Here is a 101,500-nt window from a genome sequence, read left to right on the forward strand (position 1 = left end):
TTTGATAAGATCTCGACTATTTCGACTTAAATTTAATTTTTTTAAACTTTTTGAACTTTTTTCATCTTAGTTTCAACTCATTCGTCTTTACTTTGAGCACGATAGTCATTCACATTACTTTTGACTCGCTAAACCAAGTCGAAAAAAAGTCATTTATTCGCCTTACTTTCGCCTTAATATATCAAAATTATTTCACCTTAGTTCCGACTTTTTCGACTTATAATTTAAGTCGAATAAGTCTACATCAAGTCAGTTTTGACTTGATTTAGACTTTTTCGCCTTACATTTTAAGTCGAATAAGTCTAAACCAAGTAAATTTCGACTTGATCTTGACTTTTTCGTCTTAAAATTTAAGTCGAATAAGTCTAAACCAAGTAAATTTCGACTTGATTTAAACTTTTTCGTCTTAAATCGTGACAAAGTAAGCCAATTAAGTCTAAACCAAGGCGAAAACTTAATATATTTCATACCTCCGTAAAAAAAGTCGAGTTTGTCTTGTGAAAAACGGCTCCAAATTTCGACTTGGTAAACCAAGTCTAAATTAAGTTTTATTTTTGACCCGGGGAAGTAGCACAGAGTCAACTTTAAATCTCATACCCCCATCTATTGATTCCCACAGAAATCTTAAAAAATCCATAAATCCCAAGAATTTTTAGTTGGATTCCCATAGATTTTCATAAATTCTTATATAATGCCATGCAGTCCTACAGGAAAAGTATGAATATATCTGGTGCCATAGACGTGGAAAATTAATCCCACAAATTACTATAAAATCCCATGCCCTTTTCCATTGATTCCAACAGGAACCCATAGAAATTAATGTATTCTTAGATTTTCGGCAAATATTAATTTTTTTCAAAATTTTATCTTTTATTTACACAATAGTTAAATACAATTATATATATTATAATCGACATTGTAAAGTACTTAGAAAAAATATACAAAAAATTAAAGACTTTCACTTATATTTTATGAGGTAGTTAATTTTTGAGCAAGTTTTTGAATTTATTATAGAAAATTCTTCTCAATCAACATTCCAACTTTTTTTTTTCTTCAACCTTTTCATTTTCTAAAACCACGTAAACTCCAACTTCTTGCGGGGTTTTAGCTTCAGGTTTTTCAAGTTCTTCTTCGGTTTCCATAGCAGTGTTTACTCGTGATCGGAAAAGGAAGTGCAGTATAATCCAGCAGCAAGAAATTTTTAGTAAAAGAGCCTCCCAGTTTCCCAAATAATCGAGAGAGAGAACTTTTGATTGATTGAATATATCGATTTCTGTTAAGACATTCGTAAAGTACTCGGCCATGTCTACATTGTAAACCAAATTGCAGTAGAAAATGCGGATGTATTCAGACCAGAGTAAGTATGCGATAGCGAAGAAAACCGGAAGATTCAATCCCCAGCGAGATCGAAAATCAAATCCATGGAGAAAACGCAAAATTATGCTATCAGCTGCAAGTAAAAAAATTATTTGTTTATTCATTTTAGAAAATATATAAATTACACTGCGAAAAAATCGCGGAGTGAATCTTACTCCGAAGGGGAGTTTTGGAAAATATTAATTATAAAAAAACTCAGAATTAAATCGTACAGAGAAAAAAAGAATTTTTTGGCGCAAAAAATTTTTACTCGCCCCAAGAAAATTTTTACTTGCCCTGAGAAATTTTTTGTATTATGAATTGAAAAGGAAAATTTTCTTGTCGCGAAAAAAAATTTTCTTGCGCCAATAAATTTTTTCTAGTCGTGAGGAAATTTTTGTTTTCATTTCATAATGAAAAATTTTTCTTGCACCAAGAAATCCTTTTTTTCTGTGTAGTAAAAACTCGCGGGGTAAATTACTAATACGTAGTGAGGTTTGGTCTTTTATATTTAGACATTTGTATTGAGTACGGAAATAATTACGAGCTCCCTTTTCAAATATTCGCGCGAAATAATTTTTAAAAATTCTAACCAGCTGATAATTAAAACTTTCACGCTTATGAAGTTAAAGAAATAGATTTTCCATTTTCCATCATTAATATAGTTTTCACTGAGCCACAAACTGTCACATGACTCACATCAACCAAACCGCGAAATAACATTTTATATTCTACCGAAATATAAAATATTCCCATAAAAACTACGTCACCATAACAATTAAATAATTAAATGTTTTTACTATGGATTATATGAAATTATAATTTAGTGAGTTACTAAAACATTTTATAAATTAAAAACATAATAAATTATGTGTTAATTATCAATACCTGAATAAATTATTTATTAAAATAATAATATTTCTCATAAAAAAAGTTATTTCTATTAAACATAAATTTATTCAAGTGTCAAAACTCCGAGCGGAGTGAATGCGGATTTAAATAAAATCCGGATTGACTCCCGATTTTTTACAGTGTAATTAATAAAATAATTGATGTAATAAAATACTTACGTTTCATATTTACGAAAGTAGATAAAATTACTTGGAATGAGACGAGTAAAATTGGAAAAAGTAAACTTCTGGGAATCGTTAATAATTGACTACCATTGTCAGAAGGAATCAAAGTTATATTATAGTCACCGAATGCATGTCCAAACATTCTGAAGAGTTTTGTTATGCTATCACCATGAATTGCGAATATTGTAAATGAAGTTGCAATAAATACGATTATTTTCCAAAGTGATACCCATGCGAAAATTGAGTCTTTCACGAGCTCCAATTTTTTACGAGTTTCTCTAATCAGAGAGAAATTACCTAAAAAATAAAAAAAAGCATTAACTTTCTAGGACTTGAGCGAATTTTAAGACTAAAAGTTTAAGAAAATCTTGAAATTGTCTGAAGTGCTCCAGGTTTTTTATTAAAATTTTCTAGGACATCTGAAAAATTCAAAGACTGTAGAAAATTTGACAGAATCTTGAAATTGTCTGAAATACTCAAAATATTTGAAAATTTTCTAGGACATTTGAAAATTCTAAGATTGTAGAAAATTTGACAGAATCTTGGAATTTCTGAAATGCTCCGAATATTTGAAAATATTCTAGGACATTTAAAAAATTCTAAGACTGTAGAAAATTTGACAGAATCGTGAAATTGTCTGAAATACTCCGAATATTTGAAATATTGTAGAACATTTGAACAATTCTAAGACTGTAGAAAATTCGACAGAATCTTGAAATTGTCCGAAATACTCAAAATATTCTAGGACATTTTAAAAATTCTAGGCATTTAGAAAGTTTTATGAAATCTTAAAATTCTCTTAAATGCTCAAATTTCTCAAATATCTGGAATATTCTAGAAAGAACATCCCAAAAAATTAGGAAAACTTTTTCTAGGTCTTACATATTCTAGAAATTGATGGAAACTTTCTATAAAGGTTTACATAATTCAAAAACTGATTAAAAAAATCCCATAAGAAATTTCAAACTGTCTTCATTATTCTATAACGTTCAGAAAAACTTACCAGTAAAACTTAATTTAGAATTTGGAACATCTTGCCAAAGTCCGCCATGAATCAAAGCCAATGCCAGGATAGCAATCCAGCACTCGCTATTATTACGGTTTTTTCCATCAAACGGATTGAATATCGTGAAATTTAAGAAAATCCCCAGAACCACAATGTCTGCCACGATCAGCAAACTCTTGAGTTTAATATTTTTAATTTCATAAACCGTCGATATCAGAGTATGAAGTCCCCATTCAATCACGCACCAAATTAGGAACAAAACGAAATAATATACATTTAGTTTCGGCAATACTTCAAAGATCATCAACGCAATTCCCATGGTATGGAAAGTTTCTGGAATGATTACTGAAAAAAATTGTCTAGTCGAAGGCTTATCTATAGCTTTCCTGAAGCACATGAGTGAATTTATAAATTCGGAAAGGGTGTATGCGATAATAAAACACCATATCCACATGAGTCTTTCCCCTTCTGAGCGCATGTTCTCAATATGTGCAGATCTTTCTCCGCCATCGTCTCTTTTAACGATACATTTGTGAACAAAGTTCGGCACTAGCTCGTAAGTCATCGACAAAAGTGTTCCTTTGGTCGCGACAATGGTGAATAAGAATGTCTTTAATAAACTCGAGATCAAATCTGACGCGACTGATGGACTTACAAGAGATAGTATGAACAGAATTATTATTAAAATTATAGAAAATTCTATCCAAGTTTTCCTTGAGGGATTGATTCGACACAGATCCATGGCATCAGGGGAATATACTATTTTCTCCCTGTAAGTAGTTACAAATATCGTTACTATTTATATTATTGTAAATTAATTAACCCTTCAGCACCCGCGCTATGAGTTTTTTCCTCACACTTGTCTTCAAATATTTTTTTCTAAGTAATTTCAAATGGAATGACCTAGTGAAATTTTTTTTATCTTAATGAAATTTTATGCTTTTTATGATTTTGAAATTTAAAAATTATTTCGAACATGAAAAATATTTTTAAAAGATTTATTTTTAAAAGCAATGAGACTTTTTCTCATCACCCGAGTAAAGTAAGGCTTAAAAACACTGGCACACAAAAAAAAATAAGTTCTCTGTACTTTTGACGGGACCGATTTATTCCCATGTATTTTGACCCGCTGAATCCGAATCCGAGGTCCGTTTAACCCGTACACCCTCAGATTTTTAGAAAACTTTAAAAAACCTCAAAAATACACAAAAATCGACCTTTTTTTAAATTTATAAATTTTTTTAACCCTAACTAAGTATGATTTTTATGTATTTCGGTCCTCCACATACTAACCTGAAGTTTATTTAAAACATTAGCCATTTAAAGTCTGATTAAATTCCAAAAAACCCCAAAAAATTACAAAAAAGCAAAAAAATTCTTAGTATTGTGATGAAAAAAATTTTATAGGGCTAAATAAATAATTATTTTCATGTATGTTTATCTGTCACATATAATTCTCGAACATCCATGGCTCAGACATCTCTAAAATTTTAAATAAATGGCGAAAATTCCCAAAAAATCGAAAAAAATAAAATTTGGTATAACAAAAATCAATTTTTAAATCGAAATAAATAAAAGAAATCATATTGTTCGATCTGTGATATATATATAAAAAATATTTCGGCCTAAAACATAAAAAAATTTTAATATGCTTCAAAAAATTGTTTTCATCACAATACTAAGAATTTTTTTGCTTTTTTGCAATTTTTTGGGGTTTTTTGGAATTTACTCAGACTTTAAATGGCTAATGTTTTAAATAAACTTCAGGTTAGTATGTGGAGGACCGAAATACATAAAAATCATGCTTAGTTAGGGTTAAAAAAATTTATAAATTCAAAAAACGGTCGATTTTTGTGTATTTTTGAGGTTTTTTAAAGTTTTCTGAAAATCTGAGGGTGTACGGGTTAAACGGAACTCGGATTCGGATTCAGCGGGTCAAAATACATGGGAATAAATCGGTCCCGTCAAAAGTACAGAGAACTTATTTTTTTTTGTGTGCCGGTGAAATTAATACGGTTTGGCTCAGTTCGGGCAGTTCCGAATCTTTTCGGCAATCACCGCCGTTTTTTTCAGCCATTAAATCTGTCATTACTTACAAAATTAAAAAGTAAAATACAAGTACATTATAGAAAATTTAAAAATAAAAACAAGTGAAATATTCAAATAAATTATAATTACGTCATAATCGGGAAAGTGCATAATATTTTTGTTTTATTTGACTTAAAATTTACGATGCGCCGAAGCGTGAGACTTTTTCTCATCACGCGGGTAATGTTTTACGTTGTTCTAACGCGGGTGCTGAAGGGTTAAAATACTCACCAACAGTTAGGTTTCCTCAGCAATGGAGACTCCGTTTCGGATTTGCCCGAACTGAATTGAGCAGCCGTCATTTTTGTTTTTTTTTCCTGAAAAAGAAAATAGTTTTTTTTCTATAATTTCTTTATTAGACTTTATGATCCACTGGCTAAAGAATCCGTCTGGTAAAAAAAAGGTCAAATAGTTTTTTGTAGGAAATTTAATATTCTAAAAATTTTAATTCTTAACAATTTATCGTATTTTGAATATTTTTTTAGTTATTCTCAAAAAATCAAAAGATTTAGATTTTTGCCCATAATTCAATTAAGAGAACCTGGGGCACGAAGGCGGCCCTCAAAAATTAGGTAAAATTTTTTTTTTATTTTCCGTCAAATTGTGACCTCTATAATGTTTTTATCGTATTTTAAGCCAATATGTGATGTGGGGTAAAATGGACCTCGAAAAAAAAAATTGTAACGAAAAAATTTTTTTTTTCGATTTTTTGCAAAATTTCGACTGATTTTTCCGAAAGAGACGGAAAATAAACGAATTTGATGGTTAAAAGCTACAAAAAAAACCGGCTCAAGGGGGCCGTTGTGCCCCAGGCTCCTTAACTGGAAATTATTAATTATTAATTATTAACTGAAAATTCAATATAATTAATTTTAAGCAACAAAATTTAGATTATTTAAGAAAATTTTCAGTTAATTGCAAATAACATACGACTTAAGTGAAATATCGAAAATTTTCTCTGAGATAAGTTGTAGGAAATAAAATGCTCTACAAAAAATGTCCTCTAAAATTTTCGGATAAAGTTGATGGTTGCGTCAAAAAATTTCAAAAATGTGAAAATTTATGGTCAATCTAACTTTAACTTCGAATAACTTTTGGAGAAATAAAAATATCGAAAATTATAGGAGACCTTTTTCGTAGAGCGTCAAATTTTCCATAAGAATATGTCTTGAACATTCAAAAGTATTGGTCCCACCATGAGCTACAAAATTCCAAAGCTTAAAAAATAAATTATCCCATGTTATTTAAACGGGAAATAGAAAATTGCGATGCGGCAGTTGTTAATATTAATATTAAGAGCTCAAACTTTCACAGTATTTTTTTTTTCGTCATTTCCAACAATATTTTCGATATAATGAAGAAAAAAAAAATTAGTCGATTTTTTTGAATCAGTCTACTAAACATATACGGACTCGTATATGATGAGTATTATATGTTTTAATATAAAAAAAATATATCAGAAAATATAGTTAAATTCGCCAAATATATTTTCTGATATTTATCATATATTTTTACATATATTTTGACCATATATGTTATTTTCATACAGGTATTACAAACACCGCCATATTGAAAGAAGAAAATCTGTTTTATCTACCCCGTGTTCGAATTAACCCTCAGCCTGTTGATTTTCCTTCCGATATGAATAGCGCAAGTCCACAATAAATTTCATCATTCCTATTCACCCTCACACGGAATCTCTATATTGTAATTTGGTTGTAAAAAGTCCGATTTCCAGTTGATAATTACTTTCAATCATAACCACATTTTTTTAAAATAATTATAGCAAAATCCGTTTCAAAATGTGATGAAATCTAATTTTCATTTAAATATCAAAATACTAAATAATTCTTGCAACATACCTGCAGTTATTTAACTTGATATGTATATTTATTAATACTGTGAACAATATTTAATACAAATTTTTTTTCGGAAATATTAGTACGTATTACTACTAAGTACTAATCCATTATCACTTATCTGATGGACATGAACTAGAAATCCTGCTCATGACGTCATTCACGTCAACAAAAACTATAATAATAAGCATCGAGCTACGCCTGAAAAAAACATCTCAAGTATAATATACCAGTGGTTCTTCTTCAAAAAAATTTTCATGCATGCGCAGATGTAAATGCGCACTGTTTCCGCGCCCATTTGTTTCAAGCGCACTAAAAAAATTTGCGCGAATGTCTATCGCACAGATCTCGATCATGCAGATGAACTATGATCCAGATCCCTTTGATTCAGATCCCAAATGTCAAAATTTCCGATACAGAATCAACCACCCCCATAAAGGAAGTTACGGACGAAATGACTGTGATTACTGACAGTCAGTAACTTATCGTCAGCAAATAATCTATCAGTGATTGAAAGTAAAGACTTCGGTCATGTTAACACAAGGCACCAAATAGGACCAACAATTACTTAGTTATTAACAATGCGCAGCCGTAAGTGTTGCCTTCAACAATCACCGTGGTCGTACATTCAGTCATTATATCATTGTATGAAAAAAACATAGTGACGTCGGTAGTGTTTAAACATGGCCGAAGCTCCAGACTTGATATTCTTTGACTTGAGAACAGTCCACGATAATTTCGACCGCGCGTTAATTAATGAGGATGATGTTGATATCAAATTATATCTGGAAGCTTACAATGAACTTCACAAGTAAATTTCCTGTGTATTAATTATTGTTTTTTTAAATAAATGAATGACTGAGTTGTTTTCAATGTGGGCTGTTTTGTCACGTCACCTGTTCATTGTTTATAATCATTGTTATTATTTACAGATTCTTTCAGCTGATGGGCAGCGTATTCAGTTTTGTGTCCTCGGATTTGAAGCAGAAGATCGACGCGTTAAATGAATTGCTGAGCAAAGATGACGATAATTATCGATCGATCAAGTCGATGATTGACTATGAAAAGGACAGTAAATTATTGGATAAAAATGATTGTACCAATGGCTCAAGGACGCTGCTGCGATTGCACCGCGGGCTTGGTAGTTTTTCTTTGTTTTGAAAATTTATAAGGGATTTCCCCGTGAAAAAAATTTATAAAAAAAATATATGTTAAAATATATTTTTCATATAAAAAAAATATATTAAAAATACATAAAAAATATATAAATATATATAAAATATGTATAAAAAATATATATTAAATAGCTAACTTTTGGCCGATTTTCGTATATATTTTAAATATATTAAAAATATATCTTTGAACATATAAAAAATACATGTATAAAAATATACGAAAAATATATTTTTCTTATATTTAAAAATCTATAAAAAATAAAAAAAAAATTATATAAAAAATATGTTATTAAGTTAATTAACAACACAGAAAAAAAAAAGTATAAAAAGTTTATATAAAAAATATATTTTTTATATAATTGTTGTAAATTTTAAAATATAAAAAAATATATTTTTTGTATATTTTTATACATGTATTTTTTATATATTCTAAGATATATTTAAAATATATAAAATATATACGAAAATCGGCCAAAAGTTAGCTATTTAAAATATATTTTTTATATATTTATATATTTTTGATGTATTTTTAATATATTTTTTTTATATGAAAAATATATTTTTTTTATATTTAACATATATTTTTTTTATAAATTTTTTTCATGGGGGTTGAGTAGCAGTAATTTAAAGAATTGCTTTTTTAGATTTTATCCGCGAATTCTTAAGGCAGTTGGGTGACTTAAAAGACGCAGATAAGACGAGTAATTGTTGCCAGGACGCTTACAATAAAACGCTAGCGAAACATCATCCGTGGGTTATTAGAAAAGCTGCTATTGTTGCCATGTACACGATGCCTACTAGAGAAGTTTTATTTAAAAAGGTAATTCAGGGGGGAGTGGGGTGAAATGGAACACTAGTTTTTAACAAAAGTTTTTATCCGTGAGAAAATAATATAAGGTTGAAAGATATAAAATCATATATTTTTGCAAAAAAAAATATATGATATATTATAAAAAATCATACAGAGATTTTGGCCGATTTAATATAAAATTATATACAGTAGTAAATGTGTGTGTTCCATATATTCAACTTATATGTTTTACATATTGAGCTATATATATAAAATATATATATATAGACATATATATTTTATATATGCTAAACATATACAGACTCGTATATGATGAATATTATATTTTTTAGTATAAGAAAAAATATATCAAAAAATATAGTTAAATTGGCCACATATATTTTCGGATATTTATCATATATTTTTACATATATTCCCTGATTAAAAATACTCATTGAAAAGTATTGAAAAAGATAAGAATTGAATACTTCCTATACCACAAGGTTTTCATCTGGACATAAAATTAATACTTCCAAATTAATTTCTAAACTTCCAAAGAATTGAAAAAGATTCATATAAATTGTCAGTTTTCAATCTTTCTAAATCTTCCTCAATACCAAAATAGTTCATATTTTGGATCGAATGTAGAATTGAAAAGAATGGAACGAAATTGAGAATTTTCAATTTTTTTGAATCTTTCTCAATACTAAAATAGTTACATATTTCGAGTTATGACTTGAATTGAAATAAATTAAAATGAATTCACATTTTCGAATCTTTCTGAATTTTCCTCAATAGCAAAATAGTTTCACATTTCAGGTCACGTGTAATTAAAAAAAATTGAGAATCTTTAATTTTTCTGAATCCTTCTCAATACTAAAAACTGATCCCAATAATTTTATACCACGACAAGTGATCCCTACAAATTGATCCCACCGACATCTGATCCCATCAACAATTGATCGTCAATCGATTTTTATCAACAACTAATTTACATAATTTAACTTTTTATATTTACAACAGTGAATTTTAATTACTCATGTCATAGTAATTAATTAATAATTAATTCTTTTATGAATTTGTCTGTGGGATCCATTATTGTGTGATCACTTGTCGGGGATCAGTTGTCTGGGATCAGTTGTCATGGAACCCTAAAGTAGTTCCATATTGGAAGGTATTGAAATGATAACAGAATTAATTTTTTTCAATACTTTTGAATTCCATACTAAGAATTAGAAAGTATTCAAATGATCGAAATTTCAATTCCATTTAATATTTTTCAAAATTTCCATATGGATTGAAAAGAATTTAAATAATTTTCAATACTTTTCAATGAGCATTTTTAATCAGGGTTTTGACCGTTCCCGACTAGAATTTTTTCCTTTTTTGCCTGAAGTACCATAAGAAAATTTTTTTTTAGGTATGTGGAGAACATGTTCAACGAAATGTTGATGTGCTACCAAAAATGTTGGAAGTAACTGCCGACGTATTTAATCGTACTCATAATCTCTACGAATTTCATGATCTTCATAATCTACACTAAGTATAAGCACATAGTAACTTAAATTAAACTAAAAGAAAAAACTACTTGACACGGCAGCGATAAACTGAACTATAAAGATAAAGATAAAAACACATAAAAATTAATGCCACTTTATTTGATATTTTTACACGAAAATAAATCATTCCAGCAGAATAGAAAAAAAAAACTTACAACTTCTATGTATTATACGTAATTTATTTATGGCTTATAAAATTATAAAAAATAATAAATGTTTGCGTTATTGTCATAGGCGATGTATGTGATAAAAAAAAAGCGGGATAATTGGCAATATAAATTAATTTACAAACTTAACAATTTTGTGTTTTTTTTAAGTATCCTCATTTGTTACGATCGAAATTAGTAATTATTTTAAGTACTGGTTCTAACATTAAAAACTCGACATTGTTCTATTGGATTCCAATGAATTGAGGAAGTCATCATTCATAAGCATTCCTAGGAAAAAAAAAAAGTTATTAAAATGTGATTTCATAAATTTAATTTGAAACTTGAAGGATCTTATCTAATTAATTAGAGTAAATTTTTTTGTAATGAGACGTAAAAAAGTTTTTTGAATTCTAATTAATAGGACTTTAGGAAAATTTATCAATGTGATGTCTAATTAATTGGAATTTTGAAAAATTATGCGCGACTTCTATTTAATTAGAATTTTCTAATTAATTGGAATTTAAAAAAATTTATCTGAGCAACTTCTAATTAATTGGAATTTTTAAAAAATATATACGCGACTTCTAATTAATTGAAATTTTTGAAAATTTATATGAGCGACTTCTAATTAATTAGAATTTTTAAAAAAATATCTGCGTAGCTTCTAATTAATTGGAACTTAAGAAAATGTATATGAGCAACTTCTAATTAATTGGAATTTTTTTTAATTTATATGCGCAATTTCTAATTAATTGGAATTTAAAAAAATTTATATGCGCAACGTCTAATTAATTGGAATTTATTGTTTACGTCTAGCAACAACTTTTTACTCGACAAGCATGAAAGCTTTAAAAAAATTCCAGTTGAATAGATCTATTATTAAAATTTCTAATGAATTAGATCTGATGCTAATTATTGTGACCACTTATAAATTTGCGTCTTACTATTCATTAATTAATTTTACTTTTAATTTATTAAATCAATGTTTACTTTTTTTCCAATTAATTAGATCAAATTCTAATTAGAATTATTGCTAATTAATTAGATCTGATTACAGTTATTTAGATTTATTTATTATTTATCGTTTCCAGATTTGATTAATATGACGTCCATTAGTTAGATCCATTAAATTTCAGTCATGTCCATTTCTAATTAATTAGATCTGATAGTAATTATTGTGACCTCTTGTAAATTTTAAGACTACAATTTTCTAAATTAAATTTAGTAGATCAATGTCCAATTAATTAGGTGTCATTTTTCGAAGAATTATTACTAATTAATTAGATCTGGTAATAGATGATCATTTATATTTTTCATTTATTATTTATAGATGTGACAATAAGATTCGTCCTGTAGTTAGATCTATTTAATATTAATTAGATTTATTTCAAATTACTTATTTTCAGCTCCAATTAATTAGACTTATTCCTTAGTCTTATCCATAAAATTTTGATCATGGCTATTTCTAATTAATTAGACATTTCTAATTTATTATTCCCAGTTCTAATTAATTAGAGTCATCCACCAGCTATTAATTTGACCCCCTTCTAACTAATTAGGCCCATTTTCCGGCAATCAGACGTATGTCCAATTAATTAGACCAACTTCCAATTGGTTACTGTCCCATAAAAAAATTTTAAGTCACCAAAAATTCAATCCGTCAACTTACCAGCAATAGAAGCTGACATGAAGCAAACAATGGACCCACCAATAAAAGCTCTGATAGCAACTGCCGCAATCTGTTCCCTTTTTTCGGGCGCCAAAGCTCCCAACCCGCCCATCATAATTCCAACAGACCCCGGATTAGCGAACCCACAAATAGCAAAAGTTGCTATTCCCTCAACTCGTGGGGTCAACTTTCCCAATTTCTTGAACTCGCCCAGCTTCTGATAGGCCACAAACTCATTGACGACAGTCTTTAGCCCAATAAGAGTTGCCACGTCCTCGCACTGGTCCCAAGGCACTCCGATGATCCAACTCAGGGGCATGAATGCCCGCGATAACAAGAATTCGAATGTCAAATCTGCGAAGCCTACAAGCGCACCAAGCCACGACAAAATGGCGTTGAAAAAAGATATGAACGACACAAATGCGACGATATTCGCAATTATTCCCAAAACTAACGGAATCCCTGCCATGGCGCCCTTTGTTGCCGCATCCATTACACTAGTGTCCTCAGATTTTTGCAGTGGTATGTTTTTAAATGTCGTTTGACTCTTTTCCGTTTCGGGGTAAAGTAGTTTAGAAAATGACAGCGAAGCTGGCGCTGCCATCAACGAGGCCGTTATCAGATGCGACGGTTGGGCGCCAAAACTTATGTATGCCGCTAATACGGTTCCTATAATTAATTTTGTCAGTTAATTTTTTGAAAATATATTTCGTTAGAGTCAGGACTGACCAGAGACTGAAGCGAAACCAGAACACATCACTGAGTGGATTTCTGATGACGTTAATTTACTGATATATGGTTTTATCAATAACGGAGATTCGGTCTATAAAGTAATTAATTGCTATTTATTAATCAATTTTTCATCAATTGGAGAGCTTACCATTCCGAGAAAAGTATTGGCTGCGGCATTAAGAGATTCGCAAACAGTCGTACCCATAACTGCATGCAAGGCCCAGCCTAATTTCAAAATAATCCACTGCATGGCGCCCAAGTAGTACAAAATTTGAATCATAAAACTGAAGAAAAAGATCACTGGTAGTGCCTACAACATGAATTAGTCGTTAAATGGAAATTTGGACGTGGGTTGGCAGCATTGGCCTTCGGCTCGTGATACCAACCAACGTCTAAAGCCCGTTCTGACTAGCGGATTATTATTTAACTTACGGAAAAGGCAAAAACTTTGGCATCGACAAGTTGGTCAGAAAAAACAAACTTAGATCCGCTTTCAGCGTAATTCAAAAACTTAGCGACTTTATCCGAAATGCATTGGAATATTAATCTGCCAACTGACCAACGTATGGTTAATAATCCGAAACCAAATTGTAATATCAGGCCCCACATCACGGGCCTCCAATTAATCTAAATATTAACCAATAAATAATTATCGATAGAAAAAATATTTAATCAGTTAAAAATGAAGAATTTGAGTCACTTAATGTTATTAATAATTCGTATATTAGTCTAGTGACTAAGAATGAGCCATTTTAGAAGTTTTGGCATCACGAGCCAAAGGCTAATGATGCCAACACTTGTTACAAGCTCATTTATTTTTAATGGTAATTAAATTAGGTGATTTGGTATGAATGAGAACTATTGGAAGCATGTTAGCATCACGAGCCATAGGCTAATGATGCCAACACTTTCAGTAAAATCTCATTTGTTGTTAATAGTGACTCACTAATTGGTATATAATGGCTCTTGGCAGCATGTTGGCATCACAAGCCTAAGGCTGATGGTGCCAACACTCAGTAAGAGTTAATATGTTGTTAATGGTGGCTTACTTAAGCTAGTTGGTATAAAAAATATATTGGAAGTATGTTGGCATCATGAGCCAAAGGCTAATGATGCCAACACTTTCAGTACAAGTCTATTTGTTGATAATGGTGACTAACTTGGACTAGGTGGTACAAAAAGGCTATTGGAAGCATGTTAGCATCACGAGCCGTAGGCTAATGATGCCAACACTTTCAGTAAAAGCTCATTTGTTGTTAATAGTGACTCACTAATTGGTATATAATGGCTTTTGGCAGCATGTTGGCATCATGAGCCAAAGGCTAATGATGCCAACACTTTCAGTACAAGTCTATTTGTTGATAATGGTGACTAACTAGGACTAGTTGGTATAAAAACGCTATTGGAAGAATGTTGGCATCACGAGCCAAAGGCTAATGATGCCAACATACTCGATAACAGCCCGTGTGAAAATTATAAATACCTTACGTGGATGTTTTGAGATTAATAAACCAAAAGAAAGCATAACAAGCAAACCAACACAGCTTATTAATCGATCTCTTGACCCAATCGTGTCGTTAATTAAAAAGACTACCACTGACGCCAGCACAATTAAGTAGAATATTACTTTTATTGAACATGATGCGTATCTAGAATAATGCGTATCAATTTACTATTATTTTCTATCTGTCCTTAAGTCCAATAACGACCAAATTTGAAATTATTTTAACCTTTTCTGATTGATTGACTCTAAGCAGTTGCAAAGGGGCCGGAAAATCGACTTTATAAAGTTGGAAAAATATTTTTTAATTATGAAGTAGTAACACAAACTGAAGTACGTGAAAGAGACAAGTAGTAAGAACATTCCATAGCCGTCACACCATTCGAATACGCAATTATTGTCTAGAAAAAATTTTTTTTTTATTTTTGCAAAAAACATCTGAATTTTTTTTTTGAAGACTTACTGTTCCTAGACCAGTATAAACTTGCAAATATCAAGTAAGCGAGTACTATAATATTTATTATTATTATTCCAATATATTTATAAATTTCTCGTTTGTTCGAAAACCATAATTGTAATTTTGATTCCGTGAAATTCTGATGGTTCTGAAAAGTAAATGATTTATTTATTTTTATAATGAAAAATTTATCAGAGCGAGGCGCCAGATTGTGAAGGATAAAAAAATGATTAATTATCAGAGATAAGTGATATAATAATATTTATTGGAGATTACCTCACTGTCAATGTTTTCGATGTACGATTTTTTTTGTTCGCCGTCTTGATTATTTTCCTTGCGAAAAAAAAATAAGTGATTTATTGTTTTCTCAATGATTTTATTTAAATAAATTACTTTTCGTAATTTTTATGAGGAAAATTTTATAATTAGATTTACAAGGTTGCAAGTAATGATTTTTTTTATCGCTTTACTCAAAAATGTGAATGAAATGACTTTAAAAAAGTAAATAATGGAATTAGACATGAGAAAGTAATTTTTAAATCGGTCTAATTAATCTAATTAACGGTTAATGGATCTAATCTATTAGAATTAGAAAAAACTTAAGAACAAATAGGAGACATAGTTAGAAATTTGTAAAATTAATTAGCAGTAGATGTGATAATTATTTATTGGATCTAATTATTGGAAAAGTCTAATTTCTAATTAGTTAGAACCAAACAATTGACTATTGAGATCACTAGAAAAAAATGGATTTAATGGATTTTTATTGGATTTGAGAGTTGGATCTAATTAATTAGAAATAGGTCCGATTAATTGGAAATTGATCTAATTAATTTTGAATAAATCTCAATAATGGATTAGTCTAATTGATTAGAACTAGAAAAATAAATCTAATAGTTAATGGATCTAGTTTATGAATGTGTCTGATTAATTAGCAATAGATGAGATGATTGATTGGATCTAAATATTGGAAGAGTTTAATTCTAATTAATTAGAACCAAACAATTTACTATTGAGGAGATCATTAGAAAAAAATGGATTTAATGGATTTCTATTGGATTTGAGAGTTGGATCTAATTAATTAGAAACAGGTCCAATTAATTGGTACTTTATATAATTAATTTTGAATAAATCTCAATAATGGATTAGTCCAATTGATTAGAACTAGAAAAATAAATCTAGAAGTTAATGGATCCAGCTGATGAATGAGTCTAATTAATTAGAACTGTTAATTAATCATTAGGAATATGAAAAATTATCCAAGGATCCAATTAATATTAATTAGATCTAAAATGGGTTGATTTTACATGAGTAAAATATAAAAAATTGTATCTAATGAATATTTTAATGGATCTATTGGATGGGTCTAATTAATTAGAACTAAAAATATTTGAATATCACTAAGTTAGATTGTTGAAAAACGAATCTAATTAATTTGAAATAGTATGTCTAATTAATATCAATGGATCTAACTCAGCCTAGTCTAATTAATTAGATCTGAAATTGATCATTTAAAAAATTCCAATTAATTAGAAACAAGTATTATTACTTTGAAATCCTAGTTAATATCTAATGGATCTAATAGACTTATTAATCAGATCTAGAAAATCCAATTCTTTCTAATTAATTTTTTTTTTACCTTACTAAGGTCAATGGAAATTCTTAAGTTATGACTACTGATTTTTCTCTCCACCTAAACCAGAAAAAAAATTAATTAGAATTCCAATTAAAAATTAGAAACAACGAAATTTACCATTTTTTTTTTAAATTCAAAATTTACCTCAGAGAAAGCGGGACTGGCAATTCCCGCCATTGTTTAATCTAAAATCTCACTATAAATATTTACAAATAACCGTAAATATTTTTCGATTTAAATAAAATAAAATTAATTTTTTCAAATTCACTCTATATAAATATATATCAGGTTAATGGACTTGCTATCAATATTTCTTATTTGCAATGCTATCTAAGGTGTCACGTGTTTTGTAATCACTTTATTAAATTACTGCAGTTTTGTTTTAAAAAACGACGAATAAATTTCAATTAATAAAAAAAAATTAAGTACACAAATTATGACACCGCCAAATTAATCAATGAACTGATTAACTCAACAAATACTGAGAGTAAAAATGATTTTTTAATTGTTAGCCGTACGAAAGATATCCGCCAACTGAATACTTAAATATTAAAACGTCGATACCGTCATCAAGATGTCGTTGGACGTCTTCAGATAAGATGTAAATAAATTACTTTATATTTATTTTAATTACTGTTGTAAACAAAACTATTTAAATTTATTAATCGTAATTATTTATTTGTTGATTTATTCAATAATTAGTTAATTAAAATTGAATATTTACAATTTCTTGCTGTGGAAAATAAAAATTGTGATTTTTTTTTTCTTTAGATAGCAATCAAATTTAATAATGGGTGTCGTAACACGATAATGTCAAGGACAATTTTATTTATCATTTAAAATAATAGAGGAAAAAAACTTGACATTTTTTTTTAGACTTCAAAATTTTTGAAAATTTTTTTTCTAAAATGGGTGAGGTGGGGAAGGTATTGTTAGTAGTGTAGATAATTAGTTTTTTTACTTAACTAAATTATGGGTAATTAGTTTTATTTAAGACCATGGATTTATTGAGATAAGAAAATGTGAGATAAATTTTATTGAAGGGATTAAAGTTTTAGAACTAAATTACGTCGGAACTATTGAGCTTACGTAAGAAGTCACTGAAACCTTTTTTGTAGAGAATTTAATGAGCTTCAAAAATGTTCATGTACTTTTTTGTCATATCTTCAATAGTTTAGCGGGAATTTTAAATTGAAGTTAAAAAAAAAAGTTCGTGGGAAATTGAGAAAAATATTTTTGATTAATTGCTTCGAATTGAAATAACTCATGAACTAATGGGTCTAGGTGAAAATTCATGAGGACCTTTTTTGTAGGAAATTGAATTTCCTACAAAATTGCTTTGATGTGTTTTTCCATATCTTCGATAGTTTAGCCGTAATTTCAATTACAATCTCAACTGTCAAATCAACGATTTGTGGAAACGATATTTTGAGATCACGATTAAAAATAAAATTTTTGTAATTAAAAATAAATTTGAAAATCAGCAAATGATAGTGAAGATTAGGAATAGAAAGACTAGTTCGAAGCAGAAAAAACCCGATGCATTTCCGGTGTGGGATCGCGTGTCTTTTATTGTCTCGTTTCCTGTCACTTGCAAATTAAAGAAAAAAAAAAAGAATATAAATAAAAAGAACGGAAAAGTTGGCGGGTAGAGGAACAGGTTGAGATTTGAAGGAAATAATTTATTAATGCAGTGAAATTTAGTATACACATTTATCACATTTCATAAGCGTTTGGTCTTGCACAGCAGTTTTAATATATATCAGCATTTATCTTGTATTACGTTTTAGTTATATGTAATAAGAATGTCACGGGCCTAGTACAACAGTTTTTAGTACGTGACTAAACCATGAATTCTTTGACATTAGTCACTTAAAAAAATCTACACTTAATTTAAGACGTAGTAAATTTATTGAGGAAGATTTTTTTTGTCGAGGGGACATTTGAAGATTTAAATTATTAGATATTATTAATGTTTATTTAATTTAGTAGGACATGTTTGGAAATGCATGGGAGAATTTCAGACAATCAAAATTTTATTGATGGTCGTATATCTATATATACATATACATATATACATATAAGGAAGAGTGGGGGAATGAAGACTCCACTTAACAAAAAAATTTTTTTAATCGTTTAGGAATATCGGGCAGTTGGTCAGCTAAATAGTACGTCGATTTCGAAATTTGGACCAAAAAAAAATTTGATTCATTTTGCAACAGAATTCAAAATTTTTTTTCCTATTTTTCATATGCGCGTTAGTATTTTACTTTTTTAAATTTTAGGAAACACAAAACGAATTTTTGTCGGTCGAAATTCAAAAATGGTCGCACTACGTGTGACCAAATTACCCCATACTTCTTCTAGAGACTGCAGATCAACTTTTACGAGGAATAAAGACACCACTTTTTAACAAAAAAATTTTTTTAATCGTGTGGGAAAATATTGGATCAGTTGGTCAGCTAAATAGTACGTCGATTTCAAAATTCAAAATTTGGACCAAAAAAAACTTTAATTCATTTTACAACAGAATTCAAAATTTTTTTTGCTGGTTTTCATATGCGCGTTACTATTTTACTTTTTTAAATTTTAGGAAACACGCAAAGAATTTTGTTGGTCGAAATTCAAAAATGGTCGCACTATACGTGACCAACTTACCCCATACTTCTTCTAGAGACTTCAGATCAACTTTTACGAAAGAATAAATTTTTTTTGTTACCAAATAGTGTCTCATTTTACCCCACTGCCCTTTATACAATGATTTTTTTCTTTTACTCCAGTAATTTTTAGAAAAATGTCGAAATTAGTACAGAGGGCTCCGGTAGATGGCGCTAGGCTCGGCCTTCTCGCAAGTGGTACGGCATTGGCTACATGTTTTATGTAATTTTGATAAAATAAGAAGTTATCTAGCTTATTTTTCTATACCCAGGCAATACGAGACCGGGTGGGCAAAACGGGTCACCCCAAAACTTACTAGAAATTTTTTTTTTTTTTTTAAATTATGTTTAATCGTAATTTCCTAGTCTTATCATCATTTTTGCACAATTTTGAGTGGCTAAAATTTTCCTCAAAATTTTTTCTTAAAAAAATTGTTTTTCTTTTACTTTTTCTGGAATTTTTCAACGGACCCAATATATTGTCGCCACAAAAAATACAAACGGTGTCTTTAGCTGTATTTAAATTTTATGTAAGTTTGTCTTCAATAATTTTTGGGTGGGGGGGGGGGGGGTGTCAGTTTTGCCTACTGAAAAAAAATTTTTTTTTATGGCAACTGGAAATTTGGTTGAATTATTTCAAATGTAAGTAAAAAAAAAGCCACTCTTCCTATAGACAAAAATTCATCATTTCTTTAGCGGTCCCATTTTACCCGCCCTCGTCTATAAATAGAATATTTTGACGCATGTTATTGGTACATTTGTCTGTTTTATATTTATTTAATTTAATACTACAAATCTATTTATATTTTTTCCTATTAAATTTATAGACAAAAATTATACTTCTAAATAGACGTCTAAGTGTCGAAAAAAATCGTCTAATCTCTAGACGACATCACGCGTGGGAGATTTATTTGGCTGTTTGCGCAATAAATAAATACGAAATTTAAATTTCCATTGACAAGCGATTCGAAATTTTAAAAATATAGTAGAAAAAAATCAATATATACTTTTTTTGTAAATTTATCGAGACTAAAAATTGACAGTTTACATTTCGTCCCGAGATCTTGATATTTATTTGGCCCAACTCTGGCTTAGATTAAATTACCATGTAATTATTAAAATTATATGGACACTATTTTCGTTAAAAAAACATGTCACTCTCTATGTGGGTGGCCACGTTCTAGCTAATCTGAATATTATTGTATCGTAACCCTGAAGTTTTTGTCAACTGATTTGTAATGAAATAGAAAAAACAAAAATAATTTATATTTTCTGCGTAATTGTCGCGGACGTCAGTCTTTTTACCAGAACCATTGAATAAAATATTTTTTAGACTAGAAATTTATTTATGTCGTGCCAAGAATTCAATTAATAAAATATTGACCTCTAATTTCAAAATCGCGGACAAAAAAAATTTCACCACTAGATAATTTTTTCTCCAGAAAAAAAGTTATTCTTAAAATCAAAATTACTCATTAACTATTCGACGTACGTAAAAAATCACTGATATCTTTTTTATAGAAAAATAAACGATCTACAAAATCAATCTCATACATTTTTCTCATATCTCGAATATTTCAGCCGCAATTTTAAATCGAAGCACAAAAACTACTACAGGAAATTAATTAAAAATTTTTCATTTCCTTTAAATTCAATATTCTGTCTTAACTATTGGCTTTATGGAAAAAATTAATGAATTCTTTTTTATGGGAAATTTAATTTTCTATAAAAATGTACCAGTACATATTTTTCATATCTTCAATAGTTTACGAGTTAAATCAAAAATAAACTTCAATATATAAAAAAATATAAAAAAAAAAAATTAATGGTTAAATTAAAATAAATTAGAGGTTCTAATTAATAAATTTCAGTTCAATCCAGTTGTAACCCAAATATTTAATTAGAGTAATTTATATATAAATTTTTTTGTTTTGGTTACTTAAATTATTTAATTACGAATTTAATTCTTGGAATCAAAATTAATTTTGAAAATCAATTTGCGTGGTACGTTTAGCACCCATATATATATGTGTGTATATATATGTATGTTTATATATATATATATATAAAAGCAGTAAAAGTTAAACAGGCATTGCCTCGTCATTATTTTGGTACGTCTAGACGCCAGATTGTCTGTCCGTCTGTCCGTCCGGGAGTCTGTATGACGTGTATTACTCTGTACTTACTCATATTAAGTATATCTTTACCTCATTACCATCCTTGATATCGAGACCTATATTGTCATACTATAAATATGTAAAATATAAATTCTAAAATTAAAAAAAATTTTTATTTCAATTTAAATATTTTGAGTTTTCAAATATTTATTTAAATTTTGACCTAACTATTGATTTAATCGAAAAAGTGATTGAGATCTTTTTTATAGAAAATTGAATTTTGTACAAAATTGTTCATGGTCATTTTTGCTGTAACTCCAATAGTTTAGCCGAATTTGGGATTTGAAAGTGGAAAAACTAAATCAGGTATTTTTGGAAAAAATTCAAAATTTACTTTCCTGAGATCTGGAGCCCGAACTTGTGGATGAAAGTAATTTTTGATGAGGACTTTTTTGTTGCTCGTTGAATTTGCTACAAAAAAGGTCATGAGGGTTTTAGCCCTCAGATTAATAGGAAATGAAATATTTTGTATTAAATGCATTTGGAAGTTTGAAAAAAATTTGACACTTCATTATGTTTTGACATTCAGGAATGTAATGATAAAAGGAGTTGATTAAGTTATAGAACGCATTAGTTAGTGATTATTAGTCATAACATACCATTCAATAATGTTATTAAATAATTAAGATTGTAAATATTTGTTTACATAAATTAATAAATAAAAAGAAATATTATGAATTATAATATAATAATATTTTATGAAATTATTTATATTGCGTTTTATTAAAAAGATATATCTACAATGGAATTTGCTTTGTTGGCAAAACTATACTTCTGTATATATATATGTATATATACCTGATATATGAAAATTGTCTGCAAATCACCTTCTTATTATTTAAGCTATTGCCTAGTAAATTCTAAAAGAAAATCCACAATAATAATAATAATAATAATAATAATAATAATAATAATAATAATAATAATAATAATAATAATAATAATAATAATAATAATAATAATAATAATAATAATAATAATAATAATAATAATAATAAGGGAATTTCATCGGGTAAATTGCTGCCTTATGTAAATAATAGTAATAATAATAATGATAAATTTATTGTTATTATTATTATTATTATTATTATTATTATTATTATTATTATTATTATTATTATTATTATTATTATTATTATTATTATTATTATTATTATTATTATTATTATTATTATTATTATTATTATTAGTATTAGTATTAGTATTAGTAGTATTATAATTATTATTATTATTAGTATTATTATAATAATAATAATAATTATTATTATTATGATTATGATAATAGTCGACTTTAAATTAAATTTGTGTCTAAACTATTAAATATATGAAAAAATTCATAGAATACTTTTTTGTTCAAAATTTAATTTCTCATAAAATTGTATATACTCATAATTGTCATATTTTCAATACTTTAGCCAGAATTTTAATTTTAAGATCAAATAATATTAAAATACTAGAATTTGTAACTAAATTTTGGAACTGAATACTTTAAATCGAAATTACGCGTAATTTTATTGAAAATTCAAAAATTTTGCCTGATAATAATTTATAGGAAATTAAATTTCCTACAAAAAAGTATTTTATAAATTTTTCCATAAACTTGATATTTAAAAAAATACATCAATTTTTTACTCTGGAAATTTAATCGAAAAAATTATTACCAAAAAAATATGATTTATAGTAATAATAATGAATTATAAATATGTTACCCAAGTAAATGCGTAATACTCTCTCTTACTTAGTCATTCTTACAATCCCTAGTAAACTAAGTAAACTAAATTCATATGTATGTGTGTTATGTTCTAGATTCTTTAGTACTGAATAGACATTCTATAAATATAACTCGCCAAAATAGCCAAAAAAAAAAAAAAAAAAACAATTTGGCTTACAAAATACCCCCATTATTTTGTCTACTAGATTTTATTTCGTCACTCATTTACTTAATTTTTTTTTCTTTTTCCTAAATTTTCCTTTATCAATTAAAGCCCACATTTATTTTTCCCAATTCCAGTCCAAATTTCGAAAATTCCTCAAAAACGTTTCCCACTTTTTTTTTTCTAAATTTCATCCTCTACAATTTCATTCCTATACATTTTTCCCATATCTCCCATAGATTACCCACAATATGAATTCAAACTCCATTCATAAAATTCAAATTTCAAAAATTCAAATTTTAAATTTCCCGCCAAAATTTAATTTTCCCCCCATGCATTCTACAGCTCAAAAAATGTCCCCTAAAAAGATCCATAAATTTTTTTCCCCTATTTTCCCCATAAAAATTCATATATTTAATCCAAAACTCCCTCACATATATCGCGATCCAAAGACTTCTTATTGAAATGATACATTATAATTCAAAGATCATATCTTAAAATTCGTCTAGACTATACTCCACTTGGTAGGGAGACCCTCTCTATAAAAGTCCTCATCATCAGCTAAACAAATCACACTCTCTCTCATCTTATCCACTTTAAATCCTCAAACTCCAAAAAAATTAAAATACAAAAAAAAAATTATTATTTAATTTTTTTAATCCTCATATTTACATACGTCCATCTATACACACATACACACCCATACTCATATATATATATACATATATTCATATATATAAAAAATATAAATACTCATAAATTTACTACGCGGCTGACTATTACCGCGTACTTATGCTTTCATACCGACACCGGTCACCTCAGTTGAGTCTTACATCTCGTACCGTCAACATTACCGTCTGTTAAAAAATTTTTTTTCATTTTCAAATTTATTTCATTTTTTTTCTCAAAAAAAAAATTCAAATTTCAAATTTTTCAAGTGACGATGAGTGACTAAAAAAAGTGTAAAAAAAAAAAAAATGAATTTAAAAGTGATTATTTTTTTAAACATCGCCACGTGCGTATGGACACGTCCTGCAAATTTGAATTTAAATCTAAACAATAATAAAAATAATGAAAATTATTTATTGGAACGAGTAAGCCGCAGTTTGGATGGGTCTGAAAAAAATTTTCCATTCAGTCCAAAAACATTGGAGACGATGTTGGAGAAAGCGATTTTAAAAATAATAACTGGAGACTTAAGTAATGGGGATTTATTATTATTGAGAAGTTTGAATTACAGTTTAGAGGAAATTTTGGCGATAAGAGACCGCGAGTTTAAAAAAAATGACGACAATTATTTGGGGGGCAGAGATAATTTCCGGGAAGTTTTCGATGAAAATTTTGAGTCCACGGAAAAGTATAATAATTTTTTTAAAAAAACTGATGATGATGATGATGACAGTATTGACATCGACGCGTACAATCGACAAGCGGTTTTGGATTACGAAAATTTGGCCAATAAAATGGAGGAATTCGAGAGGAAAAATGAAGACGGGGGTGGGGGTGAGGGTGAAATTGAAAAAAATGGGGGAGAAAATAAAACCGATGATGGGAATGATGATCATTTGGCATTCGCTCGAGCAATGGAACCGCACGTTGTTTTCAAAATCGGGTATAATGAGACCGGAAATGAAAATAATGGGAGTGAAAAATTGGAAATGACCACGAATGGAAATAATTTATTTCCTGATTTGTCTACTGTTTTGCCTGGGACAGATAAACCTGATGGTAAATTAGAGGAAAATGAGACGACGGAGGGTCAAGGGGGGAGGGAGGAAAAGCCGGGTAAGAAGGTGTCGGAGTATGAGGGACTGGAGTGGGTGGAAGATGATGTTTATCGCGTGATACCTGAAGCGCTGAATGAACAAGCCGATGAGAGTGAGGAAGAGAGGGGGGACGATGTAACTGATGACGAATTTGGGTTTGAGGGTTTTGATGTGAGGGATCAAGAGGTAAAGGGGGCTAATGACACTTGGAATTACGATAATGGAAATTTGTCGGCTTATCAACAATTGGCGTTAGCGCATCGACGAGAGTAAGTTGTTTTTTATTTCAAATTAACGTAACTTGGAAATTATTGGGTTTAGAAAAAAAACTAAAGAAAACTTTTTTGTAGGAAATTTAATTTCCTATAAATTTGATTTCTTATGTTTTTGTCATATTTTTGATATATGGCACATAAATTTGATTTTAAAGAACCCGGTTTTTAAAAATTGGAGGCTTTTGAATCTCTCAGTAGTTTTTTGGCTTTGAATTCAAATTGTGACTGAACTATTGAAAATATGACAAATATATAAGAATACTTTTTTGTAGAAAATTTAATTTCCTATAAATTTAATCTCTTATGTTTTTGTCATATTTTTGATGTATGGCATCGAAATTTGATTTTAAAGAACCGGGTTTTTAAAAATTTGAGGCTTTTGAATCTCTCAGTAGTTTTTTGGCTTTGAATTCAAATTGTGACTGAACTATTGAAAATATGACAAATATATAAGAATACTTTTTTGTAGAAAATTTAATTTCCTACAAATTTAGTCTTTTATGTTTTCGTCATATTTTTATGTATGGCCCATAAATTTGATTTTAAAGAATCCGGTTTTTGAAAATTGGAGACTTTTGAATCTCCCAGTAGTTTTTTGGTTTTGAATTTAAATTGTGACCAAACTATTGAAAATATGACAAATATATAAGAGTACTTTTTTGTAGGAAATTAAATTCTCTATAAAAAAGTACTTAATAACTTTGGTGGTAAAGTGGGTAATTTGGACACTATGATAATTAAAAGCAAAAAAGTTTATTGTAGACTTAGAATAAGTGATATTTTAATTTCTTTTTAGATGATAAATAAAACTGCTTGTTAATTAAATTTATATAATTTCTAGTGGGAATCAATCGAGCTTCGATAGGTAAGCTTGAAGCTCTGGAATTGCTTTTACTTTAACCAATAGCTTTAGCTTATTTTATACTAACTCATTTTTTATTTAAACTCAATGCCAGATATTTATAAATTTTTGAACCAAAGCCAGGATCCGACTTCTTGCGAAATATATTTTTGTGAAAAAAAATAAAAAAATTCATAAGTAAAAAGTGGCATCAAAAGAAGAATTTTCTTTTGAATTTTAAATTTTTTCTGCAGAAAAAAAAAGCGCGTTCCGGTAAATTCATTGAACCTGGACCGTAAAAATATCTCGCGCCCTTGCAGCAACGAAAATATTTACGTCCGCACTCCGGACTCCGAACTCATACAAGAGAAATTTAAAAATTTTTCTCGTTGAATTTATTTGCAAAAATTTGACAAAAAAAAAAAAAATTTTCTTAAATTCACGCCCCCGGTGCCCTTTGCTTAAGATATAATAACGTAACTGTAGTCCCCACCTTAGCCGCGGCTTGTTGCCCCTTCGCGACGTACATGCTCGTTGGCATTTCTTTTATTTTATTAAGTCTAGACGCGAAAATGCATTCGTGTCCGACATTGGCGTAGTTATCTTCCCACTCTCTCTCTCCACCTTTCTTTTAATTTTTTTATTGTGGTCACATTTCTCTAATTGCTTCGCTGCAACTAATTATTTATTTTTCCATTGACAATTTTTTAACCGGCGAATCGAATTTTCGCTAGTTTTCATTTTATATTATTCATAACTCAGAAACTAATCGGAATAAAAATATGAGTCTTGAGCCATTTTACTCAAAATTTTACGCACTACAAATTTGGCGTCTTTCAATTTTTCGATATCTCGAACCGTTTTCGAGATATCGGCACTTTAATACCAGCGCCCAAAAATCGGAAAAATTTCAAAAATTTAAATTTGAAAATTAATTACTCAAAAAGTTATCAAAATTGAGAACTGAGATCTGAATCATTTTATTAAAAATTTCATGCGCTACAAATTTTATGTCTTTCACTTTTTCGATATCTCGAACCGTTTGCGAGATATCGGCAGTTTTAATTGACAATTTGGGAGTAAATAACTTTTTTTTGAAAATTAAAAATTTTGTAACTCGAAAAATTATTTAAATAAAAACAAATTCTGGGGCATTTTTTCTTTTATTTTGAGCCACAAATTGATCTGTAATTTTGAGTGAATTTTTTTATGAATTTTGCGGTATCGGTAACAGAGGATTTGAAAAAATATTTTTATAAATTATTTGAAAAATGATATTTTTTATGACAACGTCCAATTTCTAAGCATTTGAGAATGTGGGTCACTTCCTCTTCGGGTCTAATATAAAATGTTATTTTTATTTATTTTTTTTTTTGAATGGCTTACTTATTAATATGAGTCTCATTTGAAATCTCAGCGTGGAGTATACAGATGTGTACACACGTTTTCGTACCCAGACAGGTACCAGACGGGTCACGTACGCGACGCAATGTTGTAGAATGCCTGGCGCGACGCGATTGACACGCGCGTGCATTGAATCAAGTGTTATGTCGACATTTTTATAATTAATAAACAAATATATGTTTTATTTATAGATTCAGTTTTTTGAACCAAACTTTCAAAAGCCATAACTCGAAGCCTAATTAAAATTTAAAATTTTTTCTCATACCATTTTTATTTAAAATTTCACGCTCTACAATTTCGCTCTCTTACATTTTTGCGATATCTCGTATCGTTTTCGAGTTATCGCTACTTTTATACTTTTACCCGAAAAATCTTCAAAATTTCAAAAAATAAACTTTTAAAATTCATAACTCGAAGCCTAATTAAAATCAAAAAAATTTTTTGAGACCATTTTTGTTCAAAATTTTACGCTCTACAATTTCGCTCTCTTGCATTTTTTCGATATCTTTCTCCGTTTTTAAGTTATCGGTACTTTTATACATTTACCCGAAAAATCTTCAAAATTTCAAAAATAAACTTTCAAAATTCATAACTCGAAGCCTAATAGAAATAACAAAAAATTTTTTAGACAATTTCTGTTCAAAATTTCGCGCTCTACAATTTCGCTTTCTTACATTTTTTCGATATCTCTCCCCGTTGTCGAGATATCGGCACCTAAAGTTCGATTGATAAAAATCGTTAACAATAAAATAATAAAAGGTGGTATTGAAATAAGGATAAGAGTAAATTACCTTGCAAATTAGCAGTGAAGGAGCTTGAGAAAGGATATAAAAAGAGGAGTTTGAGGCCTCGAGAGATGAAAGGAGAAAGGAAGTGAGAGCAAACAGAGACAGAGTCCGATGGACATCAGAGAAACAGACAGACAGTCAAGGGAATCGGGTGCTGCTGACGTTTCTCCCTGTCTAGCCAGTGTCTAGATCGTAATAATAACGAGTAGCGCCTCTGGCCACGCGGCCTGTCTGGGTCACTGACCATACATACCATTCACATGTGTACATATACATATATATTAACACTTAACTCGCGATTCCACTCTTGCTTTGCTTTTTAACACTTCCAGCGTCGTCCTAACTTACATTAACTAGTTTACCGATTTTTTAACTCTAACTCGACTCAGAGCCATGAGTAATGAGCTCTACTGATCTTTAGATAGATAAAAAAAATTATACAGCATGTATAGGGTTTGAAATTTAGTTTTATCAAGATGAATTTAATTATTTTTAGTAATTACCGATTTTTTTATTAACAGTCAGGGGCAAAAAGCCATTGAGGATATCAAGCTGAGGGTACTGGCAATGACAGGACGATTCAATCTTACATCAACTGATAATCAAGTCCAACGAGAAAGACTTACGATGTTCACACCCACTTGTAAGTTTTTTTAAATTTGAATTTTAGGTCGCGAGTTCGAATCCCGCTTCGGGTTTTTTGGTTTTTTCAATGAAAAAAAATTAACAGCTCCAATAATAATTACAATAAAAATAATTGGTCTACATTTTTTAATTAAAAATTTTACGCGCTACAATTTAGGTCTGATTGATTTTTTCGATATCTCGAACCGTTTTCGAGATATCGGTACTTTTTACCATTACCTCAAAATTTCAGGTTTTTCGAAATTAAACTAAAAATTTGTAATATATAAAGTAATAAAAATAAAAATATGAATCCTAAGTCATTTTATTGGAAATTTTATAAGCTACAAATTTGGTGTCTTTCATTTTTTCGATATCTCGAACCGTTTTCGAGATATCGGCATTTTTATAAACGATTTATGAATTTTCTAAAATTATTGTTTTTTAAATTTAAGGTCAAGTTCCCAAAAATACCGACGCTGAAATTTGGGCAGACCCTTTTTCAATGAATATGTACTTTCAAATAAATCTGACATCCGACGACCATGTGGTCGCCGCGAAATTGCGTCTGTATAAACTTCCGCAGAACATGAGCTTGTTATCGAGCACCAGCAGTCCGTCAGAAGAAGAAGACGAAGAAGATAAAAAAATAAGGATATCAATTTACTTCTACATGCGATCGCTAAAGAAACATCGATGTAAGTCTTCTCGATTAATGAATTCATTAATTAATTAATTAGTTAATGAGTTAAAAAAAAACTTTAATTATTACAGCAAAGAAAAAATTAATGGACAGTGTGGTGACTCCATTGACATCAGAGGGCAGCCATTTGGCTTTGGATGTCCGACAAGCGCTGAGATATTGGCGCCAGGCTCCGAGAATCCACGCCAGCGGGACCAACAATCATGGGCTGGTGGTCCAAGTCGAGGACCAGGAGGGAAGGCCTCTTAAACCGGCCCTCTATGTCCAGGATAGCTGTCACACCGATGATAACACAGATAACAAGGCATGTGAGTGTGTGCGCTAACATCACTAACTGTCGCTTTTTTGATTTTTTTTTCAGTTTTTGCTATAATTATTTTAACAGCGCACGTGAATTATGTTTTGCTTGCACGTGAAAAATTTTTTCATAAAGTTTTTTCCAATGCCATGAAATTTCCGTAATGAAATTCCCATAATTAAATATTCATTATAAAATTTTAGAAATGTATGAAATTTTCATAATGAAATTTTAGAAATTTGTATGAAATTCTCATAATGAAATTTCATTGAAGAAATTTTAAAATTTCCATTATGAAATTTTCATAAATAATTTCCATTGTGGAATATCCATTATATTTCCTTTTCGGAATTTCCATTATGAAATTTCCATTGTGAAGTTTCCTTTGTGGAATTTCCATTATAGAATTTTCTTACTGATATTTCTAATTTGAGATTTCCTTGTTGAAATTTCCTTTGTGGAATTTTTAATGTGAAATTTCCTATGTGGAATTTCTAGTATGGAATTTTTTTTGTGGAATTTCTGCTATGAGATTTCCTTATTGAAAGTTCCTTTGTGGAATTTTCTTTGTAGGGTTTCCATTATAGAATTTCCTTAGTGAAATTTCTAATTTGAGATTTCCTCATCGAAATTTCCTTTGTGGAATTTCCATTGTAGAATTTCCTTACTGAAATTTCCAATATGGAATTTTTTTGTGGAATTTCTAATATGAGATTTCTTTACTAAAATTTCCTTTGTGGAATTTTCTTCGTAGGGTTTCCATTATGGAATTTCCTTACTGAAATTTCTAATTTGAGATTTCCTCACCGAAATTTCCTTTGTGGAATTTCCATTGTAGAATTTCGTTACTGAAATTTCTAATTTGAAATTTCCTTGTTGAAATTTCCTTTGTAGAATTTCCAATATGGAATTTTCTTTGTGGAATTTCTAATGTAAGATTTCCTTACTGAAATTTCCTTTGTGGAATTTTCTTTGTAGGGTTTCCATTATGGGATTTCCTTACTGAAATTTCTAATTTGAGATTTCCACACCGAAATTTCCTTCATGGAATTTTCAGTATGAAATTTCCTTTGTGGAATTTCCATTGTGGCATTTCCTTACTGAAATTTCCTTTGTAGAATTTCCAATATGAAATTTCCTCACTGAAATTTCCATTATGAAATTTTTTGATTTGAAATTCGCTTGTACACTTAAATCGCGAAGCATCTGAGTTGACAATTCTCACTTGGTCTAGATCAAATGTCATCAAACTTCTCACGGTCTTAATTTACAAACTTAATTATAACATAAGCGTTTGAGTGTGGACTTTGTTTTCAAATTGTTTTTTGACCTTGCATGTTTTTTTCAAATTTTTTTATTTCCGTAAAAATAGTAAAATATAATAATTTTTTTTACAGACCAACGCGTCCCTGCACTCTTCTTTCGAGCCTGTTCTCGTTACGTTCGCGTCGTAAATGGAGAAACAGTGACTTATATAAACTGCAAACATAAATCGTCAAGGCATAGATCGTAGAATTAATTAATTATATATAATAATAATTACAATAAACATAATTTTAATTTTTCATATAAAAAAAAAAAAAAATTCGCTTAATTTTCACAGACTGTCAATTTTTATATTTTATTTTTATTTATCAGTAATAAGTGACAAATTTATAATTATTTATTAATTATTAATTGTAAATAGATAAAATTATTACAGTTAATTATATTCCAATTATTTTTTCATTATCGACGACTGAAGATAATTATTATTATTAATATTAATTTCATAATTAATTATTAAAATTGACTATTCTATTTTAGTGTAAGATTATTGTTTAGAATAATTGTAAATACTGTATATTAATTTTATGTGAGAAAATAAATGTATGAATACTTCCAAAAACGAAAATTTAACACTATTCGATCTTTCAAAATCTTAAGTAATAGACGCGATCCCATAATGATCATAAAGTTAACACATGATTCTGAAGTTAGCAGACAATAAGTGATTTTCGGATTTTTTTCTATTAAATCAATCACAAAAAAAAAAAAAAAAAAAATGCACTTGTAGAAAATTTAAAAAACAACAGGTGCAATTTTTTAAAATATTTTTTTTTTATTGTTTATCATCTCAAAAAAGAATGCAAAAATTATTAGACGCCTGCTAACTTATAGTTAACAATTTTCGGATTTTTTTTTTCCACCACGATTAAAAAAAAAAAAAAAAAATATGCACATGTAGAAAATTTAAAAAACTACAGGTGCAATTTTTTCAAATATTTTTTTTTTATCGTTTATCATCTAAAAAAAGAATCCAAAAATTATTAGACTTCTGCTAACTTCAGATCATAGTTAACACAGTTAACAACTTTCGGATTTTTTTTCCAACAAATCAATTGCAAAAAAAAAAAAAAAAAATACACATGTAGAAAATTAAAAAAACTACAGGTGCAATTTTTTCAAAAATTTTTTATTTATAGTTAATCATCTAAAAAAAGAATCCAAAAATTATTAGACGTCTGCTAACTTTAGATCATAGTTAACACACTTAACAATTTTCGGATTTTTTTTCCAACAAATCAATTGCAAAAAAAAAAAAAAAAAAAAATGCACATGTAGAAAATTTAAAAAACTACAGGTGCAATTTTTTCAAATATTTTTTTTTTATTGTTTATCATCTAAAAAAAGAATCCAAAAATTATTAGACGTCTGCTAACTTCAGATTATAGTTAACACAGTTGGCAGTTTTCGGATTTTTTTTTCCAACAAATCGATGTCAAAAATTCAAAATCGAAAAAAATGCACATATATAAAATTTAAGAAACTATAGATGCAATTTTTTCAAATATTTTTTTTTTTATAATTTATCATTCTAAAAAACGAACAAAAACTATCAGACGTCGGCTAACTTCAGTATTCCCATCCAAAGGCATCCGCCATGACACCTCTTGTTGTAGCATCCAATTAAATCACCAAACTCACAAGATAACTTACCAACAGACAGCTCCACCCCCTCTTTATTTAAAACCCGCGCATGCGCAGAAGCCATTTCGACCATTAAAGTTTATCCAATCAGCTGATTCTTGCCCACTCACTTTTCGATACTCGATATCTACTCATATGTATGTTTGTATGCATATATACATATATATACCCCAGTAAAATGTATATAGTAACACACATAACCATCACTCGTTTAATATATTCAAGTGATTTAACAATTATACAATCATAAATAATAACAATAGTGTAACGTAATTTTTTTTTGTTTCTCTCCATTTTATTTTGTTATTACCCTCGATATCGATTTATTCAGTAAATAAAATAACCCGCGAAAAAATAATTAAATTTGAAAAAAAGGCATATTTACAAAATTTTTTTTTGTATATATTTTTATTCTACAATTCAAAATTTATATTTAATAATAAGACTGAGTCAGTTTTATTTTATCGTGGCAACTTAAACTACGTTGTAGATTGTCCTAATTCATATTTACATGCATGCTCATTATAAATTCACCTATGACAATATTCACTCGGATGTATTGTACGTTAATATAAATTTAACCGGCTTAAGAGGCAAAGGTGCGTCTATATTTATGTCGAAATAATACTTTTTTTTTTAATATTTCATTTTCGGTAGTGTAGATTTTTTTTTTTTTGTTTAAAATTTAAAACTGAAATGGACGAAAAAGATCTGCAACTGGCCCAGGCATTAGTGGGCCTGGATATTAATGATAAGCCCAAATCGGTCGTCAGTAAGATGCAGGACAAACAACAATTATTCAGGTTTGTTTTTTTTTATTTTATTGTTATTAATAATCCAGATACCGGCAAATCAGCTTTTGCGCGCCAGAGGTCCGCGGTTCGAATCCCGCTCACAGATTTAAATTTTTTTCGAGACTATAAATTTTTTTTTTCTACTTTTCGATCATATTTTGTGTCACTGATATTTTACTAGTAATTTTCATGTTTGAAAAAAAGGGTGGGGATTTTCTGGCGGGAAAATAATTATTCAAAAAAAAAATAATTAATAAATAATTAATGGAAGGGAAAATTTATCTGAGAAAAATAAATAGTATATTACATACCTAGGCCAGTAAAATAAGAAAAGTCTCAGAGCACATGTAATTGTTGGCCGAGGCGAAGCCGAGGCTGACAAACATGTGGTCTGAGGCTTTCTTTTTTACTGGCCAAGGTGCGTATACTATTTTTCTGCTCGACGAAGCCGGAAAGTCGCAACTTCGTTTGGGGCAGCGGCCCGAAAGTTGCCACTTTCCGGCCGGAGGGCAGAAAAAAAATTTTGTACCACAGAAGACAAAATTCTTGGTGCTGCCTCCAATCGCGCGGACTGGGTTCGAATCCCGGTCTACGTTTTTGCATCGGGAATAAAAAAATGAATTTAATTTGTTAGTAAAAATATTTTCGATTGTTTTTTTATAGAAGTTAGTGTTTATTTCACAATTTGTTATTTTTTTATGTCAAGGCTGTTATTGAAATATTTTTTTTTTATACTTTCATTTATAATAAATTTTGCTGGTCATTTATCACGCGGTAAATTTTTTTTGTCAATCAATCAAATTGAAGGAAGAATTTTTTTAGATATGACGTTATCATAATAATAATAAATATAAATAATGGATATATATATATATATATATATATATATATATATATATATATGTATATATATTTTTTTTTCTTATATATTCTGTTAGTTAACGGGAAATATGGTATAGTGTAAAAAAATAATAGAATATTATGCTTCTATTAAAAGAAAAAAAAAGGAAAAAAATAAATATGGAAAATTTTTACTGAGGTCCGAAAATGAGGAAAAAAAATTAAAAATAAAAAGGAAATTAACAAAACAAAAATAATTAACAGTTTTGTTCTGTTTCTTAAAGCGAATCGGAGTTAACAGTTGAGTACGCAGAACCTCGAAGGTAAAGGAGTTAAATATTATTTTTGTTGCATCATAGATGTCGCACTTGGCATGAAATTTGGTCGGATTGCAAATGTGTATAATTTGGATTTTTAAATTTATAATTAATTTTTAATTGTGATTAATGCTGTGATATTATTTAGCATGCAAGGTCGAAAAATTAATTGTGTGAATGTTAATTAGCAGATGGATGTTGCACTTTTATTTTAGTTTGGGTGTAGAATTTTGTTTTAATATTTGCTGCGAAATTTTTGGGCTGAACATTAATTTAGGGATCGGAAAAATTGTTTAGTGCAATTATTGGTAAGCGTTTGAGCTTTTAAAAAATTTTAGGTATTTTGAAAATTGAAGTAGGGGGTGAGGAAATTAAATTTGCAAGATGGCGCATTGTTGATTAATTTTTAATTAATTATTTTTGGTTAAATTGATTTTGAATTTGCCGGTTTTATAATACCGCCGAATTGGTCGAAGAAAAGTAAAACAATTTCTGAATTTGTTAATTCGAACACTGGACTTTAGGATGCAAATTTTTTCATTTGAATTCAAGTCTCAAAGCAGCGAGATATTTTCAAGTTTAAAAAATTTTAATTACCACAAAATTCTTACGCCGACCCGCCAAATTGTTGACTAATTTTCGACATCATTTTTTACAGTTTAATTATTTCTATTTTGCAAACCCAACACGCGTTTCGAAACGGTTTTTTACCGGACACTCCAACAGAAAACTCGAAAAAATTTATTTGCTGGACTTTAATAATTTTTTTTTCATCCCCAATTGTTTTTATTGATTTCATGTTACTATTCTACATCAAATGCCCGTTTGGCCCCGTTTCTCTTATCAATAAAATCATTTACCACCAAACCACAATGATTATTAACAATCAATCACCTTAACAAATAAAAACTACAAATAATTTAAATAAACAATTAAAAAATTACTAAACTGTCAAAAACTAAGTCATCATTTATCTTTAAATTAAAATTTAAACTAAACTATCATAGATACGACAAAAATGTATCTCAACAATTTTATAGCACATTAAATTCTCTACAAAAAAGGTCCTTATCACCAATTACTTAAATCCAGTTGCAAGTTAGAAATTGAATAAAAAACTGTATCAACTTCCCTTAAAAATATCCTGCCATCATTTTTTCTATTTTAAAATCAAATTTTCGTCTCACCTATCACAGATACGTCAAAAATAGTCATCACCAATCTTGTAGCAAATTAAATTCTCTACAAAAAAGGTCCTCACCACCAATCACCCAAATCTCTTAGTTCAGAAGCTACAACTCATCGAAGCATCCCCTCATCTAAATTTACCAACTTCATTCCATTTTAAAAATCTCTATTCACTCTGCTATCAAATACTCCCAGTTCCCGCGCTATGTCCTCACTCTCTACCCTACCGACACTTAATTTCAAAGAGCCGCCACACGATAACTAGTTTTTCATCCAAGTTTAGCGTACTCGAAAGTGGGCGCTGGTGATCAAACTCTTACGTCGTTCCTCCGGTCTTTGGTCTTTGTCGTAATACATCAGAGAAATTTCCACACACACACAACGCCCACACCCACACCCACATTATTATCATCACATCCAACCGACTTTCATCCATCCGACATCCACACAGACGTCAACACTCATCCCTTTCCTCATATCTCTGTATATTTTCTTCACATCCCAGTATTTCGCACAACGGAATAGAAATATCTCAGAAAGTTCCTAAAAGTTTGATTTTAAATCATTACTCCAATACGTGAATTTAATTACTGCAAAGTTAAGTTACTTCTAAACAATGTCGTTATCGCCATCTGGTAGCAGTGGGTTCCATTCCATGGAAGATTTATCCACATGGTAATTATTAAAAATTAATACTCTGTTTTTTTTTCTCATTAAACAAAAAAAAAAAAAAAAAAAAAAAACAAATAACATTAGCAAATATTATTTTTTTTGTCAAAATTAATCGACAGATTGTCGCTATCTCGCGTAAAAATAAAAAAAATATTTTTTTTAATTATCAAAAATGCAAAAAATAAATTAAATAAATCCTCAGTACGATGCATTGCATGCGAAGACTTACTAACCATATTGTCCATAATTATTTATGTATATATATTAATATCAGGTATTTTTTAATTTTTTATTATCTTAATTTTACGTCACATCAATATTTTTTTTTTTTTAATGAGACCTCGTCCTTATCGATACTTTCCTAGTCGATCATACAGAAATTAGTGCGAGAATCTAAATGCTAAATTAGTTCTAGAAGGATCAATAGGTTGGGTAGAGTGTCAAGTCCCGTAGAATGTATTTTTTTTAATTGATTTATTGGTAAAAAATTTATGCACTGCCCGGGAATCGAACCCGAGTCGCAAGAATGGGAATCTTGCATGATACCACTACACCAGCAGTGCACGTTATTTTATCGCTGTTGTCTTATCGTATTTACTAGCTCGTTTTTTTCTCTCCTATGACATGAATTTTTTTTTTTTTTTTTTTTAAATTATAACTCAATGTCTATTTTTTAAAAAAATTAAATAGTCCGTTTTTGTGAAAAAAAAAAAAATTGACACCAAAAATTCTAATTGAGGGTAAAAAAAATTGATACGTAATTTTGGACTGGAAAAAAATTTATTTGAATTTTATACAAATATATGAAAGTATTTGGCTAAATTTTTTTATTTTTTTTTTTTTTTTTTTTTTCAAATTATAACTCAATGTCTATTTTTTAAAAAAAATAAATAGTCCGTTTTTGTGAAAAAAAAAATTGACATCAAAAATTCTAATTGAGGGTAAAAAAAATTGACACGTAATTTTGGACTGGAAAAAAATTTATTCGAATTTTATACAAACATATGAAAGTATTTGGCTAAATTTTTTTTTTTTTTGTAAACCACTAAAAGAATTTCCTTTCTTAAAATGTGTAGAAAGCGCGTTGACGTTTGATAATTCCTGTTTTACTGTTTTTAAAATCGTGTTAAAAAGTAATCAGTGTTAAGGAATTTTATTACACCATCGGAATTTATCCCTTCTTTTTTTATAACACTTTTATTTTTTTTTCTCGATGAAAAAAATACAAAAATTATAATAGTAATTTTTTATAAAAATTTATTTAAAAAAAGAATAAAAAAAATTCAATAAATAATTTACGAACAGCAGAACTTGTATTGGTCGATTTTAATACGATACTGCAATCACATTGCGAGCAACTGGTGGCTGTCCGACTTATATTTAATGTATCATGTATATAATACTCTTACGCATGTTATGTTGCACTACTGTGCCAGTTCTTTACATAACGAGTATATATTTACGATTTATTTATTTAATTAACAAATACAAATTTTTGCAATTAATTTATATTTTTTTTTTTATTTGGCTGATAATGATAAAAATAATAATCAGTTATTTTACTGTTTAATTTTTTTGCTGGCTTGAAAAATTGTGATAATTTTTTTTATAATTGCATGGCCAAGGTCAGTTATTTACGTCATTCGAATTGTTTAAACTGAATACATTGTTTTTGATCTAAATTTTAAACAATGGGTTTTTTTTTATTAATTAATTTGTGCTGTAGCAAAAATTTACGATAAATTAAATTACTTGTCATAAATTAGGACATGGTCATTAATTAGGACATTTTTAGAATTTAAAAAATAGCCAGGAATTAGACGAGGGGCGGAAATTAGAAAAAAAAGTCATAAATTAGGACATGACCTTAAATAGGACAGGTCATAAATTAGAAAATTTTTCGTACTTGGAAAATATTTAGGAATTAGGAGACGAAAAGTCATAAATTAGGACAAGGTCATTAATTAGGACATTTTTAGTATTTAAACAATAGTCAGGAATTAGATGAGGGGCGAAAATTAGAAAAAAAGTCATAAATTAGGACATCACCTGAAGTAGGACATGTCATATATTAGGAAATTTTTCAGGTTTGGAAAATGTAAGACTAGATAAGGGGCAAAAATTGTAAATTAGGTCACGACCTTAAAATAGGATATCGTCTTAAATAAGGACATGGTCATAAATTAGGACATTTTTAGTACGTAGAAAATAGTGAGGAATTAAACGAAAGACAAAAATTAGAAAAAAGTTATAAATTAGGACATGGTCATAAATTAGGTCATTTAGTAACCAAGGCACTGATGTTATTTGGGACATTATTTATTAGATCATGATGAAGAATTAATAAATTATTAAGATAAAAAAGACCGTCATCAATAAGGTCATTAGAAAAAATTAGGATAGGCATCAATAAGGTCATAGTGCGAAATTAGGACGTAGTTAAGAATTATTCAGGATTTAGATGAGGGTCAAAAATTTGATGATCGTCACAAATTAGGTCATGGTCATAAATTAGACAGTTGTCATCAATAAGGGCATTCGGTAATCGATAGCTCGCATTATTTAGGACATTTCGATGTCTTATGAGCCGAAAAATGATAAGAAATCAGTAAATTATTAAAATTGAGGTGTCATCAATAAGGTCATTAGCGAAAATTTGAAAATATGCCTAAATAAGGTCAAAAAAATTTTGAAAGTTGTCAAAAATTGGGTCATTATAACAAATTAGGAAATTTTTATCAATTAGGAAATTGTCATCAATTAGGTCATTGTCAATATTTAAGACACTGTTGTTATTTTAATCACTGTCATCAATAAGGATATTGTCAGTGATTAAGTCATTGCTATTGTTCAGAAGTCATTAATTAGGATATTGTTATAATTACGAAATTATAAGAAATTAGGACGTAGTCATAAATTAGGTCATTGTCAGTAATTAAGGCATTGTAATTAATTACAAAAATATCAGGGGTTAGGACGTTGCCATTAATCACGTATTTTCGACATAAATAAAAAAAAACCTTGACCTAAATGAAAATATTAATTTTATAATAACAAAATAAAAAAAAAATTTATTAATGACATAAATTATTTTAATAATTTGCTTAAATAAATTTGATGTGAGTATTTTTTAAAAGTACAAATAACAAAAAAACATGACTTTTTGTTTCATTTGAATTGATTTATTTAATATTATTGTTGTTCTTTTCAACGTGCGTCAGAGGTGTGAATAAACTGATCGATACGCACACGGTACAAAGTAAAAGTCAATGGTAATTTTTATTCATTCGATAACGAAATTATATATTTATTTTTTTTTATAAATTTAAATGAGTTTATTTTTATTTATAAGGAAAATTGGTAATTTTTGAGTTTTAATGATTCATATATAGGTCATGAGGAAAAAAAAAATTAAATTTAATAATGTGACCTACTTAGATATAGGCAGTAGTATATTATTTACTGGACAGTATCGACCAGATAACTTTTACGTATTTAAATATCCTAAAGCCTTGCACATTAATTCTTAACGTGACATTAAGATAATAGTAAGTTAAAGAAGTCTGTATATACATATATGATATATATAGTGTAGGTATAGTTGACTTAACACTTAAACTCAAGCAAAATTATAGAGTAGGTATGAAGATATAGAGAACTATATAAAACATTTATAAATTTATCTTAACAATCGATTGTGGGTAAATAGATTGAAGCCTATTTACTTCAGAATTTTATAAGCTATCGAAATGGTCTCTTTGATTTTTTTGATATCTGCGACGGTTGCTAAGATATTGAGACTTGAACTTTTTGGAAAATTTCAAATTTTTAATAATCAAGGAAGTTATACATTAATATTCAAACGTCAATAACTTGGTAACTATCAGTCGTGGAGTGACGGCTTTTTTTTAATTTTGTTCAGAATTTTGTGAGCCACAAAAATGGTGTCTATAAATTTTTTGATATCTGTAACGGTTACGGAGATATTTGGGTATATAGATTCATAATGATCAATTTTTATTCATAATGACTTTGTATATATTAATGTTTAAATATTTATAACTTAAAAACTATTAGTTGTGAAGTAATGGGTCTAGACTTATTTTTTTCAAAATTTTACGAGCTACAAAATTGGTCTCTTTGATTTTTTTGATATCCACAACGGTTACAGAGATATTTAAGATTTTATTTTTGAAAGTCCAAAAGTTTTATCACTTAGCAAAACTATATATCAGTATTCAAAAATTAAAACGATTGAACAAAATAATCGCTCTCAGCAAATTTTCTTCCCAAGTACTCAAGCTACAAAATCGATCATAATTTTTCCGATCCCCATAACCACATCAAAGATATCACAGCTCATATGTTTTGGGAACCAAAAATTCCATCAATCCCAAATTTATATTGCAATTCCAAATTCAATAACTCCACAGCTAGTCATCATTAAATAGTAACTTCCGGTTTGTCTTTTTCAGAATTTTATAAGCTACAAAATCTCTCTCTTACATTTTTTCGATATCTCTAGTGAATACCTCCATATTTGCATTTATTTCACCGAAAGCCGGAAAAAAATCCAAAAATTGTTTAAAAAACGGTTAATAAAAATAAAAATTCATTTTACCAAATAAATTTTTACACTTCTTTTCTATTTCACGCCTTATATATTTAAATTTGAATTTAATTATAAATATAACGATTATATCTACCGAAAATGGATTCTGCGCACTAAATATAATAATAATTAGCTCGTGATTCAAGACGCGACAGCCATTGTAGCATCCGCGTAGTAAACACGTTTATAAAAAAAATATATCGTCATACATTTAAAATCAGTTGTTATCGTGCTGTAATCTATTATCTCACTACAATTAATTTTTTTTTCAATACGCCAGCAAAAATACAAATGGATAAAAAAAAATATAAAAATGGAGTTACTAGACATCAAAATTAAAAATAACAACAAATCTGAGGACGATGAAGATTTACACTTGAGGTAATTTATTAAAATAATTTATCGTCGCGATTATTATTTATCGATATGCAGTTTTCAATAAAAATATTTTATTAAGTGAGTAATTTATTTATTCAAAATAATTCACAAAAAAAAAGCAAAAAACTGACAGTGACAGTGATTTATTATTTAATCATTCGAGTTAACGTCTAATTAATTCCTGATAATTTAACAAATATTTTAATGCGTAATTGACTTTATGTAATGATTTTTAGTTTATAGTACTCGTGTCTAGTGCCAACACGTGCTGAGATTTTTAATTATCGCGAATTTTTATCTACTTCTCTAGCGATTCATTGCTGATAATTTTTTTTTATTTACTTATACATTTTATCCACAATCAGGAGAGTAAATTTTGTATATTTGAGATATGAAAAAAATTTGATCAATTTTTTTTGAATTTTTTACGAAAGATTTTGGACAAATTTGACTTATAGTTTGATAATGACTAGAAATATCGAAAAAATGCAAGAGATCGATTTTGCAGCTTATGAAATTCTAAAAAAGATAAACCGGAAGTTGTTACTTAATGATGAGTAGCTACGGAGTTATTAAACTTGGAATTGTAATATAAATTTGGGATTGATGGAATTTTTGGTTCCCAAAATATATGAGCTGTGATATCTTTGTTGTGGTGATGCGGATCGGAAAAATTATGATCGATTTTGTAGTTTGAGAACTTGGGAAGAAAATTTGCTGAGAGCGATTATTTTGTTCGATTGTTTTAAGTTATTAATTTTTGAATACTGATATATAGTTTTGCTGAGAGATAGAAATTTTGGACTTTCAAAAATAAAATCTTGAATATCTCTGTAACCGTGGCGGATATCAAAAAAATCAAAGAGACCAATTTTGTAGCTCGTAAAATTTTGAAAAAAATAAGCCTGGAGCTATTACTCCACAACTGATAGTTTTTAAGTTATTAATATTTAAACATTAATATATACAAAGTCATTATGAATAAAAATTGATCATTATGAATCTATATACCCAAATATCTCCGTGACCGTTACAGATATCAAAAAATTTATAGACACCATTTTGGTAGCTTACAAAATTTTGAACAAAACTAAAAAAAAATCATCATTCCACGACCGTCAGTTTCCAAGTTATTGACGTTTGAATATTAGTTCATGACTTTCCTGATTATTAAAAATTTGAAATTTTCCAAAAAGTTCAAGTCTCAATATCTTAGTAACCGTTGCAGATATCAAAAAAATCAAAGAGACCATTTCGATAGCTTATAAAATTCTAAAAAAATTGACTACCAACTCATCGATCATCGATCTATAGTTTCCTAGATCCATTTAAAAATCTTAATACTGTTTTTTTTTTTATCAATTTTGAATCCCGCTAGTATCCGACCGTCCACCTCCCAAACATTCGTACGATTTGAGATCAGATGGAATCAGTCAGTATCAAAAGAGATACAGGAGAGAAATTTCCACCACTTCTTATACTCAGGTCGTGTCGTCTCGTCATTCAACGTAAGACTTTGCCTCCGTTCGTTTCGATCTCTCCACAGAATATAAATCTTCATACCGTTTGTAACACGATCTTGTAACCTCAAAAAAAAAATATTTTATACATAATTCATTTATTTATTAATAAAAAAATTTTATTGCTTAAAATTAATCTGCACAAAGTGAAGTGACGTGTAAATATTAAGTGATTAACTTTTTTGTGTCTAGACATTTAAAAGACTTTAGTCTAGACTCTAGACTCTAGACTCAAAAATTAATATCGTGGCTATTAAATTTATTAAATATATGTTTTATATTCAAAATTTTCCACTTTTTTTTCAAATATTATATCACACTTCTAAGGTTTCAGTTAAGAGATCATGCAATCAATAGAAAGTTTTCATAAGTAATCTAATTCCTAAGAATGCGAATTTTTTTAAAATTTTTATTTAGAGCAAAAAATTAAAATAAAAAAAAAAAAAAAAAAAATTGTCTTGACGTCAGCGAGTATCGAAAGTATTTCAATAGCGTCCCTTTCACTTTTATTTCCTCATTCAAGCCTGAAATTAATTCAAAAAAAGTGGATTTTAAATGGCGGAAAATTAAAAATTTGAAATTTTACGCGCGAAAATTCGAATCTTTTTTTTTTAATTTTAAACTGACCGAGTTTGTCTGTTGTCTAGTAATTAGAAACAGCTTGTGGATGATCGGGAGGTTTCTGGATGTAGTTGTACTTAAGTCGAGCTGACTCACTCGAGGAATTTGCAACGTCACGTGCCATGCATTCTTATGCTAGATTATTTTTATTCTAAATACTAGAACGGACTTATTTATAATTTATTTGTTCAGTAAATAAATTTCGTTGTTGATTAATTATTTTTATTTTGTTAATTAAATTAGGCTGAGGTGAAACGAACTTTGGTTTAAATGTTAATCAGTGTGTTGTATATTTAATTGTCTAGACATAAAGTGGAAAATAACTTTTTGGAGACAACAAAATTTTTGTGGCTTTTGTTAAAAAAAATTTGGATTTTTTTTTTAAAGATAAAATAATTTTGTGGGGTTGCAGGGAAGTTAAAAGTTAACGTACGTGAAAATTTATTAGTGTAATTAATTGGAAGAATTCCATTAGAAATTATTCCAATTGGCCATTGAATTTTGATTTTCAATGAAAAATAATTCCATTAGTCATTAAATTTCCATTTTTCTGGACAACTAATTCCAATATCTATTCGATTTCCATTTTTTACGGTCAATAACTCCATTATCCATTTAATTTTTTTAATGGAAAGTTAATGGATTAGCCATTGAATTTCTATTTGAAATGGAAAATAATTCCATTAACTATTTAGTGGAAATTTTCAATGAAAAATAATTGCGTTAGTCATCAAATTTCATTTTTTAATGGAAAATATTTTTAGAATCCATTAAAATTCCATTTGGAACTGTAAATAATTCCATTATCTATTAAATTTCCATTTTTTGGGAAAAGTAATTCCAATATCTATTCAATTTCCATTTTTTACGGTCAATAACTCCATTATCCATTTAATTTTTTTAACGGAAAGTTAATGGATTAGCCATTGAATTTCTATTTGAAATGGAAAATAATTCCATCAGTGATTAATTTTTATTTTTTAATAGAAAACAATTCCATTAACTATTAAATTTTAATTTACAATCCCAAGTATTTCCATTAGCCGTAAAATTCCAATTTTAAATGGAAAATAAATCCATTTACCAATAAATTTAAATATTCAATGGAAAACAATTCCATTAGCAATTTAGGTTAAATTTTCAATAGAAAGTATTTTTATTATCCATTAAATTTCCATTTTTAACAGCAAATAATTCCATTATCTATTAGATTTTACGATTAATGGATAATCAATCCATTGACCATTAAATTTTGATTTTTATGGAAAATTAATTCCATTGTCCATTGATTTTTCATTTGAAATGAAAAATAAATCCATTATCCATTAATTTTCCATTCGAAGTAGAAAACAAGTCCAGTATCCATTAATTTTCTATGTGAAGTGGAAAATAAATCCATTATTTATTAATTTTCCATTTGAAATGCAAAATAATTTCATGATCCATTATATTTTACTATTAATGAATAATAAACCCTCTTACCATTAAATTTTCATTAAGTATGGAAAATGATTCCATTGTCCATTGATTTTCCATTTTAAGAGGAAAATAAATCCATTATCCATTAATTTTCCATTCGAAATGAAAAACGAATTCAAGTATCCATTAACTTTCCGTGTAAAGTGAAAAATAAATCTATTATCCATTAATTTTCAATGTAACGTGGAAAATAAATCCATTATCCATTAATTTTCCATGTAAAGTGAAAAATAAGTCTATTATCCATTAATTTTCAATGTAACGTGGAAAATAAATCCATTATCCATTAATTTTCCATTCGAAACACAAAGCGAATTCTAGTATCCATTAACTTTCCGTGTAAAGTGGAAAATAAATCTATTATCCATTAATTTTCAATGTAACGTGGAAAATAAATCCATTATCCATTAATTTTCCATTTGAAATGCAAAATTATTCCATTATTCATCAAATTTAATTTTTCCATGGAAAACTATTCTATTGACTATTAAAATTAAATTTGTCTACCAAAAGTATTTCCATTAGTTGTGAAATTCCAAAAAATTAGACTGGGAATTTTTTCCATTGACGGATAACTGTAAAAATTACTTAAATTTTCCAATTACCATTTTAGCTGTCATCAATTACCGAAATTTGTTCACTAAATCACAATGATCTTTTTATCCAATCAATCGCCAATAAAATAAAAATAAAAAATAATAAATAATAAAAAAAAGTAAATAATGGATCAAGTGTCACCATTACGAGACCCAAATGGTTACATTGATGGTAATTTAGAATTTGAATTAGAAAATGACAAAATGGAAAATGGCCACAAAAATCGTGTATTAAGGTACAATTAATTAATTAAATTACTTAATAATAGCAATAATTATTTACATCTTTTTATATAAATATTTATACTCATGTTGATTTATCGCTGAAATGTGAAAAAATAAATTCAATGTCAAACCGTTTATTTTCTAAGTCATGATTAATTTTTTCCTGTTTTAAAATCGTATAAATAATTAAACCAATGAATATGGAATTTAAAATGAGTGCACATGAGTTTCTTACGTGTCATGCAAGCACGTGTATCCAATGTATCGAATCTCGTGTTTTAACGGTTGATTATAATTGAAACACGTTGCAAGGGTCAGAATCTTTATCATTATCAATTTATATTTTTCATCATGCACACATATATCTATATATAGGCATAGATTAATATTTATCTTTTCGATGATTCATTGACCACAACATAATATATTTTTAACATTTTTTTAATTACACTACAAAAAAATTTGACCTTTCTTTTGTATTTTGTAAAAAAGTTTCTATTGTTATATTCGAACATTTATAACTTTGAAACTATTATTTGTAGACAAGTGGTTTGAGGTTTTTTTTCTTAAGAATTTTATGAGCTTTCGAAATGGTCTCTTTGATTTTTTTGATATCTGCAACGGTTACGAAGATATGGAGACTTGAACTTTTTGGAAAATTTCAAATTTTTAATAATCAGGAAAGTTATATATTAATATTCAAACGTCAATAACTTGGTAACTATCAGTCGTGGGATGACGGCTTTTTTTTAGTTTTGTTCAGAATTTTGTGAGCTACAAAAATGGTATACGTGAATTTTTTGATATCTGTAACTGTTACGGAGATATTTGGGTATATAGATTCATAATGATCAATTTTTATTAATAATGACTTTGTATATATTAATATTTAAATATTTATAACTTAAAAACTATTGGTTGTGAAGTAATGGCTTTAGGCTTATTTTTTTCAAAATTTTACGAGCTACAAAATTGGTCTCTTTGATTTTTTTGATATCCGCAACGGTTACAGAAATATTTAAGATTTTATTTTTGAAAGTCCAAAATTTTCATCACTCAGCAAAACTATATATCAGTATTCAAAAATTCATCACTTAAAACAATCGAACAAAATGATAGCTCTCAGCAAATTTTCTTCCCAAGTTCTCAAGCTACAAAATCGATCATAATTTTTCCGATCCCCATAACCACAACAAAGATATCACAGCTCATATATTTTGGGAACCAAAAATTTCATCAATACCAAATTTATATATTAACATTCAAACATCAATAACTCGGAAACTATCATTCGTAGAGCTATAGCTCTTAAGTTCATTTTTGTTCAAAATTTCATAAGCTACAAAATTGGTCTCATTGATTTTTTCAGTATCTGCAATAATTACCGAGATAATTGAGTATATTCATTCATAATGATCAATTTTTACCCCGTAATTCTACTAAACATCAATAATACAACATAAAATATCCATTAATCTCAAAAATTCTAAACCATAAGCAGCAGCACCATAGCAATCAATTTTCTCCAAAAATACAAAGTCACCTTTTTTTTCAGGAGAACAAGAAGTCTCAACGCTCCGAGTCCAATTCAACAATTTGGGCCATGTGGTCGAATAATGAAGAACTCCGCGATGGTCATGTGAGTAATTAACAAATAATACATCCAAATAATAACAATAATAATAATAATAATAATAATAATAATAATAGTAACAACAACCAACATGTCAACGAACTTGCGCAATCCACTTGTTCAAATATTTCACTGTAGAGAAAATACCGGAAAAGGGGTCGCGTAAAAAAAAACGAGAGCGGAATAAAATAGGAACAAAAAAAATTGACATAACATATACGCATTTAATAATTGTATGGTGAATTACATGATGATATGGCAATTAGAATGTTAGTTAATTAAACTCGCGGCGGGAATGGATGGAATAATGACGCATGCGCGAATCTTGATATTGTCTCGTGTATAGTTCAAAGCATGTATATGGATAAAATACTATATATATATACATATATGTGTGGATGAATGTATATATATATACATATAGATTTGAATAGTTGTATTGAAGAAGCTAAGCAGCAAGGAATGAATATATAAAACAGTTACGGTGAGTTTAAGTGGCAGTATGCGCGCGACCCTCGACCTAGGATCATCACCGCGGTATCGCGACATGCTCTTTGTTATTAATTTTTTTTATTTATTATTTAATTGCTAGACTAGTTGTTTAGTTTTTTTTTTTTTTCTATGTAACTGCTGTTAAGTTTTTGTTAATTTTTTTATACGATTTTTTACTGTTTTTGTAATAAAAATAATTATTGATCATGGTTGGATTTATTAGGTGAGAAATTTTTTATTAATTTGTTATTGTACTTTATTTTAATATTTTTTGTAAAGAGATTTTTGGGATTGGGAAATTTGAAAAATTTAGAAGGAAAATTATTTTTTAAGTTTGAGTTTTGAAAAAATTCTAGGGTTTTTGAAAATTGAAGTAGGGGGTGAGGAAATTAAATTTGCAGGATGGCGCATTGTTGATTAATTCTTAATTAATTATTTTTGGTTAAATTGATTTTGAATTTGCCGGTTTTATAGTACCGCCGAATTGGTCGAAGAAAAGTAAAACAATTTCTAAATTTGTTAATTCGAACACTGGACTTTAGGATACAAATTTTTTCGTTTGAATTCAAGTCTCAAAGCAGCGAAATATTTTCAAGTTTAAAAAATTTTAATTACCACAAAATTCTTACGCCGACCCGCCAAATTGTTGACTAATTTTCGACATCATTTTTTACAGTTTAATTATTTCTATTTTGCAAACCCAACACGCGTTTCGAAACGGTTTTTTACCGGACACTCCAACAGAAAACTCGAAAAAATTTATTTGCTGGACTTTAATAATTTTTTTTTCATCCCCAATTGTTTTTATTGATTTCATGTTACTATTCTACATCAAATGCCCGTTTGGCCCCGTTTCTCTTATCAATAAAATCATTCACCACCAAACCACAATGATTATTAACAATCAATCACCTTAACAAATAAAAACTACAAATAATTTAAATAAACAATTAAAAAAATACTAAACTTTCAAAAACTAAGTCATCATTTATCTTTAAATTAAAATTTAAACTAAACTATCATAGATACGACAAAAATGTATCTCAACAATTTTATAGCAAATTAAATTCTCTACAAAAAAGGTCCTTATCACCAATTACTTAAATCCAGTTGCAAGTTAGAAATTGAATAAAAATTTGTATCATCTTCCCTTAAAAATATCCTCCCATCATTTTTTCTATTTTAAAATCAAATTTTCGTCTCACCTATCACAGATACGTCAAAAATAGTCATTACCAATCTTGTAGCAAATTAAATTCTCTACAAAAAAGGTCCTTATCACCAATCACTCAAATCCCCTCGTTTAGAAGCTACAGCTCATTAATCTAATTTTCATAAAAAAATAATGTGATTAATACGTTATAAATATAAATACGCAATTAAAAATATGTTTAATTGTTCATTTAATTTTTCCGGCTCCCATTATTGTATCCACTAAAAAATAAACGATAAAAAAAATTGTTATTATTATCGATTGTAATAATAATAATATTTCCAATTATAAATAAATAATTCTGTATTAATATATTACGCAGCCTTACAACGTCGGTCACTGGACTTTGGCTTCATATAAACGATTCCCAAGTAGAACGACCCCCCAGGGCCTCCAATGATAATAACAATAACAATTGCAATAATAACAATAACAACTACGCTAATAATAATTGCAAACAGCAACAATATTATCACATTTTAAATTTAATTATCACTAAACATTTCATCAGAGCCAAGGAACTCAAATCAATCATTCATCTGTATTTCTCAATAGTTATCGCTTAAATTTAAAAATTATTATTCATTTTATTATTTAATAATCGATCACTCGAAATTACTGCAATCCTTATTTTTAATTTTGTTAAAAATTTTCATACGCACGCTGATTTCTTTTTTTTTTTCTGACGTATTAATTGTATGACCTATTTGACCCGATAATCGATCGTAGATTCAAATCAAGCCATTGTGTCATTTCTATATTTAATTATATGTAATTCACTTGTTTGGATAATTCGAATAGTTTTTTTATTTTATTTATTCTTTTGATAGAAAAATTTATTTGGTCATTTTTTTTTAGGACAATACAAGACCCAGCATCACAGAGATTAACATGGTACAAACCACCACTGACTGTTTTGGTGATTAAAAAAGTCCGAGATTCGTCGGTACTCCCACCGTTTGTCCAATTAGTCACGTGGTTAATTGAGGTAATTAATAAAAAATTTTTAATGTGTACACGGATATTTGTCGCCAAATTTCATGAAGTTTAAGTACCCATATCGATATATTTGAGAAAAAAAAAAATTTCCAAAAAAATTATTAAAAAAAAAAATTTTTTGAAAATTAAAAAATTTAATTTCTTGTTAACGTCCATGTGATGACGATTAAAATGAGTACCCACACCCTAATAGTAAAAAAAAAATTGTGTTAATCACAATTACTAATTATTATAAGCAATTAGTTGATTAATTAAACAATTAATTTTCACTAATTCATAATATAGTCTTGTGAGTACTCATTTCACGCAGAATTTGATCACCTGTCAAACTATTCGAGTCACTCCTTCCTAAAAAAATTCGCACTAACAGAAAATCACAATTAATTATTTTAATGACGATTAATTAATGAAAATACTCACTCGTCATAACATATCGATGTTGGTACTCTATCGACGCGTAATTACATCGACTTTACAAGTATGCTATCATTTTTTCTTCAAAGTGAAATTAATAAAAGTAATAATTGATTTTCATAAAAAAAATTACAGGAAAAACGCATGGTAGTATTTGTAGAAGCGTCAGTGCTGGAAGACCTAGCCCTAACACGTGACCCACGATTTCAGGGCGTACGTGATCGATTACAAACATTTCGTGACGGCACTGATGATTTACAAGATCGAATTGATTTTATAGTTTGTCTTGGCGGTGACGGTACACTTTTGTATGCTAGTTTACTGTTCCAACAGTCAGTCCCACCAGTAATGGCTTTTCACCTTGGATCACTGGGTTTCCTCACGCCGTTTGAGTTTGACAACTTCCAAGAACAGGTCACGAACGTACTTGAAGGTAATTTATGTTATATTATATTATTTATAAATTTTAATTTAATTATTTGTATTTTATTAAATAATTTTAAAATAGAAAGGGATATTTATTTTATTTATCTAAACAGATAATTTAACAAATTACGCGGGACCTTCGAGACTGGACTTAACTCTGTCTATTGTCTTGTATTAAGTTTACGAGCTGAATGATTACTGTCCTTCGGAATTAAGCGACTAATAGGTGTCATCCTTGATAATATAATACCTACTCAATTAGGTGTTGTGAGATAATCGCTGTCATTATGCAACATGGGAAATTACTTTACTCTGTTATTTATTTTTAATGAGGGTCATAGTTTACATTATTTATAAACTTTTATCATCTCTAACTTCTGAACTATTGGAGTTATCAATTCGCGGATAAAGACCTTTTTTGTAGAAAATTTTATTATCTATAAAAATGTATCAGTGCATTTTTCGCGTATCTTTGATAGTTTAGTCAGAATTTGAGTTAGAAGCTTTTAAAACAGATTTTAGATGAGTAATAATTTTTTAAAAACTATAAAATTTAAACATGGACTTTAGTAGTTTATATCTTTTAAACTATTGGGTTTATCGATTCGCAGATAAGGACCTTTTTTGTAGGAAATTTAATTATCTACAAAAATTTATCAGTGCATTTCTCGCGTATCTTCGATAGTTTAGTCAGAATTCAAATTAGAAGCTTTTAAAACAGATTTTACATGAGTAGTAATTTTTAAAAGGCTACAAAATTTTAATATGGACTTTAGTAGTTGATATCTTTTAAACTGTTAGGTTTATCAATTCGCGGATAAGGACCTTTCTTGTAGAAAATTTAATTATCTATAAAAATATATCAGTGCATTTCTCGCGTATCTTTGATAGTTTAGTCAGAATTTGACTTAGAAGCTTTTAAAACAGATTTTAGATGAGTAGTAATTTTTAAAAGACTATAAAATTTAAATATGGACTTTAGTAGTTGATATCTTTTAAACTATTGGGTTTATCGATTCGCAGATGAAGACCTTTTTTGTAGGAAATTTAATTATCTACAAAAATTTATCAGTACATTTTTCGCGTATCTTTGATAGTTTAGTCAGAATTTGAATTAGAAGCTTTTAAAACAGATTTTAAATGAGTAGTAATTTTTAAAAGACTAGACAATTTAAATCTAAACTCTAGTAGTTGCTATCTTTTAAACTGTTAGGTTTATCAATTCGCGGATAAGGACCTTTCTTGTAGGGAATTTAATTATCTATAAAAAAGTATCAGTGCATTTTTCATGTATCTTTGATAGTTTAGCCAGAATTTGAATTAGAAGCCACGAAATCATATTTTACATAAATTGATAATTTTTAATAGACTAGAAGAAAAAAATATTAATTTATATAATTTTGTCCCTAGGTCACGCTGCCCTGACACTGAGAAGCCGCCTGCGATGTATAATAATGCGGAAGGGAGAAGATGGGCAGCCGTCGAAGCCGCCTACGAACCTGCTGGTTCTCAACGAGGTCGTGATAGACCGCGGACCCTCGCCTTATTTGTCAAACATCGATCTATTCATCGACGGCAAGCACGTGACCAATGTCCAGGGTGACGGCTTGATAGTCAGCACACCCACAGGTTCCACAGCTTACGCAGTAGCCGCGGGCGCGAGCATGATCCATCCCTCAGTACCTGCCATTATGATAACGCCGATTTGTCCTCATTCGTTGTCATTCCGACCCATTGTCGTGCCCGCTGGTGTTGAACTCAAAGTAAGTTCAGTTTTTACTTATATATACATATATTCATATATATTTTTAATTTTTGTTTATTTAATTACTAGATTTCGGTGTCACCTGACAGTAGAAATACCTCATGGGTTTCATTTGATGGAAGAAATCGCCAAGAACTTTTCCACGGTGATAGGTAATTAATATACATATTCATATATTTACTTAATGAGAGGTTTAAAGTCAAAATGGATAACTCTGCTGTAAAATAATTATTTTTGATACTTTTAAAATCAAATTTAATCTCAACTATTGAGTGTACGTGAAAGTAGTTCATTAAAATTTGAAATTAACTTTAAATTCATATCTCCTAAACTACTGAATTTATCAATTCGCGGATGAGGACCTTTCTTGTAGACAATTTAATGATCTATGAAAATGTATCAGTGCATCTTTGATAGTTTAACCAGAATTTAAACTAGAAGCTTCTAGAAAAGATTTTAATTCAAATAACAATTTTTAATGGATCAAAAAAATTAACCATCAACTATTTCTATCTCTAACTCCTAAACTCTTAGATTTATCAATTCGCGGAAAAGGACCTTTTTTGTAGACAATTTAATGATCTATAAAAAAGTATGAGTGTGTTTTTATCATATCTTTGATAGTTTAGTCAGAATTCAAATCAGAAGCTTCTAAAAAATATTTTAGATTAAATAAAAACTTTTAATGGATCAAAAAATTTAACTATCAACTATTTCTATCTCTAACTTCTGAACTATTAGATTTATCAATTCGCGGATAAGGACCTTTCTTGTAGACAATTTAATGATCTATAAAAAAGTACGAGTGTGTTTTTATCGTATCTTTGATAGTTTAGTCAGAATTTAAATCAGAAGCTTCTAAAAAAGATTTTAGATTAAATAAAAATTTTTATTGGATTAAAAAATTAACTATCTACTATTTCTATCTCTAACTTCTGAACTATTAGATTTATCAATTCGCGGGTAAGGACCTTTTTTATAGAAAATTTAATTTCCTACAAATTTTGTTCTGACTACTTTTGCCGTATCTCTTATAGTTTACATAAAATATCAAATTAAAGATAAAAACTCCTATCCAAAATTTTCAATTTTTATAAACACTTCCATTAATTTATTAATTACTCATTAACTATCGAGTTTACGTAAAAATGCATCAGAACCTTTTTTGTAGCTCGTTAAATTTCCCACAAAAAATGTCTTATTAAATTTTCGTCTAAAATCACTCGTTTCTTAGATAAATGCATTTTAATCCCCAGTAATGGAATTACTTACTCGTAATTTCTTATAAATTAATAATAAATATATAGAGTAGAATACTTATGAATAAATTTGTTACAGTTTGAGAGTAACGACATCAATATATCCAGTCCCAAGTATCTGTGCATCGGATCAAATAACCGATTGGTTCGACTCACTCGCCGAATGCTTACACTGGAACGTAAGAAAGCGCCAAAAACATCTAGACGAATTAAGTGATTTGACTCACTCGTCTAGCAACGATACGCTAGACTCTCTCGACCGTGATAGTTAAAAAAAAAATTAAATTTATTTAATTAATTAATTAATCAGTTCATTAATTCATTTATTATTTAATTATTAATCAATAAATAGAATCAGTAGATCAATTAACAAAATTATTCTCCATATTCTTTCACTCTTTCATTTCATTTTAATTTTAAAAAATAATTTTATCGTTTTTTTTTATCAACATTCTAAAGAACAAAAAAATTATCGGATCAAAAGAAGCGACCAATTAATTAAAATTTTTCTATTATTTTTAATTGACAATCATTTGAAAAAAAATCATTTTTTTATCTTAAATAATTAATTAATTTTTAATTATACTGTAACTAATTAATTAGCGTACGCTAAAGTCTTGTAATATTTTTTTTTTAATTTTAATTTTTTTAGTGTAAAAAATTCGATTGTTTTTTTTTTTATGGGTGAATGTTTTATTTTAAACTTCTTTGTACTTGTATTTTTACTTAATATTTATTTATTATTATTATTATTATTATTATTATTATTTTATTATTGTTGTAGTGTAAAAAAAATGATTTATTAAATTTTCAAAATTTTGTAATAAAAAAAATTAAATAAAATATAAGAGCATTTTTAAAATTGAGTATATGAGTTTATTTATCAGAGGCTGAAGTATTTTTTTTTTTTAATGATAGTAATGATTAGAAGCGTGAGATTAATTGTTTTACTAAAAAAATTATTTTTTATTCCGAAAGTTGGGCAGAGAATTTTTGATAAAATTTATTATATGACAGGGAAAATTCAATTGATTAACAATTGGTGCTAATGATGATTAATTATTTATTCAAATTGTTTTTATATAGAGGTTTAAAAAATAGACAATCAGTTTATTAATTTGGCCGACGATAATTAAAATATGACCGGCATAAATATTAAGAAAACCGCGAGCTTAGCTGGCGATTAAAGTTGTTAAATATTTTTTTATTATGAGTAATTAATATTTTTTATTTACAATAAATCGGGTCGATTGATGTAACTGGTAGGAATTAATTAAATAAATATTAAATGTACATATTAATATATAAAATAATATTTAATTGCCGATTAACTCTAAATAACCTTTTTATTACTGCGGTTATTAATTTTAAATATTTATAAATAATTAGCACTTTGGGTCGAGGGTGAAAAAAATATAGCATTTAAATATTTATTATTATTTCATTTTATTTTATTTAATTGCAATAAAATCTGAACAACAAATAAATTATTCAAAGTTTTATTTTACAAATAAAATTAAACGATCCGATGTAAAACATATTTTGCTGTTGTTATTTTTATTTTATTAAACTATTTTTAATAATTTATTTATTATTTAAATATTCGGGTTAATAATCAAAATTATTTAGTAAAAGGGCTTTAATGAGTATTAACCAAAAATTGTAACGAACCAACAGGTCCGCGGGCGCCCGTTCCGCTATTGGGTTTCTATTAATTTCCGCGCACCACCAATATTATTATTATTACAACAATTAAATATATTTGCACTCATATTTTTTTCTCACATTATTAAATCGTAATGTGAAACAATAATTAGTTACAAAAAAGTTGTTTTGTCTATAAACTAGTGTTCCGACTCTTCAAAGAAACTTCAGTCATAAAACCTCTAAATTTTTTAAAGCTCATTAAAAATAATATATACTCCCAAAAATAAGTTAGACATTCTTATATTTTATCACAATTACCTAAAATATATGTCAAATTTTCCACAACATGCGAGAAGGCCAAACCCCAGCGCCATCTACTGGATCCTCTCGTACTAATTTCTATATTTTCCTTACAAAACCGCACAAGTAAATATAAGAAAAAAACACAAATATAAATAGACATATTAGGGGTCTGCAACTAGTTCGAACAAATAAATTATTCGTATCGAATCGAATCAAACTATTCAATCCGAATTTTTAAATAATTCGGTGAAATATAGAATTTTACAGCAAAATTACGATATTTTTACCGAAGTTCGCCGTAAAATGTCATAAATTACTGCATATTACTGTAACTTACCGTAAATTGCCATAGCATGCCCCCATGAAAAAAATTTATGAAAAAAATATATTTTTCATATAAAAAAAATATATTAAAAATATATCAATATATATAAAATATGTATAAAAAATATATTTTAAATAGCTAACTTTTGGCCGATTTTCGTATATATTTTATATATTTTAAATATATTACAAATATATAAAAAATACATGTATAAAAATATACGAAAAATATATTTTTCTTATATTAAAAAATATAAAACAAATATATTAGTAATATATTTAAAATCTATAAACAATATAAATAAATTATATAAAGAATATATTTGTAATTCAACCAACAACCTAAGTAAAAGAAATATAAAAAAACTATAAAAAATATATTATTAAGTTAATTAACAACATAGAAAAAGAAACATAAAAAGTTTATATAAAAAATATTTTTTTTATATAATTTTTCTATATTTTTAAACATAAAAAAAATATATTTTTTGTATATTTTTATACATGTATTTTTTATATATTTAAAATATATGAAATATATACGAAAATCGGCCAAAAGTTAGTTATTTAAAATATATTTTTCATACATATTATATATATATTTATATATTTTTGATGTATTTTTAATATATTTCTTTTATAAATTTTTTTCATGGGGGTGCAGCAAATTTGCCGTAGAAATACCGCACTTTTGGTAAATTACGACAAACTACAGTCGTTTTCGATAAACTACCGTATTTTGCGGTAAGTTGTGATATTTTACAGTAAAGTTACAGTTGATTCACTGTAAATGTGCGGTAACATCGTAACATTTCACTATAAAATACCGTAGTTTGTTGCAAATTTCCGTAAAATTCGGCAAATTTGCAGTAAACTACGGAATTTTGCGGTAAAATCCGGTAATTTATCATAATTCTGACCCACTAGGGAAGTTACGAATAAATTGGAAATTTTTTGACTATTTGACCCTAATTTCGAATCGAACATGATCCGCACATCCCTAATATACGTAAATATAGTTGAGCCTGTGAAAAAATGGACTTTTCCCCCACCATTTTTCTACAGTTAAGTCATTACTGCGCATGCGCATTAGTGCTAGTTCATGGACTTAATTATAGCAAAGTAGTGGAAGAAAAATTCATTCTTTTGCAGACTGAACTATAAAATTATATAGAGAAATAAAATAAAAAAAAAATAAACAATAGGGTTAGAAAAATAAATAACAAAAAAACATTAAAAAAAATATATATTTTTAACAAAATATAAACCATGTAATACACAGTACTATTATTTATTAAATTATTATACTCATTATTTATAAATATCAATACAAAAATTGTTTACACATACAATAGAAAACAATATACACAATTGTCTATATATATTTACCATACACATATCAAGGTTATAAACATACAATATATACCAACTTCTACAATTACGATTGTAATAATAGTAATAGTAATAATAACAGGAACAATTATTATTATTATTGTTATTAATATTCTTTAAATTATTATTATTATATGATAATTAATAATAAACATAACAATGACTTAAGTGTAAGGACTAGAGGGCCTCTTTGGCGAGGGACCAAATTTTTATAATAATGATAATTAATTAGTTATTGATGGTAATTAAATACTAGGTATTTATTTTTAGTTAAATATTTTTATAACCAACATTTATTATTTTTATTTTTATGTACAATTTTAAATTATTAACAAAAAAAAAATATTTATGGCAATCGAGAGACGAAAATTTTTTTTATCCGAACCGTCTCCACATTAATTTTTTTTTTTAATTAAATCAAAAACTCGTTTTTAACCCGGGTCATAACGGTAATTTATCTGGATATTTTTAGATGCAAGGATTGTAATTTTTCAAAATTTTTTTGGAATTTACAAAAAAATTTAAAAATTCATTTTTTTTTACCAAAAAATATCCTGGGCAAAATGTAATTTTTTGACAGCTGGATAAATTGCCATTTTTTTTTTTATCTGACCATTTTGCCCCAGGTGACCAACTTGCCCATTACGAATTTGTCTTCGCAAATTTTTAATTTTGAAGGGTCAGATTTTCTTGAGAAAATTTTTTTATGGATTAGGAATTTTTTAAATTTTGGCCGAAAAAAAAATTTTGCAAGACTAAAAAAAAATATATGACAATATATACGTTTCGTAATTTCGAATGTCGAGTTGTGTAAATGTGTAAGTATTTAGTTAAGTCTAATAAATAATTTTTATGGCAGCATTGGTAGCACCTATTATAATTATTGAGTAAACGAAAAATAAATTTTATTGTATGGAAAGAAGGGAAAAAAATATATATAAATTTTAAATAAATATTAATACTTATTGAATAAAATGAATCAAGTGAAGTGAACATACGGTTTATAAGAGTACATAATCTACAGGTGTTCAACATCTCTGAGAGTGTAACGTTTAATGTAAATTACTGGTTTCTCTATCATAATCCCCTTCTCTCTCCATTTCACTCGGGCGTTACGAAATTATTCGTTCCAGTAACTTCTTTAGTCTCTCGATTGAGTCTCGTGTACTTATTTTCATTTTTTTAATCATTTTTTTAGATAAAAAAACCGATGGTTTACAATAATTACAATTTTTATCATAATTGGATCTAATACGACCCAATTAATTGGAGTCCAATTGAATCTCTTCATCAAATTTCCACGAATCAATCACATTTCCATTTTTGTTCAAATTTTAATTTTAGATCTAATTGGTTAGATCTAATTAATTAGATCTAACCACTAGATCTAATTATGGAAACTAGTTATGATTGATTCAGCTCAATTAGACAAGTTATCCGATTTTACAGTATTTATTAATTGGATCTGATTGTTAGATCCAATTATTAATTAGATCTGATAGTTGAATCATTCTATTAATTAAATCTTGCCAGTGACGCAAAATTTATTAAATTTAATCCCCGGTATTTTTTTAAGTTCAGATCTAATTAATAATTAGATCTAACAATTCATGAGTGTATTCGACTTAGTATCTTTAATTAATACATTAATTAGATAGAAATTAATTTTTATTGCGACACCCAATTAATAAATAAATTTTTGTTTTGCCTAGTTCAGATCCAATGACTCAAAAAGTGTGATTATGACTCCAATTACTGGCAGTTTTGCATGAAATTTAATATCAATCATCACTATACACTCAGGGACCAGATCCAATAGTAAAAATACTCAAACAATTAATCCCAAGCCCAAAAATTTAGATCTAATTAAACCGCATTCTTTGGTCATTTTCCATAATGTTTTTTTCTCGTGCTGGCTCTTACACAGGGCGCGTCATGCCTCAGTTCCTTATTTTTCAACGTAACCTCCTTCTCTCCCTCAAACAATCGACACATTTCTCTCACGGGAACAGTTTTTACTCCCCGATTCAAATCATGGAGCGAGCGGGCCCTCTGTTTACCTTTGGGACTAGGCTGGGCCGCAGTCCGTCCCAAGTCCTCGGTACTTCTCGCCAGTCTTCCCCCCATTCTCGACAGCGACTCGAATAACGTCAGCTTCTCCCTTACCGGCACGTAATGGTCGACCCTCTGGCACCTCTTCAATAATTTAGCGACGTCTTCTTGACCAGGAGACCTCGGACTTTCCGATACTTCAACAGTATTAGAATTGGAACTTTCCAACGTCAAGTTAATAGAATTATTAGAACTAATGGAAGTAGTGGAGTTTATTGGACTAATATTAGAAACCGGACTCTGAATCTTGAACTCACTTTTGACTATCGGATTCCGCGGCCTCTCTAAACTCAGTCCAGATCCAATAATTTTACTATCCAATGACATTGTAACGTGCCGCGAAATTGGAATACGCGATCCAATTATTCCACAACGTTCCTTAGTGTCTATTAACTTACTATTAGAATCAGTCCGAAATGTCCGACGTTCCCGAGCACGACTACGTCGCTCGTTTAGATCCAATTTAATTCCTCTGTCATCATTTTTTTTATTATTATTACGAGTGTCTTCCATTAATTTTTGTTCTGATCTAATATCAGGTTTTATTGGTGGCAGTCTTAAATTAATGGAATTATTAGACTTAATAGAGTTAATAGAGTTAATAGAATTAATGGAATTAATGGAGCTAATAGAGTCTACTACGTCGATAGATTTTATTGGAGACAATTTAATTGGATGATCATCATTTACGTCATTGGAATTGGATAAATTAGAAATTGATGATTTTGGTGATCGTCGGAATTTAATTAGTGAATATTTTGTTAATTCATTATTATTATTATTTTCTTCAGCGCGTGCGCGACGTCGGCGAGCGTCTTCTTCAAGGACACGACGACTGCGTGCTTCATTTTCACGCCGTCGTGCTTCTTTGTACCGTTGAATCCTCTGTTCACGGGTCGGTGCCTCGGGGAGGGGGATCGGCGATGAAAGTAACGAAGTGGTGGGGGTTGAAGTTAAATTCGGAGAGGGGGTAATGGCCCAGGGCAAACTATCGTCGCTGCCTTCGCTGCTTTCGCTACATCCCCAGGCACGGGTGGGGGTGATTTTCGGTAGGATCGATATCGTCGGTGACGGGCGGTACTCGTTTATTATAATGGCGTCTTCGTCGCTGGAATTGCTACTGGACCAGCAGCGCAATTCACTGCGCGCACGACGTCGGGTATCTTCGATGAGAATGTTAGATGACCGCAGGTCCTTGTCCAGAGGAGAGTCGGTGTTGCTGATCCAGCAGCGAAGTTCACTGCGCGAGCGACGTCGCGACTCGGGTGGACTCTCAGGTAATGGGATTGGACCTCGTGGGCAAATCATCAAGATCTCGAGGAAGTTTAGACACCGCTGGGCACGAAATGGCGTCTGTCGGACTAGTTCTGACGCTATGGCACGTACCCATGACCAGTAGGCTGGCTCTGTATCAGCCTGGAAATAAAAATAGAGTTTTTTAATTATTGGTTAGATCCAATTAGTTATTTTGGCTTCATTAGACTCGATGGAGTACTCAAATTGAATTAAAAATTTGTAAAAGTATTCCTGACTAAATTAGAAGGGCTTCGATACCAAAATCAGATCTAATTATTTAAATGGATTAATTAGATCCAATTTTGAATTGGAGATTTAAAAAATCATGCTTCATTAATAAAAACGAGAGATATTAAAAATTTATTTATTTACATCCAATTAGTTAGATCTAATTAATTAGATCTAAATTATTAGATTTATTATTAGAATTACACAAAAAATCTAATACATATTGTATACTAGACCCGATAATAGTATTCAAATTTTCAAATCAGATCTAATACTTCGCAAAGTTTGAACTGTTACAAAATGTATTTAACAATAATCGGAGTTACTACAATCTATCTAATTCGACCCGAGTTCAGATCTAATTGATTGGATCCAGTTTAAGTCAGATCCAATTACTCACAATTTTTTCGTCTAAAAAATGTATAAGCATATAAATGTCTACCCTAAGCCTAACAATAGTATTCAAATTTTCAAATCAGATCTAATAAATTAGATCTAATACTTCGAAAAGTTTGAACTGATACAAAATTTATTTAAAAATAATTAGAGTTACTACAATCTATCTAATTCGACCCGAGTTCAGATCTAATTAATCGGATCCAGTTTAAGTTAGATCCAATTAATTCTAATTTTTCGTCCAAAAAATGTATAAGTATATAAATGTCTATCCTAGACCCGGTTATAGTATTTCAATTTTCGAATTAGATCTGATAAATTAGATCTAATCTATCAGATCTAATACTTGAAAAAAAAACTGTTACAAAATTAATTTTACAATAATTGGAGGTTCTACAATCTCTCTAATTCGACCTAAGTTTAGATCCAATTAATTGGATCTAATTTAAGTCAGAATCAATCACTTCTAATTTCTTCGTTAAAAAAATATGTGAGTATATAAATGACAAGTTCATTAAAATTGACTTAATTAGATCTGAAATTCAGATCTAATTAATTAAAAAATTACTTTGTTTTCTTTTTTTCAGTTTCTAACGGTAATTAAGTTATTATTTATCTAAAATACAATCGCTTTTCAAAAAAAATATATATTTTAAAAATTTCTATAGACAATACTGATTCACACATGATATGCAGGATAATGGGTAAATGTAATGATGATCTGCCCTGATCTTGGTCATTGAAAGTGAGAACAGTGTAATCAGAAACTTATATGCATACACATACATACATATAAATATTCTTTTAAAATATATATATATTAACTATAAGAAGGGGAAATTGTTGAAGTATATGAAGATAATTTAGCACCACGCAACTATCAACGTAATTACATGTAAATGGGTTTTATCTTCATCACGATCCGTTTTCCTAGCAGTAAACACTTTCTCGCGATCAGTCTCTCCATGTTGAGTTTTATACCACTCTGTATAAAATTACTTGGGTTTATTTTTATGTACATCCATATATGTGCACACACACACACACACACATACAAATATACACGCACAAACATATTTATAAATATATTTAAAGAGTAATGTAATGTAACTTACAAGCAATACGGTCTTAATTAAACCTTCCGTTCATTCCATTGGTCGTTCGATTTCTAACTCTTATACAATACCTTCCACGAATGTGATTAATGTGGGCCGAGGTTTCGCATTTAATCTTTCATTTTTATTTACTTATATTATTATAATAATTATGCTCTTGCTATTATTAAATATACTTATTATTATTTTACTGATAAATAAATAATTGCGTCTTCAAATTTTAATTTATGCCTTAGAAGTTTCCCTTCAATTAGAAAATTACTTTTGTTTAAAATTTAATTCCAATCTTCACGTTTTCAAAAAAATTTTGAATTTAGAAATTTTGGTTTCTCTGACTTGCCAGTGAATTTTTTTTTCCCGAAATTTTTTTTTTGCCCCCATTGAATAAAAACGAGGAAAGAAATTCAGTATAAATTCTTTCATTGATTTCCATTTATGGTTTCCTATGAGAAAATTCAAAGCTTTGTTTCTCATGTAAATTTTCTATGGGATAAATTACTCATGTCTGCCTTATAAATTCCCATAAAAAAATTACTTCCTATGTGGGTTCATATATGATTTTCTATGGGAAACTTTTGAACCATAGTTCGGCATTTGGATTTTCTATGGGATCTATTTACCCATAGCTTCCTATAAAAAATAATTTCCTATGATTTCATTCAGAAATTCCTATAAATGATTGTCTATGGGGAAATTCTAGAAATCAGTTTCTGATATAAATTTTATATGGGAAAAAATTTCCCATAACCACTTATATAAATTTTCATAAAAAAATTATTTCCTACGGGTTCATTTATGGATTCCTACAAATGATCGTCTATGGGAAAATTTCAAACCTGTTTCCCATATAAATTTTATATGGAACAAAATTTCCCATAACCACTTATATAAATTTTCATAAAAAAATTATTTCCTATGGGTTTATTTATAGATTCCTACAAATGATTGTCTATGGGAAAATTCCAAACCTGTTTCCCATATAAATTTTATATGAGACATAATTACCCATAGATACCTATATAAATTTCCATAAAAAAATTATTTCCTATGGGTTTATTTATAGATTCCTACAAATGATTGTCCATGGGAAAATTCCAAACCTGTTTCCCATATAAATTTTATATGGAACAAAATTTCCCATAACCACTTATATAAATTTTCATAAAAAAATTATTTCCTATGGGTTTATTTATAGATTCCTACAAATGATTGTCTATGGGAAAATTCCAAACCTGTTTCCCATATAAATTTTATATGAGACATAATTACCCATAGATACCTATATAAATTTCCATAAAAAAATTATTTCCTACGGGTTCATTTATAGATTCCTACAAATGATTGTCTATGGGAAAATTCCAAACCTGTTTTCCATATAAATTCTATATGAGACAAAATTTCCATAGACACCTATATAAATTTCCATAAAAAAAAATTTCCTATGGGTTCACTTATAGCTTCCCATAGATTTCTATAAAACTCCATGGATGTCTATGGGATCCCATGGATTCCTACAAAAATTCTTTTTTTTTCTATGGATCCCCCTGATGTATTCAACTGATCCATATACAATTTTCGAGATATCGTTAACTCAACATATAAAAAATCAATGAATACAACAAACCCCATAAAAATTTAATTTTCGATCCCTATTGTCCCTTACAATCTAAATTCCTGATTTCCAACCCTTAAAATTTACCAAATTTCCCTGAATATTTTTCTCCATATTCTTTTCTACTCAAAAATTTTCACTTCTGTCTCTAAATTTTTATTGAAATAAAAAAAAAAATATTCATTTCTGCAAATGTCTAAAATGACATAATTTTTTGTATCGAAGAATTTTCATTTTTCTTATTAAGTGTAATAGATATTAATCTCGAAGGTTGTTAATGACAAAGCAAATAGTAATGTAATTGTCACTTGAGAACTTACGTTTCACTTCCGTTTAAAATAAAAAAAAAAAGTATATGTATATATGAATAATAAAAGTAGTAATGATAATTTGTCAGCTAACGAGTGAATTATTTTCGCTTGGTTTGCACACAACTTTCCAAAGTAGCGAAATCAGTCATGGTCAATCATCCACACAAAAAAAAAATAAAAAATGTCGGACTTGTACACTTACATACATATATATATATATATACACATATATATGCTTAATAAAAAGTATTCTGTGGTTGGTTAAATAGACTCTCAGGCTTTTAATATCAAAGGTTATCAGATTTGATCATTTAATCATTAATCAGATTCATTAGCTCTTTAATATCATAGGATGATAATAATAATGATGTTGATATTGAGGCTGAGGGGAAATTGTGAAGACTTCCTTGACTTAATACAGATGTTAATTTAGATTTAGAAAAAATTATTGAACGTTTGAATTAACGGCGATGGAGTATTAGATTATTTACTTGAATTAAATTGTCGGGGAAATTGAATTTTTTTTACTGGGAAAAATTGATTGTAAGGATGATTGGATCTGATAAAAATAATTGGATCTAATTATTATTGAAAATCAGATGAATTAGTTTTTGAAGCTCAGAATTAAGGACAGTAAGATTTTTTTTTTAATTAATTAGATCTGAAAGAATATTGGATCTAGTTAGATATTAGATCTAATTAATTAAATAGAAATAGAAATTTTTTTTTGGTGATGAATTATATCTGATATTCAGATCTAATTAAAATGGAGATCTGATATTTAGATCCAATTAAAAAATTAGATCTGATTATTGGAAGAAAAAAAGAATTTTTCTGAATTATTGGAGGAAATTTTTTCAATAAAATAGAGATCTAATTAAGGATCAGATCTAATAAAAATCAAAACTGAACAAATGTCAGATCCAATTCAAAAATTGGATCTGATTATTGGAAGAAAAAAAGAATTTTCCTGAATTATTGGAGGGAATTTTTTAATAGAATAGAGATCTAATTAAGGATCAGATCCAATAAAAATTAAAAACTGAACAAATGTCAGGTCCAATTTTAAAATTGGATCTGATTATTGGAAGAAAAAAAGAATTTTTCTGAATTATTGGAGGGAATTTTTTAATAGAATAGAGATCTAATTAAGGATCAGATCTAATAAAAATTAGAACTGAACAAATGTCAGATCCAATTCAAAAATTTAATATATTTTAAAAATTGGACGTTCAGTAAAAATTTATATAAGAAAAATTTTAAATTAAACTAAAAATTAGATCTAATTAATAATTAGATCCGATAATATTTCAAGATGTGTTGAATATTCACTCGCCATAAAATATTTACGAAATCCTTATTTTCACAATTAGGTCATTCCAATATCCCGATTTAATTATTTATAGAAAATCTTTAATTGGAAATTTATTATTACGTTTGTGAGCTGAACTATTTGAGTGAAAATACTAACCCAAAAAGTAGCGAGATGATCGCCTTTGGAATTACTCAATGTAAACCCAAGTGCGAGTGCATGTGGTTGACATATTCCAGGCGATGCTTGACGAAGGTTCAGTGCCCTCAGTGCAAGTCTCATCGGTGTTCCTTCTACCCATAGCCAGCCCATCCTAATCGATACCATTCGCCTTTCACCTAAGTCCTCGACATACAGCTCGCCTGCAACAATAAATTATTATTTTATACTTTAACCATATTATTAAAATAATAATAATAATGATAATAATAATAATAATAATAATAATAATAATTATAGTTATCATAATTGTACATATATATCAATATAATTCTTAATATATTATAATAAAAGATGATAAAATAGTGAATGAAATTTCTCTGGTATATAAATCTAATTAAAGTTTAGATCTAATTATAAAATTGAATCTAATCATTATTCAAATTTTCGTAGATTAACACTAAACAACCACAATTAAAAAAAATTCTAATTTCGTTAAAAAAATTCATTAGATCTAATTAATTAGATCCAGTTATGTTTTTTCAATTATTATGTTCAATAATTTTTAAGATCAAAATATTTTTTTGAGTTGAATGAAAATTCAGGTCCAATTATAATTAGATCTAATTACAGTAAGATCTAATTATCAAAATTTCATTAGATCGATTCTGAATTAACAACATTTCTAGTTGTTTTGAAATAAAAAATTTAGTTCTGATGAATCAGATCCAATTAAAAAGTCTAGATCCAATTTAAAAATTGTCTTTTAACTTTTTTAAAGTATCAGTCACACTCTTGATTCAAATCAAGTTTTTATCTAATCAAAGTTCAGATCCAATTATAGAATTAGCTCTAACTAGATTAAGATCCAATTATCAAAATTTCATTCGATCAATTCCAAAAGTTAAGAATTAACGAAATTTCTAGTTGTTTTGAAATAAAGAATTTGGTTCTGATGAATCAGATCTAATTTAGAAATCTAGTTCCGATTAAAAAAAATATATCGAACATTTTTTAATTTTCAGTAGCACTTTTAATCCAAATTAAATTTCGTCTAATCAAAGTTCAGATCCAATAATATAATTAGATCTAACTAAAAAGATCCAATTATCAAAATTTTATTAGATTCATTTTAAAAGTAAAAACTTAACGATATTTCTAGTTGTTTTGAAACAAAAGATTTAGTTCTGATGAATCAGATCTAATTAAAAAATCTAGATCCAATTAAATAATTGGATCTAACTTTTTTAAATTATCAGAAGCTCTCTTGATTCAAGTCAAGTTTTTGTCTAATCAAAATTCAGACCCAATTACATAATTAGATCCAACTATTACAGCAGTAGTAAAAACTCATCATTTTTATTATCTACCAACTCTATAATTATCCCATTAATTAGATATCAGATCTCTATTAAAAATTTAAATCCATTTTTGAATGAAACAAACGCGAATAATAAATAATTACCGCGATTAATATTTTTAATTAACGTATTTGAATATTAACGTGCGAATATGATAATATGACAGTTTGTATATTGATATAAATATAAATATGAATATAAATATACACCAGCGAAATGAGTAGTGTGGGAGTTTAAATATTAAATTGAATGTCCCGTTTCCTATTGTTTTTAATTTTATATTTTTTTTTCTCCCATGTAAATTTATGAGAAACCTTGGCTATGTGTAATGTTATGTATAATAATATAATCTCAAGCATTTTGTAAGACATTGAGAATATATATACATTTTATTTTTCTCACTAGTTAAATTTTACATACGAACATCGAAAACTTTTGTTACTTCGCAATAACTTTTTTTTACTAGACTCCATATCACTGACATGATAAATTGACTTTTTTTATTTTATTTAAATTAGTCATGTTTCGAAACTTATCGTTTTTATTTTTTGTCGTAGGATACTTTTATTTTGTTTAATGTAACATTGGATTTTGATTACAAGGTCTAGAATTAAATATCATTATCAAATAAAATAACAGAGGAAATGACAATCATTTTATGATTAATGATTTTTATTAAATTATCAACTTCCTTGGGACGTTTTTTTTTTTATTGACAATCTCATTATTTATTTATTTATTTATTTTTAAATTTCATTCATTTTATTTTTCATAAATTTTTAAAACAAAAATACTTTAGAGAAATCGCGGGTTCAAGTCGCGGCCGTGGGTTCGAGTCACGGTCGCGGTCAAGGTAATTTTTTTTTTTTCAATTAAACGGAAGTAATTTTCTAAAAAAAATATAAGTAATTAATTTCCATAAATTTCCATAATAAATTGAATTTTTTTTTGCTGAAAATTTTTTTCATTGAGAGAAAGTCGCGGGTTCGAGTCCCGGTTCAGATTTTTTTTTCGAGATGCAATAAATCGGTCAGCGTTAATTCAAAAATTTTTTTTTGCAGTCAAAAAAAATTAATGAACTTCAAAGTCGGCGGTTCGAATCCCGATCAATGCAATTTTTTTTTTTTTTTTTTAAATGAAAATTTGCAATAAAAAAATTAAAAAAAATTTTCACATAGAAACTAGAAAAAAAAATAGCTAACGGTCTTACTCGTAAGCCCAAAGGTAAATAATCGACGTAAAATATTTATTTTAAAAACACCAACAATGGCTAGAGGTAAAAATCTAAAGAAAAAAAACCAACGAGTGATCCAGTCAGAGTCGCTTATAAAAAGCATTATATCCATTACGGTCTTTTAAATTCTGTCACATCTTGATCCATCATTTTAAAACGTTATAATAAACCCCTTTCACTCAACCATGAGGCCTTATATCAAATTTTAGTCCCCCAGTACAGCTCATTTTTATCCGCTATCTTCATTACATACATTACAATACTGTGTCATACACAGAGATACCTACCGTCTTATGAATTATTTATTTATTCACACATACCCGATTTACCCTAACCGAGCTTCCAAATTAATATCAATTTTTCATGCTCATTGTTGCAATTTTTTAAATATTTATTTTCTTTATAACATTATTTAAAAGGTTACTTTTTATGGTTACGCGGGCAATAGTTGCGATCCATGGGTGTCAACTGCGTGACGAAGCATGTCAAGGACCAGTTCCATAATGTTTTATGTATATTATTATCATTATTACTTATGCAATAATTTTTAACATTTTATGCCTCGGAGAATTCATAACTTTACATAATTATTTTCACGTTGCCCAATTTATTATAATATCTCGTTTCCTATTAATTTTATGTAAAAATTTAATCAGCCCTTTTTTGTAGCTTTTTTAATTTCCTACAAAAAGTGTGCTTATGAATTTTTATGTAAATTTAGTAATTACTGAGTTAATTTAATTAGAAGTTAATTATTATTATTTGTGTAGTCACGGAGCAAAATGATCATATATAATCAGATATGATCATGCATGGTCATATGTGATCATTTATGATCATATATATAATTTTTAATGGTACTATGGCTTTATGATCATATATGTGATCATATTCATATTTGATCGGGTTCAGATTCATATTTGACTGTATATGAATGCATATCGGATCGTATATGGTCATATGTGAAACTCTATATGTTACTCTATATGATCCATGTTCATATATGATTATGTGAACACGTCTGATCAGATTTAAATGCATATCAGATCATATATGATCATGTGAACGCATATCTGATCTGATGAACACATATGAAAATTTATGATCAGGCGAACAAATACCTGAACATATATGATCAGATAATCACATATTCGAACATTTAAGACCAGGCGAACACATATATGATCATCTATGGTTACATATCTGAACGTATATGGTCAGATGATCAAATACCTGAACATATATGATCAGATAATCTTATATCTGAACATATATGATCAGGTAAACACATATATTATTATATATGGTCACACATCTGATTATATATGATCAGGCGAACACATATATGATCATATATGGTAACATGTCTAAACGTATATGGTCAGATGATCAAATACCTGAACATATATGATCAGATAATCTTATATCTGAACATATATGATCAGGTAAACACATATATTATTATATATGGTCACACATCTGATTATATATGATCAGGCGAACACATATATGATCATATATGGTAACATGTCTGAACGTATATGGTCTGATTATCACATACCTGAACATATATGATCAGATAATTACATATCTGAACATATATGATCAGGCGAACACATATATGATCATATATGGTTACATATCTGAACATATATGGTCAAATAACTATGTGTCTGAACATATATGATCAGATGATCACATATCTGATCATATATGATCAGATATAAATATTTTATCCCGAAAATGTTTTAAAAATAATATTTGTGTTTAATTTATTCTTATTTTAATTATTCTGACTAAACTATCAAAGATACAATAAAAATATATAAAATCATATTTGTAGCAAATTAAATTTCCTACAAAAAAGTACAGATCTAATTTTTATGTAAATTCAATAATTACTGCATAATATCAATTTTAAGATAAAAATTATAATTTTAAAAGTTTATTTTTCTTTTCTATATTGAGAAAAATTTTTGCCCGTATTTGGAATATTGTCGATAATTTATAAAACATATTTTTTTTTAGAGAGCTGATATCTAAAGCAGGAAGGAAATGGTAGTGGTAGTGGTAGAAGTGAAATGCAATAGACGAAGTAACGTGAAAGTGACAGAAATGTACAAATGCACTAAGTGTAGAGTTATGTTTTATTTACTTGTGTGCATGTGTGTGTATGTACATGTGCGTTGTTAAGAGAATGACATAGATTGTGGCGAGACGAAATAATACAATATAATGACAATAATATATAAGTGAGCATAATAATATATGACATGGACCAGTGGTTATATTGTCACGAAACCGGAAATAAGATGTAAAAGCGAGAGTTATTTTTAAAATTAACGGAAATTATAATCTTTCATTTTGTTAATATAAAAATATCTCATTTAATTTTTTTTTCATTTCATTCATTTTTAGTCGCCCGCGAAGTTTCAAATTTATGACAATTTTTTTTCTTTATCATTAATCATTTTTCAAAAATATCTGAGCTACAAAATTTTTTCAGACTTTTGACTGCCGTGAAAATACAAAATTTTTCTCTCATCATAAATTTTCTGTCAAGAAAAATTCCCAAAGCCTTTAAATTTGGATTCAAAATTTTTCTTAAATCTCCCGCTCAATTTTCCATCCCCATTTAATTTTCCAAAAAAAAAAATCGGTCAGTTCAACAGGAAGACGCACTAACGGTCAGCGAATAGAATCGACACTTTAGTACTTCCTTATAAGAACTACAATTTAATTTGCATTAAACTTAACAAGAGCACTTTTACATACACACGCACATATATATGCATAAATATTTTCCTTATAGTCCTTTTTTTTTTATTATTTTATTTACAACTCAGCGTAATGTCGGTTATGAGTTCACGCTGCGTTAAAAATTTTCTCGGTTAAATTTTTTATATATTTATTATTTTTACGTAAATCGCATAGTTGTTGGATCCCACATCGTACATCATACATCATAGTGGAGTTACCAATATGTTTATACGCAAGTGTATCACGTGCATGTAATACGGAAAAAAAAGTCCAAGAGACGAAACCGTTTTCTTTATGCAGTAATTGTACATCGGGAACCGTTACTCGGTACCGAATGTACACTGTGTTTAGTTATAACTACTGCACATTGTATAAACTAGTGCAATACCTTTTTTTCGTTGTTATTTAACTACTTGCTCTGATGCACTCGCTTTGATGTTAATTATTTTAAATTATACTAATTTATTTTATTTTTTTAATATTTCGCTACTAATTAGACTGTGCTTACAATTTAAATAACTCGGTAACTACTGGGTTTACGTAAAATTTGCAAAGGACTTTTTTTGTAGGAAATTTAATTTCCTACAAAAAAGGTTTCTTATGTTTTTTTTGTATCTTTGATAGTTTGGTCAGAATAATTAAAAATACTTATATAGATTTGAAAATGACTTCAATAGATCTTTTGAAAATTTCAAAATTATTTTGTAATTCACATAACTCGGTAATTATTGAGAGTACGTAACAATATAAAGAGACCTTTTTTGTAGGAAATTTGATTTTCTACAAAAAAGGTCTCTTATAAATTTTCCGTATCTTTGATATTTTAGTTAGAATAATTAAAAATAATTGCATAGGTTTGAAAATGAATTGGATTTTCCAAAAATTTTAATTTAATTTGAGTTTGTAGTTTACGTAACTCGGTAATTATTGAGAGTACGTAAAAATATAAAGAGACCTTTTTTGTAGGAAATTTGATTTCCTACAAAGAAGGTTTCTTATATTTTATCCGTATCTTTGATAGTTTGGTCAGAATAATTAAAAATACTTATATAGATTTGAAAATGACTTCAATTGATTTTTTGAAAACTTCAAAATTATTTTGTAATTTACATAACTCGGTAATTATTGAGAGTACGTAAAAATATAAAGAGACCTTTTTTGTAGGAAATTTGATTTCTTACAAATTTGGTCTCTTATATTTTTTCCGTATCTTTGATAGTTTAGTCAGAATAATTAAAAGAATTTGTATAGATTTGAAAATGAATTGGATTTCCAAAAATTTATAATTAATTTGAGTTTGTAATTAAAATAACTCGGTAATTATTGAGAGCACGTAAAAATATAAAAGACCGTTTTTGTAGGAAATTTAATTTCCTACAAATTTTGTATTCTATGATTTTTTTGTATCTCTGATAGTTTAGTCAGAATAATTAAAAATAATTGAATAGATTTGAAATTGAATTTGATTTTCCAAAAATTTTAAATTAATTTGAGTTTATAATTAAAATAACTCAGTAATTATTCAGCGTACATGAAAATTCAAAGAGACTTTTTTGTAGGAAATTTAATTTCCTTAAAGAAAAGTATGAGTAATTTTTTCCGTAAAGTGTAAACTTTATGAGTAATATCGGTTTTAAGATATAAATTGATTGTTTTATTTTCTGGTTATTGATAATAATTATTCAAGTGAAAAATAAATTTAGTTGGCGTGTCGTTAGGCTTCGATGCTCGATTTAAACGAGAGAAATTTAATTTTAATATAATTCAAATACCGATGACGAAGGTATTATTATACATATATATAATAGTTTGTACACTACAGCATATAGTAGAGGTTTTAACTTGATACTGCGGTATATTATATGTAATAAAGGAATCGATGGGTTTATAGGTGAAAGTGAAACCGCAACGTGGAATTTTAATAACGATAAACTCGAAATATGTTGAAAAAAAAACAACAACAACAATAATAATAAATTTAATAGAAAATAAAACATTTTTTTATTGTTATTTAAAAGTAAATTGAATATTTATTTTTATGTTTAGTAAAAATTTTTGGAATCAAATTTCCGGTGGAATCCAAATTAAAATTAATTACTGATATATTTAAATTTATGAGATAGATTTTAATTTCCCCAAAAGAAGTGATTTATAAAAATTTTAAGTAGAAAATTTAAATTTCAAATTATTGCCGCCAAAAAAAGAAAATTTATTTATTTATTGAAATAATATAGGAAAGTGGGGGAAAATGAGACACTTTTTAATAGAAAAAATTTTTTTTTGTCAATTTTTATCTGCAGTAGAAGTATGGGGAAGTTGGTCCCCAAAATTTGCGATCATTTCGAAATTTTAAACTTCCCGCGAATTTCAAATTTTAAAAAATTCGAGTTATTTTTACCCCGATTTTTTTTTAAATGTCTCATTTTGCCCCACTTTCCTCTAATTAATAATTCCGCCATAATTCAATGCATTTTCAAATTATATGACATTTGTAAATATGATGAAATTAATATTAAATTTTTTAAATTACTTTAGAAAAAAAATTTTTTTTTACAATAAAATCTAAATTACACTCAATAAAAAAACAAATAGTTGACGGGATATTTTATTCTTACAGATTAAACCTGTTTTTGTGGTATTTCACATATTTTTTTACCAAACTTCCAATCCTAATAATAATAATAATAGTAATTTTATTATTATTATTATTATTATTATTATTATTATTATTATTATTATTATTATTATTATTATTATTATTATTATTATTATTATTATTATTATTATTATTATTATTATTATTATTATTATTATTATTATTATTATTATTATTATTATTATTATTATTATTATTATTATTATTATTATTATTATTATTATTATTATTATTATTATTATTATTATTATAATTATTATTATTATTATTATTATTATTATTATAATTATTATTATTATTATTATTATTGTAAGTGTTGAAGTGAATAAATTGTCAGCTAAAATTATTTGAAGAAAAAAAACTAAAAATACTGGAACCATAAATTTAAGTACTAGTGGACTCGTCTCAGCTAGAATACATACGAGTAAGTACAACTCTGATGTACATATCATTAGACGAGTATTATAGAGCATAAAGGGTGAGTGCGTGAGTGAAAAAATTTAAAGATGAGTATGCATAAATATATGACAGAGGTTATAGAATCTCTCACTTGTAATTGTGTCTTGTGTCATCTTAAAAAAATAAAAATTCTAGCACATCGCCCTTGCACATCTCCCGCCTTTAGCTTAGCTTACACATATTTAAATATTCTTTGTTCCAACCGCATAACAACTCGACTACTTGTTACACACAAGGCTCTTGTTGTGCTTGGACACCTCGACACAAAGCCAACTAACCAAGTAGCCAACGATTCTATTCACACGAAATATATAAATGTATGTCTATATATATGCTAAAGAATTTTTATAAATATATAAACAAATTTTTACCAAACAAATCTATTTTTTCTTTACTTTTACGAAAACCTGTTGGCCTAAACCTGATATTTTTGTAACCGTACCCTGGGAAATTGTCAGTTTTCCGTTTGAAATGGAAATTTTAGAAAAAGTATCGCAGATACGAAAAAATGTATTGAGACAATTTTGTAGAAAATTTAATTTTGTATAAAAAAGATCCTGATCAACTATTGCCTAAGTTCAAAATTTCCCGCGGTAATTTGAATTCAAAGTTACGCGCCAAAATTTCGTATTTTATCTTAATTATTTTTACCACATTTTTAAAATTCAAATTCTGGCTAAACTATCATAGATACGGAAAAAATGCATGGAAACAATTTTGTAGCAAATTTAATTTTGTTTAAAAAAGGTCCTGAGCAACTATTGCCTAAGTTCAAAATTTCTCGCAGTAATTTGAATCTAAAATTACGCGCCAAAATTTCGTATTTTACAAAATTATTTTTGCTACATTTTTAAAATTCAAATTCTGGCTAAACTATCATAGATACGACACAAATGCAAGAGAACATTTTTGTAGTAAATTTAATTTTGTATAAAAAAGGTCCTGATCAGCTATTGCCTAAGTTCAAAATTTCCCGCGGTAATTTGAATTCAAAGTTACGCGCCAAAATTTCGTATTTTATCAAAATTATTTTTCCACATTTTTAAAATTCAAATTCTGGCTAAACTATCATAGATACGACAAAAATGTATGAGAACATTTTTGTAGCAAATTAAATTTCCTACAAATTAGATCCTTGTCAATTTTTACCTAAGTCCAATATTTTATGAAATAATTTGAATTGAAAGTGTCTCATAAAAATTCCATTACAATATTTCGGTTTTTTCCAGTCCAAAAACTCAAAATTACAACCAAACGATCAAAGATCTTATAAAAATAAACCAATCACCCCAATAAAAATTCTCTTAAAAATAAATTAACTCACCCGTAAAACCACAAAAGCACCTCTAAGTTCCCTAAAACAATTTTATAAAAATCTATAATCTAAAATTAGATTTCCAGTTTTAAAAACCAGCTTATAATCCCACATATTTTAATAATCTGTTCTCATCTCCCCCTCTTTTCTCACCTGTGTCCTTTCCTCCTTTACCCCCCCCCCTTTCGCCATAATAATAACAACTATTTCTTTAACAACAAAAGTCCGCCCCAAGTAGCCGCAAACCGGAGGTAAGCGGCCACTGGCTAAATAAACACACCGTGGGTTAATGGAAATAAAATTGCCCGGTCTTGAAAAGCGTCTTCATATATGTACACATATATTCGTCTCATTGGCTCCTCTACTTCCACCATAACCAGGAAAAAAAAGTAAACAGGACCATGGACCGGTTTTCTTTTTTTTCCTATACCCTATTCCCTATTCTCTGGTGTATAAAATAATAAGAATGCAGATAAAGCTAAAGGTAAAGGGAAAACATTAAAAAAATTTTCATATTTTTTCCCGGTATTTTTAGTGTTTAATTTATTAGGGTGAAGGGTCTTTTATAGTTTACAACGGTCCTGGACATATTATTCCTCAGACGTCTCAATCTCCCGATCGTTAGTCGTCTTCTGTGTATATACAATGCGTTATATTAAACGTACAATACGTTAGTACTTGGGTACATAGAGCATGCAGGGCATACACAGCCCATGCCAGGGAGTTTGAGTTTGTTGAGCTTACAGATCACCGATAAAAACTCAACATTCTCGCACGACTTTTCATTCTTCGGCTTATATTACTTAAATGCAATGATAGTATCGTTAGATCTACTACTACTAGCTGCTAGCTACTATGTAACGAGTAACGACCAACAATTATTATGCAACAGCTGTTCGGAAGAACTCCGCCATTGAAGTGATCAACGCTCCCTCTGTAGTGGCGTCGGTTTTAAGTTTTCTTTTTTACATTGGAATGCTATTTTTTATTAGCAATTTTTAGAAACTGGTAATTTTTAGGAAATTTTGGGCCATAAAAAAAATTTTTTATAAAATTATGTAAATATAGTTTTTTAGAAAAAACAATTTTCATAAAATTAATGAAATTTTATAAAATTAGAGTTAAATGGGTAAAAAAAAAAGTTTTGATTTGTTTAAAAATTCTTAATTACAGCCGTTAGAAAAAAAGGGGCTAGTTGGTTACTTTGGAAAATTTGAAATTTTCGGCCATAAAAAAAATATTTCATAAAATTAATGAAATTTTTATAAAATTATAATTAAGTGGGTAAAATAAGACATTATTTGCAAAAAAAATTTGGATTTGTTTAAAAATTCCTAATTACAGCCGTTAGAAAAAAAGGGCTAGTTGGTCACTCTGGAAAATTTGAAATTTTTGGCCTTAAAAAAAATATTTCATAAAATTATGTAAATATAGTTTTTTAGAAAAAACGGTGATTTCATAAAATTAATGAAATTTTTATAAAATTATAATCAAGTGGGTAAAATAGGACATTATTTTGCAAAAAAAATTTGAATTTTTTTTTTAATTCTTAATTACAGCCGTTAGAAAAAAAGGCTCGTTGGTCACTCTGGAAAATTTGAAATTTTTGGCCTTGAAAAAAATAGTTCATAAAATTATGTAAATATAGTTTTTTAGAAAAAAACGGTGAATTCATAAAATTGATGAAATTTTTGTAAAATTATAATTAAGTGGGTAAAATAAGACACAATTTTACAAAAAAAAATTTGATTTTTGTAAAAATTCTTAATTACGGCTAGAAAAAGGGGCAAGTTGGTCATTCTGAACAATGCGCAATTTTTAGTAAAATAAATTATTTTTTTCAATTGTGTAAATTATTTTACTGAAATCTAGGAAAATTTTTCTCAGAGGTAAAATGGGCCGCGATTGTAAAATAAATTTCAAATTTGCCCATACAAAAAAAACCTTAAAAAATTACCGTAAATATTCAAAATATTGTTTTGACTAAAATGTAAAAATTTGCAGCCTATACTGCAATTTTCAAAGTTTTTTTTCCCATTATTATTTGCCTCCAAAATGGTCTCATTTGACCCACAAATTTTTTAGAGGTCAGTTCTCTTCTATAAGTATCCAAAAAAATGAATACCTTATGAACCCTAAGGGTTGTTGGGTCTCCTTAACTAATTACCCAGTCATAAACATAAAATGTAAGCTAATAGGTAATAGGCAATTGGTAATTGGCCTAGATTCTCAGTAATATCGGGAGCATAAAATAGGCCTCGGGAGTAATAAGACTCATTAACATGAGCATAAGTGTATGGATTTGTCGGTTGTCAATCGACCGAATAGAGGTACTGCTTACACCAGTTACCAACCACATTATTATATATATATGTATATATATGTATATAATTATCGTTATTATTAGAGTGGCCGTTGGGCTGGACACGCTCTGAGGGACAGTAGGTTTAGTTCTCCACCGAGTTAATAAAACTAAAACTGCAACTCTTGTTAAACGAACCGAGACCGGTAGCTGGTAATAATCGTCGGTTAAGGCCTTCCTTGGCATCTATAACTCAGCTCAACACTTTTAATGTCCAGTCCAGGCAATCCATGCACGTCTATATTTATTTAGTGTGTTAGTATTCATACGAGTGCCTGTTTAAGTTTTAGTGGAATGAGAAGGTAGAGGTGGAGGTGGGAGGTGGAAGTAGAAAACCATCGGTTGTCCCATAAGTAATGCCGATGGTAATTGTGACTACTAATATAACTACGGTTATATTTGTGTGCATGTTGTGTGCCGAGTGTTTATGTATTGGGACCGATGGACTCGATGCTAATGTTGTTACTTTTTTATGTCCACTTTAGAAGGATATTTTTTTAAATTACGCGGATACAAATGGACGACAAGCTTTCACTTCAACTCGGGATATCTAACGACTATCGCCAAAATGGGAGGGATTTATACTCGAGCTGGCTTTTATACTTTTTCTTGAGGATTTTTTATGGGATGGATTTATTTGAATTAATGAGATAAAAATAAATGTCTTTTAGGAAATTTTTTAGTTGAGTTTTGTTCGACTTTTTGTGGAAGAGAGTAAATAATATTCTCTAAAAATGGCACGAGTCGAAATTTTGGTGGTTTTTTGAGGGAATGGGAAATTAGTACGAGAGGATCCAGTAGATGGCGCTGAGGTTTGGCCTTCTCGCATGTTGTGGAAAATTTAACATATATTTTAGGTAATTGTGATAAAATATAAGGATGTCTAACTTATTTTTGAGAGTATATATTATTTTTAATGGGCTTTAAAAAATTTAGAGGTTTTATGACTGAAGTTTCTTTGAAGAGTCGGAACACTAGTTTATAGACAAAACAACTTTTTTGTAACTAATTATTGTTTCACATTACGATTTAATAATGTGAGAAAAAAATATGAGTGCAAATATATTTAATTATTGTAATAATAATAATAATGGTGGTGCGCGAAAATTAATAGAAACCGAATAGCGGAACGGGCGCCCGCGGACCTTTTGGTTCGTTACAATTTTTGGTTAATACTCATTAAATCCCTTTTACTAAATAATTTTGATTATTAACCCGAATATTTAAATAATAAATAAATTATTAAAAATAGTTTAATAAAATAAAAATAACAACAGCAAAATATGTTTTACATCGGATCGTTTAATTTTATTTGTAAAATAAAACTTTGAATAATTTATTTGTTGTTCAGATTTTATTGCAATTAAATAAAATAAAATGAAATAATAATAAATATTTAAATGCTATATTTTTTTCACCCTCGACCCAAAGTGCTAATTATTTATAAATATTTAAAATTAATAGCCGCAGTAATAAAAAGGTTATTTAGAGTTAATCGGCAATTAAATATTATTTTATATATTAATATATACATTTAATATTTATTTAATTAATTCCTACCAGTTACATCAATCGACCCGATTTATTGTAAATAAAAAATATTAATTACTCATAATAAAAAAATATTTAACAACTTTAATCGCCAGCTAAGCTCGCGGTTTTCTTAATATTTATGCCGGTCATATTTTAATTATCGTCGGCCAAATTAATAAACTGATTGTCTATTTTTTAAACCTCCATATAAAAACAATTTGAATAAATAATTAATCATCGTTAGCACCAATTGTTAATCAATTAAATTTTCCCTGTCATATAATAAATTTTACCAAAAATTCTCTGCCCAACTTTCGGAATAAAAAATAATTTTTTTAGTAAAACAATTAATCTCACGCTTCTAATCATTACTATCATTAAAAAAAATTACTTTAGATTTTTTTGACACTACAGTTCCTTCAAATGCGTACAGTCTAGTGCGTTGGCAGCACTCGCCTAAGGCTCGCGCGTAAAATATTGCGCTCTATACTAAAAATACTTATGGTAATTCATAAAAATACAATAAATTGGCAAAAAAAATATGAATTGTCGGCTAAGACAAAGCAAATTTCAGTAAATAATATAATTATTCTGTCTTACATATGTATGACATACTTAAAAAAAAAATTTTTGAATTGCGTACTGAATTAAAATGTCCGAAAGCTATTATATGTCATTGACACACGTAACAGTACAACTCACACATCCGTGACGTTCTACTTATCTCAGAACGAATAGCGGAATGCGTCTGGTTAACCCAGATCGAGGAAAAAAACACTAAAAGAATAAGAATAAGAAGAAGAAGAAGAAGTATAAACATAAGTCCGAGACCGAGACCAAGACTGAGGCGAAGATGAAGGATACAAGTAAAGTAAAAAATAATAATAAATATTACAAACTTTAAGCATTGAGAAAATTATATATGTGTACATATATTCATATATATAAATGTTCTGTTAATATTTAAGTCCTCAATATTAATATTGAGAGGTCGCTAATCCAAATTTTTCATTTCCCTTTTAAATAACGCGGGAAATTTTTTTTTTTCAAACTCATCAGCGGATCGATGCATCGAAAAGATCGATACATATTTTTGGGAAATTGAACGCTGTACAAAAAAGGTCTCTTGTTATTTTTCGATAAATTCACTTTTTCAAAAGTTATTCGAGGTCAAAGGGAAATTCCTAGTAAATTTTTGTATGATGTGACATTTCCGGCGAAACTATCAGATTTATCACAAAATTTTGTAGGACCTTTTTTGTAGATCGTTTTATTGTCTACAAATTATCTTTGATGAAGTTTCCGAAATTTTTGAAAGTTCTTTAGTTATTTGCATTTAAAAGTAAATCAAAATCGGCTGAATACGATTTTTTGGAACAAATTGACATTTAAATGCGAATATCTAAAGAACTTTTAGGAATTTTGAAAACTTTGTAAGAGATAAGTTGTGGGAAATAAAACGATCTACAAAAAAGGTCCTATAAAATTTTGTGATAAATCTGATAGTTTCACCGGAAATGTCACATAATACTAAAATTTACTATGAATTTCCCTTTGACCTCGAATAACTTTTGAAAAATTAAATTTATCAAAAAATAGGAAGAGACCTTTTTTGTACAACGTTCGATTTTCCCCAAAAATATATATCGACCTTTCCGATACCCGATTCACTCGAGTTATAAAATTCCAAATGAAAGAACCAAAAGTTTTCTCATGTTAATTAATTGGAAAATGAAAAATTATCGTCAGCGATTTCTTAGAATTAATATTAAGGGTTCAAATTTTAACAGAGCCTTCATTTTAGTGTTTTTCACATATAGATATATATCACTTGTACAGCAATCTATGATAATAAATTTAGTTATTTTTGTTGCTTAGTCGGCAATTTACTTTAACAGCCGACAGCTTTCACAAAATCAATGTGACAAAATAAAAACTGTTTTTTTTTATACATCCGAGATCGGGCACGACGGCTTCCCTAAGCCAGTCATTATTTTTTATTTATCTCCATCCAATTCATTACAATTTTGCCAGAAGAAAGATTTATTTTTTTTTCCTTAAAATTTGTGAGGGGATCCATTGTGCCCCGGTCTCCGCTATGTTTATTGGTTTTAAACGCAAGTAATGGAATTAAAAATGAAATAAGTTTAAGAAGATGGCTGGAAATAGAGACGGAAAATAAACAGACGGCTGTTGGAAACTGAATAGCACTGGGTCAACCATAAGGTGCAACGCCCTGACCTCTATCTCTTTTTATCTTGACTTGTTACTACTCTTTCTCTTTCGCTCTCTATTCCCTTCAACATGTACATGTATATATGTATGTTATATATTATTATAGGCTTCCCCTCATTCTAAATCCGATAAAAAATATTTTAAAACCAGCATTCAACTTATAGTTGGCTTTATTTATAAATTTTATATTTTATAATTAATATTGTGGCCAAAATATTGCAGATACGGCAAAAATGCTCAGGACTAATCTTGTAGGAAATTTAATTTCCTACAAAAAAGTACTCTGTTAATTTTCATGTAAATTCAATATTTTGGACAGAATTTCACTTCAAAGAAAACTCTAACAATTTACTAATTTACTGAAAAATTCTTATTGTTATTTTGACCTTTGAATTAAAATTGCGGGTCAATTATTAAAGATACGACAAAAATGCTCAGGACTAATCTTGTAGGAAATTTAATTTCCTACAAAAAAAGTTTCCGTCAATTTTCATGTAAATTCAATAGATCAACCAGAATTTTCATTCAAAGCAAACTCTAATGCTTTAGATTTTCACTGGGAAATTTTATTTCTTATTTTTGACTTTGAATCAAAATTGCGGCTCAATTATCAATGATACCAAAAAATGTAAGAGACCAAATTTGTAGGAAATTTAATCTCCTACAAAAAAGTACTCAGTTAATTTTCATGTAAATTCAATATTTTGGACAGAATTTCACTTCAAAGAAAACTCTAATAATTTACTAATTTACTGAAAAATTTTTATTGTTATTTTGACCTTTGAATTAAAATTTCGGGTCAATTATTAAAGATACGACAAAAATGTACTAAAATATTTTTGTAGAGAATTAAATTTCCTAAAAAAAAGTCCCTACGACTTTTCACCCAAATCCCATAGCTACCGAGAAAACATCAAGAAAACCCCGAACTGACTCCAAAAATTTACAATGAAAAAAAAATATATAAGAAAATATATCATATATTTATTATATTCCTCCTCACAAAAGTTATGAAAATATTTAGACATCTCTTCACGCTTAATTCGATTCGTAATTTCTGACCGCGAAACCGGTAGCGCCCGATACCGAATTTCAATGAATGGATTCCGTCTCCCCCCGACCCTTATCCCCCTCATATTTACCCGCAAACTCCATAAATATAATTTCCAGTCATAAAAACAAATACCGCAAATTAATTTTTTTTTTCATAAAAGAAAATTAAACGAGTTTCCAGACAAGTGATTTCTCTCGGATTTATTTATAAAAAAAAAATAGTCAACTTACTTAGACATCAGACGACAGTCAAAGTAATGGCGAACACAAGTTTGAATAGTGAGAGCAATAGGGACAACTTCTTAAGACGAGTTTTTAACTGAAAGATGTTAAAATAATTTTCACAACCGCTTTTCCCTTGGAAACTAGTATACTGGAATAACCAGATATATATTGGTCTTGGGGTTTCACTCCAATACAGACTTACATATATATCTATATATATATATATAGGAATTACTATATAAACTATTATGTGTTACATGGACTAATATGCGAGAATAGTGTTGAGATGCAGCAGATTGAGGTAGAAAAGAAGCTTAGAGTCTCTATAGATCCGGCTTAAGGGGTCGAAAAATTTTTTTGGGTCTGCACACATCATTTTTAAAGATATGTGTGTATGTGTGTGATATAAAAATATGGATGATTTTTTTTCGAGTATCACATGGCAGCAGAAATTCGCGTGCGCGTTAAGTGCCGAGGTGAGAAAAGAAGGAATTATGAGCTTAGGGGACGAAAATGATACTAATGAGGGCCCCGAGACATGATCTTGGGGTTGAGCTTTTGGACGGTTGGAAATTTTTTTGTCATTTAGTGACAAGATGGCGGATTTTTTAAATTTTGGTAGAAATTTGGCGGGTGGGAAAAAGAGTTGGAAGAGGGTGGGGTGAGATTTTAGAAATTTTCAATTGAAATTTAGCGATATTTTTTTACTATTGCAAGCATGTGAATTTTCTAAAAAAGCGGGAAAGTTAAATTTTTTAAAATTTAATTTCTCAGGAAAATTTAAAGACTGAAATTAAAATTTGACAGTTCATTTTAATAAAATTTTAATTAAACGAAGTTCAAATTTTCAAAATCAAATTTTTAAAAAATCAAAATTTCAAAAATTACAATTCACCAGAAATTAAAATTTGACAGTTCATTTTAATAAAATTTTAATTAAACGAAGTTCAAATTTTAAAAATCAAATTTCTAAAAAATCAAAATTTCAAAAATTCCAATTCACCAGAAATTAAAATTTGACAGTTCCTTTTAATAAAATTTTAATTAAACGAAGTTCAAATTTTAAAAATCAAATTTTAAAAAAATCAAAATTTCAAAAATTACAATTCACCAGAAATTAAAATTTGACAGTTCACTTTAATAAAATTTTAATTAAACGAAGTTCAAATTTTAAAAATCAAATTTCTAAAAAATCAAAATTTCAAAAATTACAATTCACCAGAAATTAAAATTTGACAGTTCATTTTAATAAAATTTTAATTAAACGAAGTTCAAATTTTAAAAATCAAATTTCTAAAAAATCAAAATTTCAAAAATTCCAATTCACCAGAAATTAAAATTTGACAGTTCATTTTAATAAAATTTTAATTAAACGAAGTTCAAATTTTAAAAATCAAATTTCTAAAAAATCAAAATTTCAAAAATTCCAATTCACCAGAAATTAAAATTTGACAGTTCACTTTAATAAAATTTTAATTAATCGAAGTTCAAATTTTAAAAATCAAATTTCTAAAAAATCAAAATTTCAAAAATTCCAATTCACCAGAAATTAAAATTTGACAGTTCACTTTAATAAAATTTTAATTTATCGAAGTTCAAATTTTAAAAATCAAATTTCTAAAAAATCAAATTTCCAAAAATTACAATTCACCAGAAATTAAAATTAAAAAAAATTAAACCAAAGTATTCGTATCTAAGATAAAAAATTTCACTAAAAGTAAATCTAAAATTTTTTTTACCTCTAAAATTTTCTAAAATTACCTGAAAATTCGTTGAATTTAAAAAAATAACTTTTGTTCTCATCAACGGTTTTAAAAATCATCCCTTGAATAAAAATTTCTGACTCCTCTTTCCTCTTAAAATCCACTGCGACACTCGATTCCACTTCTTAAGCCAATAAAGCAGCACTTTCTTTATCCCAATCCACTGAATCGCAAAATATGTAGTATGCTCAGAACGTAGTTTTTTCTTTCATTTAATCTTTTTGTGGTCTAAAATGAAACCGAGTCACACCCCATAAAAGCGCTACTTGTGGTCTGAGTAACACAGTCTGATATTAAGAGCTACTAGGGCGACCAGCATATTTTTTCTTTTATCTTTTGCCTCATACTCAGTGGGAACAAAAAAAAATTAAATAAAAAAGAATGAGAAGCGGATGTTAAGTGCCTCCGCACTCGAAAATTCAAAAGAGTACGTGAGATTTCTATGAGATTTTTAGAGGAAATCTCTACTACACAAACTTCAATTCGAAGCAATAAAGTAACAATTATTATTATTTTTCTATTTTTTTTAGTAAAAAATTTTTCCCACAAAACTTTCGTAACTAAAATTCAAAATAATTCAAAATCTACTGAGTTTATCAAAAAATTTAAAGAATACTTTTTTGTAGGAAATTTAATTCTCTACAAATTTGTTCCTATTCACTTTTATCGTATCTATGATAATTAGGCTGTAATTTGAATTAGAAGACGAGCATTAGAATTTCTGAACGTTTTCGTGAAGTTTCGGCTTTTAAGTGAAGTATTAATTTTTTTTACGGTTATTTTTATTATTTTAAATGAATAGTGAGTTAGACAATGTCATTGACAGTTTGAAAATAATAATAATGACGATTTAAAAAAGCGCGAGGTCATTAAATAAACTATTGACGCAATAATGAATACAGTCGCTCCTAATTTGTAGGATTCAGCGCGCAGCGTCGTGGTCATGTAGAGAAGAGTTATGTTGCAAGTTAAAATTGACCATAACTCATCTCAATCATTCATTCACGTTTAATGATTCAACGCACAGTTATAACGGCCATTAACATTGTAGAACATTGATTAATAATTTTTATCACTAGTTAACAATCCAAATATGAATACTCAAAATTCCATTGTCTACGTCGCCTACTGACTGTTAATTTATAAAACAAAATTTTTTTTAATCGACCAACTGATAGAAAATAAGAAATTCTTATTATTTAAAAAAAAATATATATGAGGTAAAATTAGACTCCATATTTTTAGTAGACATCTGAGACAAAAAAAAAGTTTTGCTCAAATTTCAAAACCTTCTAGTTCATAAAAAAGGGGAGGGGCAAGTTGGTCAGCTCAATAATGTGGGAAATTTAAAATTCCCGGGTCAAAAATAAAACTTGATTTAGACTTGGTTTACCAAGTCGAAATTTGGAGCCGTTTTTCACAAGACAAACTCGACTTTTTTTTACGAAGGTATGAAATATATTAAGATTTCGCCTTGGTTTAGACTTAACTGGCTTATTTAGTCACGATTTAAGACGAAAAAGTTTAAATCAAGTCGAAATTTACTTGCTTTAGACTTATTCGACTTAAATTTTAAGACGAAAAAGTTAAGATCAAGTCGAAATTGACTTGGTTTAGACTTATTCGACTTAAAATGTAAGGCGAAAAAGTCTAAATCAAGTCGAAACTGACTTGATGTAGACTTATTCGACTTAAATTACAAGTCGAAAAAGTCAGAACTAAGGTGAAATAATTTTGATATATTAAGGCGAAAGTAAGGCGAATAAATGACTTTTTTTCGACTTGGTTTAGCGAGTCAAAAGTAATGTGAATGACTATCGTGCTCAAAGTAAAGACGAATAAGTTGAAACTAAGATGAAAAAAGTTCAAAAAGTTTAAAAAAATTAAATTTAAGTCGAAAAAGTCGAGATCTTATCAAAAAATCGTCGGCAAATCGATAATTTCAAAAGAAAATAAGGCGAAGCGAGCCTGAATCAAGTTTTATTTTTGACCCGGGTTTAGTAAAAAAAATTTTTTTAAGGGTTCGTATTTTACATTAAAAAATTTACGAGATCAATTTTGAATTATTGTGCAGCAGTTGATTTTTTTACCTACGGAATCCTTTAGAATGAAATTTACTGTATAGAGAAATTTATTTTAAGATAAAAATTCCTTATTCACTTTGTATGCAATCATAGTTTTTTTTTGTTGCATTATCGGAGAATCATAGAAGCTGATATGGGGTGCAATGGGTCACTTCAAATAAGTACTTTTTTTCAGTAGTGACCCATTTTACCTCAGATGAATAATGCAGACAAGAAAAACTTGAAAGAAAAAATTTTCAAGTAACCGCAATATTCAAGTTGATCAAATTGCCGAATTTTTCTAATTATTGTTTCCAAATATCACCCATACACTGTAAAAAATTTTTGGACCCGGTGTAGTGTAAATGTCTCGGTGTAAAAATTACACCAAATTCGGTGTTGAATTTAAAATTTTTACACCACCAAACGTTTAAATTTATAATTCATGATAATTTTGCGTTAAGAAGGAAAATTTAAACACAGTTGAAAAATTTGTGTTAAATTTAACACAAATCACATGTCCCAAACGGTCCACTCAATTTTTTGGGTTAATTTAACACATTATTCTTGTGTCAAACAATAATACGGGTTCAAAAATTATTGAGATCAGACAACACATTAAACTTTAGTTAAATTTATGCTTGATGCTGTCAAATAATTTACACAAAATTTTTAACTATTGAATTTTTATACAAGAACAAAAAATTTGTAACTGTGTAAATGTGTATCTAAATAAAATTAATGTAGTTTTCAATTAAATACATAGTCAAAAACATTCAATGATCGTTTGTTGCTCGTTAATTAAAATTACGAGTAACACGGAATGGTGTAAAAAAGCAGATTACACCGTAGAAAAATTACATGAATGGAAAATTTACACCGAGAAAATTTCACACCGTTATTTCACACTACACGGCCGTGTAAAGTTCTCTGGTTACATTTTTACACCGAAATTTTTTACAGTGTAGAAGTATATAACCATCAAAATAATCAACAATAAAAAGAGAGCGAAATTCACACAACAATAAGACGATCCCGAGCAAATTCACGCGCATGAATCAATGCCATAACCTATGAATTAAATGTCAAATCAAAAATGAGTTTGGCAGCAAAAACACGTGTATTCATTTCGGAAAACTCTGAAATCAGCTAAAAGATGAAATTTAAAGAATTTCATTATTTGGTACGTTCGCAAGTGTTACGAAAAATTTTTAAAACAAAAACTGAGACAAATAACACAAATATTACTCAGTAATACACAGAAAAAAAGGATTTCTTGGCGCAAAAAATTTTTTCTTGTTCTAAGAAAATTTTTACTTGAACCAAGAAATTTTTTGTATTATAAAGTGAAAACAAAACTTTTCTTGGGGTAAGATAAAATTTTCTTGGATGCGAACAATAAAAAAATTTTTTAGGCGAGAAAAAAATTCTTGAGCCAAGAAAAATTTTAGTCTTCAATTGATAATACAAAATATTTCTTGCGCCAAGAAATTCTTTTTTTCTGTGTAATAGAGTAAAATATATAAGATTTATACCTTCGTTAAAAAATAATATCGTCTATTAATTTTCCAATTTACTTATCTTGGGTTAAAATAACCGATTGTATATTTAATTTATAAACCTAACAGTTGATCAATCGATACTATCATATATTCGAATACTAAAAGAACAAGTGTATAAAATATTTAAAAAATTAACGCTCGTAATGTTGGTATCTGGGCTACCGCAGTAACGGGATAGTTTAAATATATATATGTGCTTTTACTATGCTATTTATTCCATAAGAGTAAAAAGTAATAGAATTACATCTACATACATTAATACCTACTTATATATGTATATGTATATATAAAATGAAATGAGTCCAGTTAAATTGTGATTAAAAGTTAGTAAAACACCTCACGTTTATCTAAATATTTTGTGTCGCGAGTATTGAGTTTTTAGCACTTGACCCATATATCAGTTTTTCGCTAAAGGTCATGATTAAATTTAGCGACAATATTTTGATATTTAATTTATGGTAAATAAAAGACTGAGTAAATAATAAAAGTAGATGAATAAGAGATAAAAATGTCTGGCAAGCCCTTGTTTGTTAACCTCTAACGTTTTATAGTTCACTTGCTAGTTTATTTGTTGTCTGTTGTGTCTATATATTCTATTAATCCGCTCTCTGTACTTTTATTTAGTATCATCCTTGCTTGTGTTTATTGCTAAAAGTCAAGGGAAAGTATTAAGTAAATAAATAAATATATTTTTTGTTTAGAATTTACTATTTGTAGTTTTAGTTCCGACTTCTTTGTTTCGAGTATTTATTTTTAGACAGACAATTGACAAATTTAAATATTTATTTACTTATTTTTTGTTGTTGTTACTTTTAATTATTGATAAGAAAATTATTGATGTCGCGTTTTTTTATATAGGAATATAAGTTGTGCTGTATTTTTAATGGGTGCAAAATTTTTTTTTTCTTGAATCAAGAAATATTTCTTCGTTCAAGAAATGCATTGAGGCTGCATTCCACTGTCCCAAAAAATTTTTACTTGAATCAAGAAAAATTTCTTAGTTCAAGAAATAGAATTTGCCTATTGAATTGTGGCCATATTTTTTTACTTGTATGAAGAAAAGTTTCTTAGTTCAAGATGTAAGTTATGGCTTCAATCCACTTTTCCACTAAATTTATTTTACTTGAATCAAGAAATAATTATTAGTTCAAAAAGTAGGATTTGGTGATTTAATTTTGACTAAAATTAAAAATTTTTTTACTTGAATGAAGAAAAATTTCCTATTTCAAGAATTAAATTGTGGCTTCGTTCCACTTTTCTAATAAATTTATTTTACTTGAATCAAGAAAAAATTTTTAGTTCAAAAAACAAATATTGGCCTCATTCTATTGTGTTTAACACTCGATCAAATATTGGTTACTTGAATCAAGAAAAATTTCTTAGTTCAAAAAGTAAACCATGGCTTTATTCTACTGTTCCAATAATTTTTTTTTTACTTGAATCAAGAAAAAGTTCTTAGTTTAAGAAACAAATATTGGCCTCATTCAATTCTGCTTAAAAATGGAAGCAATATTTGTTACTTGAATCAAAATATATTTCTTAGATCAAGAAATAAATCATAGCTCAGTTCCATTTTTCTAAAAAATTTTTACTTCAATCAAGAAAAATTTCTTTGTTCAAGAAGTAAACCATAGCTTCATTCTACTTTTCCAATAAATTTATTTTACTTGAATCAAGAAAAATTCTTAGTTCAAGAAACAAACATTGGCTTCATTCAATTCTGCTTAAAAATGGAAGCAATATTTGTTACTTAAATCAAAATATATTTCTTAGTTCAAGAAATAAATCATAGCTCAGTTCCATTTTTCCAATAAATTTTTACTTGAATCAAAAAAATTTTCTTAGTTCAAGAAGTATAATTTGGCCATTTGATTTTGACTAAAATTGAAAAACTTTTTTCTTGAGTCAAGAAAAATTTCTTAATTCAAGAAATAAATTTTCTTCTTGTTCCATTTTGCTAAAAAAATTTTTTTTTTACTTGAATCAAAAAATTTTTTTTGGTTTAAGAAATAAATTGGCCTCAATCAATTTTGCTAAAAAATAAGAGAAAAAACTTTTTACAGCCATGACAAAGTAGTCTTACTTTCTCTAAATGTAAGCAAATAAAAAATTCAGCGTCTAGAAAAATTAAACTCGTATCGAATAAATAATTAATTATTTAAATTAAACGATAATAATTCAAACGTTTAAAAAATCTTAATCTAGGGCTCGCGCGTAAAATGTAATTTTTTCAAGTTCTAGTTCAAGGAAGATTAAGATTCGAACTGATACAAATAATTCTTAGATTGTAGAGATAAAAGGTGTAAACTGTTAAAGAAATGTGTGTTGATTTAAAACATTAAAGTAAAATAATTTCGAGTTTAAATTGTTTTCTGTAATGACAGTTATTTAAATTGTCTATTTTAAAATGAAATATTTTCTAATGACATAAAATTAATTTCACATTAAAGAGAAATTGATAAATTTAATGTTCTTAGAAATCTTTGTAATAGTAATATACTTTTTAGGTCAACTAATAAAATTATATTAAGGTTTTTAATTTTATTCACACAACAATTAAAACCATAATAATAACAAAAATATTCAAAATCTATAAAAGTTATTTTTTAAATCGTTAAAATTTTTCCTTCTCCGACTTTTTCTCCTATTTTTCAATTTTCCTGCCAAAATATCGAATTTATCATAATATTGATAAGGACCTTTTTTACAGGAAATTAAATTTCCTACAAAAATGTTTGAATACATTTTTCTCCTATCTCTGATATTTTAGCCGCAATATCAATTCCAACTTTCTCAAAATAATTCTTACTAAACAATTCAAAAATAAAATATCCTTAAAAAATTTCTAGCTCCTCAACTACTAAATTCTCAAAAAAATTCACTCAAACCTTTTTTATAGGAAATTAAATTTCCTACAAAATCATCCATCATCATTTTTACCATAACTCCTCTCGTTAACCCGCAATTTAAAAAAAACCTCCAAAAACTCCCAATCTCTAAATTTCAAATTTCAAATTTTCGCGCCAAAAAAAAAATTAACAAATTTTGTTGCTTACCTCGAATTTTAGTATCCTGTGGATCAAAAGAAGCAACACAATGATTTTGCTGACCAGGTTTTTTCAGCAAAACACCAACAACTTTAGGTGCCATCATCATTTATTTAAATCCCGTCTCGTCTTTTCGAGAAAAATCACTCCAATTACATTTTAACTATGCACGTTAATTTAACATAACAACAATAATTTATATATTAATTATTTAGAAAATTATTAACAAACCACTGGTTAATTAAGTTAAGACATGATTAATTAAAACTCGTTAGGATAAACGATAAATAATTGAATCTATATCGCTCGCGGCAAAACACTTTTACTCCATATGACCTCGGATCCGTTTTAATATAACTGCAATTGCATTTTAAACAACCTGCACGCTTCATCGAACATATAACACGACATATTAACTCTCAACTCACAATATTATTTATATATTTACATATATATGTAATTTTTTTTTTTTTTTAAATAAAAATCTCGAGTATTTATCTCCTCATTTTTTAAAACTCATCTTCATTCTCTTCATTTAGTCTCATATATTATACATGTATATATATAATTATATATATGTTATCTCATATATTTTCCACTTATATAAATAGATGTAGATATACTATTTATATTATTTATTATTTAATTCATGACTGTTATTTTAATTAAAAAAACAATTTATGCTGTCATATATTTTCATATTTGTTGTTTGGATATATATATGTATGTGTGAATTATTTGGACACTTTATTTTTTGAATATCACTAGGGAGAAGAAGTCACGTAAATCCAGATGTGGGAAATTTTAAGCGTTTTTTGGGGGCGGGGGTGGATTTTTTGAGAGAGTGAGGGCTGGGGGTGAAGCACTGGGTGATTTTTTAATTAAAGATGTTTGATTTTTAATTTAAATTATAACAACACGTAGATTGTGCAGGACGCACAGCCGGCGTACGACTGACCGACAAGCGGAAGAGTGTCGGCTGTCGTTTCTACTCTCCCCTCTACGAACGCTTATTATTATTTCTCTCATTCTATTTTCGCTTATTCATGAGAATATATATACATATGTATGTATATATATATGTGGATTTATTGTTATTTAATAAATATTATTTTATATTAAATCATTTTTTTATATTTTTGATTCATATATTTTTCAAAATTTCGATAAAAATATTAATTACATAATTAATTATTTTGAGACATCTCATTTTTCCTCATATATATTTTTACATTTATATATTATATTTTTACAGAAAATTATTTTATATTAAATTGATTTTTTAAATTTTGATTTATATATTTTTGAAAATATTAATAAAGAAGTGAAAAAATTTTTCATGTAAATCTCTATATTTTTTTTGACTTTTTTTTAATGTGCGCGCATAGAAAAAACAGTTAACTTGAGCCGCGAAAGTTATTTTGGTTTAAAAAATTTTTTTTGACCAATTAGGCAACAAATCAAAACTTTTTCGTGCCTAGCAAAGAATTGTCAAAATTTTTGAATTGAATAAAAAAATATTGACTTTTTTTAAGAGTGTTTACTTTTTAATATGAATGACACGTTGTTTTAACAAGAGGTGTTAAATTTTTGTAGCAATATTGCATATTTTTTTTGAAAAAGTCATATTTCTTAAAATAAGTACGAACATTTTACCGCAAAAATTTTTGAATGACGAACCGAAAAAAAAAAGTTGCTTAAACCAAGTGAAAAATTTCTTATAAGGAAAAATATATACGGTAGAAGGGGAAGTCACCAGAGCTAAGCAGAGCAGTAGCGAGAGTAGTTCAGTGCTCGCCGCAAGATCGCGCTCAGTCGTTAATAGTGTCTCTAGTGAGAAACATACTTCAAAAGTGTTATCATTAAAAATTGAACAAAATTTTTCAGCCGAGAATATATGGGTTTGTTTTTTCTAAATTTTTTACCCGATGTTAAATTACAAATAAGAAACACATAAACCGATCGTTTAATATTTAAAATAGATATATTTGGTTAGTTTCTATAAAACGAGAACAAAATAAATCTATATGACCATTGTAAAACATGTCTTACAAATAAAATAAAATTGAATAAATTATTTACAGCCGCAATACCCTTCCGCTATTCGGCAGATAGACAGAATCTATTTTCATGGGAATCTAATAAATTCTCTTGATATCATAGCAATTAGTTTTGAATTGTTTGTTATGCAATAGTTTTCTTGATATATTTACGTATATATATCTAAACGAATACTGAATCTATTATTTTAGATCGTATTAAAACAAAACGAAATGGATCTTTTTGTGTGATGAAAACGAATATAAAAAAACAAGATAACTCAATTGAATGATTGTTTTTGCTCGTACGTTGTTTTTCATTCTTTCTTCGGTAATTCTAGTATTTAATAAAGTAATCGAATTATAACTTTTGGCCATCGAAACTTCCTCAAAATTTTATTACAAGTTCAAAAATATTTTTGTTTTTTAGTAAAAAAAAAAATTGTCTACGATAGCAACTAGAACTCGTGGTCGTTTGTAAAAATTTTAAATCTTGTTTTTTTTTTTTGGGGCTTTTATGGCAAACATATATTACATTTTATAAATTTATTGGTAAATATGCCAATGATTATTCTCTATCTCAATGAGAAAGGAAATTACTTTACAAATTTACAATTTAATGTCTTCTCTGCAGTATAACTTGTAATCCTTGTAAAGCAAAGAATAGAGAGTTTAGGTGACACGTTACGACGATCTCACATTTAAACGCGTGCTCAGCGAGAGTCAAAGACCGGTAACTGCAACTGAATTTTTAATAACTCATCACTTCTTATATTTTTTTTCTCAGAAATTTATTATTTTTTTTTCTCCATTGTTGCCTCAGGTCACTGATTAAACGACTCAAATTTCGAAATTATGTCAACATTTTTTTTTAAACCCCAAAATTTAAGATTTTACAGGCACCAAAATTTTGAAAACAAATTTTTCCACTGAAAATTTAAAATTTCGCCGAAAATAATTCCATTCATTTTTTTTAAACTTAAAAATTAAATCTTACAAAAATTATGACATGAAAAAAAATTTTTGAAAATCACACCCCAGTCTGAAAAAAAATTTTATAATAATTTCGAGTTCTTAAACATCATAAAATAGAGTATATAAATTTTCAAAATCAAAAGTTCGAAATTAGGACCTTAAAAAAAATTGAATTTTCAGTCTTTGTTTAAATTTCAAATTCAAAAATAAAATTGCTATTTTCTTTTTCTAAAATATGTAGAAAGATTGATGGTGATGAAGGAGTTGCAGTTAAAAAAAATATATAAGGGTGTCTGGAGGAGAAATTTTAAAATAGCCCAAGACGGTTTTGAATTTACAAAACAGAAAACAAAAAAAAAATTCTCATCTTTTATTTATTTATTATTTAACTTTTTAATTTAAATACTTGACAAGACCACAGAATTCATGATTAAGTTCATTTATTATTTAACAATAATTGTATACTTTTAGATAAAAAAAAACAAAGTGTCAGGCGGGTTTAGTTAAATTTTTTTTTCGCGGGAATTTAAGCTGAGTTTAAAAAAGACAAAAAAATAATTTTGGTTAATGCATGTTTTATTCAGTGTGCAGATCTTGTGCGCATCTTTACGTATTTAATCATATTAGAAGTGAAGGTTTTATTTAAAAACTCTGGGAATATGTTTGAGTCATCGGTCTCAGTCAGCGATGCAATTTACCAGGCTTTTAACTTAACACTTTTCGGTTCGTATATTACTGTAATAATAAAATGTATATACAGTTTTTATTTACTCATTTTTTTGATAAAAAAAATTTTTACAAACTTTAAAAAAAATTATTTTCAATTCTGAGGGAATTCAAATTCCGTACTTTTGGCGGCAATTTAAAAAAAAGTGTATTTATATTTTTTGAGGGTTTTTTGAAATGACCGCGTTGGTTATTGGGCTTGAAAAAATTACTCCATTTTTAAGAGGCATAAAAAAAAATTATAAATAAATAATTAAATTAAAAACAAGCTTGCGAGTTAATCATTCTTATCTTGACATATTTGCAGATAACGATAACAAATCAATATTTTTTATTCTTTTATTTAATGAAAAATATTTAAGTATCATAAATATGTGATATTTAATTGGTAATGGTTGTAATTATTAATTTATATTTAGTTTCATTATTTTATAGAATAATGACCTCATTACTTTATTATATATGTACATATACCTGTATATATGTATATAAATTTTTTTTTCGGTAAAAAATCCCTTAGTTATAAATTTTGGAAATAATCGTTGGAAAAAAATTTAAATCTCTATAGATCTAATTTTTTTCATTAATTAGATTTATATAGATCTAATTTTTTTTTCTGAACATATACTCGCTTTTGTCATAAATTATTAATGTCAAAATTTCATAAAAAAATGCGAAAATTTAAATTATAATTTAAAATTTAAATATATATGTATATATACAATGCATTAAATAAACGTATATTAGATTATTATCAATAAACGTTTAAAGTGCAAGCTAATAAATGGCAAATATCTAATTCAAGATACATTTCTAATGTAATTTATAAGCATATATATATACTTTAATTTTATATATTATCTTATAGTTGGAAGTTGAATGTACATAAGAAAATAACTTGCAGACAAGTGGACTTTTACTTTCACTATCAAAAGAATTACGCTTCCATTATAACAACAATAATCCACTACCAGCTATACATACATATATATATATATTTTTTATATATATTTCTTTTTTTTCTTAATTCTCCCAATTTATTAAATTTCAACTTCAAGTTCCAATTGCAGCTCAATGCATGGGTTTAGAAAAAAAGTCAAAGAGACCATTTTTTTGTAAAATTTAATTCTCTACGAAAAATAATCATACACTTTTTTCTCTAAACTCAATAGTTTATAAGATATTTGAATTTTATCCTTAAGTCAAAAAATTGTAAATCAGATATTTGAAATTTTGTATTTTTTTGGCTTTAACTCAAAATTGTGACTAAACTACTAAAGATATGACAAATATTGACTGATTTAAGTTTATAGTAAATTAAATTTCCTACAAAAATTGACTGATTCATTTGTTTCATAAACTCAATTGCTTACAAGATATTTCAATTTGAAAGATTGTAAAAATTTATCATTAGTTTTTGATAAAAAAAAATTTTTTTCTAAAGCAAAAATATATAGATAAACTATCATTAATACTTGTGTTGACGTGTGATTAAGGATAAGTGCCCTTGAAAAAAATTTTATCGTTATCTATAAGTCAGACATAACTTTGACGTTTGACGGATTGACGAAACTTTCACTAAAACTTGTAATTTCTGCTCAGTTGTTAATTTTTTTAAAATTTAAACCCAACAAAATGACTCACTGATAATATTTTTTTTTCTTTTTACTTCCCTATCTATGGTTCGAAAATTATGACAAATTAAATTATGAATCACAAGATGATTATTTTTTGGAAAAGCAAAAAAAAGATCAAAGTCAGGACTAAAATTTTGGTTGGAATTTAAATGGAAGAAATAATTTTTTTTTTCAGAGTAATTTGAATGCTAAATTTTTTAAACTCATTAAAGTTAATTATTTAGGCATTGGAGAATTTAAAAAACGTTAAAGAGGATAATGAACCCGGTCACTACTCGTTTATAAGCCGGATTATAATGTCGCGTTTGGCGCCGAGTCGCCGGGAATTAAAAAAAAATCACTTTATATCTAATAGAATATATTTTATTTACTCACGGATATGTTTACTCATTACCTACACAAATCAGTGACTCATACCTGCATTAATTAGCGCACGCTAATTAATTAATTTCATAATTAAATTTAATAATTTTAATATTTTTAGGGATTTAACGTTTGCTGACTTTGTAATCGAAATAACTTTGAAACGATCGAAAAAACAGAAAAAATAAATGAGTACATATTTGTAGGAAATTTAATGCTCTACAAAATTGTATTGATATATTTTTATCATATTTTTGATAGTTCAGCCAGAATCTTAATTTAAAGAACTCGTGGAATATAAAGGAGTAGTAAAATCGTTTTTTTGGGAATTTTGAATTTTGAATCCAAATTATGGACAAACTATCAAAGACGCGGAAAAAATGTATGAGAATATAGTCGTTGGAAATTTAATTTCCCGTAAGAAAGTGTTTTTTTTTACAAAATTTAGTTAAGTTGCATACTTAAGACGTAATTTTAATTTTGATCTGAAGGAACGAATTTCAGTTTTGTTGAAAATTTCGGGAATTTTCGAAAGAATTGTTGACAATAATCGCTAACTGGTAGATGAAAATATTCTTAAAATCAATTTGGCATAAGAAAATGAGGATCTTGAATCTAACTAAGGTCGATAAAAAATTTTCCTTTAATTTTATGAGCGTAACTTTATAAAGCAGCTGTCAGAGTGCGCCACGGTCTGGAAAGAAGTGATATATTTTTGAAACCTTAATTCTAAGTTACGGAGGGATAAGATTATTCCAATCAACAAGAAGTTAAAGAATGAAATTACGAGATCCATAAGACAGAAAATTAAATAATAATTTTGATTTAATTACCATAGAATACTTCAAAAATATAGAGTACTGAGCTTGGTCTATAATATACTTGTAATTTTTATATATGATATGACACACATAAGTTAGTGAATGCTCGAGAATTAGAAGCTTTAATAGATTTAAAAATTCATTGTAGAATAATTATGGTCAAATATTTACTTTGACTGAACTGAAGAAATGAGCAATCAATCCGGAAAATTTTTCAAAGTTAATTAAATACTAAAGAATTTTAAATATAAAATGATTATTGAATACGTTTCCATTTAGGCGTTCCGCCGACATTAATTAAATTAAAAAATTGACTTTAAATTCCCGGCCATGAGGTATCGCTCAATCTAAAAGTACCAAATTGTTTTCTGCAGCTGATAGCAATACCCATAATTTTCTTATATCTATGGACAAACAACCTCGCAATCTAATGCCAGTTTTGTATTATCACTGTCACATAAGTTTCCATTTTATCGGCGTCTAAAGCGATACCATATATCGATTGCATCTAAAGACGACTTACAATTAAGCTAGAAACGAATTTTACATCTTTTCTGGTCAAAATAGAGCGTTTGCGCCGTTCAAATCGCTGGAAAGTGTAAATTTTGGATAGACTTCGACATTAAGAATTACGATTTGATGGATAGGATAAATAGACATAAAGAATAATGCTTCTCATAACTTTTCGAATCAATTGGATCTGTTAATAAAATATAAAACCTACTTAATAAAATTCATTTGAGTTTCAAAAAATATCTTTGTTGATAATTCTTTACAATTACGAATGGTTTAAATATGCTTTCTAATTTTTATCTTTTATAAGTTCTCTTTCCTTAAGGAACTCCAACAATTACTTTGTATTCAATTAAGTTTTTAGATTTTCATAGTTATTTTAAATATGTAATAAATACGTATCACAACGAAACCGCTACATGATCGGTGCTTAAAGACTCTGAGACACCACTCTGTATACGGAAATGTTTTCTTGGCGCGGTCCCTCTAGTGGCGGAACAAACGTACTACTGTCGTAAATTTGTGACTGTAGTATACTAGTTTCGCCACTAGAGGGACTGCACCTAGAAAACATTTCCGTATACAGAGTGGTATCTCAGAGTCTTTAACCGCCGATCATGTGGCAATTTTGTTTGGATATATATATACCACATATTTAAAATAATTTAGAAATCTAAACTTAAATGAATACAAAGTAATTGTTGGAGTTCCTTAGGATCAGGAATAATTTATAATGTTAACAATTAAAAATCATATATATCGAACCATTTGTAGTTATGAGAAATTTATTTTTTTTCTTCAATTAGCTGCATTGCCAATAGTATGCAGATTTTTATGTGCTTTTGTAACGCCATATTCGCCGAGCTATGATATTTTTTCATACAAATAGGGCAAACATAAGACAACTTGTAGGTTATTCTTAGCATGAACTCTTTTGTACTTTTCACTAACTGGCAGTAGTACGAGCTCCGCAAACGCTTTATTTTGACCAGGAAGGCATTTAATGAACATACTTAAAATAATATTTAATGTCTGGTAGAAATAAAAACTTACACAGATAAAAATATAGATATATTATACAATTATGTACAAAATTTTTGAATTGTAAATCCCGGGTCAAAAAAATAACTGTGTTTCTTTTTCTGGTACTAATTAACTAGATTAAGATTGTAATGATTGACTTGAATACAACTTGTTTGACTTAGAAATTTCAAAAAAGTAAAAATTAAGTTAATTTTTTGCCCTGTGATGCGAAAAAATCATATATAAGAAGAAGTCAGTATTACAAACAAGACTACTCTCCATATTTTCGAAGTACTTCATGATAAATAAAATCAATGTTACTGAGTGAAATTTTTTTTATCATAAATCAAGAAATACTATTTTTTTCTAGACTACTATTACATATGCGCAGACATATGAAATCTCGTCATGACGTGTCATAACTTGAAGTCCTGAATGTTCTCTCTTTCGAGGTCTGACTTTTTTCAGCTTCCATAATTTTCTTATAGTTTAAGATCGTTCCTTGGATTGAATTTGAAATTTTTCTGAAAATTTATTACTAAGGTTGCATTGATTTTCACAAAATGACAACAGCAAGTAAATTAATCAATTAATATAATTTATTTGATTTTTTTTATATCCACTGAAATTAACCGCCGATTAAAAATCGCAATTACATATATAATACATGTTGGTACGTATTACATATTATACAA

At 27.9% G+C, this 101,500-nt stretch overlaps 6 protein-coding genes and 1 non-coding gene across 15 annotated transcripts; 3 read left to right on the forward strand and 4 right to left on the reverse strand.

Moving 5' to 3' along the window:
• Positions 1–822: 822 nt before the first annotated feature.
• Positions 823–7,569, reverse strand: LOC130666020 (uncharacterized). 2 transcript variants are annotated; one of them, XM_057466659.1, is made up of 6 exons: positions 7,389–7,569; positions 7,124–7,274; positions 5,758–5,843; positions 3,436–4,208; positions 2,427–2,729; positions 823–1,450 (listed from the first exon to the last, which is right to left on the reverse strand). In XM_057466659.1, exons 3-6 carry the CDS (start codon positions 5,826–5,828, stop codon positions 1,029–1,031), a joined length of 1,569 nt encoding a protein of 522 aa, XP_057322642.1. In that variant the 5' UTR covers positions 5,829–5,843; positions 7,124–7,274; positions 7,389–7,569; the 3' UTR covers positions 823–1,028. The 2 variants fall into 2 exon arrangements, with proteins under 2 accessions (XP_057322642.1, XP_057322641.1); XM_057466658.1 differs by lacking the exon at positions 7,124–7,274.
• A 426-nt stretch (positions 7,570–7,995) lies between these two features.
• Positions 7,996–11,208, forward strand: LOC130666026 (ceramide-1-phosphate transfer protein). The gene is made up of 4 exons (XM_057466668.1): positions 7,996–8,196; positions 8,318–8,526; positions 9,205–9,380; positions 10,771–11,208. Exons 1-4 carry the CDS (start codon positions 8,069–8,071, stop codon positions 10,891–10,893), a joined length of 636 nt encoding a protein of 211 aa, XP_057322651.1. The 5' UTR covers positions 7,996–8,068; the 3' UTR covers positions 10,894–11,208.
• Positions 11,185–17,600, reverse strand: LOC130666016 (solute carrier family 28 member 3-like). The gene is made up of 11 exons (XM_057466653.1): positions 17,198–17,600; positions 17,057–17,110; positions 15,694–15,750; positions 15,424–15,565; positions 15,190–15,361; positions 14,943–15,108; positions 13,892–14,086; positions 13,608–13,769; positions 13,457–13,550; positions 12,728–13,396; positions 11,185–11,346 (listed from the first exon to the last, which is right to left on the reverse strand). The coding sequence occupies exons 1-11, from the start codon at positions 17,228–17,230 to the stop codon at positions 11,282–11,284; spliced, it is 1,809 nt and encodes a 602-aa protein (XP_057322636.1). The 5' UTR covers positions 17,231–17,600; the 3' UTR covers positions 11,185–11,281.
• Positions 17,601–24,470: 6,870 nt separating this feature from the next.
• On the forward strand, positions 24,471–32,058 carry LOC130665187 (uncharacterized). Of its 3 annotated transcripts, none has more exons than XM_057465490.1 (6): positions 24,474–25,796; positions 26,644–26,667; positions 29,357–29,478; positions 29,915–30,157; positions 30,234–30,470; positions 31,858–32,058. In XM_057465490.1, the coding sequence occupies exons 1-6, from the start codon at positions 24,739–24,741 to the stop codon at positions 31,971–31,973; spliced, it is 1,800 nt and encodes a 599-aa protein (XP_057321473.1). In that variant the 5' UTR covers positions 24,474–24,738; the 3' UTR covers positions 31,974–32,058. The 3 variants fall into 3 exon arrangements, with proteins under 3 accessions (XP_057321474.1, XP_057321473.1, XP_057321475.1); XM_057465492.1 differs by having other exon boundaries at positions 24,479–25,796; positions 30,234–30,466; XM_057465491.1 differs by lacking the exon at positions 26,644–26,667 and having other exon boundaries at positions 24,471–25,796.
• A 1,828-nt stretch (positions 32,059–33,886) lies between these two features.
• Positions 33,887–55,735, forward strand: LOC130664638 (NAD kinase-like). Of its 6 annotated transcripts, none has more exons than XM_057464640.1 (8): positions 33,887–34,233; positions 35,349–35,387; positions 48,228–48,311; positions 50,869–50,998; positions 51,559–51,856; positions 53,260–53,612; positions 53,684–53,766; positions 54,953–55,735. In XM_057464640.1, exons 1-8 carry the CDS (start codon positions 34,127–34,129, stop codon positions 55,143–55,145), a joined length of 1,287 nt encoding a protein of 428 aa, XP_057320623.1. In that variant the 5' UTR covers positions 33,887–34,126; the 3' UTR covers positions 55,146–55,735. The 6 variants fall into 6 exon arrangements, with proteins under 6 accessions (XP_057320623.1, XP_057320626.1, XP_057320628.1 ...); XM_057464641.1 differs by lacking the exons at positions 33,887–34,233; positions 35,349–35,387 and adding exons at positions 44,392–44,801; positions 46,465–46,683; XM_057464643.1 differs by lacking the exon at positions 35,349–35,387.
• On the reverse strand, positions 37,734–37,804 carry Trnag-ccc (transfer RNA glycine (anticodon CCC)). The gene has a single exon. It is a non-coding gene; the product is annotated as a tRNA-Gly (tRNA).
• Positions 55,736–58,422: 2,687 nt separating the features above from the next.
• On the reverse strand, positions 58,423–93,647 carry LOC130665150 (uncharacterized). Its single transcript, XM_057465441.1, has 3 exons — positions 92,718–93,647; positions 67,081–67,283; positions 58,423–62,067 (listed from the first exon to the last, which is right to left on the reverse strand). Exons 1-3 carry the CDS (start codon positions 92,815–92,817, stop codon positions 60,424–60,426), a joined length of 1,947 nt encoding a protein of 648 aa, XP_057321424.1. The 5' UTR covers positions 92,818–93,647; the 3' UTR covers positions 58,423–60,423.
• Positions 93,648–101,500: the final 7,853 nt, after the last annotated feature.

The sequence above is a fragment of the Microplitis mediator genome, chromosome 3 (genome assembly GCF_029852145.1).
Source record: "Microplitis mediator isolate UGA2020A chromosome 3, iyMicMedi2.1, whole genome shotgun sequence".
Lineage (NCBI taxonomy): Eukaryota > Metazoa > Arthropoda > Insecta > Hymenoptera > Braconidae > Microplitis > Microplitis mediator.

Excerpts from the sequence above, each read along its gene's own strand:
- LOC130666020 (XM_057466658.1), bottom strand. The coding sequence starts at position 5,828 with ATGACGGCTGCTCAATTCAGTTCGGGCAAATCCGAAACGGAGTCTCCA. Across the intron at positions 4,209-5,757 it reads CTGAGGAAACCTAACTGTTG|GGAGAAAATAGTATATTCCC; the intron begins GTGAGTATTTTA and ends AACTACTTACAG. Across the intron at positions 1,451-2,426 it reads TACTTTCGTAAATATGAAAC|CTGATAGCATAATTTTGCGT; the intron begins GTAAGTATTTTA and ends TTTTACTTGCAG.
- LOC130666026 (XM_057466668.1), top strand. The coding sequence starts at position 8,069 with ATGGCCGAAGCTCCAGACTTGATATTCTTTGACTTGAGAACAGTCCAC. Across the intron at positions 8,197-8,317 it reads GCTTACAATGAACTTCACAA|ATTCTTTCAGCTGATGGGCA; the intron begins GTAAATTTCCTG and ends TATTATTTACAG. Across the intron at positions 8,527-9,204 it reads GCGATTGCACCGCGGGCTTG|ATTTTATCCGCGAATTCTTA; the intron begins GTAGTTTTTCTT and ends TTGCTTTTTTAG.
- LOC130666016 (XM_057466653.1), bottom strand. The coding sequence starts at position 17,230 with ATGGCGGGAATTGCCAGTCCCGCTTTCTCTGAG. Across the intron at positions 15,566-15,693 it reads TCGAAAACATTGACAGTGAG|AACCATCAGAATTTCACGGA; the intron begins GTAATCTCCAAT and ends TTTACTTTTCAG. Across the intron at positions 13,551-13,607 it reads CCAATACTTTTCTCGGAATG|ACCGAATCTCCGTTATTGAT; the intron begins GTAAGCTCTCCA and ends ATTACTTTATAG.
- LOC130665187 (XM_057465490.1), top strand. The coding sequence starts at position 24,739 with ATGAATTTAAAAGTGATTATTTTTTTAAACATCGCCACGTGCGTATGG. Across the intron at positions 26,668-29,356 it reads AATCAATCGAGCTTCGATAG|TCAGGGGCAAAAAGCCATTG; the intron begins GTAAGCTTGAAG and ends TTTTATTAACAG. Across the intron at positions 30,158-30,233 it reads ATCGCTAAAGAAACATCGAT|CAAAGAAAAAATTAATGGAC; the intron begins GTAAGTCTTCTC and ends TAATTATTACAG.
- LOC130664638 (XM_057464640.1), top strand. The coding sequence starts at position 34,127 with ATGGACGAAAAAGATCTGCAACTGGCCCAGGCATTAGTGGGCCTGGAT. Across the intron at positions 48,312-50,868 it reads AAGAACTCCGCGATGGTCAT|GACAATACAAGACCCAGCAT; the intron begins GTGAGTAATTAA and ends ATTTTTTTTTAG. Across the intron at positions 53,767-54,952 it reads GAACTTTTCCACGGTGATAG|TTTGAGAGTAACGACATCAA; the intron begins GTAATTAATATA and ends AATTTGTTACAG.
- LOC130665150 (XM_057465441.1), bottom strand. The coding sequence starts at position 92,817 with ATGATGATGGCACCTAAAGTTGTTGGTGTTTTGCTGAAAAAACCTGGT. Across the intron at positions 67,284-92,717 it reads ACAGGATACTAAAATTCGAG|GCGAGCTGTATGTCGAGGAC; the intron begins GTAAGCAACAAA and ends TTATTGTTGCAG. Across the intron at positions 62,068-67,080 it reads ATCATCTCGCTACTTTTTGG|GCTGATACAGAGCCAGCCTA; the intron begins GTTAGTATTTTC and ends TTTTATTTCCAG.